This window comes from Abrus precatorius, unplaced genomic scaffold (assembly GCF_003935025.1).
Source record: "Abrus precatorius isolate BTA unplaced genomic scaffold, Abrus_2018 Scaffold8, whole genome shotgun sequence".
Classification (NCBI taxonomy): Eukaryota; Viridiplantae; Streptophyta; class Magnoliopsida; order Fabales; family Fabaceae; genus Abrus; species Abrus precatorius.
The window spans coordinates 33,086,563-33,195,498 of NW_020874428.1; the positions used below are offsets into that span (position 1 = coordinate 33,086,563).

General features: G+C 31.5%; 17 protein-coding genes across 25 annotated transcripts in view; 6 read left to right on the top strand and 11 right to left on the bottom strand.

Moving 5' to 3' along the window:
- LOC113874747 (replication protein A 32 kDa subunit B) overlaps positions 1 to 630 on the bottom strand; it is a 3,079-nt gene extending 2,449 nt beyond the window's left edge. The window contains exons 1-3 of the mRNA XM_027512961.1: positions 523 to 630; positions 225 to 335; positions 51 to 148 (exon numbers count right to left, since the gene is read on the bottom strand). Of these exons, the coding sequence (XP_027368762.1) occupies positions 51 to 148; positions 225 to 335; positions 523 to 630 (317 nt within the window). The remainder of the gene's footprint in view (positions 1 to 50; positions 149 to 224; positions 336 to 522) is intronic.
- Positions 631 to 2,623: 1,993 nt separating this feature from the next.
- On the top strand, positions 2,624 to 3,151 carry LOC113874748. Its single transcript, XM_027512962.1, has one exon. The coding sequence runs from the start codon at positions 2,624 to 2,626 to the stop codon at positions 3,149 to 3,151; it is 528 nt and encodes a 175-aa protein (XP_027368763.1).
- A 3,182-nt stretch (positions 3,152 to 6,333) lies between these two features.
- LOC113847008 (afadin- and alpha-actinin-binding protein) lies at positions 6,334 to 11,226 on the bottom strand. The gene is made up of 16 exons (XM_027475825.1): positions 11,101 to 11,226; positions 10,998 to 11,026; positions 10,776 to 10,887; positions 10,581 to 10,678; positions 10,389 to 10,485; positions 10,102 to 10,191; positions 9,945 to 10,007; positions 9,715 to 9,789; positions 9,565 to 9,630; positions 9,394 to 9,471; positions 8,682 to 8,792; positions 8,526 to 8,603; positions 8,319 to 8,438; positions 7,630 to 7,673; positions 7,520 to 7,547; positions 6,334 to 6,649 (listed from the first exon to the last, which is right to left on the bottom strand). The coding sequence occupies exons 1-16, from the start codon at positions 11,131 to 11,133 to the stop codon at positions 6,635 to 6,637; spliced, it is 1,137 nt and encodes a 378-aa protein (XP_027331626.1). The 5' UTR covers positions 11,134 to 11,226; the 3' UTR covers positions 6,334 to 6,634.
- An 11,005-nt stretch (positions 11,227 to 22,231) lies between these two features.
- On the top strand, positions 22,232 to 27,810 carry LOC113874947 (NADPH--cytochrome P450 reductase). Of its 3 annotated transcripts, none has more exons than XM_027513269.1 (18): positions 22,232 to 22,728; positions 22,804 to 22,863; positions 22,950 to 23,026; positions 23,157 to 23,214; positions 23,303 to 23,389; positions 23,499 to 23,535; positions 24,229 to 24,298; positions 24,414 to 24,605; positions 24,685 to 24,777; positions 24,874 to 25,099; positions 25,195 to 25,278; positions 25,373 to 25,524; positions 25,936 to 26,032; positions 26,303 to 26,452; positions 26,548 to 26,625; positions 26,756 to 26,878; positions 26,961 to 27,074; positions 27,400 to 27,810. In XM_027513269.1, the coding sequence occupies exons 1-18, from the start codon at positions 22,393 to 22,395 to the stop codon at positions 27,478 to 27,480; spliced, it is 2,115 nt and encodes a 704-aa protein (XP_027369070.1). In that variant the 5' UTR covers positions 22,232 to 22,392; the 3' UTR covers positions 27,481 to 27,810. The 3 variants fall into 3 exon arrangements, with proteins under 3 accessions (XP_027369070.1, XP_027369069.1, XP_027369068.1); XM_027513268.1 differs by having other exon boundaries at positions 22,267 to 22,728; positions 22,804 to 22,851; XM_027513267.1 differs by having other exon boundaries at positions 22,393 to 22,728; positions 25,195 to 25,281.
- A 2,955-nt stretch (positions 27,811 to 30,765) lies between these two features.
- On the bottom strand, positions 30,766 to 32,709 carry LOC113847531 (probable small nuclear ribonucleoprotein F). Its single transcript, XM_027476699.1, has 5 exons — positions 32,593 to 32,709; positions 32,417 to 32,504; positions 32,255 to 32,292; positions 32,076 to 32,140; positions 30,766 to 31,340 (listed from the first exon to the last, which is right to left on the bottom strand). Exons 1-5 carry the CDS (start codon positions 32,596 to 32,598, stop codon positions 31,271 to 31,273), a joined length of 267 nt encoding a protein of 88 aa, XP_027332500.1. The 5' UTR covers positions 32,599 to 32,709; the 3' UTR covers positions 30,766 to 31,270.
- Positions 32,710 to 36,320: 3,611 nt separating this feature from the next.
- On the top strand, positions 36,321 to 37,099 carry LOC113874749 (auxin-responsive protein IAA33). The gene is made up of 2 exons (XM_027512963.1): positions 36,321 to 36,766; positions 37,018 to 37,099. The coding sequence occupies exons 1-2, from the start codon at positions 36,321 to 36,323 to the stop codon at positions 37,097 to 37,099; spliced, it is 528 nt and encodes a 175-aa protein (XP_027368764.1).
- A 5,459-nt stretch (positions 37,100 to 42,558) lies between these two features.
- Positions 42,559 to 47,145, bottom strand: LOC113846633 ((DL)-glycerol-3-phosphatase 2). The gene is made up of 6 exons (XM_027475121.1): positions 46,875 to 47,145; positions 46,532 to 46,756; positions 44,624 to 44,684; positions 44,324 to 44,471; positions 44,055 to 44,134; positions 42,559 to 42,977 (listed from the first exon to the last, which is right to left on the bottom strand). The coding sequence occupies exons 1-6, from the start codon at positions 46,939 to 46,941 to the stop codon at positions 42,845 to 42,847; spliced, it is 714 nt and encodes a 237-aa protein (XP_027330922.1). The 5' UTR covers positions 46,942 to 47,145; the 3' UTR covers positions 42,559 to 42,844.
- Positions 47,146 to 51,107: 3,962 nt separating this feature from the next.
- Positions 51,108 to 51,481, top strand: LOC113845833 (histone H4). The gene has a single exon (XM_027473465.1). It carries the CDS (start codon positions 51,155 to 51,157, stop codon positions 51,464 to 51,466), a length of 312 nt encoding a protein of 103 aa, XP_027329266.1. The 5' UTR covers positions 51,108 to 51,154; the 3' UTR covers positions 51,467 to 51,481.
- Positions 51,482 to 51,675: 194 nt separating this feature from the next.
- Positions 51,676 to 53,296, bottom strand: LOC113845834 (probable small nuclear ribonucleoprotein F). 2 transcript variants are annotated; one of them, XM_027473466.1, is made up of 5 exons: positions 53,180 to 53,296; positions 52,881 to 52,968; positions 52,719 to 52,756; positions 52,540 to 52,604; positions 51,676 to 51,782 (listed from the first exon to the last, which is right to left on the bottom strand). In XM_027473466.1, exons 1-5 carry the CDS (start codon positions 53,183 to 53,185, stop codon positions 51,713 to 51,715), a joined length of 267 nt encoding a protein of 88 aa, XP_027329267.1. In that variant the 5' UTR covers positions 53,186 to 53,296; the 3' UTR covers positions 51,676 to 51,712. The 2 variants fall into 2 exon arrangements, with proteins under 2 accessions (XP_027329267.1, XP_027329268.1); XM_027473467.1 differs by having other exon boundaries at positions 51,704 to 51,813.
- Positions 53,297 to 55,505: 2,209 nt separating this feature from the next.
- LOC113845832 (histone H4) lies at positions 55,506 to 56,074 on the top strand. Of its 2 annotated transcripts, XM_027473464.1 has the most exons (2): positions 55,566 to 55,610; positions 55,662 to 56,074. In XM_027473464.1, the coding sequence occupies exons 1-2, from the start codon at positions 55,566 to 55,568 to the stop codon at positions 55,875 to 55,877; spliced, it is 261 nt and encodes an 86-aa protein (XP_027329265.1). In that variant the 3' UTR covers positions 55,878 to 56,074. The 2 variants fall into 2 exon arrangements, with proteins under 2 accessions (XP_027329264.1, XP_027329265.1); XM_027473463.1 differs by having other exon boundaries at positions 55,506 to 56,069.
- A 2,666-nt stretch (positions 56,075 to 58,740) lies between these two features.
- LOC113874750 lies at positions 58,741 to 59,505 on the top strand. The gene has a single exon (XM_027512964.1). The coding sequence runs from the start codon at positions 58,741 to 58,743 to the stop codon at positions 59,503 to 59,505; it is 765 nt and encodes a 254-aa protein (XP_027368765.1).
- Positions 59,506 to 64,775: 5,270 nt separating this feature from the next.
- On the bottom strand, positions 64,776 to 68,576 carry LOC113846617. The gene has a single exon (XM_027475090.1). It carries the CDS (start codon positions 68,147 to 68,149, stop codon positions 66,254 to 66,256), a length of 1,896 nt encoding a protein of 631 aa, XP_027330891.1. The 5' UTR covers positions 68,150 to 68,576; the 3' UTR covers positions 64,776 to 66,253.
- Positions 68,577 to 69,195: 619 nt separating this feature from the next.
- Positions 69,196 to 73,214, bottom strand: LOC113846561. Its single transcript, XM_027474983.1, has 6 exons — positions 72,809 to 73,214; positions 71,937 to 72,051; positions 71,010 to 71,681; positions 70,816 to 70,927; positions 70,159 to 70,218; positions 69,196 to 69,524 (listed from the first exon to the last, which is right to left on the bottom strand). Exons 1-5 carry the CDS (start codon positions 72,889 to 72,891, stop codon positions 70,193 to 70,195), a joined length of 1,008 nt encoding a protein of 335 aa, XP_027330784.1. The 5' UTR covers positions 72,892 to 73,214; the 3' UTR covers positions 69,196 to 69,524; positions 70,159 to 70,192.
- A 3,499-nt stretch (positions 73,215 to 76,713) lies between these two features.
- LOC113846956 lies at positions 76,714 to 84,950 on the bottom strand. 3 transcript variants are annotated; one of them, XM_027475740.1, is made up of 12 exons: positions 84,729 to 84,950; positions 84,257 to 84,336; positions 83,733 to 83,861; positions 83,191 to 83,491; positions 82,958 to 83,076; positions 82,420 to 82,552; positions 80,467 to 80,543; positions 78,678 to 78,875; positions 78,042 to 78,231; positions 77,723 to 77,901; positions 77,392 to 77,492; positions 76,714 to 77,314 (listed from the first exon to the last, which is right to left on the bottom strand). In XM_027475740.1, exons 2-12 carry the CDS (start codon positions 84,326 to 84,328, stop codon positions 77,164 to 77,166), a joined length of 1,650 nt encoding a protein of 549 aa, XP_027331541.1. In that variant the 5' UTR covers positions 84,329 to 84,336; positions 84,729 to 84,950; the 3' UTR covers positions 76,714 to 77,163. The 3 variants fall into 3 exon arrangements, with proteins under 3 accessions (XP_027331541.1, XP_027331540.1, XP_027331542.1); XM_027475739.1 differs by having other exon boundaries at positions 76,771 to 77,314; positions 84,257 to 84,330; positions 84,797 to 84,930; XM_027475741.1 differs by having other exon boundaries at positions 76,831 to 77,302; positions 84,729 to 84,917.
- Positions 84,951 to 93,050: 8,100 nt separating this feature from the next.
- Positions 93,051 to 95,656, bottom strand: LOC113847359 (AAA-ATPase At5g57480-like). The gene has a single exon (XM_027476415.1). It carries the CDS (start codon positions 95,594 to 95,596, stop codon positions 94,058 to 94,060), a length of 1,539 nt encoding a protein of 512 aa, XP_027332216.1. The 5' UTR covers positions 95,597 to 95,656; the 3' UTR covers positions 93,051 to 94,057.
- A 7,893-nt stretch (positions 95,657 to 103,549) lies between these two features.
- LOC113846950 (protein YIPF6 homolog) lies at positions 103,550 to 107,466 on the bottom strand. Its single transcript, XM_027475731.1, has 3 exons — positions 106,878 to 107,466; positions 104,504 to 104,578; positions 103,550 to 104,326 (listed from the first exon to the last, which is right to left on the bottom strand). Exons 1-3 carry the CDS (start codon positions 107,355 to 107,357, stop codon positions 104,066 to 104,068), a joined length of 816 nt encoding a protein of 271 aa, XP_027331532.1. The 5' UTR covers positions 107,358 to 107,466; the 3' UTR covers positions 103,550 to 104,065.
- Positions 107,467 to 108,240: 774 nt separating this feature from the next.
- LOC113846450 (mitochondrial outer membrane protein porin 6) overlaps positions 108,241 to 108,936 on the bottom strand; it is a 5,338-nt gene continuing 4,642 nt past the window's right edge. Inside the window, exon 6 of one of the 3 annotated variants that reach the window (XM_027474745.1) lies at positions 108,241 to 108,936. This exon is cut by the window's right edge and continues 183 nt beyond it. In XM_027474745.1, coding sequence (XP_027330546.1) covers positions 108,810 to 108,936 — 127 coding nt within the window. In that variant the 3' untranslated portion in view covers positions 108,241 to 108,809. The other 2 variants (XM_027474743.1, XM_027474744.1) reach the window with 2 other exon arrangements.

Here is a 108,936-nt window from a genome sequence, read left to right on the forward strand (position 1 = left end):
AAAATAAAACAATAATGCAGACAAGATAAGACAAATTCAAAAACAATCACCATTTAATGCAATCAATCCTGCCAGTACCATCATCAAGCACAAAAGTAACATCAGTAATTCGCCCAGCCTTGTTGCATACCCTTCCTACAAGAGTAATCTGAACTCAAATTGTCAGAACAATAGAACGCACAAATCATAACCAATTAATAAGCCAATGTTGAAGGAACACACACATTGTTAACATCCACACCATCAATAATCAAATTGATTTTGTCATCAGTTGACTGAACCGCATCGTTTATCTGCTTCACCGTCAGAGGAAGCAGAGGCTGAGCATCGCGACTCTACAAAAGAAAAATAAATCCATATATGAATTCCATTTTACTTTCCAAAAACAGTAGCAATTAAAAGAAGAGCAAGTGAGAGTCCAAAACCCTAAACCCTAGAGCACATATAAATAGTGTTGGTGTTACGTAAGTTAAGGTAAAATTTGATTGTGATGATGATGAAGAGGAAAATGGAGTGTAAGACCTTCGACGTGAAGACGGAAGAGTCAGAAGCCTGAGTGGCCTGAGAAGGCATGAATCCACCGCCGGAGAAGGCTGCGTTGCCGTCGAACTGGCTTGAACTTGAATACATTTTTCTTCTTCCAAATGCAGAGATTGATTTGAATTTTCACAGTTTGCTGTGCTTTAATGTGAATAAATCCGTTTTTTTTTTTCTCCCTCTTTATGGACCAAAATGATGATAATAATTGGATTCCCGCCATTTTGTTTTTTGTTCTCATTAAGCATTGTTCAATTTGTCGTCTTTTGTTTTAGAATGAATATAACATATTTAACTTATATCTCGGTAAATTAAAGGATAAAAATAAAATGGTGTAATAATGAGTGCAAAATAAACTCTTGGTGATTAATTTTATATATTATTTACTGTTTTAATTAAACAATTTATATTTGATTTGAATTAATTATGCATGCTTCAAAAATTTTAATACATTTGTAAAATAAATAAGGTTTTTGTTAATCAAATAAATAATTATAAACCAAACACGTATTTTAGACAGATACTTTAACTAGAAAAATAGTTTTAAAATTAAAATTTTTATTCTTTTAGTATTTTATAATTATAAGGTTACGTTTAAATTATAAATATTTCTGTATTGTATCCTTAAATTTTGAGAATCAAAATAAAAAAGGAAAATTATTAAAATTAACAAATTTAAATATTTTTCCTTATAAAAAATATCCATATAATTTTTTATAAAAGCTGGTAAAAATTTATATTTGATATAACTTTTTCTTTTAACAAGACAAATACTACCTTGTTCTTTTTGTTAAACAAGTCAAGCAATGTTTAGATTTTAAAAAATTAAGTTATAATTAGAGTCTTTTTTTTTATATTGTCTAGCATTAGTGATGTCTAATCGTAACAAAGAATTATCTTGAAGTCGGTGCGAACAAAAAGTTGCCTTGTCTCTTAAGGCATGCATGGAATGCTTGAACTACTAGTATATAGGGGGCCAAATTTTCGCAGTTAGGTTAACTGTTTCCAAATCATACTCGGAAGTTATAAGAAAGGAGTAACATGTTATATTAGTCTTTAAAAATTATGAATATTAATTATTTTACTTTTTAAAATTATAAAAATATAATTTGAATTCTTAAAATTATAAAATAATGTTATTTTAACAACTATGAATGACGGCCAAATTGGGTCTTAAAATTTTAACGATAAGAAACAAAAATATCAATATTTAATAATTTATAATTTTAGAGATTAAAGATCAATGCTTATAACTTTTTAGACAAATTTAGTGTACTGCTCTATGATAAAATTACAAGGTACATTGCAGATAATTAAAAATAAGTAATTGTCAGAAGTCCACTTCATTCATACAATTATGAAAAGTAGCTAGTAGCGTTTGTATGCGTTCAAATTCAATGAATGAAACCTTAGGTAATTCCTGAAGTAATGGATTATGCTTTCTTCACAGTTGAGAAAAGTTATCAAATTTCCAATCAAAGCTGCCCAGTACGTGAAGACAAATAATATATCAATTCAACAGAAAAGCCTTGGCTCATTGACAATTGTAACCCTAATATGTATGCCCCGAGTGGCCCTGCCTGCCTCACATATAGCACAAGGACTATATGGTCAACTCAACGATCCCAAGCCCTTAATTCCTATAATAATGTATTAAAATAATAATGCAGCAATATATATTGTCTAAGAAGCTAAGGTGGAGGCCAAGTCTTTCGGGTTTGGTCATGGCACATGCATTAGAAGCCGGCCAACTTACAATATTATAGGTTAATTTATCATAGCTTTAGAAACAACACTATATATATTTCCATTTTATTTACAACATGTTTCCTTGTCAATACAAAAAAGACTTGAAGTCACTCAAACTAGAAGTAAGAAACTATATATAATCAATCAAACTAACAAGAATATTGAGCATGACTCTTTAATGGTCAAAACAGTTTATATATATATATGTGTATAAATATAAACCTATTACCTAATACTCAATCGTTCAGGCAAGGACCAAGATAGCTGAATCCTTATATAAACACAAGCAACTTTTACAACCTCGTCCAAAACTCTTAGTTGGAAAAAAACTACTATGATGGATTTTGAGTATGAAAACGACAAGTCATTGAGCAAGATTCTTTCAAGAAGATCCTCTGTGGGATGCTCCTCTCGTATCTCTTACTATAGAAGTGGGGAAGGGGTTCCATTCAAATGGGAAATGCAACCTGGGATTGCAAAGGAGCAGCCAAAAGAAGAGCTTCCTCCACTCACTCCACCACCAGCACTTCTCAGCCAAGGCCTACCCAAGCCATGCATTTCATACTCCAAGGCTTCAACCCGATCAAGGCTTTGGTTTTGGAAGAAAAGTGTAAAAAAAGGAAAAAGCAAGAAGACCCAAGATTGTTTTCATGAAGATGTTATTGCTTTGGACATATTAGAAGGATTAGATTGCAGCTCTGATTCTGACTCTATGGGATCCCCTCGTGGTTCAAGTTTTTCTTCTTCATCGTCTATGTCATTCATGAAGAGTCCTATCAGAGAAGTATATGGAAGGCCCTTCACCTTTCGTTGCTTCCCCATGCATGTTAGCAGAGTTCTCTTGTCAATTACAAGGCGTGAATGAAATAACATTGTATATGCAGTTAGTTCTGCTTTTATATTTACATTAGAATTATATTCGCACACACTCCGCAGTCATTATTTTTCATTTGTAAAAATTTCAATATCTAATCGAATTTATCTAATTGGAGCTTCTCTAACGTACTCTGCCACTTTAGCTGTTGTGAAGATATGCGATAGCAATTGATGTGTTGGTGCAAGTAAAAAATTCGTTCATTCACCTTAAGAATACTGGGAGTATTACATGATTGGATTTCAAAATATAAATTCAGGCCATATTTTTAGCTTAGAGATAGAGTGGTATGAGATGGAAACCGTAACATTACTGTTAAATATATACGATGCTAAGTGTGGAAGTTCTAATCTATGAGAAAGGATTTTATTTTAGAAGTTTTGATTATTTATTAGAAACCTGTCTATTCGATATAATCAAATTATCCCCCTCCGGAAAAAAGATCATAGCTAAGTTGGCCGTGAGTATTTTGAAGCTAGTCGTCATGATACAGGAAATAGTCATTGCGACCCTTCTCTCATGGCTAGCACAAAGTGTATATATATAGGTGAAATTGTGCTAACTTTTTTTATATTGATGTTGATATATAAAATTAAGTGTGAAATGGATTTATATTTCAAAGTTATTCTCTCAAAAGTAAATTTTTAATAAAACCTGACATGAAATTCTTAACCTAATACAACAAAAGTTATATTTTTTTAGTTTTAGTAAAATGTGTTTTAATAATAGTCTTGATTGCATGAAACTAGAGCTGCTTCTTTTTTTGTGACGTGAGCTTGAGGACAACATGGGAAACACTCTTTCAGGTCAACTTTTGTTAATCAATTTAATCCGTTAAACGAGTTGAATAAATTTTAAATTGTATATAATAAACGGATAAAAGATAAATTATTAGTCCATTCTTGATTTATTAAAATAATCCAATTCATCTATAATTTATTTATTAAAAAATCATCCATTAATCGTATTTTATGAAAGAATATCTAACTCATTTATTTATTTATTTATTGCTAAGAAAGGAGACAATGGACGTAAGGTTCCAACCACCACACCAATCTAAACACATAAAGAGAAGTAAAAGACTAATTTTAGTCAATTTATCTGCATAATGATTGACTTCCCTAAATACATGGCCCAGTCTAATAGACTTAACAAGGTTAATACTATCCCTAATTTTATATATGACATGGATCTAACTCATTTATTTAAAGTATATTATATAGTTTTTTATAATATATTTTTATAAAATATAGTTCAATATTTATACACATTTATATATCTAAACATTACAGAGCTCAAGAACTTTTCTTAAAGATCTGTGGCTAATCAATAGACTTTAGACTACTTATGGTATATTTGGATTAACGTAATTCTGCTCAAACGTAAATGTATTTTAGCACTACAAATTATATATAATATAAACACACATTTAACCAAATGGATCACACAGGCGTTCTATTATCTATCTAACAATTAAATAGTTAATGAATAAATATATTGAATTGTGAGTAAGAAAAAAACAAAAATCAATTTTTTTCAGGAGGCACCAAACAATTTCACTTTCCCCTCCCCTGGACAAAAAACAAAGGCCATCTTCCGGACAAAGAACATGAACGAAATGGAGAATGTGTCTTTATAACCATTAGTAGGCCCAGTTTAGTGGTTACGATCACCTGCAACCCATCAACGTCATCGTCATTCTCAAAAAGCAAGTCACTTTTTTGTAGTTAGCCCTTTCAATGGCCAAGTCCGTGCCCTGTGACGCATTTATAGTACTTTGGGCCTACATGCCGGAAAAAACACTGAGCAAGTTTGTTGACACAAAAAGATTTGAAATAGGTCTAATAACATTGGCGACCCTTAGAATTATTAAAGTCATGCAGAGAAGTATATATATAAATTGCATAGTTCTACAAAATTCCACCTCTCATCAACACTTAAAAACAACTGTCATTTATCCAAATCCATTGGAATAAATAAACTCATGCAAAGCAATACATAAAATTCATTATAAATATAAAGTTTCAATTGTCAGATTTATACGTATATTAAGAGGCATTACTTTTTAGGATGGTGTTGAATGTTTTTAACATTCTTAAAAATTGAATTAAGTATTTTTTTTTTCATGTTTAGTAAAACAATATTTCGAAAACAAAAATTTATTTAAATTATTAATTTATGAATAAATTTTTAAATAATTAATTATAAATTATTACTCTCATGATGATTGACAGCAAACATTTTTTAAAAACCTAAAAATTAAGTAAATATATGTTTTTATAAAAATTTCCTCAAGTCCTACTGCTAAGGATGACATTCCTAATAGAAAAGATCTTTATTTAAGAATGAGATTTTTTTAAACGAAATACCACCTGAAACATAAAGCAATATATTAATTTTTCAAATAAAGGTATGCAGACTCAATAACATGTTAAGCCGTTAATTGTTTAAAAATTTCTTATGTTCAGAGATACGTGTTAAGAAATTTAAAAATATATTAAAAATAAAGATATTTATCATCTTAATAGTAATTTAAAACATTAAACATTTTTTTGTACTTCTCACTGTGTCTTGAACACGTTTAAAAACAATAAAAATTATTACACTCTCCATCTTTAAAAAAATAGTATTTCTAACTTTAAAAATAATAATAATAATAAAATTTTACAATTTAAGATAAAATTAATTTCTTTTTCTTCTAACTTTATATCCTTAAAATAATTATTGTCTCAAAATTAATTTCTTATCTTCTCTCAATCTATTTATAGCATTTTTTCAGATACAGAAAAAGTATAAATTTCCCATTCACTTCTCCCCTTCCTATGTGTGCAAATAACAAATACTTACCACATTATATTAATTATCCACAAATTAATTAGGTGTTGTTCCTCCATATTTAAATCAGTTTGGCAAATTAATTATCCATGAATACAACACCTATCTTTCCAAATTAAAATTACGTGGCATTTAAAGAGCTTCTAATTCTCCCTCTGGGAAAGGGTTACTAATGTAAGATCCGACGGTTACTTTGTAGAATACTAGTCCCCAAGTAATCCCTCTGCATTTCATTTAGAAAACTACAACCTTTTCTTCTATAAATTTATATGATCTGTATATTTCCCGCCTTATAAATGAGACACAAATTTTGGAAGAGCCAGACAGTGGTATTATAAAACCATTCCAGCTGTCAATCTTAAATGCTATGTAGAATGAATGGTCCATGTGACATAAATAGTATCTATTTTTTCTTCTAGAAGCAGTTCCCAGGGTGTAATAACACTAATTACAACATCATACTAATTACAATGATATCCGACCATACTTCGGGCTGTTAACATAAACTAGGGCAGTGCAGGATGGACCAGCAACTTTAGTTAGTAACACGGGCTAAAAGCATGATGTCCAAGCATGTGACACTACAGAGCCAACTCAATTGATCATCCAAGCATCAAATGTGAGTATTCTCAGCTTTTTTTAATTACATACTGCCTGTAAATCAAGAAAGAACCTTATCACAACACAGGCACCATCAATGTGACTGATTGAGAAGCAAGAAACAATAAATCAGACAGCTAAAAGTGGCGACAACAATTATACATGGTAAAGATTTCAACTTTATTAGTGAATCCCAAAATCACACGTTAATCAACAATTTAATTGGGAGAAAGAAAGTATTGAACAAATACAACAATCAGCAATGGAGACCACACAAATAGCTAATGCTAAATGCCATCGTCATCATCACCACCTCCCTTTCTCGATCAACAATTGCTAGCTACCACTATCAGCATTACACAGACACACAGAACATGCCAGCACTAATATTTTGATCCCTTCTACAACCAATAGAGGAATAAGTATAACTGTATAATAGAAAACCTTTTTCTACTATCGTTTATATGTCTATAATTCTCAGTCCTAACACCTTAGCTTTAGAATTTTGGGCAACAGATCAGTTTTAGCTTCAAAACCAAATATCTCAGAAGGTGCTGAATGAGTTACTCCAACAATAGGGAAACCAGTAGATTTTAAGCACGCAAAAACATTTGAACAATTTTCAGAATCACAGCATTAAAGGTTCATTTATGCGCAGATACTACGAAAAATAATCAACTCACCCTAGAAGTAGAGAAACTAACCTGCATTTCATCAGGTCCTATCATGTCAATTAAATTGTACAAGCTCATGAGCTATTAAAGTATACCTCACTACAAACAAGTCTCTGAAGCTACTTATCAACCACCCACCACACATTCACAGTATGAAAAGCCTTCAAAATCTCAAGGTTGATTACTAAATTTACATGACAAAATACTAGCCTAAAACAAAAAAAAGGCAAACAGACACATGAATACATACCTCAGCCGGTGCAGGGATGATAGATTCCCTGTAAAATTGAAAAAAACACAACTCAACTTACTGCATTTATACATAACTAGACAAACAAATCTAAAGTACACTAAGAGTACCTTGGCCTGTCAGATTTTGCTAGATGTTTAGACATTATTGATGCCTGCAATACAACACATTATCACATTATTCTCTTATTTAAATTTGAAATGCATAGTCAAATTAACACAAACCCGTTCTTAGCAAAATACTTCCAGGCAATTAGATTGAAAAGCATGATATGAGGACTGAGAAAATGCCTTTGGATTTGTAGAAAGACAGAAGTGAAGCAACATGGATTAAAAAGTCAACACAGGCTTAAATTCATAGCCATACATGAGTATACAATTAGAGTTGCTTGAAAAAACAGATAAAAGTAACATCATATAAACAATTGAAATTTTAGAGTACCTAGATAGGAATTTTTAATTGACCTAGCATAGATAGAAAGACACAAGGCAGTAATATTCCCATTCTTTTCTATTTTTCCTCCATTTCCTGGGGAAGTACTAGCTTTACCTTTCCTGAGAAATTTTTCTTTTGCTTCCTGAAAGAAGCACCAATTCTTGCTTTTCTTTAACATCAGTTTTTTTTTTCAGCTATCATTATAAAGCAGTTTGTACTTTGGCCAAACACCATGAAACATCAAAAGAAGAGCCTCTCTAACTAAATAACAGATTTTGTTGATTTGCAGCACAATCGAACAGGCTCTAATCTAAATGCCTTGGACCCAACTTGTAATTGCAATTGTCAGAAAACAAAGCATTACCTGCTCCTGTATGATGCTCCTTGCTTCAACAAGTTGAGCTTCAAGCTCAAGTTCCCTCTCAGTAGCCTCTGATGTAAGTTCTGCTCCTTTTTGTGCATCTTGCAATTGAACCATACGCTCCTTCATATTTCAACATTCAAGCCATTAACAACTAAGGTTTACCAAACACAAACTGGAAAATGGTACTTATAAGGGATGAGTAATTACCTTTATTGAAGCCATCTTGGTTCGAAGACTTTCTTCTATTTGATCTCTGGCCATGTGAAAAGGAAGGTCAAATACATCCTACAAGTAACAAACTCATTAATTTTACGAGGATGCTTGACACTGGACAAAGTATGAAAAATTAATGACCTTCCATACCGTTCTCCCAACCAATGGAGATTGAGAAGGATCACTTTCAACTCTTTCATTACTAGTGAGAGATTGCTTTGGTAGTCCATTAGGAGCATTTAAGAAATCACGCATATCCACCTGTAATCAGTATACTCACAAAATCTTTAATCTAGGTCAAGGAACCTGATTTAGAGGGAGGGGCATCACAGAATAAAAGCCTTTATGTAGAGGGAAATACGGAGCCTAGGTGATATACACATCAGGAATGCAAATGAAAAAAGGGAAGAAATATGCTGAAAACCACCAATACCACCAAAATTGACTAACTTATTGTCCTTCATTCCTCCCAGTTCCCATTTAGTTACTATGACCATACATCATTTTTCACTTTGTATCATTTATTCCCAGAATACATCAAAATTTTTACATTGTTGACTTTATGTCCAAACCCAAAGCATACAATTTTTTTATAACAAAAAGGTTAATTGAATGAAAGTGGCGAACCAATTCATGTATACGTGACACACATAAAGATATTATTCACATGGGAAGAAAGGAAATCCCAGAGAAAGAGAAAAAAAAAAAAAAAACAGCATACATTGACTGAATGACAACAAAGCAAAAGTTAATGGAAGATCCAAAGTCACATCAAGGAGAATCAATGAAACATGGGCAGCCGAAACAGATGTTGCATTCATAACTTACTCCAAGTGACAATAATTAAGTATCAGGAACCTACCTGCATTGATCTCAATAGTGCTCTTAAATCAGTATTCTCTGCCATCAGTTCTTGATTTTTTGCCTCATAAGCATCCACCTTCCAATATTATACATAACTTGTAAGAGATGAAGATATATCCAGAATATGAAGAGCTATAATGAGAGGGTGAAAGCTTATCGAGTAGCATACAATCTTCTTATAAAAATCATTGTCAGCTTTCTTCCCATTCCATGTTCCACGCTGCCTCCCTTCCTTCTGTTTACACACATGATGAATACCAAATTATCACGAAGCTGAATATCTTCTGAGCAAAGTCCAAATTTCATGGATAGTTGATACCTGAAGCAAATTCATTATCTCCATGCCTGACCTAGATTCTTTCTTCTTCTCCATCAACACTTGGTTTAGCCTCTCCTGCAAATAATAGATAATAGATACCAGCCCTTCATTTCCAAATCTAACACCTTTTGGACTTATGCAATAATTCATAGGTAAAGTTCCTATCATGTAAGAGCACCAAATCCTAAACAACATTCTCATTTGAATAAGAAAAACCAAACACATCCTACCTGCAACTTTATGTATTCCTTTTCCTTCTTCTTCATCTCATGCATTTGTTGAGTCTTTACTTGCTGTGGCACCATTTACATAGTCAGAGATTATCCAATTAGAAGTAGGGACAACCAACAAGACGCCACAAAGCGCAAAGTAAATCCAGCTTCTAACCTGATTACCAATAACCATTCTCTGAAATTCATCCCTCTCCTGTTGCAGCTTATCAATTTGGCCCTTCAGAGCTGCAGTGTTTTTGGCTTCCTAGACAATAAGCATTATCAAAGAAATTTAACCCAATTAAAAAATAATAATAAATAAATCAAATCATGTAACATCGCCTTGTAAAAAAGGAAATTGTTGAATGCTTGCATAATAAACACACTTTTGATCTTTCCGTTAAAGCAAGATAATAATACATTTTACGTTAGCCAAAACCAGGTTTCAAAGCATCCCCTCACCGTTCTAGTAATCGTTGCTATCTCCCTGTCTTTGACTTGTAGTTGCCCTTCAAGCCTCTCTACCTTGGCCTCCAATCTCGATATGTCAGACAGCAATCTACGACATCAAAACCAAAACACTCACGGTAAGACGGAAAGAACGCATGACACTTAGAGAAGAACGTCAATAGAAGGTTTGCATCCATCAACTACCGTTGTCTTTGTTCATTAGCAGACTCTCTAAACTCAACATCACGCTGTCGCTGCTGAAGCAAGAAGTAAATGCAATTGCAAGTTCGCGCAACGGAAACCTACCCAAAGCAGAACCACATTTTCGAAAACAACACCATCACACAACAAAAAGACAATGCACGCAAAAAAGAATAAGAATATCAGTTAAATTCTCACAGGATCATTTGCGAAGAGATCGAGAGAAGCCGGAAAGCCAAATGTGACGAGCGATTGGTTCAAATACTTGGCGCAATGCTCCAAATTCCCCACATCGGCGAACGTGTACTCTCTGAAACAAACAAAACTCAACACGAGAAAGAGAAAATCCTACGAATGGAAGAAAATGCAGAGGCAAATAGAGAATTGAAAACGATAGCGTTAACGAACAAACTAACTAACCCGATTGTGAAGGGAGACTGAGAAGACGGCTGTGAAGAAAAAGAGAGAGAGTTAACGAAATAGAGAGGAAGAAGAAAATGAATAGGGATTCATTGAGTTTTACCCTAAGATCCAAGTCTCCGTCAGTGGGAGGCATTGTTGATAGAGAAGTTCTGGTTTGGGCTCTGAGTTTTAGATCTAAAGTTAAGCGGTGCCCAAATTTGAAAGAGGAATAAATGAAACGGGTGCTCTTGTTGGGGGTGGTGAAATGTGAATGAATTACACTGATACTCTGCGCTCAGATCTGAAAATTTGTTTTGTACCTTTCAATCACAGACGTACATCTGGATTCACATGTACTTATTTGCTACGTGGCGGTTTATGATTCGATTGCAAGATGGAGAGCGAGAGTTGGGGTTTACACTTTGGTTGGGATTGTGGCGCCAGGGAGGTCCCTCTACCTCACACGCGTAACTCGAGAATGCTTTTGACTCGCTGAAAGACACACTCTGGATTTTAAGATTTTTTGGTTCGAAATGAAGTGAAAGCAAAACATCCCTTGAATTAGACGTGCAGTGCAGGGTTCTATTCTTTTTTCTTGTTGGGATGCTACTCTCATCTCGTAATCAATGTTCATGCTATATCTTTCTGGTTATAATGTGCTTCTCATCTCCTAATCAATGTCGATTGTTTCGTTCTGTCCCAACGCACTTTTCTAATCCAGCGACTTGTCTTCAATTTGTGATTCATCGTTCATTAATCGCTAGAATTTTGTAGAAGGATCAATAATCTACGCAAATAATATTTAGAATAATTAGGTTTATATGCTGACAGTGAGATTACGAAATTTTCTCATGTAGCCAAGCAAATTGCATCGTTGTATTTTGATCGTCCACTCAGCTGATATGGTACAGACATTGTGTTGTGATAAGAGATCGCCGTCCTTGATTGGTCAAGTTTAGATATGGTTAGAAATGTAAATTTCAAAAATAGTTACTTATTTTTACAAGTTTCGAGCTAGAAATAAATTGTATTGAATAATTTCTTAATTTATTTATCATGTTTAATCAATGATGTTACATATACTTAACAAAGTTTTTTTCATGTACTTCGTGGTCTTTATTGTGTAATTGAAACCAACCCCACCTTTTTCCATATAATAAACGTGATTCTTTTTTGTTTATATTCAAACGTGATTATTTTCAATTAACTAGTCTTTGAACCTTTTTAATGTGCCTGTTTTCTTGAATTGAGTTATGGTTAATTTTGAAAAATGTAATTATTTAAGAACTCCGAATTTTAAAGAAATTGACGACCTCGAATTAAATGGTGACTTTTTAAAATAAAATATACTTAAATCTCATCGAAATGGAATTCTTTCTATGTGTAAAACTAAAATCTTCTTAAAAAATGGTTGTGTTGCCCAAGTTTTAATTTTGTATCCTTATAAATAGTTGTTTATATAAATTATCCATCACATCCGTGTATGAAAAATCTTAGTATATGGGACACGGGCACGAGATAACACGATCTAAGACACATGTCGTGCCAATATAAGGACAAAAAATAACACAACCTCAGATTAGTGGCATCCATGAATGATTGCCAATGCCAACATTCACGAATCCATAAAGCAGTGCCAGGATGCGGATTGCGTACGAATTAGTTCACAATTATTTTTACAATTATGTTTTCTCTTTAATGAAACACTTTTTTATTTTAAAGGATTTGATATTGTTCATATTAATATCACAGAAAAAATATATTATCATTCTTTGTATTTAAATTTTTAGCAAATTAATCCTTCTTACATCAATTCCGTACATATTTGATCATTTAATTAAAATAAAAAAACTGAGTATTTTTTAGTCTCTAAAAAGGAATATGTATTTAGGTCAACAAGATATTTATTTAAAAAATTAAAAATAAGTTAATATTCCTCCAAATTTAAGATGTAGAATACATGCTATAACTTCAATAATATTTTTATCCTTTAAGAATGAAAAATGATGATTTCCATATTTTACATACAAATACGACAAACTATAAATCTTTCAAACTGTGTTTTACCCTACTTCTCTCTTAGTTTTTATATGAAGATTAAGGAAACATGCAGGATAAAAAATTAAGTAAACTTTATTTTTACCCTAACGAAGCGTTGGAATATCAATTTAATCTGTTGAGAATTGTTGTATCGATTTGGGCCTCCGATTGTAAATTTGTTACATTAAAATTTAAACAAAAAATCGTTATTTGATCTGTTATTATCCAAAACAATATATAATATTTTTAAAAATTGAAAAGTTTTGAAAAAGATTAAAAAATGACTAAAAAGAGAGTTTTGCAGTGTCATCTTAATAAATTTTAAAATAAATTATTAAGGTATTAAGTAAAAAATTTAATATCTAAAAAATATAATAATTTTCATTTATTAATTAATGCAATTATTGAAAAATTTGAATATTAAATATTATTTTTCAATGAAAAAATATTTTGAAGTACTATCAGTTTAAAATTTTTAACCAACGTGTCTATTTGTTTTGTTTTTATTGTTTTTGTTTATCTAAAGAAATGATGGGCCTAATGTCGGAGAAGAAGAAATCTTCGGCGATTAAGCCCAACCAACAGTTTGACCCAAAAAGGTCGAACCAATAGCAAAATAAAAAAAGACTCTGTCCAATAACCAAACAAGGTAATCGTGTTAAAACATTCAACAGCTGCAGCAGCATAATAAATTGAGCTCTCCAAGACAGGAATAGAAGTGTCATTTTTCACTTATAAACCCTAAACCCTAAAATTCATCAAATTTTGTCATATTTAACATGCAATTCTCTTAACATCATTTTTTAAGACCGGTTTTAAGCAATTAAAAGTTTGAAAGAAAATCATTGTATTATTATATTTTCGTCTAATTAATAATTTCTTTTTTTAAATGGTATCTATTATTTTTAAAAAATATTCAGGACTATTATAATTAAAAACATTTAACATAATTATTCACCTAAATTTTCTTAGTTTAGTTTAGACTTTTTAATTTATTGGTCAACTAGACATAGGTAAATACTCCAGCAGTTAGACGACAATCGACTCATATCACTTCTCTGTAAGTTTTGTCCAAGAAAGAAAATAGGCTGAGTTAAATACAATTTGATTTACAATTGATTCTTAATTCTATTTTTAAGTCAAATGTGATTCCTAATGTTTACTTTTACCATTTTTTTTTTATCTTAATTAATGATTGTTGACAACGTCTCGAAATATATTTTATCAGTTTTTAATATTTTTATATTTTATAATTTTATTTATAAATCATTCATTAACTTATTAAAAACTTATTGATTTCTTAGTCTCAAGTTTCTTATAAAAACTAGTCAATAATATTTTTTATTGACTAAAATTTTGTATCCTTTCACTCTGTCTAAAACTTTATATTTCTTTAGTTATCATGTTTTTATGAAAAAATATTAAAAAAAGTCACTTTCTTTTCAACTATAAATCAACAATTAAACTATCATAAAATTATAAAAACTTGTTAAAAAGTAAAAACATTTTAAAAAATCATGTTATACAAGTTCTAGTCATCAAAGTTAGTTCATAAACAACAATCACAATATATCATCACAACATATACATTGTTTTTAAAGAAGAGACAATAAATGTTCACTTTATATTCTTTGACCACAATAACCGAGACAAATTTTAATCAACTTGAGAACCTCATTGCAAGTGAAAAACTATTATAACTTGAGATAATTTTTATTTATCTCAAACAGCAATATAAGCAAAGTTTACAAATACCTACAGTTTTTGTAATTGTTTATTTCAACAAACCCAAATTAATTTGACTCTCAAATTCCAGCGTGTGTTGTGTTTATTTAGATTTTAGACTTGGTCACGGGTTTTTTAAAAAGAGGGAGCAAAATCACACAAAATACAAAGGTACGAACTTAAAGGGTAAAAAAAATCGAAGCTAATTATTTATCATGTGTTGAAAATGACCTTCCCTTGTTCGTGTCTTTCTTCTCTTGAATTCAAATGTTTGAACTTAAATTTTATGTGGAGATTCAAGGCCGTTGAATGTGTAAACAAAGTTAGATCGATGTCATTAATAAGGATCACCTCATCCTGCAAATTATAATTTTATTGACGCAAAGGTTAGCGTCACTGTAGAGAACTAGAGATATTTGATCAAACATCAAACAATTGAAAATGTTATGAATAAGATTTTATCAAACATCGAATTATTAATGGCGTACGAGTTTGATTCTAGTTATTTTATACATCTCGACAATAATATTGCAACGTATAAGTCCGCAATTTTTATTTTATTTTATTAGATACAGATATAAATCTTTCCACTTCCGAACACACCAATTCAACAGAGGAAAAACAAGGGACTTTGACTGTACATACTCAAAAGCAAGGACATTTTTATAAGATTTGAAATTTTGAATGTTCTCCATTATTCCCTCAAACAACGTAAGATTCGATATGTAAAAAAGATAATCAAATGTAAACTAAGATTTTTCTGTGCAAGATTGCATGATAAGAAGTTATGTATTAAAATATGCATCAATATAACATATTATAATCACGTAAAAACCACCAGGTCAATGGTGCTCACCGCAACATGCATCTGCATCTGGACTTTCCCTTTTGAGTGCTGACCATGGGAACCGGGGTAGATAGAGATGGTGGCACGCACTGAAATTGAGCTGACCTTGAAAGATGCATTCAAGTTTTCTTTTGTGCAGCTCAATCAAAATAATGGCAATTACTTTGACCAATTCATTCTCAACTCCTGAAGGTATTATTTTAATGTCTTTTTTTCCACTTTCTATTCAAACGAATGTGGGGGGTCCTTGTGAGTTTATGAAAATTAACCCTTTCTCGTTGTCCTGCCATTTTTAAAGAGAGAAAAGTTTCAGATTGAGGGCTGAAACTTATAGCATTAGGACTAACCTACACCTTTGTATCAAGTTGTTTTAGTGTTGTTTAGATTTGAACTTAAAGAAAACATAATAATTGTACTTTTAATTCATCTGTTGTAAACAATATGTGCTTTTAGTCCCATGATATTTACTCTAAAACTTTAATATCTCGTATTATTACTAAGTTTTTCCTTTCACTTTAAAATATAAAAAAAATGACACCTTTTCTCTTTCTCAAAATCATCACAGAATAAATTATTTTGAAAGTTCTAAACTCACTCATCAAAATATCAAAAATTCATTTCAAATAAAATATTTTAAAATTTTTTAATCTTCAGATCCTAAGATCACACTCTATTACATTATCTTTTACATTTATTATATTGCAAAAGAAAAATAAAATGTTATGATGTGTTTTTTTTTTATCTTTTAAAATGTTGTTTTACATTAAGTTCACGGATAATATACATCCAGTGAAAGGTAGAAAAAACAGTGTGAGAATAAAATATAAGATAAACGGTACGATGTAATGTGAAAGAAAATATAATTAAAAGAAAATCAAGGTAGAAGTATTGTGTAACCGTATAAAAATCAAAACATTTTTTTCTTAGTAAATTTTTTTTTTTTTTAAAGTTAAGATTAAAAACCTTAATACAGGGTTAGAATTGCTTATCTCTTAACTATATAAGTTCGTATTAACAAAAGAAAATCATTCAATCAATATTTGTTGTTTAAAGATTAATTAAAATGAAAAGAATAGATTTAAAGTATTCATTTACAAGAAAACAAAGTTTAAGTGATTTAAATGCTCTTTTCCTTTCAAGATACTTAAAAATAAATTATAAGACAGTTAAGTTATTGCACAACCTTTGCGTTTTACTTTAAAGAGAATTATTTTCAAAACTACGGTTTATTTTTATTTTGAAATCAACCAGAAAGAAAGTTGCATGAGCCTATGCATGATGTCGGCCCAAATAAGGATTGGGACATCCTACACCCAAATGGGGTCCAAGTGGATGGAATATAAACATATAATTTGACTTAAAAAAAAAGAAGCTAACTAGCCTGTTTCCATTTCTCCTAACAAAAGTTCTTTTTTTTTTTACTACAAAATAAAAAGTAATTTATTTTTAAAAAATACCGTTTTAGGCGAAAATTTCCAAAAACGAAAACAAAATATTTTAAAAAACTAAACTGGCAACAAATTTGCTGTAGAAGAAAAAATGGCTATGTGGCAGTTTGGTATCAAACGAAATATGAGGTGGCTTACCCTTCCACGTTTCGTTTGTTTGAGAGGTTGCTACTTGAAACTGAAGAATTATTTATTTTCTTTTATTGTTGCTAAATCAACGGCGCAAAGAGGCCGAACGTCGTTTTCGTTATAACTAGTTGCTGCTTTTGCAGCTTCTAAGGATCTATAAACCCAAAAAATTCAATTATTGCCTTTGGTCACATAAATACAAAACCTTTTGTCTGGTAATTGCCAATTGCCGCTTCTCTCAAATAAATTTTAAATTAATTAAAATAATATACTAAAGTTATAATTATTTTATTTAAACTTTGTTTTTAAATATTTTTAAGATATAAATCTATTGGCTATTGTAAAATCCTGGTATTTCACTGCTTGCTCATGCGTTTGACGCCCAGAGACAAAAAGCACTGTGGCTTATGGAACCCGACCGTACAATATTATCAACAATGGCGCATGATTTTGTCGACTATGAAGCCATGCCCATTGCCCAGTGGTTCTTCAAGTACCCATCTGTGAATTTGTTTTATGAATGGAACTGTATTAAAAAATTAATTAGTGAATAACCACGTGGGAGTAAGTCAAATAATATTTCCTACATAAAGAATCTTGATTTTGTCGACTATGCAGCCAGGCTATTCTCCCGTCGTTAAGCAGAAAGAATCTTATCATATTTAAGATTAAAAAATTCAAACATGCATAAAATTAACTAAGGAAAATGCAGTTATTAAATTTCGAAAAAATATTGATTTTCATACTGTAATCAAAGATCTCAAAGCAATTTACAAACTTAATCAATAATTAAGATCGTTTAAATAACAAGGAGGGAACAAATAAATTTAATTTCATTTATTTTGCGTGCTAAATACCAAGCGAAATTAAATGTCCCTATTATTAATTATTGTAATATAGATAGATTTAAAATATATTTTTTATAAGCGTGGTTAACATGTTATAATAAATTATGATAATTCATTATTTAATAAAAATTAAAATTTTAATACAATCATATAATATTTGTTTAATATAATAAGAGTCCCACCAAACACATTGTCATCGTCTTCAAGAGGAAAGACGGCGACGGGGTATTTCGTTAACCTATAGGCAAAGTTAATATCACAAGAAAAACCCGTCAATCAAAAAATGTAGAATATGAATGGATGCGCACTCGCACACGTATGCGGTGCAATGACATGATATAAGCACAGACGACGACTAAGATATTAAACGTTCCACTAAATTCGTGTATTGTTAATTTAACCAAATATTGGTTTTTTTTCTTTTTTTAATATTATTTTGATTCTTTGACTTTTTTTTTTGCTATTATTTGATTGTTTAATTTAATACAAATGCTTTAAGTAAATTATTATCAAAGTGCTGTGTCAATTTATCATGTGATATCAAGTTTAAATTCAATTTGATGTAGTTATGTTACATATTTTTAAAAAATTAAAATACTAATCTTACATACTTGAATCAATGATTTTAATTTAAACACTTTTTTAATTAAATGAAACAACAGAAAAAAGTTAAAAATAAAAAAAGGACTAAACTATCAATATATTAATTTAGCTTAAATATTTTTAAAAAGATATATTAATAACTGCAAATTGCAATTAGTTTTATAAAAATAGAAATAATTTTTTAACACGCTGTATATTTTTAAACAATGAGATCCCCACTCTTTTATGTGGTAAAAATTATTTTCTATTTAATTAAATATCAATAAATGTTATTTATGTATAACAACTTGTTATTGATTGAATTGGTATCATTTATATTATTTTTAAATTTTGTTATATACCAAGTTTTATGCTCACTTTGTATGAATTTGAATTCGTCGTAGAAGTTAACGTTAACTTTTTATATCTTGCTTATTTTAGAGTGTGTGCACTTGATTGACTATGCATTATTTTTGGTAAATTCTTCGGGGGTTGAATCGTTGATTGCACTGCACCAAGCAATAAATAATTTGGTAAAAAGGAAAGAGAGGCTGGAAGCGCAAGACACGTGGGAAATTATTTTATCTTCTTTGCAGGATGTGCAGATCCAACCGTTGGATTTCATTAAAATTTATTTTAAGATATTCATTTAATTCATAATAAAAATTTGAATGAATGAGATTCATGTAGATGTCAAAGTCAAAGCACACTTCATTCGTTCAATCAATTATTATTATTGTTATTATTATTTCATACATTATATAAGGAATTTAATTCAAATAATTTCCTCCATGCCGGGCTAGAACTGAATTGTTTTCTCTAAAAATATTTCTCCATCTAGTCATTATTTCTCTTTATATTGACTAAAAATTAATTTAATCAGATAAATAAAGTATCTAAAATTAGTCAATTTTACCTGAATATAATTTGTTATAACCAAATTTATTATTCTTATTAATACAGATACAGCGTGTTGAAAACTAAAAAACATATTAAAATCACTTCATTTTTTAATAATAATAAATCTTATTTTATTTAAAATAAATTAAATTAATATTTTCCTCCAACTTTTAAACAAAAATTTAATTTTATTGTATAAATAATATAAATTTAAAATTTTCTTTATTCTTTCTTTTCATATTTTAGACCGTGGAGGATGACACTTTCATTACTCAAATAGAAGCAACACTGTTATCACTGCCTTACTAGTGACTTCAAGCCAAATGGTTTATTGACATAATTGGGAAGGGTGAATACGAGTAATCGTTGATATGCAAGTAAGTTTGTTAGGACGATTTAAGAACACAGCTCCTAGGTTTCCAAATGAGGTATAACAATCAAAAATAAAAATTTCGTAAATAATTAGAGTAAGTTCACAATTAATGAGGTTGACAATAAGTTATTGAGTAAAGGAGAATTCATCAATAAAAATGGAAGATTTCAATGATGTCACTCCTTCTCCCCCTCGTTGAGAGTCAATAATGTCATTTTTAACGTGAGGTTTTGAAAAACAGTAAAAAGGATAAAAGGAGAAAGAAGACAAATAATACATAAATTTAATATATCATGTATAAGATAAACAATATACAAATAATATATGTGGTAAAAAAATAAAATGAACATTTTTAATAAAAAAAATCAGAATTTGATACACTTTTAAAAGTTACGTGATAAAATGAATTAAAATAAAAATACTAATTTTAATTTTAAAATATTAAATTGGTACAATATATACAAATAAAAAATAAAATTAACCTATAATTATAATTAATTGCCCATTCTTTTATAAGTTCCTTCACTTAATAGAGAAAACTGTATCTCATAGAAATTTTTTTATTTAATTACAGGAGTTCAATTTTATTACACATCATGATTATTATTATTATTATTATAGGTATAAATATCAAACTAACTTCACACAGTTGCCAGATAATTGTTGTGATGTTTTAAGAACAAAATTCAGATGAATTTTACACATTTTTAGTACTATTTTTTCAATATATATATTTATTTTAATAACATATGTTAATCTTTAACGTCAGTTTTTATTATATAAATAATCAACAATTTTTAACTTTAGATAAACAAAGACATTATTAATGTTTATATATTACATCTAAAATTTATTATTTCTCCAAAAATTGTATTGACTGTGTTGTTTGATAATATATGTAAAAAACACATTGACACAACGAGAACACGTAAAAATAAAAATAAAAATTAAACTTTATAACACATATAATCAATTAATGTAAGGTTAAATTGAATTAAAAAAAAACATAATAATAATAATAATAATAATAATAATAATAATAATAAAATGTATTTTTATCAAATAAAACGGACCAACTTAATATTTAATTGGGCTTAAACATTATTTTTTTTAAGTCCCCAAAGAAGAGATAGTAAGAATAACTTCATCTACTTTTAAAAAATTAATTCCAATACATATAAGAAGATTATTCCGAGGGAATAGATAAAAATTTAATATATGCAAGCAAGTTATTTATTTATTTATTTAAAGATGATTATACAACGATTTATATTAATGTTTTTGAGATTGGATAATTTTTTATGCATATATATTATTAAAAAGTAATGTTACTTTTTTTTAATAATATACAATATGTTTATTAGCGTATATAAAATTTGAATTACAAATTATTGATCGGAGAATCCATATATGTCCTGAGTGTTGATTTCCCTTTTCAAGAAATAACACGCGGTAAGGTAAACTGACAAGAAATTGAACTGAGGTCGTATTTGGGAGACCAAGTTTCACAAAACCAATGTTGAAAGGAGTTTCAGACAGATATCACGGCGATCACGCAAAAATAAAATAAAAATTTCAGTTCCTATGTAGTGGCAACATGTCGACAGAAATTAATAGTAAATTTTATTTTAATTACGAGCTATGTTATATTCTTTCACATATTTTTCAATAATATTTTTACTATTTTATAATATATATACATATGTATATATATAAAATAAAAGTAGTCATTATTTATTTTGTTTAATTTTTATTCACAATTTTAAACAATAAAAAAATATTTTTTACTAAAAATAACATGGTAAAAAAACCATTTTAAATTTTTTAACTAATATTTTATTTAATAAATAAAAATTGTAGACATATTATAATTAAAACATTTAACAAACAGTACTTAGTATATGACCTTACTTAATTCAAAACAATAGATATGGAATTATATGGTTACGAGAAAAATAGGGGAAAAATGTTAATCTTAATCCTTTTAATTAAGTTCAAAAAATTGTTAATAATAATTTTTCCATTTAAATATATTTTAATGATTTTTTATTTTATTTTTGTATTTATGCTTTCTTATAATTTTTTTATTGCTGATTTATTATTAAAATACTATTAACCGTAAATTTTTAGTCAAATTACGTCAGTTAAAAAATTTAAAATAATATTTTATTAAACTAAAAGTAAAAATTATTTAAAAATTAGAATCAAAATTTTACTAAAAAAATATATTTAATTTTTCATAATTTTAATACAATACATCATTAAATTGGGAGTTAAAAAAAAAAAGAAAAGAAAAAGGAAAGATTAACCAGGGTTAAGGAGGGGTGGTAGGTGGATTTGACCGGTCTGGGTTGGTGGGCGTTGGTTCAGTGAAGCATTGTTTCCCTCCCAACAATATAACTTCCTCTCCCAGCGCATTTCCTTCTTCAGAGTCTCTCTCTACTCCCAACTACTTCGCATTGTGCCCACCAACTTCCCAGAAGAGAGACTCTTTCTTCATTCAATTCCTCTCCTATCCATCATGCAAGAATCAACCTCCATCAAGATTTCCCCTCTCGATCTCATGTCTGCCATCATCAAAGGCAATTTTGATCCCTCCAACGTCTCCTCCGACGCCGCCGCATCACTCTTACTCGAAAACCGTCAATTCCTCATGTTCTTAACCACCTCCGTCGCCGTTCTCATCGGATGTGTCGTCGTTTTCGTCTGGCGTAGATCCACCTCTCCCAAGTCCAAGCCTCTCGAGCCTCCCAAACGCTTCGTCGAGAAGCTTCCTGAAGTTGAGGTCGACGACGGCACCAAAAAGGTCACCATCTTCTTCGGCACTCAAACCGGTACCGCCGAAGGATTCGCTAAGGTATTCAGTCTAGCAAGCCAAAAAATTAATTCCCTCTCTGCGTTCTGGAACCGACCTCTTACTTGAATTGAACAGGCGATAGCTGAAGAGGCTAAAGCGCGATACGACAAGGCCACGTTTCGAGTAATCGATCTGGTAATGTTACTGTAACCGTTTTTCTCTGGTTGTTGGCTTGTTTGTTGCGTAGATTTTGCGATTGAGCTTCCGGATTTTGCGAGCAGGATGATTATGCAGCTGATGACGATGAATACGAGGAAAGGATGAAAAAGGAGACGCTCGTTCTTTTCTTTTTAGCTACGTAAGTGTTTTCCGTCTCTGCCCCTTCTTATTTTATTCTATTTTTGGTTTGTTTCTATTCGTCTTTGTATGTGTGTGTTTAAAATATTTTTAGGGATTTCAAATTTTAATCTGTTGTGGGGTGGATGCAGATATGGTGATGGTGAGCCAACTGATAATGCGGCTAGATTTTATAAATGGTTTAAAGAGGTAAGTTTGTCTCTGGCGCATGTGGCGTTGATATTGAGAGTGAAGTTATTGTATTATTTGTTGAATTTGTGTGGGATTGTGATTTTAGGGGAATGAGAGAGGAGAAGGATGGCTTCAGCATCTTCAGTACGGTGTTTTTGGCCTTGGGAACAGACAGTACGAGCATTTTAACAAGGTTCACATTGAATTCTTACATTTTTGTGGCTTTCTATGCTTTGACTTAATCATGGAGTTGCTAGCTGCTTTATGCTGTGTGTATCTTATGCCTATGTCAATTGATGCAGGTGGCAAAGGTTGTGGATGAGATACTTGCTGAGCAAGGTAGCCCTCTTGGTCCAATTGGTAGATTTAAATTTAGATTGGACAATCATAATTGCTCTGACATTAGGCTTGCAGGGAATCAACATTATAAATAATAGAAAAGTCTTTAAAATTACACATTTTTTTTACCAACTGGTATCTTTCACTTCTGTGCATTACTTTGATTTTTGTCACTTTTATGTTATGTATAATGCTGAGCGTTGATTGAATCTGTAATACATGTACCGAAGGCTGAAAGTCTTGATAGTTAAGTATATGCGTGGGAAACTTCTCTTCTTTCCCTATTGCTAGCCTTCTAGGGAAAAATTATTTCAATTTTCCGGATCTGGATCTCACACGAGGATCACGCTGACAGGTAATTTTTTGAAGAGAGATTCAGACGCAAAGGGTTTAGTCACAATTAGAATCCTCGATAGGGCCCCACAAAGGCAATCCTAACACAACTTTTTTCTGTCTATTTTTTTTTTTCCTTCACAAGATGCTCACATGAGATCCCAATCTCCATACTTAATAATAATTCCGCAAGTAATTAATTTTTGTTGCTTGTTACTTGCCAGTAACCTTTTTTTGATTCTCCATATTCTATTAAGATTATAAATGCACATGATTTAATTTATTTATTTTTTAAAAAAAATTCCCACTTTGATAGATTCTCACAATGATTCTAATCTGACCTATCTTGTGCAATTGCAGGGGGGAAGCGTCTTGTGCCAGTGGGTCTAGGAGATGATGATCAATGCATTGAGGATGACTTTACTGCATGGTATTGAAATATTTAAGTTGAATTGAATATGTTGGAGCAGGAGTGTAGGACTGTATTTTGATGCTGAGGTTGCAAGCTGTTTCTCCTTCCCTTACTATGATGACTGTTATTTCAGGAAAGAAGAACTGTGGCCAGCATTGGATCAATTGCTTAGAGATGAGGATGATACAACTGTGTCTACACCTTATACTGCTGCCGTCTTGGAGTACCGGGTTGTGGTTCATGATCCATTAGATGCAGCTTTTGACGAAAAGAAGTGGCATAATGTAAATGGTCATGCCATTGTGGATGCTCAACATCCAGTCAGGTACATTAGAATAGGTTATTCATTTGCAAATGAATTGGGCCATACTGTAATCTGACATGAATACTTGCTACCTATGTAGGGCAAATGTGGCTGTGCGAAAGGAGCTTCATACTCCTGCATCAGATCGTTCTTGCACTCATCTAGAATTTGACATTTCAGGCTCTGGAGTTGTGTAAGTATCTGCTTGTGGAAATATAGATGTAGAAATACACTTGTCTATATAATGTTCGTACAATTTCCTTGTTCTTATTGCTGTTTTATTTCACAGATATGAAACAGGGGACCATGTTGGTGTTTACTGTGAGAATTTGTCTGAAACTGTGGAAGAGGCAGTAAGGTTATTAGGTTTGTCACCAGATACCTATTTCTCAATCCACACTGATGATGAAGATGGGAAACCACTTAGTGGAAGCTCGTTGCCACCTCCATTCCCACCCTGTACTTTAAGAACAGCACTTGCACGATATGCGGATGTTTTGAGTTCACCCAAAAAGGTGCCTGTTTTGAGTTTGATGCAGCCTCAGTTTCTAACTATAATCCTATATCCATTTATGTTAACAATTAATAATTATTTTAACATATTTTCCAGTCTGCCTTGCTTGCTTTAGCTGCTCATGCATCTAATCCATCTGAAGCCAATCGACTAAGACATCTTGCCTCACCTGCTGGAAAGGTTGTAATATTTTATATTATATACCACGGGAACTTAAATTAAATTTTTGTCCGTATGTTTCTCATTTGTATGCTACTTTGGTCTGCCTCTGCAGGATGAATATTCAGAGTGGGTGATTACCTCTCAGAGAAGTCTCCTTGAGGTCATGACTGAATTTCCATCAGCCAGACCTCCAATTGGTGTCTTTTTTGCAGCTGTTGCTCCTCGCCTGCAGCCAAGATATTATTCAATCTCATCATCTCCAAGGTATACTTCTGTTTTTTGCTTGTGCATTATTGTTTTTACATGTGGTATTGTGTGAGCATGTAGTGACTAGGGAGATACTAGTAAATGAATACCAAGTTGTGGAAGCCTTATAAATCTTTATTACTTGTCTTAGCCATGCAGTAAGAGAAAAATCATTGCATACTTGTCAGCAAAATTTGGCAACCAATTTTGCAATAGCTGGGGTGTTCTGATTTCCAAAGTCATACCAACATAGTTCTTAGCCAACCCAATTAACTCCAAAGTTTCAATAGAGTCTAAATCTTAGCATGTCCATAATGATCTCAAAACTGGAATTTTTTCTATGTGATTTTTTTACTTCTTACAGAGTTTGTATATCAAATATGTTTATGTTGTACTTACTGTTAGGCTGTTTGCTGTAATTGTTGACAGAATGGCACCAAACAGAATTCATGTTACCTGTGCATTAGTTTATGATAAAATGCCCACTGGAAGGATTCACAAAGGAGTGTGTTCAACATGGATGAAGGTAATTATGATTGTTTCCTAGATTATGGTTACTTAAACTATTTAAGATCGGCAATGCATAATTGTGTTAAAAAGATTGGCTTAAAGTACGAATATCAACTTGAATTTGGTATGGTTGAATATTATTTTTACTGTCAATATCTGGCTGCTTTTGATGACAATATCTGGTTATTTAGACATCTTAAGTCTTCTATGGGCTTTTTCAGTGAGTAAACTAAACTGCTTATGCCTCCATTTGAAAACAAAACTGATCATTTGGTTTGATGTCCAGAATTCTGTGCCACTGGAGAAAAGTCATGACTGCAGTTGGGGTCCTATCTTTGTTAGGCAGTCCAATTTTAAACTCCCAGCTGATAATAACGTTCCTATAATCATGATTGGTCCTGGTACTGGATTGGCTCCTTTCAGGGGTTTCTTGCAGGTTTTAACCAAAGACTTGATATTTGTCTCCTAATTCTTTCTTCCATCCATCTGCCTGTGCCAATTATTTATCTTTGTTTTTCATTTGCACTTCAGGAGAGATTAGCTCTGAAAGAAGGAGGAGCTGAACTTGGCCCTTCCGTTTTATTCTTTGGATGCAGGAATCGTCAAATGGTGAGTGATCCATCCTAGATTTATGACTTAAGGAGTGGCTAAGTCCTAGGTGTGTGCGCATGTGTGTTAGCAGGGGTTTAATATTTTATATCGCCTTACCAATATTTTTTAAAATATTTTTTTATTAAAGGACTACATCTATGAAGATGAGTTGAATCATTTTGTTAATACTGGCGCACTTTCCGAGCTAATTGTTGCGTTCTCCCGAGAGGGACCCACCAAAGAATATGTGCAACATAAAATGATGGAGAAGGTACCTACTTTTTCTCAGATACGTTTAATTGCCAATTAACTATTTACGCCTTCTCTTAATCAGCAACACTTCACTGTGACAGGCTTCAGATATTTGGAGCACGATATCGCAGGGAGCTTACATTTATGTGTGCGGTGATGCCAAGGGCATGGCTAGGGATGTACACCGCACTCTGCACACAATTGTGCAAGAGCAGGTATAATTTTTTTTAACGATAAATCTTGAATTGCTTTAAATTGATGACTTGGACAATTACGAATTTACTGCCTTGTATTATTGGCTGCTGACTACAGCGATTTTCTGTTGTTACCATTTAATAATACCAAACGATATATCTGCTTCGTAGAGCGCGTGGACATCGTGTCCCTGTTTTTGGTCCAAACGTGGACACGTGTCTATTTTGATTGTGTAGTACGGGACATATTCGTGACGTGATGGTTACCCTTTCTTTTATATTAACCACTAATTTTCCAATATTTGGAGTTTGTGGCTAACCAGGTTTGTGCGTTTGTGAATTCCAGGGTTCTCTGGATAGTTCCGAAGCTGAGAGCATGATAAAGAATCTACAAATGACTGGCAGATATTTGCGCGATGTGTGGTGATGATATCTGAAAGCAAGCCGTTGGGTGTCTGATAATAAAACGCGCGTAAACATATATATATATGAGTGGTGGGTAAAAGATATTGAAGGGGCCTTATTTGCGCTGCCTTCCATCAGTGCCCTCAAAGAGAGAGGGTCCTTGTTGCCGTGATGGCAACATTTCCTATGATTCTTTTTCACTATATTTTCTAATGAATTCTTTTTTGTTCACGTAATTTATATACTTTGTTTATACCTAGACTATAAAGTATTTTCTTTAGCTTTCTTGTATTGTATGAACCTAAAAGAAAGGTTCGGAGATGCAGACAATTCCTTGTATTGTATGAGCTACCAAAAAAGTTTGGACATAAAGAAACTATCGTTTCTGTGAGTATTGTTATTAGAATTAAATATCTCAAGATGCTAATTCCAATACAGATGAAGATTGGATATGCTAATTACTAATTACTCTCATATTACTAATTACTTCTACTAGATAATTTTATTGCTAAATTTATTAAATTTATTTTTTATTATTTAAATTATGTTTATAAAATATTACATCAATTAAAAATTATTTAGTATTGCATATATATATATATATATAAGAATTATTAAATTAGATTTTTATTATTGTTGATTTTTTGAGATTGAATATAAACAATCAATAATAATGGAGGTTCATATTAGTGATATAGGTTGGATAGCGTCAAATAATCTCGAGTTTGAATTTTGTGAATGAATTTTTTATTATAAAATATTACTGACATGAAGAAGATTGTTCAACATAGAAGATAACTGTGGCTAGTTTAAAAAAAAATAGTTATGATTTAATAATTAAAACAATGAAAACAATATTTTATAAAAATATTTAATATTGTAAAATTGTTAAGTTTGATGATATAAAATCATCTTTTCATTCTGTTTCTCCCTTATGTATGCGTGCATACGAACACAACACAATTTTTATATGCCTAGTAAATTATAGAAATACAAAAGCTATAAGTTTTTTTAATTTTTGGATGAAATGTAAGGCATGGATAACACCATGGTTACATATATGTTTTTTATACCATGAACTAATTCTATGATTATTTAAAATAATGCATATCTACAGTTTTTCAAATGTAAATGAAAAGACGAAAAAACTGATAAACAGTATAAACAAATATTTTGATAAAAAATGTTTTAGGGATGATAATTAAAGTTATATAAAAATTATTTTTTAATATTAAAATTTGTTTATAACTTTTTTTTACAGTTTATTATGTTATTTATTTGTTTATAAAAAATAATTATATAAATTAAAAAATATAATTATTTTGATAAAATTATTTACTAAGCTTATTAATTTACTCCTTATTAACTCTTTTAACTCTTTAACAATTCAAGTAATATAAATATTTTAAATAGACAGAAAGATAGGATTAGTAAAAGAATAATAAATAATATTATCATAATTTTTTATATAAATAAATAATCTTTTCTCTCTAAACATGTAGATTAAAATACAAGTAATATTTATAAAAAGTATTATATTTACTTATTTTTAAAAGAAGAATAAAAAACATGAAACGTAATTCATCAAATGTAAGATCCTCTCATACTTTCATCGATTAATCCCTTAAAATTAAGATATAGGTGTTGTCGACTAAACCTTATAATATATTCGTCATGTTATTCTGCAGCTGCAATGATGCCAACCATTAATGGGGTAGTTGATGCCGCGATCGAGCATTGGCAATCAACCGTGTTTAATTTAGTTCAACAACTTTATCGCTTTTTTCAACACTGAATATTATTACTTCATGATATGAAATACTCCTTTATATTCACACCACTGGTTTAAAACTTGTTTGTTTTGACATTTAAATATAATTATTTTTAAATTATTAAATATCGTTGAAATATATGTTTAAATTTTTTTTGAATTATAAATCTATATTATAACATATTTTTAAAAATAATATCTAAACAAATAAGAGTTAAAATAAATTATGATGAATATTTTTTCACAGGAGCTTCTTTATTCGTTCAAAACATTACCTTTTAGCTATGATATTTTTAATTAATATTATATTTTTAATGTTTATTTTATAGAGAAAAAATATGTCTATTAATTTGTTTATGCATAAGTTTAAAATCATGTTACTTAATATTCTTTTATTTATGTTACTTTTTACACTAAATATTTATATTATTAGAGTAGTTCAAGAGTCAATGAATAAATTTAGTAGTTAATTTTAATAAAATAATTAAATTCTTTAATTTGTATTATTTTCTAAATAAATGAATAAGAGTAGAACAATTGTATTATTTTAAATATAATTTTTCCTCTGGCCTTGCTAACATAAATTGTTGGCAAATGAAGGATCGTGGAAAGCTGTGGAAGTTGCTAGAGAATTCTATGAAGAATGAATTCTCCAAACTTTCCAACTAACATTATTATTGAAGTTATTAAGACCGCACCCCTTGAGTGGACATGCCAAGAAATTCAGCCACAGAAAAATAAAATGTGGGCCCTGTTCTTTTGTTTGAATTGTGCAAATTGAAGAGTTTCTTGACAAAACTCTGTGACACGTGAAACCCACATAGGGAGTTGCTGTTGGCCTCAATCTTCACCAAACCTGAATTGTAAATGCTTATTAATAATTTCATCTAAATGGAATTAAAATACCATGATACAGAACTTTTCTTGCAGACTTTTAAAAGCAACAAAGGCACCCAAAACCAATACCAATACCAATACCCGATTCTGGTCCTTTGTAAGAAGCCGAATCAATGCCTAGGTTAATTTTAATTTTAAGGTATGTTTTTAATTTATTTAATTATAATTTTTTAACGTGTATACAAGAGTGTATGTTAAATATTAAATATATTTTATTAAATATTTTAAATTACCACGACAAAATACATATCAAATATACCTTTAACACATTTGAAATAATAAATACTTTTACTTTTAATAATTGTTTTCATTTTTAACCATCTAAAAATGTATTTTTTAACACGTTAAAAAAAATAAAAAAAATGTTAAAAAAATTTAATTTAATTTTTCTTTAGTATAACTCAATCAAATAAAATTAATTTCAATTTTTTAATAAATTTTATTATTAAATTTATAATATAAATTATCATTTTTGGCTAAAAATATAAATTATCATTTACATTTTATTAAATAAATTGTATATCGAAACTCGCTATTATTTATTTACACTCTAGTTTAGGGATGTCACCCATGACGCAACAAGCGAGAGCACGATTGCCATGCTAACAAATCCCCAAAACCTTCCTCATCAATTCGAAAATTCTTAAAAACCATCCGTCACAATTAACAGCACATTTTAAATTCACATCCTCTCCATCTCCAGGTATTTCTTCAAAATCAAAGAAATATAGAAGCATCGACAAGTTCTAGCATGCTAGTAATGTTCTGGCGCGATAATACATCTTTCAACATCTACTTTGAGGTGACTTGAATGGAATATCAATTATATAATTGTCTTAACTTTTATGAATTAAAACTTTCAGCTTACTACATATCGAGCTGCATGCGTATTCTAGAGAAGCTATCCTCATTCTCACCCGTATTTGAAACACATCAAGATCGATATGCAGCTTATGATTTTGGTAGAACCAAAGCCAGGAATGTGAAGAACTTGAATATAGGTAACCTTATCGCAAGTGATGCATATCATTGATTCAAATCACTACACACAACTAAAGAAAGCCTATATTTAAGTGATGATACAAAAACAGTAAAAAATGGAGTTCTGTTCATGTCATAACAATTACAACTAGCACCTATCATTCTAGTCTTCTGCGGCTTCTTCAATTTCTTCATCCTCTGGTACTCCACGAAGGTAGAGAACATTGTTACATCTACAAATACAAACAATGGAATAAGACTTAACTACTACATTTAAGAACTAACACCATCAAAGGAGGTCACAGTGGCCGGGTGAAATAATCTTACCAAGAGCAAAAAAAATCATCCAAAGTATGTTTCAAAGGATGATATGCATATAGTCGCTTTCGAGTGTCAGTGTCAGTCATTTTGATCATGTTCAGAATTACAAAAAACACCATAGATTCACTGCTTTTTGCGCTAAAAAAAGTTTATTTAGAATATGATGCAGATGCAGAACAAGGATGTCGGCGGAGACAAGAATCAGCATTGCCAATAATATCTGGGTTAACAATATGAAGCATGACGTGCGAGACAGAAATCTTGAACACTCAATTATAAATGGATAGTCAAGAATAGATTTGAGTAAAACCAATCCTGACCAAGATTGAATGATCAATACGCTCTCACGTGAGAAGCTTAGAAAGGAAAGTAAAAATAGTTTTAGGCAAAATAAAACATTTATGTGGAGATCACCCAGTTCAATTAAACAGAAAAACAAAGTTCAAAAGCCGCACATGATATTATCTTCTGGCTCACAAATCAAGTTATAAAGCAGAATGGAAAAAAAAGGTTTTAAATTATAGAGAAACACAGTTCCAATGCTGAAATCAACTTCAAAACATAGAAAACCATAATGAGAAATAACATATATAAGTTAGCAAAACATGAATACCACTAGCAAATAGAATAGTTAACATGCAAGTTACCTGATTAAAATCTCTCCTAAATTTCCAGTAAACTGGCCTTCAATGTACTCTTCAGTGTTGGCCAGCTACAGAAATATACACAGATAATAAAAAATAAATTAGCGACAAAGTCAACAGCCCAAAGCAAGAATTATTATACGGGAGCAAGCAAACACCAAAGAGTGAATTTAGAAAAGCACCTGCAAGTTCATGTAGGAATCAACTGAAACAAGATAACCTGTAAATCAAAATAAAAGATGATAATAACATCCCTGCAGTATTTGTTTGACCACCTAACAAATAAACTTGTAACAGCGAAATAGCAGTAGAAAAATTGGCCCAAAATAAAGGACTGTGCCTACCCTTGTACTCCATTCCCCACTTTAGTTTCACAATAACAGGCTTCCCAGTCAAATTGTTCAAGAAAGGCTTGGGATTAACTGGTATAGTCTGCAAAACCGAGCAAAAACAAAAGAGGCAAAAGTGTGTGGGATAATGTACTAAACGCATAGAAAGTGATTAAGAGGAAGATACTCACCGCCATTGCAGATCGCAATCTCTGAAACCAGAAGCTGTGGAGGCTGCGATACCTTGAAGCGGGAATTAGGGTTTAGTGTCCAAGGCAAATTGGAATGGAATTCAGGACTTTTTTTGGGTAGCCAACTGGGCTGTCGGGCCCACTTAGCTAAGGAGAAAAGCTAATGCAGACAAAGTATGGGCCGAAATAACACGCGGAGTCTTTAAAGCCCAAAAGAACAAAAACAAAAGGCAATTCCTGAATCAGTTGTGAATTTTACTGTTATTCTACGAGGCCCAATTGGTCTCCAGTCCAATGCCGTTTATAATTTTGGTTATTATCATCTTATATGTATAATATTTAACTGATTTTAATTTTCAAGAAATAAAATTTAAATAAAATAGTCATCATCTTTTTTTTCAAAGAAGTTCACTACTTCTATATTCAAAATTTACATGATTTATTCAAACTTGTCCAAAAAGAAAAGTCATAACAATCTAATGAACCAAGTTCAAGATTAAAATTTTTTTATTTAATTATGATTAAGCATTAAATTTAAGTTTTTTCCACGAACAAAAAATTATGCTTCAAATCTTTAACTCAGATACTGGCCGAAACTATTTTTGTTGCCCATTAAAAAGCAATTTCAAGTGTTATAAAATAGAGAACATGGAAGATTTTTTTTTCTTATTAGACCAGACGTCTACTGTACACATACTCTATTCCAATATAAAACCAAACATAGAATTTGGTTGAACAAAAACACACACCGTGTAAAATAAGTAGTCAGCTAGCTTTTTCTTATTTGTTAGTTAACTTGAATTCTATCAATTGACATTAAAAAAGAACAGCACATAAAGTTACATTGCAACATCGTAATATTAAGAAGGAAAGCATATAAAGTAGGTTTTAAGCAACTAAAAATAATAAATTTTGTCAAAAACTAACATATTTATTATATTTTTAGAATGATAATTTCTTGAAAAAATATATCACATTCAAATACTTATAATTAATTCTAAAAATTAATATTAACAAAAATAGCGGTGAACAATATCACCTCTGTCCTCACAAAAAATGAAGCTAATTAAATCAATTAGACAATGTTATCTGGTAAAAATTTGGGGAGATTATAGTTTAGTTTTGATAAATTTATCAACAAACACTTATGAAAGAAAATAAGTACAATAAATTATTCTTTCTATATATAAAATTAACTTTTGAAGAAGGTAGATAAAAAAAAATTAAAAGAAATAAGTGTCTATAAATTGTTAATTTATAAAAAAACTTATTTTATTTTTAATTATTATTACATTTTTTTCAAATATTTACAGGAAATTGTATTCCAACTTGGTCTCTTTAGATCAAGATTATCTATCTCAATTTATGCTAGAGTTTTTGTTGTTTTATTCTGTGCTGAGTGCACATTTAGTATGCTATTCACATGATCAAATCATGCAATAAATTCGTATACCAAAATACCACCTTAAAATAAAGAACATCATTTATTAATCCTAGGTATTTTGTACAATTGCAATATAAAAGGAGCTTTTGCAAACCGTATTCCCATTACAATATGATATGGATTGTGTATGAACACTTGGGTCTCACACAACCCTAATATAATGTAGTGTCTCTGCAGAGACAAATGACACAAACCCCGCATAACATCGAATCCCAAAGCGAAGAATTTATGATCCCAAGTTACAGCACAAGAGGTTGCTTGCGTTTTTGATAAAGCCAATTGTCACCTGCAAATCGAAACTTGGGCTACTTCGTGTTTTTGGTTGTGTGTGCGCTTCAATTTGAAGCCTCTTATTTATTTAACAACAAACTAAGTGGCGACCTTGTGATCTACGTAAACTAACCGACTAACCCGGCAACAAATTTTGAATGCCAAATTACTCGATCGAGTGTGGAAAATATCAATCAAAGCCTCGTCTTGTATTCCTTTATACGGTGATTAGTGTTTGATGGCTTTTCCATTGGCATTGGGACATGCTACATGAGACAGCTAGTGAGCTAATTTGCAACTTCAAACAAATATAGAGAAAATAATGTTCACGCGTGAATTGTTGTTGTTACCGAATTATTTCCATAAAACCGTGCCTAACTTTGTTATCTATATGCGTAGCAGTGAAGTTTGAAGGCAACTCTCCAACTTGTTCTGCCAAAAGTTAAATAAATTAGTGATATAAATATAGTCAATGAAATCGGACTCTCATGTTTAACGTAATTAAGGTCAACAAAATCCAACTTATCCTTGAAACTAGGCCCTGCCTACTTTCAGTTTGAAATCGTGATTGTGTTCTCATGAAGCCATGCACACACATTGTAAACCAGTTAAGCAAAAACTGGCCTTCGCTAAAGAATAATGATACTAATGCAATTATTACAATCACAATCACAAAATTACAATTAATTATACACATCGTTGCACATCTGATACACAAACTGATTTTTCTAGGAAAGTTTAGGAGACCCATTAAACTCATATAAAGCCATATGTATAAATTATTGTTTGCTATTTAAAGCTAATACACGACAAATTTTGTAACTAAACGTGAATTATATATAAATAAGTTTAGAAATTGTCAAATTGTCAGTGACATTATTCAGCTAATCAAGCGATGATGTAGATATTGTTGTAATTTAGTAATTATAATTCTCTTCAGAAAGCTTTCAGTAATGGAGCAAATTAAACTCAACACTTGGGTTCCTCAATGTAGCAAACCGTTCGGCGACCGCAGCGCGGTCGTCTCCATTGCTCATGCACACTGCAATTTTCAAGATTGTTTTAACCTTTCTTTAGTGTAGTCTCGTCTGCATAGCTAAGTTTGCTTTTTCTTGACGCGTTAAATTAATTTTTATGGTCATCCCCATCAATATTTTATATTGTAACTGATCTTGACAAGAAGACCTACCATAAACATAAATGCAGCTCTAGTATTTTAATAGTTCTAAACCATTTACAATAAATTATAATTGAAATAAACTAATATATTTTTATTTATCTAAGGAAACACCATCTTTTGCATTCACAAGCAAACATCCCCACCCTCTTCGATCTCGTACGTTCCCTACGATTCCTACCCATTTGCCTAACTTAATTCTCTCTCTCTCCGTGACTTTAGATTTAAAAAAATGAAAAAAAGGGAGAAAAAAGTGCATATAACAGTTTTATAGGAGAAGAAAAAGCAAGAAATGTGGTGGTGGGGATAGTGAATTTAAGGAACAGAGATGAAAAGTGACTGAGATATTTTGACAGGAAGAAATTAAGGGTTAGGGGACTCTATTAAATGGTCTTGAAAAAGGAAAACTAAGCCACGAGGCTGGGGTGGGTTCTAGACACCTATCTGACGTCTTCCGACATTTGTGCTCTCCCTCTCTCTCTCTCTTACATCTACTATATGTATTTCATTTTTCAACAAAACTTCATCAAATACATGCACCATCAAAGATAGTGCCCCAGGAACCCCACAAGGTCTCAGTTTTGATCACTACCTCTTTATGATCTGAACTTTTACCAAACTCCATTCAAGTTAACCCTTTTCAGTTTTTGATCCATTTCTATCAAATTCAGACCTTAACTCCTTTCTCCCTCCCATGCTGCATTAACCCCCAAGTCCCAACCATTTGTCGCTGTGTGAATACAAATATATCTAGTATATCTTTTCTCTTCCACAAGTATACTATAAGAATTGCACACACATCACTACTCAACCAAAACCTCATCAGTTTCTTATAGAATGAACAGTTTTGACCCCCAAAGACAAGACTTGTTGAAACAGAGATGGCAAGATAGAAGACAAATCATGGGTGCACCTTCAAACTCTTCTTCTTTAGCTTTCTACGGTAATAGCAACAACAACAACAACTCTACCAACGCTACTATGGCCAAGTATAGCAACAAATTCCTAGGCTTCCCTGGGCTTGAGGATGATGATCTTGTCTCCACTGTGGTTCCTGCAGTGACAGTTGTTTTAGAGGGACGTTCCATCTGCCAACGCATCAGTCTCCATAACCATGCTAGCTACCAAAGTCTCGCCAAAGCCCTTCGCCAAATGTTCGTGGATGGTTCTGATGATGCTGCAGAGAGTGATGATCTTGACCTGTCCAATGCCATTCCTGGTCACCTTGTTGCCTATGAAGACATGGAAAACGATCTTCTTCTAGCTGGTGACCTTAGTTGGAAGTAAGCACCTCGTTAATTCTTAATAAATAAAATAAATTATTAGAAATTATACGAAGGATGTATCAGAAATTATCATAAAGATATATTAATAATATTTTTCTAATTATTTGACTGTTACTTTTAGGGTATGTTTTGTATTTGAAATAGATTTAAACATTATTATCGGAAAATGAACATTTATTTTAATTGTTTCACGTATATAGATGCGGTGACTAAATTTAGTTTGATGGTTTTGTATTTGTGTTATTTAGGGATTTTGTACGTGTGGCAAAGAGAATTCGGATACTTCCAACCAAGGGGAACTCAAGGAAAGGTACGACAAGAGGGGCATAAGTGATGATCACCTCACCTGCAAATTATGAAGGAAAAGTAGAAACTAATCAAAAAAATTGGAAAAGGTGGGTGGAAAATGTGTTTCAGGGATGGTCAGGAATGAGCAATAACTTTAGCAGAAATACTGGCTACGAGTTAATCCAGTTGGAAGTACATGTAAAGCCTTTGTGTGCTGGTATGATATGAATAAAAAAGGGCGTTTTCCCAGTTAGCAATTCGTGGTTTATTTGATTATTACTTTTTATTTTTATCATTGAGAAAAAAAATTTTGGTTGTTTCACAAAGTGGTGCGTGGTTATTGCATCTCTGTTGGTTTCATAATACGATTCTTGCAGGCATGCATTACCATTTACAAAATTGAATATATGGAATTGTTTCAAATGCTAATAAAGCAAGAGTTGGGTTGCAGATAGATCAAAACTAAAAATCTTTGCCAAAAAAATGATACGGTCTGCTATTAAATATATAATAGCGTTAACATGTATTTGGATGAAATAGTTTTATAAAATTGATTTGAGTTTAAATCAAGTTTATAATAATGTAATTATATCTATAAAACAGTTATCACAAAAAAACTTTTAGTCAAATTTAGTATAAAATCCTCAGTGCAACATAAAAGTTACATATTGTTTACATCAGAACATTAGTCACAATTTTCCAATTGAAACGTGAGCCTTACATACAGTTTTTCAAATGACAAATGACAAAATTCGGTTGACAGCAAGCTTGAAACGTGATTTTAGGTGCGGCAAACGCACCACCAAACACACTATTATATGCTATGCAGTTAACCTATATATGTTTCTGTCATTCACTTCTTTCCGTCCTCTCTTCATTTCTAGAAATATTTGCGTACCATAAGACAAGATAAAGTAACTCTCAATTTGACAGGGAAAATGGCGGCTGGGATTGAGATCTTTTTTTCAAGCATTCAGCTCTCAATTAATACGATGGATTAATGGCAACAAAATGGTTTAACCGTTTCCCTCTTGCTTTTATTAATTTTAATCCTTAGAAGATAAGTAACTAAAAATTAATAGTAAGTTTTATTTAAAAAAAAGTATTTATTATAATTTTTATAACTTTAATACAATAAATATGTATTTTTTTTATAAAGAATTTTTGTTCATGAATGCTTAAACTCAACTCTAAGAATTGAGATTAACAAAATACTTTCATTTGGTATTATTCAACTTATTTATAAGGGAAGCCAGTTGGTGAAGCAACAGGACCAACCTTAGACAGCAGCTAGCCATGACAATATGAAACTGTTGATGAATTGATTGAAGTCTAAAGCAGTAGGAGCAAATTTAGTGTAGTTTCTTCTATTTGCTCGAAAGAAGACACAATACATATACAACAAGAGAGAACTAACCGAAAACAAAAACAAATTTATTTCCAATGAATTGAAACGGGTCAAAGTGACACTCAAACAAGTCGATGATGTCCTTAATATAATATAAATGCTCCTCCCCGTGGATACCCACAAAGACACGTTGGGTGATGCTGATTAAGCCAATTTCCCTGTCTAATAATAAGTGGTGTTTGCTAGCTTATATAATGGTCCAGTTAATGTGCATGTCATTAAAGTAACAATGTTGTATGGTACTTTCTTATATGTGCTCCCCTTGCTATTTTCAGTGCTCTCAAGGGATGATTTAGGCTTTGACATTTATGCATTTCAATATTATTCATAGAAAAGTCATATACCCTATAGTAAAAATATAATTGTATACATTTGAAATTTAATTAAGTCATTTATTGAAAAAATAAGTAATAAAAAATAATATCATTTTTTTAAAGAATGTGCAAACCAAAAGAGAAGATAATTTTTTTTTTTTTTACCTTTAAAGTTGAATATTTAAAAAAAGATAAATAAAAAAAGAAAAAGATGCAATAGTTTAGTGAAAATAAAATATTTTATTTTCTTGAAACGGAAAAGAGGGAAGATAAAAGAGAGGCGAAAGAGAATGAAAAAAAATCATATGGGAAGTGAAGACAATATTGGAGTTACTGTGTGAATTCTATGAGTAAAAAAATTACTAGATACATCATATACTAATAGAATGTATATCATCTTATTGATATAGCCACTTTATTTATATTAATAGTTTAATTTTTATTAAGTAAAAGATATATCAACAAAGGCAATTTCTTATGCCTAACTTTTTTTTTAGAAAATAATTTTTTTAATGTTATTAATTTTAAATATGTTAAATTATTGTTGATAAAATATTCAAGGAAACACTTTTAGTATTGCAACAGTCGTTAAAGTTTGATATTCACTTATTCAACTCATTTGAGTTTGACTATATTTGGATTAGTTTTAGCAAGTTTTAAAATAAATTTTTATAATCAAAGAAAAATAATATAAAAATAATTTTTTTAAAATAATTTATCTTTTCAATTTTTTAAAAATTAAATAAAAATATTAGTTAATTTTAATTTATAAAAAATAATTTATTTTATTAATATTTGACGCTTATAAGTATTTATTAAAAATTTATCCAAATTAGGTTATAAAACATTTTAAAGTTATTATTCTAAAAAAATTGCATCATGATCATGCCCTCATCTATTTATCTTACTTTGGCTTCTCATCTTCTCTTCCGAAGTTTTTTTTTTTTTTTTTCATTAACCACTTTGCTCTGGTTGCCACCACAAGTACTAAGCTGTTGGTTGCCATCGTTTCTCTACCAAACACCCTTCATCAATGGATTGTTCATCCTCTCAATAATTTGTCTTCCAGTTTTCACTTCTGTATCATAGACTCTATTTTTCACATCAAATATTTTCCATTTTTCTACCATGATATCTACCAAGTCACACCTTTCTTTTCCAATTACCTACATCGTGAAACTCACCATGTATTCCTCTCATATTCTATTTTGTTTTCTGTAATGTATTTTTCCCCTACCTTCACATTGTGGTTAGGTATGTATAGGGATTAATTATAAAAATATATATAGAGACTAAAAGCATATATTAATGAATATAATTTGAATAATCAAAATATGTCAGAATTTACATTAAAGATTCAATAACTATGTCAAGTTTACTTCAATGGCGTTATGTAATATGAAACAGCAGTAGAGATTATTTTAATTTTTATGTAGAAATTAAATTTAAAAAGTTATACAAATCAAGTACTTTTTCTCTTTGGCCTAGGCAAGAAGTTTTTTCATGCTTAGGCAAATCATAAACTCCTCCATTTAAGATGGGGACACTTTATTGAAATGAATTTTAATTCGGGGTGCCAGGACAAGTCTTTTCTTTTAATCTCCTTCATTGCTTAGTTATCATGTTCGTGTGCGATTGGACTGGTATAAACATTAACGTTGTTAGTTGCATAAAAGTAAAATCTACAGTACATTCCTTACTTATTAAGTTATTTTGTAGTTTTTTTAGTATCTATCTTTTTTCTCTACAACGGGTGGGTAAAAAAAAGTGGACTTGCTTTGTGAAAAACTCTAACCATTTTATCTGTGCAATCATAGTTTCTCGTATAAACATATATTCCCCTCATGTTTCCTTTCTACTTCATGTGGTACATACGCACAGCGGCGTGCTACAATAAATACTAATTAGAGAATCTTGTTCATCTTTTTACAGTCTTTAACTTTTGGGAACTGGTTACTTCTGATGACTAATAATGGAACCACCAATTTAAATATGAAGCCTCTAAATTAGCTTCAAATTTAAAGGGTTTCAACCCTCCTTCAATTAAAATCGATATGGACCACACACAGATAAATGTAAAGGACCACTGTCAATAATGACAAAGTGAAAACTGAAAACATACAGAAGGATGGGAAATCTGAGTTAAAATGAATGAGAAAGAATAAAACCACCACCTTGCTTAGCTTAAATAGTTGGATAAACCTTCTAAGTAGAACTAGAAACCTTAGAACGCCCTTAGAAAAAAAGAACATAACAAACCTCTTTAAAAAAATAACAAATTTCACAAAAATTATTATTTTATTTTATTTTAAATCAATCAAAGAAAAATATTTAAAAATCTAAATACAAAAATAAGTTTAGCTTGAAAAAAAACATTGGGGGAGTTGTATTAAATTTTAAAGCAAGAGAAAATAAGAGAATAATTTTGTAATTTCATAAAGTTTAATAAGCTTGGTGTAAGAAGGAGGTGAAAATTCCATTGAATAAATTATTTAATCCAAAACTTTTTGTGCCACAAATTAAGAGATATCAAATTGTTCATTGAAGTGAACTGTACTGCTGGAACAAACTTTAAACTCAGGGGATAAGAACATGACCAAAGACGTTCATGACCCCAGCAACCAGCAGGAACTCTCTCTTACTCAAAGACAGAGCCAACTACATAAAAAACAATGATTTAGATAATTTATCTATAACATATAATTAACCTTAAATTATAAATGCGAAACGTTGAAGATATTAATTACAAGAAATTGTTAATTAAATTAATTATTGTGCTTTTGATAAGCAAGATTTTCTTTTAGTGTTCTTTGAATGAATAATTCATGATACTGTTATATCTTTTGAGTATTTCTGGTATTCTATTTTAATAAACACATGTTTTCTTCCTTGCTGATAAAAAAATTTAATACACCGTATGATTAAATGTATAACATGCATCCGATTCTAAAATTTTTTTAATTGTAAATGATCTTATGTCTAACATGCATAAGATCTAAGTTTTAAATTTTAAGCTTGAATTCATTATAAGCTTTTTTTAGCCTGACTTATCCAAACTATTTCTTAATAAAGTTCGAACTAACTTAGTCTCTTTAAGTATAAAATACAGACTTGAGTTAGACTTAAATTTCTATTTAAAGTCTGAATAAAAAAAGTAAGCTTTTTTATTTATTTATTTGACTCACTGAAGCTCAAAATCCAAGCCCGACCAACACAATTCAAACCGAATAATTTATTTTGCCACCTCTGCTCCGAAACCATCTTTATAACCCAACTACCTGGACCTTGTTACCCACATTCCATGTTCCATAATAATAATAAATAAACTATAAATCTTAGTTACTTTGGCAGCTCATTGGGTCCAGAATACTTGAAAATTGAAATTAGTATAATCAAATCCTGTTACAACCAAACCAAACCAGGAACTATATTCAAGCTTAATCAAATCAAATTCTCAACCAGTTAAACCAATTGCCCGAGTAATATGGATAACTTATATCCATTAATATAAATTGTGCAAAAAATACTTTTTAGTGCCTGTTTGAATTGTCGTTGAGGAAACGGAACACGCTGTACGAAATAAGATTTGAGGTCAAAATTAGTTCACACACGCTTTACTATGTGCATTTATTGGAAGTAAAAAATTTTCGATTCCAGGAAAAGGAGTTTGCAAGTAAACCAATTAAGCCATCAAGAATATTAACAATTAACGGATTCAACTAGACGTACCGGTTAATTCAACCATGTTTTAGCTGATTCCAAAATAATTTTATCAACAATTTGATTTTGATCGTGATCCATAATGAGTAGTACTCGGCTTAAATAAACCAAAACAATCACGTTTCTTGCCACCAGAGAAATACGCAAATATATAGGACTTATATCGACTCTCTAAGATCTTAAGTCGATATAATACTATTACCAAAGAACAATAAGATAAAGGTTAAATGATGTGACTGACAATCTATAGAAAGGGATTAATTACTCGTCAATTAGTTGTACAAAAGATGTGCAGCTTTTTCTGTCTGCAGTAAAAATGTATGACGGTAATAGAAACCCACAAGTTCAGCTACCATTATCTTCAAACGGAGGTAAAGCCCACTCGCTAGGGTTGAAATCCAACAGTGAGTTCAACACTGTGTCTGCTGCATCATGAAAAGATTTGTCCAGCCTTGGATCAGGAACCATAACAACAGACCTGTACGATAAGTAACCAGGAAAGATTAATAACAAATTGAACACGAAAATACTAATTCCATTTGCACAATGTACTCATTTTTAATCAAAATAACCTACAACTGATTGGTAAGAAATGGGTTATAACCAATAAGAACAAGTAGACACTGGGTATTATGAGGGACCACACTAAATGCCACCTTGACATTAAGACCGGAGAAATCAGTGTATCCATTTCAACTCACTAAATGCTCTACTCTTTTCAAATTCAGACTTGTAGCCCTTCCATCATTGTGAAGAAAGTAAACCGTCCCACTACCAACTCACGAATTAGTTCCAGTTATTAGTTGTCTGAGAATCCCTAGGCTTTCTATTCACCAGTAAATTGAATAGTGTAATAGATTTTTTTTAGGGGTAAAAGATCTCCAAACTCCAACAATTGCGTTATAGCAAGTAGCTATCTCAAACCTTTGAAGTTGGTTCATATATATATGAGATTAAGACAGAAAAATACGGGAATCTTCATTTTTGTAACATGAACACTGCGACAAGCAATCAGACTCCACAGACCTTTTGCTGACTATCTGACTCGTAAAAAAAAAATTATCAACTGCCACTTAAAATTAGTTGACATCCAAACTTAGCCATTGCAGGAACATACAGAGACAGTGGAATCTGTCACCCAACTTCTAATATTCACATGTCACGGCTTTTTACACCACAGACAGGCAGTACAGGCAGTATACATATTATTGTATCCGCATATGAGAGAGGGAGAGAGAATGGAAAGAGCCCACTGAACATATAAACATTTCACAGAAGCAATCTGTCATAACTGTTAGGTTGAAGAAATCGTTTTGAGTACAGATTTCATCAATTCCAGATCAATGATATACAAAGCTGAGCTGATGGAGATATTTTGTATACTATATATACCATGCAAGTAATAATGCAGGATCTGAAGCAGACAATTAGATCTAGCACTAAATTACCCACCCATTCTACTAAATGCCGGCACATTTTGGAATCCAGAGTTCATTGCATTCAAATTTTGAAAAATGGAAATAAAAAATATCATCAAATGCTTCAATTCACTTACATTCCAGCATTCTTAGCTGCAAGAACTCCTGAGGGAGCATCTTCAAAAACCAGAACTTTACAAGGATCTACTGATCCACCCTGTTGATCATCAATTCATCATTAACTACAACACCACTATGTATGATTACAAACTTGACAAAGTTGGAAATACAATACTTCATAAAATGAACGCAATCCCAAATTCAAAGTAGGGGGAAAAAATGGCATCTGTAATCCTTTAATCTGCAGACAATTTTGTCAACAAGTGCACAACAAAAATTGTTATACCTCAAATCTCTTGGCTGCTGCAAGAAATACATCCGGGGAAGGTTTGCCTTGTTTAACTTCAGGGTCATCCCCAAGAACAAAATGATGCATCAAAGAAAAGAGTTCACGATGTCTTTGAGTTTTCAATTCAAAATGTCGCCTGTGAGAACTGTACAGGAAATTGTCAACAACTTTGCATAACAAATCCTCCAAAATATATAGTGGGTAGGAAATAAATTTCTTCTGTTTAACTCTGAAAAAGAAAAAGGTAAAAGACATAGAATAATAAAATTGAATAAACATAAGATCGATGAAGTGTACCCAGTTGCCAAGCCAATTGGAACTCCTTTTGCATGTAGATGCCTGATTAAACGACTAGCACCTATGATAAATGAAAAAACAGCACAGAAGGACATTGATAAATAAACATATTAGTAGTGCATATGACACAGAATTTGTATATTGAAGTATTTATATACCATGTCTTTTGAGCTTGACAAGCCAACTTATATACACTATAAACTATTCAGTACTAATCCCAACCCAATACTTTAAATATTATCTGTAACAAAGGTAGAGATAAGGTTTTCACAACAAAATAACTAGTTTAGATAACAGCAGTCTTTGAACACCTGCAAAGTATTTAAAAACACACACTAAGAGATAAGGCTTTCACAACAAAATAACTAGTTTAGATAACAGAAGTCTTTGAACACCCTCAAGTTATTAAAAAACACACACTTAGAGAACCCATGGCTTGCATGAAGATTGAATCTAGAATCTTTGGAAGGTTTTTATATGAACAAACATGTACATTTTCCACTAAAAAGTAAAGAGCAGCTTATGAGGAAAATTTATTTCTGTGAAAAATATTTTGAGATATGACAATGTAATGTCACAAAAACTACATACAGGGAAGGAATTCCACACTCCTATACCGAACAAGCAGTTTTTTAATAGCATACCAACTAAATTGGCACAAGCATTTCAAAACAAATGTATTTGAAGCAACTTAAAAACAAGAAAAAGATAATTTTATGTCAAAAATGAGTTCAAAGATGCCAATAATATTAGTTATATACAGAAGCATCTAGGTAGAAAATCATAGTAGAAATATGTTCAATAAGATTTTATGCATTCAAAGTTCAAAACTATATTAAAGAAGTTACAAGTTCTGATGTTCCACATATATCGCTATGCTGCATATGTGTCAATGTAGTTTCTTCTCGCCCCTAGTAGATCCATACTGAGATGAATCTATTCAAGTTTTCATTATGTGTACCAAGAGAATCAAGGAAGATGCCCAAGGTATTGTTTCAAATATGTTTAGATTGAATCTTACCACAGCAAAAAATTGAAAAAATGCATATATTAAAAATGATGACAAGTTAAAAGATTCAACTCTGCAAGGTAACAACCAACAATGAGAAGTTACAATGCAGATATTAGAATTGATTAATTGAGAGGAATCAGAGACTGAACAAAGAGAAGTTAATTAATGAAACTGGGAGGGTGAAAAGAATGAAGAGAACCTATTGAGAATATATAAAAAATTACTCCAAGAAAGACAAAAGTAACAGATCCAAAAATTGGATGGTGAGATAATGGTAAGGTGAAGTATTGAGATGAATAGAGATATTGTCATAAATCCATAAAAGAAGTTGAAGAAGGGGTAGCAGATGTGGGGAGACAGAGATGGAAATGAGCAGATAATAGTGGAATCTGCATTTTTGAACAAGTTTTTATAATCAATAAAGCCAATGGGACGAAATCTTCTACCAATAAAACACACATACGTTAGTTGTTTACAAAAAAAGGCACTTTCTGTATGGCATTAAGACATTCAAATGTCACCCAATTAAGGACAAATACAGAGGCAATAGATGATGATAATGACCGGATGATTAACTGAAATTTTCAAACTTCTGGTTAGTAATTCATTCCAATTTATATTAACAAAAAAATAAAAATAAATCCGTAACAGTTAAATAATTGGGTTGCCACCTTTGTCGAGAATGCTTGTCTAGAACAAACCAAGGACATGCAGGCAACACAAATAGAAAAATACATAAATTCATGTGCCCTTTTTCTGTCATGCACTACTGTTCAAGTTTCCAATTTTCAGTAATATAAGTTCCAATTTTCATATGACCATAGTTAATAGCTAAACGATTCTTTAATCTTCATGATAATAAGACATGGGTCTCCAATCTCCATTAATCCACATACCTGGCATCAAGTCACTAGTAGGAAACAATTTCTGCAGCATCTCCTCTCTTTCTACTAGAAATTGCTCAGCACTAAGAGAATCACTAATTCCAGTCTCTTCAACAAAGACCCTAGCAGCTTCTATTGCTTTCTTTCCCATCATCTTTGCCTTGAGATTCCAATCAAAGGTTTTATTGTATCTAGAAAGTATAATTTCCTGAACTTCGGTGTAGAACTTCTCAGTGTCTGCGAGAGAAGCAAGTCCATATATGAAATTGGTAAACAAAAATTGACCTTGAAATATATTAACAGATGACAGAGAGAAAACAGAAGAGGTGGCAATGTGGCGTGAGATCCAACGGACCGAGCAAGAGACCGTCCATGTCAAAAACGACGTGTGTGATTGGCTTTCTAACAGAGGTATTGGCCATTGCGAGATGATGATGATGATGATGACGATGACGACGACGACGACGGAACAATGGGATTGAGACCCTATGCAGCACTCTGCTTCCTGCCCACTGTCCGATCCACAACTGCAGATTCGAAACGCCTCCTATTTTGTGAATGTTTCACGCGACCTCCTTTTTTCTTCTCACATTAATTTGGATCTTGCTAACAAAGAGATTTGAAACGTTCGTTAAGAAATTATTTCTTCTATTTCATAATATTTTTTATAAGAATAAAACGCGCTCAGTTAAAATTAAGTAGCTTTTTTTATTTTGTAAATATATTATAATGTGATAATTAAATTTTTTGTAATATTTATACATGATAAAGTTCATGCAAAGTCAGAGCTTATCTATGTAAGATCACTTTCTTAAAAATATAATCTTACCAGTAATATATAATACATAATTGAAAATTAATAGTTGATGTAAATCCATGTATTAAAGATGTGTCTAACAAGCAAAACAGGATATTAAGGCCATTTCGAACTTCGAATTTTAGTTAGATAAAAATAAATAAATATTCAACTATTTATTTTAGAGGACTTTTTTTAAGAAAAAGAGGGGACAATATTTTGTATGTAATGTATTTATATAGCATTTTGTTATAGTAAATACATGTTTGGTAATTTATAATTGTACTAATATATTATTTTTTATTTTTAAATAAATATTGTCAATATATATATATATATATGAAAAAAGATCTTTTGCATTAGTGTAACTCTACAAAATTTTATACTTAATTTAAGTTTTTTATTTAATTTAAATTTAATAAATTATAATTTATTACTTTAATAAATAGATGTAAAATTTTTTAAAAATATAAATTTTTTTACCTCTATATATATAGAAAGAGCGAGAACATTTCAAGTTAGAAGAATTTGTTATTATGAAAGATAAAAAAATAATAATTAATTGACAAAAAAAAAAGTAAATAGTGAAATAATAACATTAAATTTAAACTTTTTTTTTAATTTAATAATCATTATTAATATCTCTCATTTTTTAAAATACAAACTATTTTTACTTGAAATATCATATATATATATATATATATATATATATATATTTGTTATTTATAATAATTATATAGTAGATATATACGACTCAAACAATATTGTCTTAAATAAATTATATATGTGATATATAAAGAGAAATAGAAATAGACATGTTATTTTATTCTCCTTTTCCTTCCAAAATTTATATATATAGACACATATATATTAAATAAAGATATTTGTTGCTTACACTAATTATATGGTAGACATATACGGCTTAAACAATATTATCTTAAATAAATGATATATATATGATATACACAGAGAAGTATAAATAAATATATTGTTTTATTCTCTTTTCCTTATAAAATTTAAATTCTCATAAATATTTAAAACTTTCTCAGTGAAATTAATTTTATTTATAAGTTTGATTTAGAAAAAATGTATTTCAAATACATTAGTATGACGATTTTATAAATTAGGATTGGTGGTTCAATAATAAGATAAACATATATTCAACTAATTTGTTTTGTGGCAATAAGTTTAACTAAGATGTTAAAATGATTAAAAAAAATAAATACATTTATTTTGATGAACTGCTGTTCTACCATCTTCTAAAAGAAAAATTGGTCAGTTTTATTATTTGAATTAATTAAATACCTCTTAATTTCATTATAAGAAACAACAACGCAACTTAGACAAAACATGCTAAAATTATAAAGACAATTTTTTTAAAATGTAAAATAATTTGTGGAATTCATAAAAGAATGAATTTAACACCTCTGGTAGATTTGTAACATCTTTATAAATGGTGTGTTTTATTCCGTACTCAACACTTGCAGCATCAAACAATGGAAAATTTTAATTTTGAAGTAATTAAGTCATATATTTTCGATTTTATATAAAGACTATCTATAGTAAACACACACTTCATATGTCATTTATTTATACGATGCCGATGTTATTGTTGTTTTTTAATTGACTATTAAAGATTAAAACTTAATTAATAAATTGATAAAAATTTGTACCATTAATAAGTTAATTAGAATAATAAGTCATTTAAGTTCAAGAATTATGAGTATTAATTTAACATTTAAATATTTAATCAGTTAATTGAGTTTTATAAATATAATATTTTCACTGTTCTCGTTTATATGATCATTAAGATAACACGTAAATAAAATTATTAACATTATTTTATGATTAGTCAATAGTGATAATAAATTACTAAATTATTAAAAATTTGTTAAAAACAATTGAATTTATTTAAATTGAAAAACATATAACTAATTATAAGAAGAAGAAAAACTCACGAATTTTTTCACTCTTAAATTATCATTAAGTGATTGAAAATACTTTGATATAACTGAATTACAAAATATATAGGTATTAACAAGAAAAAACTAAAATCATTAACTTTTATTTATAGCAAAACAGCTTTATAATTTCTTATTTTTATGTTTTTCCTTTGGAATTATATTTTATTTTAAACTAAACATACTTAAACATTTAAGAAAAAAATTAATAGTTATTTGTAATCTAATTTTTGTAAAAATAACTAAATGTTTCATTTTATTATAATTGACAAGTCACTTGTCTTTTAGTTTAAAACTTTTTTAAAAGTTAAAATTTGCAACATATTTACTTTAATAACTGGCTTAATAAATTGATACTAAATTTATTTAATTATTAATATTTTAATTTTAATTTCAAACTATCTATTTTTACGTGTTTATCTTGTTAATTTTACAAAGAACAAGCTTTACAACTTGATGAAATTAACATCGTATATAAACTAATAATTGTGTTGAGAGTGAAAAAAAAAAAAAAACTGACATCAAAATGAATTATATTATAGGTAAATACCTTATGTCCTATTAATCATATTTACATTACAGTAGTGTGGGTTAAATTATAATCGATGATATAACTTATTCAGTTGATTGGATTGATTTATTGTGATAATAAACGTACATATTACACTAAAAATGCGTAAATTTAATTTGAACTTGTAAAAATTTAATCAAATAGAATAATTTAATTTTCTACTAGCAACAATTTTGATCCGTCCGAGTTAAAATATAAGTCTATCATTTTATTTCGACCTGACTCTATCGAGCAGACATACTTCAGAAGATTAAGCATATTATTTTACAATTTCATTTCCTTAGAAGAATGAATATTTTTACACATGTTTAGAATGACACCAAATTTTTATACACATATAAGTATTAATAAACATTTATTACATATATCATATAATAAATTTAATATATATATATATATATATATATATATATATATTGTTAAACATCAATATTTTATTAAATATAAAATATGAGTACAAGAATACTCTAACTTATTACATCTCAAAAAAATCTTATTAATATATGTTTAGAGATTATTAATCCAATCTAAATATATTAATACTATACTTTTTTGTTACTTTATTTTATAATTTAACTTTTGTATTATTAAAAATTATCAGATTTTACAATAATTAATTTAAATTCATATTTATAATAATTTTAATTGATTGATAATGTAAAAAATATTAAATGTATATAAAAATTAATCTCTCATACCATTGTGCATCTTCAGTGAAAAAACAAAATTAAGCTTTCTTTTATAAAATATGAAGTGAATGACAAATCTATATATGTTTTTTTAAAAAGATCAAAGTTATATTTTTCAGATAAATTAAAATTTTAAGATATTAATTATATTATCTTTTAAAACTGTTAACACAATGTAATAAAGAATCTGTCTTATTTATTTTTATATAATTAATTAATTAATTATATTATATATTTAATTTATTTATATTTAATAAAATGAAATATTTATTATTTCTAATGGAGTATTTTTATTTAATAAAATTTTATAATTTATGTGAACAAATCCAACTTGCTGACTTATTCCAAATCAAAATGTTACCAAAAAATATTTGCCGCCTAGCGTAGTGCCACTCGAAAATTTAAACCCACGGCAATCCCCGTGCACCCAGTCATTTGTAATCCAACGGCCAGTATCTTTGTATAACCTGTTCACGCGGATAAGTACCCAAACAAACGGCAGAGAATCTGTTTTCATATCTTATATAAACCCCAAGACCCATTCTCAGCATTCATCGAGTACAAGTATTCATCTCAGAAGATTGTTTGTGAGGATAAAGGGCAACACCATAAGCAACCATGTCTGGAAGAGGAAAGGGAGGCAAAGGTCTTGGTAAAGGAGGAGCCAAGCGTCATCGTAAGGTCCTGAGAGATAACATTCAGGGAATCACCAAACCTGCGATTCGCCGTCTTGCGAGGCGTGGTGGCGTGAAGCGAATCAGTGGTCTCATCTACGAGGAAACCCGTGGTGTCCTTAAGATCTTTCTAGAGAACGTGATTCGTGATGCAGTTACCTACACTGAGCATGCTCGCCGCAAGACTGTTACTGCCATGGATGTTGTTTATGCCCTTAAGAGGCAGGGTAGGACCCTTTACGGTTTTGGCGGCTAGATAATTAGGGATTAGACAGTGTTGCCCAATGTTTCAGATCTTTTGTTAATACAGAATCATATTTTGCTGAATTTTAAGAATGTATTGCTTTTTTTATTTTTGGCTACTGCTAATTGTTGTTTAATCCCTGTTACGCAATACTTTCTGTTTTGAAATGTAATGTTACTGGCGACTATTTAAGTGATGATACAAAAACAGTATGGAATTCGGTTCATGTCATAACAATTACAACTAGCACCTATCATTCTAGTCTTCTGCGGCTTCTTCAATTTCTTCATCCTCTGGTACTCCACGAAGGTAGAGAACATTGTTACATCTACAAATACAAACAATGGAATAAGACTTGACTACTACATTTAAGAACTAACACCATCAAAGGAGGTCACAGTGGCCGGGTGAAATACTCTTACCAAGAGCAAAAAAAATCATCCAAAATATGTTTCAAAGGATGATATGCATATAGTCGCTTTCTAGTGTCAGTGTCAGTCATTTTGATCATGTTCAGAATTACAAAAAACACCATAGATTCACTGCTTTTTACTAAAAAAAGTTTATCTATAATATGATGCAGATGCAGAACAAGGATGTTGGCGGAGACAAGAATCAGCATTGCCAATAATATTTGGGTTACCAATATAAAGCATGACGCATGACGTGAGAGACAGAAATCTTGAAAACTCGATTATATATGGATAGTCAAGAATAGATTTGAGTAAAACCAATCCTGACCAAGATTGAATGATCAATACGCTCTCATGCTCTCACGCTCTCACGTGAGAAGCTTAGAAAGGAAAGTAAAAAATAGTTTTAGGCAAAATAAAACATTTATGTGGAGATCACCCAGTTCAATTAAACTGAAAAACAAAGTTCAAAAGCCGCACATGATATTATCTTCTGGCTCACAAATCAAGTTATAAAGCAGAATGGAAAAAAAAGGTTTTAAATTATAGAGAAACACAGTTCCAATGCTGAAATCAACTTCAAAACATAGAAAACCATAATGAGAAATAACATATATAAGTTAGCAAAACATGAATACCACTAGCAAATAGAATAGTTAACATGCAAGTTACCTGATTAAAATCTCTCCTAAATTTCCAGTAAACTGGCCTTCAATGTACTCTTCAGTGTTGGCCAGCTACAGAAATATACACAGATAATAAAAAATAAATTAGCAACAAAGTCAATAGCCCAAAGCAAGAATTATTATACGGGAGCAAGCAAACACCAAAGAGTGAATTTAGAAAAGCACCTGTAAGTTCATGTAGGAATCAACTGAAACAAGATAACCTGTAAATTAAAATAAAAGATGATAATAACATCCCTGCAGTATTTGTTTGACCACCTAACAAATAAACTTGTAACAGCGAAATAGCAGTAGAAAAATTGGCCCAAAATAAAGGACTGTGCATACCCTTGTACTCCATTCCCCACTTTAGTTTCACAATAACAGGCTTCCCAGTCAAATTGTTCAAGAAAGGCTTGGGATTAACTGGTATAGTCTGCAAAACCGAGCAAAAACAAAAGAGGCATATTTAACCCCACAGCATGATCATCTATATTCAATGAAGCAGCACAATATTGGCTCGCGTTCTTCCTCAAATTACTTTCTCATTTATTTATCCTCAAAGAAATGGCGTGCAGCAACAGAAGCAAAAGTGTGTGGGATAATGTACTAAACGCATAGAAAGTGATTAAGAGGAAGATACTCACCGCCATTGCAGATCGCAATCTCTGAAACCAGAAGCTGTGGAGGCTGCGATACCTTGAAGCGGGAATTAGGGTTTAGTGTCCAAGGCAAATTGGAATGGAATTCAGGACTTTTTTTGGGTAGCCAACTGGGCTGTCGGGCCCACTTAGCTAAGGAGAAAAGCTAATGCAGACAAATTACTGTTACGCAATACTTTCTTTCTGTTTTGAAGCGTAATGTTACTGGCGACTATTCATCAATTCGCGTTGTGCTTTGGCCATAGAAACTCCAATTTTTAAAATAATTTTTTTCTTTTTGAAAACTAAAAAAAGAAAAAATAAATAAAAACAAACATGCTCTAAGTAATCTGTGCAAGTCTTGCTATTCCAAATGCTTTTCAAGGAACTGTCGGTTGTTGATTATGGGGTAGTTTAGCTTGTGATTTCTGCGAGGGTGTCTTAAGATCAGAAGGTGCAATGGCCCTGTATGCTGCTAAAAGATCGTGCAATAAACTGTAGTAAATTGAAGCTAGGTCTCCTTAATCACTCAAAAGGGGAAATAATTTTGAAAATATTTACAAAATATTTTAATGTTTGGATTAATTTTATTTTTTTTGTCATCAACAAGTATATCATCACCCAATATGTGGATTTTTTTATTATTTTAATAATGTTATGCATTGCATTGGAAACATGATGGAGTGCAAAGAAAAAGGAGATGAAGTAATTGTTAAAACTAAATTTGTATTGTTACCGAAGATTATAAAAGGTGAATGAATATAAAAGGAATTATTATTTGATTGATATACGAAAAGATTACTATTTAATGACTATTAACTAATATTATTAAATATCTAAAGCAATATCTAAAACAAACGTGGATGAAGAAAAAAAATACATATAATAGTGCTAAAAATATATTGACAAACAAATTGGAATATATATAACCAATAAAGTAATTGTTGCTTAATCACTTTAAAAAACATAACTTACAAAATGCTTAACCATTAAATAAAAATTTCTTTGATGCATAACCATTCAATAGAAGACAAAATTATCATCATAAAAGCTTAACCACTTGTGCATAATCCATTATAAATAAACACTTCGTCACTTGAAAAGAGCAAGTTCAGAACCATAACATGGTTCATTGATCTGAATACAAGGCTACAAGAATTATTTAAATTTATCACAACTAATTTTATCAAATATGGAAATCAAAAGAGGAATTTCAACAGCTAATAAATTATTCAACAATCTACGTGACTGGAATTGAATCAAAATCTCATGTACCCGTAGTTCTGCTTGAAAAAAGGTACATGGTCCCAAGAATAATAAAAATTTCAATTCAAAACAACTTTAGAAAGCTATAATACTACAAGAACCAATATTAAAATGAAATTTAAATGTAAGTGTCAAATCACATCTTAAATATATTTTCTTACAAAAGACAAAATATATGTGAAGCCTAGTGACTCCGATAAAGTAACAAGAAAGTAAATCTAAACATTTTAGCGAACAAATGCCAACAGAGGATGCCACGACTCTGAGCCGTGTTAAAAAACATGGTAGTGTAAAAGAGAGAGGGAGAGTTGAAAAAAAATATATTTTGTGTTGTTAATAAAAATATGAAAAGGTAAATGCAAAGACAATTATTATTTAATATATGTACACAAAGATACTAACTATTTTAATTTAATAATCATTAACTAACATTTTAAAAACTAACTCTTCTTAACAATCTCAATTAATATTTTTAACAGTGCGTGACGAAATATTTTTATGCAAACTACAGTCACGGAATTATATAATACACTAAAGCAAAAAAATAGATGTTTAAATTTTTATACGGTGAATGTATTCTTAAAATAAATTGTAAGACATTTTAAACTACACTAATAAAAAATTGTTCAATTAACAATTTAATTGCCATCATTTTGAAACATTTTATATGCTTAAATATGTAAGTTTTGTGACATGGCTTTCTAGGTTCGTTACAACTTCTCTTCTTTTTTACAAAGAGAAATCCCAAATTGCTTAAACGCGGTTATATTTTGTATTTTCGTTCAAATTTTTGCGAGATAAATACACAATTTCCCTCTCACGTGCTAAAAGATGTGTTTTCTCGCAGACACAATTCCCAACGTAAAAAAACCCGCTAGACCCAACCTCCAAAATTTCAAAACCCGCAATCCGCTTCACACTGTTTCGACCAATAAAAATCAACCATTTTAAATCCAACGGTCTAGCATCAAGTGACACGGATAGCATACCAATCCATCGGCCAAAATGTTTTACCGTATCCTATATAAACTCCAGATTCTCCACGTTTATCAACAAAGTCATTTGCGTGCATATTCGGTTTCGTTTCGAGGGTGAATCACAGAGAAAACAAACAACATCCACAATCATGTCTGGAAGAGGAAAGGGAGGAAAAGGGCTCGGAAAGGGAGGAGCGAAACGACACCGTAAGGTTCTGAGGGATAACATCCAGGGAATCACCAAGCCTGCCATTCGTCGTCTCGCGAGGCGTGGTGGCGTTAAGCGTATCAGTGGTCTCATTTACGAAGAAACCCGTGGTGTCCTCAAGATCTTTCTTGAGAACGTGATTCGCGACGCTGTTACCTACACTGAGCACGCTCGTCGCAAAACTGTTACTGCCATGGACGTTGTCTATGCCCTCAAGAGGCAGGGGAGGACTCTTTATGGTTTCGGCGGTTAAAGAATTGGGGATCTTTGCATTGCGATGTGAATTAGGGTTTCTTATAGTATCTATTTCTATGTTGATATTGTGCAATGGTTCTTGAGCTTTAGCTTTAGATTTCACAATGGTTCTTGTTTGGTTATTTGTAGTTGTGGCTCCGAATTTTTAATCAGTTAATTCGATTAACTTGACAGCCCGTGAAGTCCATTGTGAATTTTTGATTTCTCGTTATTTGGCTGGTTCTGAATTATAATTTAACAGCGTTTTATGGGCGCAGCACTTATGTTGAAAGGAATATAACTGTTCAATGCTTTAATTCAAAACGATAAGTGGTAATAATTGTTCGAGTGAGGACTGAGTACTTTTATAGTTTAATTGAATCTTTGCAGCAAATAAAGTATCAGTTAATATTTTTATTGTGATATGAAAAATGGTTTTTGTACTGCTCGTATTTTGCACTGCGGAAATGTTCTGGTGAACGTATTTGGTAGATGTAGATTAGGGTAAACATATTGCTCAACTAGAAAGTTAATTTAATTTCGGAAACGTTATATTGTATTATTTCCTGAAAAATCAAACAGCCAATGTTACAGTAAGTAAATTAGCTCAACAATTTGGATGTGATTTTTTCATGGAGCAATGTCTTGCGTTGGATCCTAAGTACCGCGATAGAATGTAATCGTTTTTTAAGCACAAGCAAATGTGAATCAGTAAAAAGGGAAAAGTTTTTATTAGAAAGTGGCGTGAATGTGTTCCATGTAGCTCACTTTTTTTTAGCGAGATAAGAATGAATTTTTGTATTATTTTGCAATTTTATTAATGTAATTGATAACTTTTATTTTCAATTTTTCGATTATTAAGACTGTTTCTTAAATATAAAATTATGAATGTTTTATATATGAACGAGTACAGCTCTTGTGTACCATACCAATTATTATCAAACTAAGTAACTTTAGTATTGTATTTTTTAAAATATACTATTAATTATTGATTTTAACCTATTAAAATTATAAACTATGAGTGAAATATTAATTTATGAATAAAAATTTATATAATTTTTAAAAAATAATTAAAATAATATTAAAGAGTGTGTTACTAATATTTTTTTATTAAATTTATACATTTCTTTTATCGAATTGAAAGTATGTTATACCAAACATGCGAACCTATTTTTATCAATGTGACAATTTTATCAAATTAAAATTTAATTTTTAAATAAGAATGTTTTAAAAACTTATTATCATTTACTTATGTTGTATTTAATATTTGATTTTATTTGGAGTTTTTAAATATAGACATTTTTTGAATTTAATATAATTTGAACATATTATATAAAATAGAATTTTTTATAAATTTTAATTAGTTTAAATATAAATATAAATTTTTTATTTAGTTACATTGTATCAATAAAATTTATATATTGATTTTAATAATGTATTAATACTTACGCTTGCAATGCAGAATATATATATATTCACTTCTTTGTATTTATCGCATACCTAAGCATGGATGTGATACCACATTTATTGATTTGTTTGCCACAAATTTGGAGGCATTTAACTTTTTGAAAAATTATTGTGAAATTAGTTTATACAAAAGGGTACAGATAAAGGAGAAAGCTATAAGATAAAATACTTAATTTGATGTGTAAAAAACGTAAAAAAATGTTATAAAAAAATTGTACTAATAACATAATTATAATTTTTTCTTTATGTCATGAGTATTAAATTGATTTATTCAGGGACTAATATTTTTTCGGATAACATGAAAAAGAGAAATTCTATGAATGTAAAATTTTTAGACAAATTTTTTTATTAATAAAAGAAGAATAGGTAGAAAAAAAGACAAAATAATTATTCTAACAGGGGAAGATAAATAAAAAAAATGTTATATAAGTTATAATTTTTTTATATGAATAACCTATGCAGAAAATACATTTGTTTGGTCGATAGAGATAGCGTTGTTTCAATTATTACTTTGTTGTTTTTCCGTTTACTAATTTAGAGAGGTCCACGAGGGCGGGCTATACGATGCCACATTTGTTACGGGATTGGTTATTTATTTTATGGAGAAACTTAAACAAATTTATATTTAAATAATTTGTCTATGATAAAACATGAGGTAAAGAGTTTTTTCTATGTAAAAATTAAATCAGAAATAAAAAAGTTTCAAGTAATAGAAAGAAGAAGCAATTCTTAGAGGAGAAAGATAAAAATTAATCCACCGCTTTGATGTTAATTGGGCAGAAAACTGTGTTTAGTGTTATTTACACAAGCATGCGGAGTTTGCAAAGAATTGGTTGGTAATGAACAAGAGTAATGACAAATGAGCAATACTTGTGTTTACATTTGTAAAAAGGGCTTGAAGTACGTGTACGTGGGCCTCTTCTCTTCCGTGGCAATGTCCAAATGAACAAAGCAACGAGTAAAACCAAGCACTAAATACCTGTAGTTGTAGCCCTCACTCTTACCATAGCCACAAGAATACGTGCCCCTTTGGAATTATTGTATGCACACGATGGACTCTTCTTTCGCTGAAATGGACAACGCACTATTCTCATCCCTCTATTGATCTTTCTCTTTTTTGGGCTTTCTAGATACCTATCCCTATCATTTTCTAGAAGCCATAGCCAAAATTAACCACAGAACACCCCACCTAGAGAATAAAATTCCAAATGCAAATATCGTTACATATACTCCAAACCAAAAAAGAACTATGACACACACTAATAATTCCCCCACACCCTTCTTTGTTTTTAACACACTCAATTTCATCACATCAAAACACACACTCACACACATATATATACAACAACTTCTCCTCCTCCCTCTTTAATAAACAATTCCTATAGTTAATCCCTTTTCGCATTTTCCCTTCAACAATGGAAGAAGAGCAAGCCCATATAATAAAAGACTCCAATTACATGGAATCCCAAGAAGACGACGAAGAAGAGGCACTCTCGCTATGTGACCTTCCTCTTAACCGCAATTCAAGAACTCCTAGCTTAGACGACACTTCGTTTAAGAAAATTCTTCGACCAGATGGCAGCGAGATTTTCAACGGCTTCAGCAGCAGCAGCAGCTCCGATATGTGCCCCGCCGACGACATCATTTTCTGCGGCAAACTCGTTCCCTTCAAAGTCGAACAACCTTTGAAAAATCTCATCGTCGAAGAAAGCAAATCATCCACGCGCCGCCGGAGATCCGAGTCCCTCTCTTCCGTGACTCGATCAAACAGTGTCAGCACGTGCACCAGTTCTCGCCGCGTCATGATGAGGAACAGCAAGTCTTTGGATTATAGCAGGTTGCGAGAGCCTTCGGCGCCGGAAGTTGATCGGAATTCTTCGTCAAGGAGCGTTGGGGCGTCGTCGGAGGCTGCGGCAAAGAAGGCAATGAAGCCGCGCTGGTACTCTCTGATGTTTGGGACGATGAAAGTTCCGCCGGAGATGGAGCTCAGCGACATGAAGAACCGGCAGGTTCGCCGGAATCCGTCGACCACCTTGTTCCCGGGGACGGATTCTGGCGGGAAGATGGTCGTGAATCGGAGCTCCGGCAAGGTGTCGTGGAGGATACTGAAGGCGCTGAGTTGCAAGGATCACAGCAGCGTGGCCGTAACGACGTCGTTTGCTTTGCCGCAAGCGTCGTAGATTTGAAGTCACGTGACGTGGAGGTGGTGAGAGTTGTCGTTATGTTGACGAGATTGCCCTTGTGATTTGGGTAAAGGTAGGGTGCATGGCTTGGGTATTTTTGTCATTGAAATGTTGCTTGAGCGAGAGGAAAATATAATATTGACTTCACGTAGAAGGGTACATTGTGTACAGTTGCTATCCATGAGGGATCATAGTCCCTCAAGGTGAACGAGAGGATTTGTTTATTTATTTTACTATTTTTCTTTTTTATTTCTAAGTTACTTTTGTTTGTTAGGTGGTGGCTATTAATTATAGGAGTGAATGACAATCACGAGAAACCCGACAGTGACACAAAGAGTGGCTGCTCCTGCTTGTATTGTATGCCTCCAATCCAAATATTAGCTCTTTTTATTTTTCTACAAAATATTTTGGATCTTTCTCATATGTATGCATTAACATTTGTTATTAGGAATATCAAATTACTAACTCTACTCATGAGTCGTTCTCATGTAAATAATGAAAACTGACTAATGCATTAAGGTCTTGAAAAAGAAAACGGTGAGATTTTGAATAATTAATTGTCGTTTTTGACCTTTGAGTTATTTTTACCCCTAATGATGGGAATGGCTAAGTGAAGTTGGTGAAAGATGCTTTAAATGGAGTATGAGTTGCGTGTGCAAATAACGATGCTAACGGCCCTACCATTACTCAAGTGCTAGATTGTGTCACCCAAACCAATAAGCCCACGTATGCCTTAGTCTCTGCTCAAAGATAGTTTAGCTTCCACTCCTTTTTAGTTATTCACAGATTATTATTAAAAATATAAAATATTATTTTTAAATATTAAACTATAGTTAAAATTAACAAAAAATTTAATTATTAGCTAGCCTATTTTTATACAAAGAAGACCTCAATTTCATTGCGATTAATGCATTATTAACGAAGCTTTTAAAAGTAAATTTTTTAATACAACGAAGAACTCAATGGGAATTCGGAAAGGTGCTATGTATCGTCTTTCCTCGTTCTACCTGTGATTTTTTCTCTCTCCTCCCCAACTCATCGAGAACCATTTATTGGACGCACATTGAGCATTCCTTGCTCGCGCAACCAGAATCCATGTATTATTATATTAAATATTTTAAAATAAAATTTATATTTTTAATATGACAACTTTTTTATTTTTTATTCAAAATAATACCTTAGCAACGTTGAATATTTTCGTTTACACATATTGTATTTCACAAATGCATTTAAAATTAATTTAATAAATATTAATAAAACACAAATGAATAAAAAAAGAAATTGTATTGAAATTGAGGATCTAAGCTTGTTTTGTAGTTTTGAAAGATACAAATACGACAAAGTTTATATATATATATATATTGTTAAAAATAATGAAAAAAATAAAAATATTGTTTAGATGGATAAAAAATAAAACAAAATTCCTTTTACTTATTTTAACGAGTAAAAAAATTAAACTTATTTTATGCACTATTTTATCTTTATATAAAAATATACTAATTAATAATTAACGAAAGAGATATAAAGGATAAAATAGACGTTGAATTAAGCTCTCTTATCTGTTTAAAAGAAAAAAAACTCTCTTTTCTGTGCTGAAAATGGTGAGAGCAGATAAGGGGAAATAAATACAGGGGCCCCAGTATTGTAGTTTCTGTGAGTCCCATAATGAGAAAGTAGCCAACCTGATGAACATTATATATTTTTGTCACAAATTAGTCCTAATTTTAATCTTCAATAATTCCATTTATCCGAACAGAACGATAGAGTAAAAGTTGTTGATGGTGAATTCAGTAATCACAAAATTATCATTCACAGAGCTTCCAGTAATCAACATACTTAATGACATTTTATAGTATATATGTCATTTTAGCAAAAAATAGCTCGTGTGCGCATAATTAAAAATGATACGCTGAATGCTACTTATATTACATGTATTATTCATAACTTAAGAAAATAAAAATTATTTTTTGACTTTATTATTGTTTTCTGATATTTTTATCAAATAAAGTGAGAGAGCATTGATTGAGTATAAATGTATGTATATTTTTCTAAAATAAAATTATTTCGTTAAAATTGAGAATATTTAATAGTTTATTTAATTTTTATACAAAATTTTAAATATCAGTTATTTGAAATCGAATGATGTACTAAAATTACAATGACACCAAAACATTTTCTCTCTCTCTCTCTCTCTCTCTCTCTCTCTTGAAATAGAGCAAAGTAGAGTAATCATCTTTGGGCAAGTTCGAGTGAAAAGACAAACTTGGCTCCCATCCCCTTTGGGTTAACTGAGAAACATATAATCACTACTTTTATGATGACAGGTATTGCGTGTTTGTCAAATCGTTATTTTTAATTGTTAAGATTAAAAAAGTAATAAAGGATTTCATATTTGAAATAGCTGAAAATAATTATAATTACAGACTAAAAAGTATCCGTAATTTCATTTTATTATAGTTAACTTTATTTTTTACAATCAATAATCAGACATTTATGATTTTATGCATTTATATTTATTGTTAAAATTGAAAGTTAAAATGAATGACTAAAGAGGTCAATCCTATTGGTACAACAGTACAAATGAGTGATGTTAATAGCACATTATCTATCATATTCTTTTTAACTTTATTTAAAATTATGTAAATATGAAAGAGAAATATTAAACGTAGAGTAAGAAAGAGTGAAATTTAGATAATTTTTATTCAATAACAATTAATGCGTTAAAAAAATTGTATTGCTGTAATTCTTTTGGTGTGTGTATATATATATAAAAGGTTTATGTTGGATAAGAAAAGGTCGGTAACAAGTCATCTGCATAATTAGATTCTGTATACAATTTCGATCATAGTTAGGGGACTACACTTTTTTGCTAAAAGAGTAAAGAGAGCATTGCCCCTGAAGTAAGCAATAAGCTAAGATTAAGTGAATGCCAAATGCTTTTCCAATTATGTTCATGCGCTTATACTATTCATATTAACCGCGAGTTCATTGAGCATTGGCTTCTTGAACAATGAACATGATAAAAGCTAGATTATCATAACCTTCGGGACTGTTTCGACTTCAGATGTAATGATTCTCATCAATGAACACCAATGCTTTATTATAATACGACCAATATTATAGTGTCTACAATGAAAGGAATGCACATTGATTGCTTTCTTAATGGACAGAACAGCAAAAGAATGTTCTCTATCTTCCATCTAATTCTGCACTGCATTTTTAGCAGATAACGTCCATGAGGTGGCAACATCAATATTCTTCTGTAATATATTTTATGTTCTATTACATTAGTCAGCTGTTTTTTTTTTCTTTCCTTTTGAGGTACTCTAGTCGACTTATCGTTTGAAATAAATTGAAGTTAATCAATCTTAGAAGAATTGATACAACTTTCTTCCAAGATGTGAAATTTAAAACGTAGTCTACATAGAGTAAACTTTTACTTTAATCTTTTAATTTATAAGCAATGGTTATCTCAGTATTTCTTTAATTTTATAAAACTTTATTTTAACTATTTTTTTTGCATAAATAAGTGAATAATATTTTATAAAGTAAGTGATTAAAGTAATTCATATATATCATGCGTAAGTAATTAAGTTAAAAGCTATGGTGTTATGACTATTTAAGAAATTCAGGTGACATTTATGTTTAAATTAGAAGTTATATATCACAAGTTTTTTTTTAAAGGAAGAATTACATATTTGCTCGAGTACATTGCTTTAACTTATACAAGCTTGAGTTAGTTTTAAGATTGATTTTGAGGTATACTCCTAAAAGCTAATAAAAGAAAATAAAATATATTTTTTATCTTGATATTTTTGTAAATATTTTATTTTATTTCTTTAATTCTTTTAGTTTTAATTCCTAATTTTCCTACATTCGACGTTTTTGGTTTCTAATGATATGATTGAACATAAAAATTAATTCGTGACAACCTTTTAATAAGTCAATCATTACTAAGGATCAAAAGTATTGAATTTGTAAAAACAAAAACTTTTTTTTTTGAAAATCAAAAATTAAATCTCATAAAAATATAAGAGTAAAAATATATTTTAATCACGAATGATATAAGTTTGCATTTAGCAATGATATACGGTAAGATAATACGATGTATAACGTATTTCCTTAAAAAAAAAAAGATATTTGACTTAAACGCCATTCTAATTTAACTGATAATTTTCAGAATGGGTGTACTGTTCTAGACTCTAGGGCAGAAGCGAGATACGAACCAAGGGTGATGGAAGCATGTGGCTTAGTATATGTTTGGATGAGTTTATTTGATAAACAATTGCTCATTTTAACAACTTTGTAAGATTTTTTTTTTTTGAAAAAAAAAAGTGACTATTTTGCTGAAAATAATCTAATCTAAACATACAGTTAACTTAATTAAGTGCACTTCACGTATGGGTTTCCTCCCCTCGTATACTATGATGTTAGGCATTGAAGGGAATATGATTTCCTTGATAGTTGCTAAGTAGGTGGTCGTCTGGGAGAATTTGTTCAATTTTGGTTTCATTTAAATTACATTGTGATATTAATATACAAAAATTCAATGATAAATATACATTACTTGCTCAGAGTAAACATGAAGCATTATTTTTTTTATTTGAGCCATTTTCGTGTTATTGAATAGCCACACGTAAAAAGTTATTTTATATTACTCTTGGTTACTCAAAATTTGAACGTAGGTCGGCGAGCAATGAAGTATATTCCATAACCTCTCCAACTATAACACCCTAGCCTAGTACAATTTGCCCCAAAGTATTCAATAGTTAAGAAGCAGTTGCTATTATGGCCAAACCCCCTTTTAAGCTGATTGAGATAACGTCCAAGGCATCTTCATACACTCTACCCCAATAGATTTACATTCCTCTCCTTGTTTTCTAATGCGTAATGAAATGAAACCAATCGACTTGCAGCTTGACCATCATGTGTAGTTCTGAACAACTCTTAAACTTTTGGGTAGTTTTACGGGTGCTGAACATAATTTTCCCTTATTTACTTGTTTTCAATTCCTACGGTTTCCCTTTGATGCATTATCATTGGTATTGTCTAAGATAACAATTAAGAATACCTTCTTTCTATCATACTTTTTTGCTTCTACATTTTCATGTATTTGTATATCTAAGATAACAATTGAGAATACCTTCTTTCTATCATTGTGGATGCTTCTTGAAAAGCTATAGGTGATACTTCAAAATGCTAGGTGCAAGTCAGCACTGAGCACATCGTCAGCAGAACCATAATAATCAACATATAGATTGAAAACAAAAAATGTGTAATCAACTATGATCAAAAGGTAAAATCTGTACAAATGTGCTGTCTATGCCAAGTATGCGTGAGCAGAATTATTCTATGCAACTGTGGAATGAACTGAAAAGTTTGTGACAACACCAGTAGATGACATTCATTGTTCCATTGAACTTCGTTAATTCACATTCAAATATTTATCATTTTATCAGATCACAATAGCTTCATCTCCATTCCTTCTAATATAATGGACCTACAGAAAGTATATTGATAAAACACTATTTTGAAAACATCATTCTACGAGCAAAGATGCATCATCAAACAATGTGGGGCATAGTAGAGAAACTTCCTCTGAAGAAGATATAACAGGTTGAGCTTAGGCACCTTACAATTAAGGCATTGTTTAAATAGACTTAGGAAAATGGTTTGTTTCAACTCAGGTGGACATTTTCAAACACCAAGAGTCAAGAAAACATGCACAAGTTCTAAAATAAAATGTAATTCTAGCCACCACACACACACACACACATATATAACACTACAACAGAGAAGCAACCCTGTTCCATTAGGGCAGTCCTTGACACAAAATTTCTGCAGTCAGAGGTATTTCAACTTCTACCATCTATGAAGCGTCGCGTGATATCGGCAATAAAGAAAGATTAGAGAGCACTATATTACGTTGTCCGCAGCACTTTATTGTTATTTATCATTTCTCATCATGACTAGAGGACCTAATGATCTCTATCGAGTTTAAAATGACATGGGTGAGTAATATTGAAAACTTGCAGTAAATTTTAAAATTACCTCTATTTCACATTATCATATCAAACAAATTTAACGGGTAAGACTCCTTTAATAGGGCATATTTACCCATGATTTAAATTTAAAATATACAATGATCTTAATCCACTAATATTCAAGGCAAATATTTCTTTGCTCGCTTTATATTAGACAATTTCACTTTAGAGGAGTTCTTTAAAAATTTAATATGCCTTGCTTGGCACTATCCTAGTATATTACACAATTCACCGAAAGCAAAACCCTTGCCTAGTGTTCATTTAAAGTGATATATAGAATAGAAAGTTTCTGAAACTTTTTCTGAACTAATCTAAATATTAAAGCAATAACTTGTGTCTGACATATATGCGTCATGAATGCCCATTCAAAGGATGATAAAAATGCAGCACAGGGTAAACCCGTCAAGTACAAGAGTACTTTACCCTAGCCTTTCAAGGATCTATACTTCCTATTTATTGTTAATATCTTCAGAAGTATTATTAAGTACTTTTTATATGGTAAATAATATATTGTGAAGACCAAATACAATTCATTGATGTAAATCTATAGCCAAAACAAAGAGAAACAAGGATTTTCAGATAATTCCAGAGTCCACGATACATGATCAATATCCAAAAATGCTATAAACACAACCAAACCATACAATCTCATGAACACAATGAAAAAGTACATCCCCTAATAATCATCTATGATTACAAAATCAATTGCACATGTAAACTCCACTCTCAAATCTGTGACTAACCTCATAGAAATCTGTCTTACCCTCCGTAGCAGGCCGTAGAGAAACTCCAGACAATGCTTGAGTTACTTGTTCAGAAAATTTCACATAACCAACCACCTCAATTTCTTCATCATCTTCATTAGAATCTACAGGCATCCTTACTCTCAACCTGCCGGGAGACCCCTTTAAAGGAATCTCAGGCACATGCCATTTAATTTCTCTTTCAGACCTATTCAACACAGCTTTTGGGGAAACCGTCAATAGTGTTGGGTCGACGGGCAGTTTCAGAATGAATATAACATCATTTAAGGGAGCAAGCAAATCAGGATTTGAAGCATATTGTATCATCACAGAAAGCAAACTCCCAGTATGTCGTTTTATGAGCCGAACCCTTAAAGGCAAAGGCGTCAACCTAGGAAGCAAGCTATACTTCATAATCGGTATAGGCTCTTCGGATGCTGCAGTCCTCACATGAAACATCCCATTACCAAGGCTACTAACCCGAGAACTTTGCATAGCAAATCGTTTAACGGCACTGGTTCCCTCAACTCGGAATGAAAATTCAGTTTCCTTATCACCAGCAGTTTTGGGTGGCAAAGTTCGTAGGTAAACAACACCCATTAATCCCACCCTCGCAAGCAACGACTCCCTGAACTCAGCACTAATCTCCTCCGAGATATACATCTCAGGACCCTTCATCTCAGTTTTCTTGACCAACAAGTTCTCAAGTGGTGTTCCTGCACCACTCTCAGCCGTGGCTGCTTTAGGAACAGCATCAGGCCCGGTCTGCAACAATTCAACTCCACCAAGCCCTTGCGGTTTAGGAGCCTTGGTTGGACCCACAAACTCAGAAGGATCAAGTCCACCGCCCCATGCATCATTGAAACCTTCAAAAGCTTCTCCAATAGAAGTTTGCTCATTCCCAAACTCAACTCCACCATAGTTACCTTCAAATCCCTCCACATTTATATGCGTGGATTGGGTAGCCTCAGGGGGCGGCAATGTAGTTACATCAAGCCCCTCCAATGCTGTCGTCAAATCTGTAGCAGAAGGATCCCTCGTCTTCTTGAACCCTTCCACAAGCTCTTGAGGCTTGTTAATTGCATCACTCGCTGCAAAAGGGTCCTTCTCCGCTTGAGACTCTTCCTCATTCTGCTGCTGCTCCTCCTGCTGCTCCGCCGCCGTGGGGGCGAGGCTTGCGGCGACCTCATCTCCAGCCTCGAGCGTCTCCGGTGGCAACTCGAACCGCGCATTGGCGAAGGCGTCGATGCCGGCCTGGTGCTCAACGGAATGCACTTCGACGGAGGACCAGTTATCAGCACCACGGATCTTGTTCTCGGTGTCGAGGGCGGAATGCACCATCTTGGCGATGCTCTCACCGTGCATGGTGGCGAGCATGGCGGCGAGGCGGATGTTGCTGACGCCGCGGAGAACGATGTCGAGTGCCATGTAAATCTCTGCATATTTACGGCTGAGCTTCTCCGGTGTGACGTCTACGCCGCGGCACGCCGTGACAACGACGCTGACGGCCTGGTTGACGATGTGGATGCACTCGAAGACGTTGACGGAGTTGTCGTAATCGGCGACGGTGATGCCGAGGACGTAGATGCCGTTGACTAGACGGTAGACGATGCGGTAGCGGCTCTCAACGCCGACGATGACCTGGCCACTGGAGGCGGCGAGGGGATCGTCGCCGATGGATTCAGCGGCGTAGGCGTCGTCGGGGACGGAGTTTTTGTTGGCGGCGAAGGCGCGTCGAGTCTGGCGGAAGGCGGAGAGTGCCCCGAGGGCGCGTGAGGGAGGGAACCACTCGCGAGTTTGGAGGAGGATGTCGGATCCATTCGCCGGTTGCAAAGAAAGCGCTAAACAAGACATCGGAGATTGGGATGGCGTTAGGATAGGAAAGGGTTGGAGCTTGCGATCAAAAATTGAAGGTGGTGGTGTTATTTGTGTGTCTGATTTGGGTTCAGATCTCAGATAGGAAATTCTGAGATTTGAAAATTGGGAATTGGGTATTGGGAATTGAACATTGCAATCGGTGTAAGCACACACAATTCAGACAGAAACCCAAACAGAGACTCAGATCAGTGTGGTAAGGACTGATTGGACGCTACAAGAATCTGGCACCCATGCTATTCCTATTGCTATTGCCCCCTTTCTCTTTTCCTCTTCATATTTCCAACCTTCTCTGTTCCTTTGTTTTACAAATAATCTTGGGCCACCAAATACTGGGCCCATAAATGGTTAGGCTCAGCTTAGTGAAAATGGTGTTATTGGTGAGTTTTCTTTGAATCTACTGATCTTGATTGTGTCTGATTTTCCACAATTATTTAATGTTATATCGATTATGTAAAATATTATTATTTTCTTTTAACAAAATTGATATGACATCACATTATTCGTGTCAAAGGTATTTTTGCATATGAGAATCCAATAAAGAAGATAATTTTGGTGTTGAGATGCAGCTTATAACTTCAACATAACCAAGCTTGAATTATCACTTTTTTAAGAGTGAAATATCAACCCCGATTTGTTTCCTGGGCTTCACTTTTAAGTCTTTCGTATATTAAACAAGTACCTGTTTTACATGTGCTAGTGCTCTATCAACGATGTTTCCTTTGTCTCTGAGTGGACATATTTCTTGTTCATGATCTTCACTGTTCCCAATTCCACTATCCATAACTCTTTACGTAATTCAACAATAACAAATCAATACCGTGTAACCAAAAAAATAGTCCGTGTCTCTGACGATGAATTATCGTAACATACAAAACGCAATTTTGGTATAAAAGTCGCAGTAATTGTCTTTTAGCCCTCGGAAATAAAAAAAAATACACATATATCACTCCATATAAATTTTTAAAAAAAGTATTTACATGTTACTAAACGCGTTTTTTATGAAATTTATTATGATAGATGTACATTCAACCTGGTCATATTTAACATTGGATTGAAGGTTGTATTTAGACAGGAGTATCTTGAGACCAAACAAAGCGGAAGTGGCATTAAATATTAGATGAATGTATGTACAATTAACAGGCCCAGGAAACTAAAATAGACAGCTATGACTGTTGGAGGTTGATTGTCCTTATCAGCATCCACAGAGCGTAAATTCATCTTAATCTCAACAATGACAAAATAGGTGACACTGATTGTCTCAACTGTCCCCTTTAGTTGACTTATCCACCAATTCAAATACAGTCGCATATGGCCAGTGGCTTCCTTGTCATCCATAAAAACAATTAAAGCCCTGCATAAGACAAATATTGATTTATATAATGCCACCCCACAGTTAAAATATTATTAAATATTAATTTTAAGTAATTGAAAGTAATTTTTTTTATTAAAATAATATTTCATATGCTTGATCAATTCTAAATAATGTTATCAAAACCATCAAAATGGCAGATAAATTTAATTCCTTCAAATACAAGTCAATGTCTGGAAAAAATTATTTCAAAATAAATCTCGATTGAGAAAACATAAATGATCAAATCTCGATAATCTTCAACGTTCAAACACAAACAATGAAAGCAGATATAAATTATTTCCTCATTCATCATCTTGTAGAGGTCAAAATTTGACTTGAATGAAAAATCCTATGTTTCGAAAACTGAAAGAAACAAAAGTTATTGGATTACATGGGTTGCTTGTGGACACATCTAACCATGAATAAACTATCTTGCAAGAAAACCAAACAGTCTGCAATAAACCATCTTAGGAAAAAGGAAATGCAACTTGTCATTGTTCCAACCCATGTTTTAAGGAAGAAGGAAATATCTTGCTGTTAACTTACACCCGAAACATACTAGCACCATATTCAGGTTTTATTATTTTAATCATTATAGAATATAAAAACGTAGGCCCTAAGGTTGTAGAAATACCTCTTGAACTGTTTGAGAGAAGCAGCCAGTTAACTCAAGTTGAATAAAGAACAAAGGGAACTGCGGAGAATGGAAAAAAAATTCCATAATAAGCAATGCTCAATACAGAAACTAAGCAGCCAAATGTTTAGCAGAAGGTGACATTAATCTAGAATTAAAACATGATCAACAGCACAGAAGAATATAGAAGGGATCTAATGCATTGCAAATTGTTTTGGCATAGTCAACAAGATCTTTAAACCATTTGGTAATTTGGGTATTGTGCTTAAAATATTCTCACAAAAGAGGATGCCTCACCAGATTTCTGAAGGAGAAAGATAGCTAATTAGCAATGAATTATTGATATGTAGTAAGTCTAGCCATAAAGACATCTGAATATCCATTTCTTTTTTCCCCAATAAATTAAAGAGACATACAGATAAATAATAATCTTATTCCCAACTAACTTTTAACAAATTATAATTGTTTGACTATTTAAATTATGAGTGTGAGTGTGTGTTTTATTAATCATCACATCAAAGATGATGATAACTAACAAATTTCAAGATTTTCTAAGGAATATGTAACTCACAAATCACAACCCAATTAGAGACAAAATAGGTTAGGTGGAATTCCCAGCAGTTGAGAATCCTCAGGAGCAGGAAATTGAAAGCTTACCAATGAGAAAAATGGTCACCATAAGAGCAAGTGTAACTTGAACAGAACGACCATATCGCAAGTGCAGGGGACTTTGATACTGCCTCTGGCATATACCAATGTGGCCGAAATACTGCAGAGTACAAGAAATTAACTGTAAGCAAAGCAAAACAGAAGAAAAATTTCCATACTTCTTTTTCATCTATTCATCTAACCTGATTGCACATATGAACTGCTCGCATGGCCTGAGGATATTCTTCACATTTTTGTTTCCAGAAGTGAGGTTTGAATCCTTTCTCTTTAGGAGTAGCATCAACAGTCCGTGTAAATTTATTTCTCTGCTCATCTTCATCAGCAATTACAATTTTTAAAGCACCGTAATTAGGTGGACTCCATGTTTTCCTTGTACTAGTTGTTCTATCTGTTTGAGAAATTACATCATCACTATTTCTAGAACCAGCATCTGCTTTTATTTCTACCACATAATCTGTATCCTTATTGATGACATCTTTAGAGGACTTTTCATTGGTAGAGATATCCCAGTTGCGGAAACCATTTACATCTACATTTTTATCTTCTTTGTTGACTTGTTTATCGTGAAGTGAGCTTTTCATCAAAGCAGTAACCTCCATGCATTCATCATTATTATTTTGTGTGGTCTGACAAGTTCCAGACAGAAATGCAGCTAGATCATCTCGCTCTTCTTCATCCAGATTTACCCACCGAAGGGGTTGCTTACCTTCCTCAATATAAGATTCCCTCAGTGCTGCTTCAACTTGGGAAATTTGGCTTTCAATGGCAGTAATAAATTGCCTATGCCTAGTGGTTGTATTGTCATCACCATGATGCCGGTAGCTTAGCCTGACAGCTTTCTCAAATTCTTCCAACTATTTCAGTATGTTCAAAACACAAACAACAACAACAACAACAATAGCCTTATTCCACTTTGTTCAAAACACAAAATAAAGAAAAAAAAGTAAACCTGAAAAGGAATATTCAATCTCAAGGCATTAAATAAAAAACAAAGGGGGAGATTTGACTTATCAGAGAAAACTTAAGATATTTGGTACAAATATATATTCAATAGCGGGTTCGAAGGAAGAGGAATTCAAAATTAAGTAACAAAGAGTATGTAGACACACCTGCCATTTTGCAGTACCTAAAGCAGTTTGCAGCTCCCTGCATAGTTCATTTAATTTGTTAGAATCTGACCTTTCTCTCTTCTCTCTCAACCATGCCCTGTACGCAGATTCCATTCTGCATAAAAAGAGATGTGAAATTTATGTAAGACAGAAATAACATACTCCATTATACTTATAGTGCATTGAAGAAATGACCAAGCTCCCTCCTAAATCAGGAACAACTCATCAAAGGATATGGTCGAGAACAGATCATTCAGATAGCTTCATTATAAGATAAAATTCTACTGCAGATATCATTTCATTTAAATGCACAAGTACTCAAGTAACATGACTAATCTTCGTAAGAAATCAATGAAATGTTACCTGAGCAATTTATCCAACTTCTGAGAAAAGGGAAAAAATATTTCAGGTTTTCTTACTTTTTATTCCTCCTTGGTCTCTATTACATTCCCTTCAACTACCAAAAACTCCATTTGCAAGCGCCAAGGCAAAAATCTACCACAAATTAAAAAGAAAAAGTGTTTTCCCCCCTCAACAAGTGAGTAAACTCAAAGTTCAACCCGAATTGGACAACCCTCAATGATCACAAAACTCTACTTGAGTAAACAACAAAGAAGAACTAGGAGCAACTAAAGACACGACGATCATCAATAAATTCAACACATCGAAAGAAAACCCAAACAGCAAAACCAAAAGTAGTTCACAGAACCATAACAATCAACACATACCCATCGTCACCTAAATCACCAAGAAGCATAATTTAACACCTAATCCATCGAATCTTGTAATTAAATCAATCAGAAACAACCAAAATTAAAAAAAAAAAGCAAAAAACCAAAAAGGGTTCATAAGAGAGGAATAAGCGGACGTACATATCAGCTGATTCCTGCACCTCCTCCGCCGCAGAGAAAAAAGCATCCTTTCGCCATAGATCAAAGCTATTAGCTACCAACATCTCGAATAAACTACACCCCAAAATCAAACGATTAAAGCAGAAAACAGAAAAAGGCAAAAAGAAAGGAACTTTAATCCTTCCAAGAGGGAAGGAAACCCTCGCACGAAAAGCTACGTCTATAGTGACCACAACAAGAAGCAGTTGGGTAGGTAAAAATGGTGATCGCGGCTTCTTTCTCTCTCTTCTCTTCTGAGTTATGGGAACACTCAGCAAAGGGTGAAGAGAGAGAAAGAAACCTTCGGAGAGAGAGAGAGACGTTCAAGCGACCCTTCTCTCTTTTTCATCTTCCACGTTTGCTCCTTTTTTTTTTTTTTTGGTTTTCGAGGCTCTGTGTGCAACCAGTTCTCTTTTTTGGGTTGGTTATGATCAGGTGTTGAGAGATCTACGAAGCTTCACGGGTGCCCCCAAAAATTATCTCCCACGTGTTGAAGTAAGACGTGTATTCTTTTTATTGGATGGAATATTGGGGGACCATTATGTGCGTCCGCAGAGGATTGGGGAAGAAGATGGACAAGGTGGAGGAGAGAGGCGTCGGCGGTTGGAGAAAGAAAAGGACAATAAGGCAGTGTGTTAATGGCTGTTGCCTCGTTGGTTTACTAAAGCATTCCTATTCTTTTCTTGGGCCCCCTTATTTTAATTATATTTTTTAATAAATAAATATTTAATTCAACAAGATAAATAAAAAATAGTTATATATTCTAAAAACATTTATAGTATTAAATAATTAAATTATTTATTTATATATAATAAATGAATATTTTAATTGTATGAGTAATGTAAATCTTAAAATAAATAATATAAAAATTAATAATTTTTTAAAAATTTTATTTTTATACTTAAATTAAAAATATTGATAAATATTTATTATCTAAAAAATAAAAAATTAATTTGTTTTACAATTTTAATTGCATGACTATAGACACACATTAAAATTTTAATAAATAATATATTTTATTAAAAATTGTAATATTTAGTAGCTTTTAATATATATATATATTATTGTATATTTTTTCAAAACACATGAAAGTTTTAGTTATTTTGTTTTCTAAATCTTTGACATGAAAAATACTATTTCCATTGGTAATTTGGGCTCGTGATTTCGGGTGGTACAATAATGTCATTATGTCACTACTGATGGAGAAACTCTTGTTTTTTATTCCTTTCTATAAAGACTGAATAGAGTTTGTACCTAAAATGGATCCTAATCAGACGTCACTTACCAACCTTCCTTTTTTTCTTCATATCAGTTTCTTCGGTGGCCCGAAACATAACAAAGCATTCATCTTCATAATTTCAATATGATTTTAATAAAAAATATAGTTTTAACCAATATTTAATAAAATCATTGGTTAACAAAAATTTTATCTTTCATTTGGAAAAATATATTATAATCAACATTAAATTAAAACAATAAAAGTTATAAACCAAATGAAGCAAGTAAAAAATTTGAGAAATGCTAATAAACATTTTTTAATATATTTATTCTAATCGACCTATTTTATGAAGGAAAGCTTTAAAAAAAACCATTTATAAGATAAGTGCTTTGATTCCTTTTTAAATTAAGTCAATAAAAAAATATGTTCCTAGTATTTTCTTAAAAAAATTATTTCGGAGAAGAAATAAGTGAAAATAAGCTGTGTGTATATGTATGGACATATTTATTATAAATATAAATAAACTTTAAAATTTTGTTTTAAAAAATAAATTAAGAATGCTTATTGATTATTTTTAAGGTGATAATTATATTTATAAAAAAAACGCAAATTCTAACGGGCACGCTAGCAATATCCTGACTTGCTGAAGAAAGGGTTTTGTTAACGGTAGGTTAGAGGTACCTCGATAGGCATTTTATTTAATCAGAAAGTGATTTTTGTCGTAAAGTGCATAAAGAATATAGAAATCTTATAGCGTTTTTATATTGTTTTAATTTTTTTTATTTCGTGACTTTTATACGAATAAAACTTAGATGAAAATTTAAAAAATTAGTTAATAAGCTAGAACTTAGAGTCAATTGTCATAGTTATTTGATATCCTAAAAATTAAAAATAATAATTGTGTAATCTTATGAATTTTTACATATAATGTTTGTTTTAAATTGAGAAAAGATAAGAAATTAAGTTTCTTAATTTAGCAGAAAGGTAAACTATCAATAAATTGAAGTAAACCTGTATCAATTGACTCCATCTTTAATTAGAAGTATGAACATTAAGATTGAATAGGATTGTCTGAAAGGAGGACTGGGATTTTGCTTCATTATTGTTAAATTCCAATCTAACAATTGTTGTTTCATTGTTTCAGCTCAATATTGTTGATTTTTGAGAATTGTTTATTGTACTACGACTTTCTTACGTGATTGTTGTTCTTTTCGTTCTTTCTTATTTACACACACTACTTCATTTCAAAGTGAAGTCCAAATAGTAATATTTTATGAGTTGGCAGTTAAAGCACGACCTTAGTAGAAACAACACTCATTTATACTTGATGCAATTGCCAAAAATTTCAGCTATCAAACCTACACCTCAAGGTCTCTCGTGCTCTATTGCTGTTTCTTCTTATGTACCATTCTGCTTCACTTACCCGTAAAGAACATTTGAGGGTCCTCGCTCAATGTACACTTTCTATAGTTGGCACTACCTCAAGGGAAGCTTCTTAACATGGTGTTTACTGTCTTGGAAAGGAGTTAAGACGAGGGAGGAGTTTTGGTCATTTTATAAATCTATGATATGAAAATACTCCTTCATTTAGTCACTTGGCTTTGTGATTCACCAAGAATGATAATATCATTATGTCACAGATGGTAAATAAATTCTTTTCTACGAGACAAGATTGAACACAGTTTGTATGTATAAAATAAAATATTGTTTCAGACTACTAAAAAACAAAAACAAAATAGGAAGTTAGTACATGAAGTGTGACTAGGATTCATTTTCAAACTCTTATCCATATAGGGTACAGAAGTTTACTCTAACATTGGTCAAGCTAATAATTATAATTTAACTAATACACACCAGATTCATATTAACACACTGTTAGTATAAAATATTTTATATTATCCTATGCTTATATCTAATATATTTTCTTATCACTTTAATAATTTAATGTAATGTAATAAATATTGTTTCAAAATATTAATAAATGGACAAGACCATACATTATCGAATGTCAAATTTAATAAAATAACATAATTGATAGTATTATATCAATCTAACTATTAAACTTAGCGTTCTCATAAAATAAATCAATTTTATAAATTTAAATTAATTTTTAAAATTGTTTAATACATTGTCATCTCACTTTATTTTAACATATGTTATATTCCCTCCAATATTTTTTTTTATTAAAAAATAAAAAATTAAATTATAAGAACTAAAATAAATAATTAAATCAGTTATGTTTTTTATAAATATAAATTTTATTCTTAAAATACTCATAATATTAAATAGTGTAATTAATAATTTATATGCTTAATAAGAATAATAAAAGAAAAATATAAAAAAATTAACAATTAATACATCTAAAATGTATCTTATATTTCTTATAATTAAGATAAAAAAAAAACACTCTATCTGTTCCTTATAAAAAAATCAGAGAGTATTATTTAAAGTAAAAGTAAATTGTTTTATTACAATACTTCTATGTTTAAATTATGTAAAATTTGATATACATTATCATCATAATAACATTACTTAATTTAACAATTAAATTGATAGAATAAAACATATTAAAAGTATCATTTTACTTAATTAAACACTTAATATTATTTGACCCCATAAAAGCATGTTTAGTTTATGTTAAATCTAAAGAAATATTTTTTTCCTTTAAAAACGAAGAAATAAATAAATAAAATTTAAATTAAGCTAAACTAAAAAAACGCTAATAAAATCAATTTGAAATAAATTTATACAAAATATGCATGCAATGCAAGTGCGCATATTTTAAAGGCAATGCAAGTGCGCGTTGCTTTATTTAGGCGAATCTTCCTCTTAAGCATTTTAGATGGTAGGCTTTGCATTTGCACAAAGAACACGTGGCGCCAATAGTGCCACGGCCAACAAGTGCTTTTTCTCCCTGAAAAAAGCTGGAATCATAAAAAATTCAAAATTCCATTTCACCTAGAAAAGACTTTCTGAGCTGTCCGTGTCAGAGTGGGGCAACCAAGTTCGGCCGCATAGCGAATGACAGAAAGCTTCATGGATTTTTGTCTATATTTACACTACAGCTTCCAAATCAACGTCTTCGTGATTTAGAGGCACAACGTTTCAACATGCTCAATTAGCCTCGGATGTCCTCAGCCATGCACTTGCACAGTTCACTCTTCAGCATGTCCATACCAGTGTGACACGAAGATGAAACAGAACCGGCAATTCGTCTTTGTAGATTTTTAAAATCCATACCCAATTTTTCATCCCAACTGCAGTTTTCTCTAAAGAGGACAAAAAGTGCAGTCATCAGAAGAAACTACATGATTTCTTTCTGCAATTATCTGATTGAGGCTATTACCTGTTATCGAAATCGATGTCGCCCATATTGTCCACAATGTCATCAAAGATATATTTGAGATTTTCAAGAATTTCCAGCTCATTTTCCAAGTTTCCTTGCAACTGTAAAAGCAATATTTTATACATTAAAACGTGAAAGGATAAAATCTGACGATCTACAATATTTTTAAGCTATATTATAGGAAATTTGCCTGAAATGATTTGGAGTGAGGAGTAAAGGGGAATTTAATGTTTTCTTTTCTGCAGTATGGTCAAACTATTCATTGCATAATAAACTTTTTTGTAAAATTGAGTTTGCAATAAGATAAGATCGGAAGGAGAAAGAACAGTACAAAAGTCTTCGTCTGCAGCGTGGGACTTCGAGATTTCCGAAGATGGTCCAATAATGGAGAGGGAAGGCCATAGGAGAATGGGCTGTGATTCTTGGAGAGCCAAGTACCACGCACCATGTGAGTCGTCCAGTTGGAGACGGGCATATCCACAATAGAATCAACATCAGAACCATCAATGTCTGCAAATTACAATTAGGTAGAATATCAATATGACAGACAGCACTAGCTCAGCGAACTTAAAACAAAAGGCGCATTAAATCCTGGAAGGGGCGTCACACGTGATGCGTGTGGAGGCGAGGGAATGGAGCGGTAATGTTACCTAACGGAATGACATCATACAGGTTGTCTCCTTGTGGTAAGAAACCATAAAAGGTGATTAAATGAGAGCTGGAGAAGTTCCCGTAGCTTAAGCAGCATTCTTCTCCAGATCTGCATGGCCTTGATAGACAAAATTTTAGTGAAGTTGTCGCAGGATCCACTTTGCCATAGTGCATAACATGTGGGCACAGCTGTTAGAAGGAACCAAAAAAGAAATAAGAGAAATAAGATTTATAGGTCGCAAATGTTGCTACGCAAAATCTGGGTATTTCTTAAAGTAAATAATTGTGAAAAATCATGGCTGATATCACTAACTGCTAATTCAGGGGTAATCAACTTGATTTTCTAAAATTTAAAAGAAATGAAGCTGCATTAAAAGAAATGCAGTAATAATGGGTATCATCAACTTGCAGTAATAATCTAAAATCTACAAGAATGCCAGACCTGCTCCAGAAGTATGCGCTATTCTTAATAAGGTAATTCATCAGATCCTTTTATTTTCAAATTCCATTACCTTTAGTTTCCTCATTGAATTCAGTGATCAATGAAAAATGTTAGAAGATCATAAACTTTAATCTAAATATTCAAAAGGAAAGGGGGCAAGGGGAGAAAACATGAGGAGAGAGAATTTACATACGGAATGATTAAGAAAACCAGCAATAGGTATCAAACACGTTCTCAGCTTTCCATCAGAATACATTATCTTCATGCTATTAGAGTACCAGAGTTCACAAGCCCATAAAAATTTCTCCCATGTGTACAGCTCTGGTGGAAATATATCAGGAAAATCATTGCACAGAACAGGGAACAACTCATCATATTGAGCATGCAGGTGCTGACAAAGAAAGAACAAAGAAAATTGTCATTCTTCACATGTGGGCAATTTTCAGCTCTATGTAGTGAACAAATAAAAGAGCAGTTCACCAGTATTAAACATGTACCCAAAGAAGAGAAAAATGGATAGGAGTGTCTAATTCTTTACAGTAAGTTACATTCCCTCAAATGACAATAACCAATCCTCTATTTTGAAAAATTACACTCTCATCACCTGAGAGATTACTATATGTCACACTAAACCAAGTTTGACGTGAACAAGGCTCCTAAGAACTATTTTTCGCTCAGATTATTGGCGTCAATGGTGGCTGGTTTGGTTCTTTACTTTCAATTTTTGAAATTTTAGAAGATGAAATGAAGATTTAGGATGGAGCACCAAAGGTGATAATAGTATGTTTAAAATTTCGTTTCATCTTTATAAAGTTTCAAATCTATCAAAATCATCTACCGATGACAAAGAGTCACAGAGAGGAAAATGTCCATGGAAGCACTACCCTTTAAATATAAACGAATCTTTTATCCATAGTTCATCACTACCGTTAAAAGATTCATTTATATTAAAATGGACTAGTGTAACATGTTTTCATCTCTTAGGGTTGGAAAGTATAAATTTTCAGACAGTAGTGCTTATTGGTATGTAAGTTATTGCACAAATAAATGACAAATCCTAGGTGGTTTTATTTTCTTGGTTAAGTTACAAACTAAAAAATGAAATAAAAAGTGAGAAATGGTCGAAATCATGTGGGTGGTTGATATAACATGTTCATCTCATTTCATCTTCATCTTCTACCAAGAAGGATTTTCCTTTTTCAAAATAGAGGGAAATGTAATTTAAGTATAGAGAAGAGTGTAAGTTTCCCGTATTCTTTATACTGCATACTTCTTACATCAAAAACCAAAATCAGTTGCATTAGTATGCCATGAGTCATCAGGTCTCAAGGCAGACGGCAACAGAAAATTGTGCTTTAGATCTTCATGTTCAGCAAAGTTGTGTAAACCCATGCATATATATTTGGATGTTTCTACCTCTTTTCACCTGCCTATTCAATAGTATATATGAAAACCGTTTTAATGTCCAGTCCACATAACACAAAGGAATTGAAATGAGTATCCCATTTGGCAAGCAGCTGTATTGGTACAAATCTTAAATGCATCAGTTTAGATCAGCATGTGGATTAATACAATTTTAAGCTTTAATACCCTTTCTTCACCCAGAAAAGCGAAAAAAGAAGAGGAAAATTACAAACAAAGCCATCAAAGGAGATTATTGCATGTGATGGGATATAATACCAGCAATAAGAGTCAAGTGGCGGTGCAATCCCTTCAAATGATCCCTCATTTAAACAAACTATATTTTCTGGGTAATTTCCAATTCTGGCTCATTTTTTTGAATTTTAAAATAATCCTTAGCAGGACAAGGTACACATTACCCTTTAACATTAACATGATCAATAACTTCAATCCTGAATAAACTATTAATTGATTATCAACACTTTTACTACACCTCAAAGGAGAATAAAACCTTCAATCAAAAAGCAAGCTGATCAATAAAGACTTAAAGAAGGTCAGATCCTAGCAACAACTGAGATTACCTGTCGTGCTTGCATTATCTCTTCCAACAGCAAGGTTCCATCTAACATTGTAATTGCTTCGATGCTAAAACTCAATGCTGCAAGATAAAATAACAAAGCTATTTGGAAAAACATGGGAAAGAAAACATAAAACTCATACTGGACAACTATTTTCCCACAAATATGCCATATATATTAATGTTACATCTCTATTTACCTAAGCCCATGTAATTAGGTTAGGGATCTGGTTACAGCCTTCCTTTTGAACTTATCATTCAGCCCACTCAGTGGTTCCAAGAAAATTCAATATAGATTTCACAAAACACCACAATAGAGTTCAAAAACACAAAAAAGAAATTAAGGAATTGTTCATCAAGGTCATTTACGATCAAAGCCTATAATAACTATGTTTCCAATGTAACTTATGTAAGAATAATAAATACTCAAAGAACATGCCAAACAATCAGATCTCTAGAAGAATGACCAACTTATTAATATACACAATATCATCTAATGCAATATGTAACATCCTTCTAGTGCATCGAGTTTTTATTTTTTATTTTTTGAGTAATAATCCATTAATGCATGATTGAAAAAACTATCAAATAAAACTGCATTGATTTTCTGAAAAAAAAAATCACCATGTTTAAGGAAATAGGAAAAGGCCTTGCAGTCATAACAAGTCTCCTTAACCATGAAGCAAGCAATTTAATATGAATAATATCCCTATATGAAAAAAACTTCACATAAAATATATCGGTCTTCTTGACAAACCTTCAAGCATATCCTCTCAAGTACATCTTTCTTGGTTATATTAAGTACAAAAGGGTAAAATCGCAATTCTTCTTTGCAATATGTAGTCTTGATTACTTTTACCTTCTTTGAGTCAACGCTTTTTTTTAGGTTTCCTTCCTCCACTCCCAAGGTCCAATTTTGCAATCTTATTTCTATTCCTCTAGTCTTTGCCATGTTAAACCCATCATTGATGCTTAATGCTTGAATAGTATCCATTCATGTTCATCACTTCCAAGTCAATCGAAATTAACAACCTTCAAGTCTAGTACTCCTACTAAAGCCACTACAGACAGACTCTTTTTCAATGCCAGCTCCTCCACCACTTCTAGCTATACCTCTTTGCTCACAGAAAAGGTATAAAATTTACTAGCATCTCTTATCCTCACTACGTTAATTTGAGTTATCATTTCATTTTATTCACATTTTGATTTTTCTTTCTTCCTTGTCCGTCATATCAATTCCTAAAACTGCATGTGATACTTTTATCTCATCTTCGGTAGAGACAAGCTATGATTGAGGAAATGTGTGCACTTCAAACTAGTAGTTTTTTATACCTCATTCCTCTCCCTTTTAGGAAATTTATTTTTGTTTGTCAATGAATCTTTATAGTTAAGGTTGGTTCAAATGGTCAACTTCATTGTCCTAAGGCTTATGATGGAGACACCTCATTTGAGGTAAAAATGACTTTTCATTTAGGAAATTTATATTCACATGATCTTGGTTATAGTTGCATTTTGTCACTAGCCTTTTCATCAACCACATATCAAGAACAATTTTCTTGATGATGATAATGCTGAAAGTGTTTATACAGAGCAAACTCTGAGATTTATTGCTCAATGGGAGTCTTTTGCACTTGTTTGTCATCTCCACAAATCCCTTTATGGGCTTAAAAAATCCTCTAGGGATTGGTTTGGCAAATTTAATATTATAGTTCAACAATTTGGTATGGCATGAAGTGAGGCTATCCACTCAATCTTCTGATACTATCATATTCAATGGTGCTTTTACCTGTTCGTGTATGTAAACAACATTGTCATCACAATCAAAACCCAAGGAGAGCACCTGTATTTGTTTTTAGGCATAAAGGTTGTGCATCATAATGATTTGCAATTTAGTGGATCTGTACAAAATTTATATCTATGAATTTGTATAAATCATATCATAGTAAGGTAAGATTACCTGTATTAAATTTTTCTGGGAGTGTGTCAAAGTAAATTTTGAATTTTGAATCACAGTTGTACTTCTCTTTCATACTCCATAATAGCAATATTGTCTCAGGTGATATGCCATCAATCTCTTTTAAGACATCATACTGAATTGGATAAAGACAATTATCAGTTGTTAAGAACATAATGGAGTGGTGAACATATGACATTTCTCCTTTTCTATTTATTTTAAGGAATAATGTCACCTACAATGGATGTGCATATCCTTATCAACTAGATAGATAAGAGAGGATGCTCCCATTTATTAAGAATGGTCATGCTAACAAGTATTCTACAGGGAATTTTGCAGAGCAGAAGATACATGAAGTGCAGGTATAAAATAGGTACTTACATTCAACTCTAAAATAATATGGCACCATGTTGAATGTAGAGGTCAAAGATAACTTATTCGTTAAATAATTTTTTGCAACAAATGGCACTTAGTCTATTTTAGGTTTCTTAAAGAAGTTTAAATAAACTATTTTCACATTTTTTTCAACAAGGAAACATACCATATCAGTTTCATGCACAAGCTCTTCAGAAATGATAATGGACACAGGTATTTCTAAAGCAGTGTCTCCAACATTTAGATCTTTTCTTGCTATTGCACCCCGACCAGAACCTTCAATATCTGTGTAGATTAAAAGGGGGGGGGGGTGAATTTGTATTATATGTATTAAAGTAAACCTAATACCTGTGAAAAGGAAAGAAAATCATCCTCTAAAAAAAATACAGTGAAGCTTACAAGCTATTTTTAACTGTGTCATTACACCATTGCTTTCACCCCATTCTATCAAGCGTTCTTCTTGATCACAACTGCGGTCTTTTTCAATTACTCCCTTCATACTGTTTTTGTCTCCAAAATCAGAAATCAAATCAAGAATTGTTTGGCGTAACCCTTGTAGCATTTTTGTTTGGAGATGTGTACAAGTAGAAAGTGATATGTCAGCAAGCAAAATAATAGAATTGAGAGCCTCCAACTCATTCCTGGGACTGTAAAACTCCACAGACGTGCATGCATCATCTTCAGCAAAATAAAGTTCCAGCTGCAGCTCATTAAATCAGTTAATTCACGACTTGTTAACTTCCCAAATGTGAAAATGGGGAGTAGAAAAAGACCAAAAAAAATATGCAATGCATTTCAGTTTTCCTCGTTAAGTGGATCAGGAAGATACCTTGGTTACATGTTTATGAAAGTATAAGAACTTTTTAACATTTTACACGTGTGAGAAATCCCAAGACTACCCCAATCCCCTAACTCTAGTCAAAGGACAGAAAGGAAGTAACCTCATTTAATTGTATGATTCGTGCAATCTGAAGTAACAACTCTACAGTAGCATTCATCCAGCCAGGTTTTGAGGAGCTCCTGAGATATATCCGTTCTTTGGGACTAAAGCCCTTACTTTGTAGTAATTTCTGATAAAATGATGCAGATTAGTCAGTAAGTAGAAATAGCTTAGGACTCAAAAACAGTAAACCAGAGGCAGATACTAGCATAGCTTGAACATTCCGCAATTATATTGCCTTTAAATTTTACATGTATGGTGAAATAATATGGAGTAGTTTGCTGCAATTTGGTTTTGCACTTAAATTGTCATATTAAAAACTCCTCAATGAGAAACGATTATAGAACTTCTTGTAAGGAATATATATTTTCTATAATCACAACAAACCGAAGGCTTCCATCTTTTCTTTTCTTTTTTTGAGTAATTAAGGAATTTTTGCAACAACGAAAATTGAGCAATAAAGATTAAAAACAAAAAAGCAAAAACTTGAGCAAAATTTAAAGAACTCGGTTATCTTATTTTTACCTTCTTTTTGTCAAAGAAAGGATCACTTTCAGATAATTCAAGAACAATTGAGCACTCCTCATCAGGATCCATGACTGCAGCTGCAGTCAACAATTTGAAGTCAGACACTAATCACAAGTCAATAATAAATAATAGCAATAGTTCGTGGTAGCAGAAGTTCCTCATCGGCACTTATAAGTCCCTGCCACTGATTTATCATTAACATGCTAAAATACGAAATCCAGACCTTACTCACTAACACTTTCTACTTATTTTTCATTCCCAAACATTCTTGTATAGTTTCGTTTTCCCCGTTACATATTTTAAATTCATTGAAATTTCACATATGAACCTGATTGCATGAAATAATAGATGCAAAAAAATCCAAAATAGGAAAGAATATCGGCGTGTCACATTCGTATTAATATCTGCGAGAAGCGAAGTAAAAAATGAATTTCAGTAATCTTTGCGTAATGCATTCGTTGAATCGTACCAAAAAGGTGCAAGTGCTCAGCAACCAAACAAGCACGGACTAAGTTTAGAATCCAAGCAAGAAATCACCGCAACACGATAGGCTCCAAAAGAAATTGCGATTACTATAGCGAAGAGTGCAAAGTTCACTTCGTCATCCTCTCTCAACTGAAGCCACCAACGAAAATCGAGTAACGGGGAATTTGAGCGGCAAAAAAGAGCCAGTGCCAGTGAGGCACAACATGTAGCTGGTTCGGAGCTTTGCCCTCGCTTCTTCAAAAATTTTTTGGATCCAACGGCTATCATGCCATCCATATTCCAGACCACTTTTCCAATTCTGACGGTTTGATCAGTGAGATTACAGTAGTTTAATTTCGATCCGCTGCACCAGAAGTTAACCCGAGATTGATAACACCTTTTTCGGTCTTACATATTAATAACAAACTTTGATTCCTCTGTGTTCGCGGGATGTTGGGCCTGTGTATTAGCCCACCTTTTCCTCTTTCGCTTTGCTTTGCATAGCACACTATAACAAAAAACCCCGAACCACCATATTTTTTATCCTTCTTTGGGCTCATTACTGTTTAATTCAATCGACTAAAACTAATTGTTTATGGCTCAAATTGCAAATTTTTATTTAGTTTGCATCGTGTATAATGTAAGACCAGAAGTCAAATATAATTACGTCAAAGATAAAAATAACCACCTCATCAAGGAATTGTTTAGTTTTAGAAAATACTTTTTGTTTTGTTTTATTACAAAATTATTACTTTATTTTTATTTTAAAATATTCATACAAAAATCAATGAAAATATTAAATCAATATAATGTAATAAATGGGAAGAGCAAAAAGAAAAAAGTCATAATGTAAAAATATGTTTAAAATAAGAAGAGAAAAAACTCTAAGCAGTTTGCACCTTTTTTCTCTTCGTTAAGAAAAGTTCATTTTTATTCTAGAACTTCTGTGAAGATGTATTTTTATCTTGCTTCGTCTTTTGTATTTGAAAATAAGTCCAAAAAACTATAATCAAATATGTGTGTATGACGAAACACTGACAGTATATTTTATATTATTTGATAACTTTGACGCTAAAAATATATATTTAACTTATGTTTTCTAGTGAGACACACCTATTTTATTCGACGTTAAAAACTAAGTTAAAAAAAAAAACATTTTAAAGTGTGTTTGTGAAAAATAGATATTTTTTTTAGTTTTTTTTTTTCATGTAAAACTAAACTAGCTTAACGTGTGTCATACAACCGGCCCAACTCTACAAGTAAACTTACTTGCTTTAAGTTACACTGTTTTCACTTATTGACAATATTTAATAAATAATATCAAACTAATCAAATATTTTTTTACTGAGAAAAAAGGCCCGCGTTATAGATTATTTGAAAAACATATTCATTTTCTAGGTATTGGTGGATCAAACTTTTTTAACAAATAATTTTTTTAAAATAAATTATACAAGTTTAATGATATATCAATTGACATATTCGATCATATAAAACACTTCAGTGTTCATTTGACGAACACTTGAATTTTATTTCTTTCATCTTGACATACATTTTAATACAAAACATCTGGTACCCATGTTAATTATGTTCAACGATTTAATTTATAATTCATTTTATCATGATCAGCTTAATTTATTTAAAATTAGGTAGGTCCTTTTTCTCTTTCCAAACGCGTATATTATTTATAAAATAATGTTAAAAACTTCAGCAATTGTTCCTTTACTAAAAATGTCGTATTTTGAAATTTTAGAAGGGAGATTTTAAATAAATTATAATATTTTAAAAAAATTTGAAAAGGAATCATTCAAAGTTTATCTATACACTGGATTGAACCTGGAAAATAATACAGCATGCATATGGATTGTGGAATATGCTTGTTTAGCAGCCAAGCTGGTTTTACTGTGCATTTTATTGGTCGGGTCAAGGTGGACACAGAATAAAAGAAATTGTGCCTCCATCATTCAAAGGTTCTATCGTTGAATCCATAGGTCCGGTCCCCTTTTCCCAATTCTTGGGACCCTTTTTGAACTCAGAGGAGTGCACCTTTGGATCAGTGGTGGATATCATATTTACATTTTTTTGTTTATTAGATTATAGATGTTTATACATGGGTCCAATATGATGTAAATCGTAAAATTGAATTAAAGACTAAACAATAAACAAATTACATATATATTACACCTCACTCGGGCTCTCGTAATTGTATATTTATAAATTTTAATATCTTTATTTGGTACACTTTTATTTACATCTTATAATATTAGTATATATTTATAAGTTGATTAATTTTGCATTGATTTAAAATTATTCTTGTGTCTCGTTTTTTTTTTCATTGTTACATTTAATATAAAAACACGTTTTGATAAAGTGCTGAAGAGATAATAAAAATAACATTGATTACCTTCTTTTAACTAAACAAATATTTGAAAAAAAAATCATTCAATTTCAACCTAATTTAAACTACTTCTAATCGGATGGGCTATTTGTTTAAGCTTTTAATATTCATGTTTTAGAAATTTTAGAAAAACAAATAAAATTGCTTATTTGTTTATAAAGATTATCTTTGTTTCAGAGAATATTTATGATTTAGCTTTTATTTTAAGTATTTAAAAAAAATTCAAAATAATGAGATTTTTGTTTGAAATTATAAATTAAGAAAAACTAAAACAAATGCAGTAAAAAATCTTTAAAATAATTTTAAAACATTGAATAAACACACTAAAAAAATATTCAAAATGATATTTGAAATATGTAAACGAACCCAATTTGAATTGGTGTATACTTTTATAATAAGATAAAATGATGTTTTGTCTAAAATTAAGTTTAAAAGGAACCGCAAACACTTTAATTCGTTTTCAGAAGTGATCTGGTAAACCACATTACACGTTAAAACAATTCAGTCCTTTTGCTGAAGAATCCTTTCTTTGACAACTTTCCATTATTTGTAAATGCCAACAATCGTTCATTTTCCGTATCTTTTTTCCATTCAAAATTTCATTTATACCTTTTATCATTAGACAAAATGTTCACCGTTCAATCCATGCATGGTTCCCAAAATTATGGGTATCTGATTCTTTGTACTCAGAACGAAAGCGATAAATCATAAATCCATCCAACGGCTGCAATATAAAAACAACTTCCACCCTTACACTGTGTGATAGTAAAACAAGGGAGTAAGGGGGACCTTCATTTGTTCTTATTCTCTAGACTTTGATCGAATCAAGTAATTTGATTATTGTCACTTTGGTTTTCTGCAAAGAGTTAGTGGCTACAATTTCTCTACGCTAAATGAAAATAAATATTTGAACTAAAATGTACTGCACTAATGTCTAATCGTGAGTTTTTATAAGTTATATTTATATTATTTTTTAATTAATTAATAACATAAAAAATGTATATTAATATATAGGAAAATAAAAGTGAAAAAAATAGCATATATACCGGTAAAAACAAAAACAAGTTAGATGAAGAATAAGGGCCCTCACGGAATAATAAAATTATTCAACATTATACGAGCATTTAAAAAATCAGGAGGTGCATTATTTGGTCCAAGATCCGGCTAAAATCTTAAATGTATCCAAAAGTAACAATGTTGTAAGTAAATTAAGTTGGCTCCGTTGAAATTATTCCAACTTTTTGTATTGAAGGGAAGAAAGGTACGGCAAAATGGTAGGACAATTTTGTTGGGTTAGCAAAAAAGCCAAAATCACATCACATCCATTCTATTTGGTTTTGGTGGGTCATCTTATATGCCTCAATGGGGAACCATTAGAATAAAAATCTTTGCATTGATCTCCAAGCAAGAAAGTGACACACAGACGCTGAGAAAGAGAGAGTAAAAGCAAAAAGGACTTGTTAGCGCAGCGCATCGTCCTTGTGTGTAACGTTGCTTCACTACCATGCTCCCATTCACAGCAAAAGTATTGTGCAGCCTCTATATGTGTTTTACTTGTACATCTCTGTCGACGTGTTTTCTTCACCGTCAAAGTGTTGCACGTGTTATTCCTGTTTTATGAAGCACTTTGTCTTCAAACCAATTACTCACTTCCACTCAATATTTCCAATTAGTTCTATTCAATTTCGGGGAAATTTCAGGCTCTAGAAATAACACGCATAATTGTCAATGTTTTTCCTATCAATAAGAGGTTAATCTTTCACAATGAATCTAGGACAAATGAGTTTCTTCCTCTTTGAAAGTTGAATACGAATGTGATAGTATTAACAATTACGAATGAGTTTTAAGTGTTTTTTTATACTATTTTTCAGTTAAAATTATTTTTTAACGCCAACAATTTATTACAGATTACTAAAATAATTCTTTATTTTTAATTATAAAATAACATTAAAATACATAAAAGAATTTATCTTAAATTTAATCAGTCAATTTATTCTTCCCCACGAAGTAACGAATATAATAAGTTGTTTGGTTGAAGAAAATTCGCCGCCACGTACACCTTAGACTATAACAATGGCTAGAAAGGTGTCTTTCCTGCAAGGCTGCTGGCATTAAGAAAAGTTCCTTTCCCGATTTTCCCATATTAAAAATAAATAATTTCTGTTTTTTTATAAATATACGGTGACATGTAAAATAATTATTATTATTAATTTTATATTAATAGATAATAAATTTAGTAATTTATTTTTTAAAAAATATAAAGACTTTCTAATCTTTAATATATTTAAAGAATTATAATTGTTAATTTAAAGAGTTACAACGTTTCTCAAATTTACAAATAACATAATAAGTACTTTAAAAATAATATTTTTTGTGTAATTTTTAAAATAAGTTATGTTAATAAAATATTAAATAATTTATTTATTTATTCTTTTACTTGAACCCATGAAAATTGAAGTTTTCCCAGAAGTTTTATTTTATTTTTAAAACAAACTAAAGTATACTATTTTTGTAAAGGATATTTTTAAATTATTTTATCCTTGTCTTAAAGTTTAAAAATTATTTTTCTATCAATAGATGTTAAAATGTTTAAAATAAAACAATCAATTTAAACAGTACACTTTCATTGCTTTAAAAGTATGATTCTTAGCACCGTTTATGATGCGATGTAGGTTTTTAAGGGCTTCTTAATTTTACCGGTTAGATCAATCACATCAACACAAGCGAAAAAAATTTGGAAAGCATTATAGGTTTATTCTAAAGTTTTGTAAAGATAAGGGACTCAGTGTCCTAACAATAATTCATATTAGGAAGTAAATAATTTTTGTATGAGTCATTTAAAGAATAGATTATCTTTTTTAATTTGTTTTTTTAACCCGAATTACTTATATTTTTCTTATTTATTTCAACTAACTGTATATAAACATTTTTTTATAAATACCATGGTTAGAACGTAAATTTAAGTATTTTAAATTTATTTATTTAAATGAGAACTATTCATAAAAAACAGAAAATACCTTTTAATAATCTGAATACTCGTGTTCAAGTGCTCCACCCTCCACCTACCCAACAAAGGTAAAAAGCCAACGTAGAAAGTCCAATTACATTAAGCACTCGAACAGAGGGAGAAAATGGCAGCACGTGCTATAATAAAGGTTCAAAAAGGTAAGAATTAGATAATTAAACGAAGAGGAAAAGAGAGTCAGACTCTGAAAATCCATTGGAAGCATTTTACACGTTATGAGCAAAGTTAATGTCCATAGAAAAATAAATCAAAGCATTCAAATTTGTATTGTCTAAATAAAAACAATTATTTATGCAAACAACGTAAATAAAATATGTTTTTATTTAGACAATTATTTTAAATTTTTTTCTATAACTTTAAAGATGTTTTTAGCATAAAAAAATCACACCAATTCCACTAATGATTTTATTCTTTTCATAAATTTAATATATAAAACTTAAATATTAAATTTGAGATAAAATATAACAATCTTAATAAAATATGTGTATTAATTTAAAATGACTTAATCCTAAAATTTATTTTAAGCCTTAAAAAACGTTGGAGCAGAAATAAATTAAGTGCCTTATTTTGGATAATTGGGTCGGGCTTCATTTCATGTAATAATAATTATAAAGGGTGTTGCTTGTGACTTGTCGGCACTACCCTTAAGCCAAATTTTGCTCTTTAACCTTTAATTTTTGGTACATTCCCTTTTTCTTAAAAGTACACAGCACTACTATTAGCTTGACAACCTGATAGCCTTTACAACTCGATATCAAAATCCACAACCACATTTTGTCAACTTTTTCTCATTGTATGAGAAGACTTTCTAGTTGCTTTTGTGCCTCAACCCTCCTTTTTCGAACACAAAATCTGGGTCTTCCTCACTTGTTTTCCACCGATTAACTCTGCCCCTTGGTTCCCAAAACACCCCCTCTATTCCTATCCATTCGCACAGTCATTTTAACATTTCCAAACGTTAATAAAAGGTTAACGGTCTCAATCCAATCAGACACTGACACATAAACCCAACTTTAATTGAAAAAAATAGATTAGTTTCACGTACCTTCCATCAATCAGACAGTACACGACGTATTCGTATTACTATAAAATCGTATATGTTGTTCATATAATAAAGTTCTATTATTTTTTTATTAGAAAACTGCAACTTACTAAGAAAATCTAAACACAAAAGGTGAGGAAATAGTTCTATATCATTACCCTTTTCTTTATTTTCAAATTTATCTTTATTTTCTTATTTAAACAAATTATATTGAATACAGAGCATTTGTTGAATTCGTTTAAAAAGGTTTTTAACTATTTAATCCTCCTCTTTCTATTATGTTATTTATTTTATTTTCTTCTGTTTCCATCTTTCTCTTTTATAGAAAATATAAAATCCCAATATATTAATAGCATTACTCTTATTAACAAAAAGGATACAAATGATAACCACATTTCTTTTATTTGTTAAAAAAGCATTCGATATTTCTGGACATGTGACACTTACACTAACCACTCTGAACTAACAGCGTTAATGACTATAATTGTTAAGTGGAAAAACTGTAAACACTCAACATTGTTTACTAGTTTCAATCGTATCCCTCGCACTTTATATGATATAAACATCTAAAATAAAACAAAGAAGAAAAAATGTGGTTTTTTTTTTACTGGGCATTGATTAGAGTTGAAAGAGATAGACCAATACTAATTAAGAGGGTGAAAGTGACAATTAAAGTTAGCCTAAAATTGTGTGCATAAGAGACTGTTTATTTTGTATGCAGTGACGAGAAGGTGAGTTGGGTGCTAATCACAAGAGCAAAGTTGAGATTTAGCGCATGTTTAAATGTACCTAATGAGAGCAGTATACTAGAATTTTAAATGCAAGAATTAAAAGAAAAAATATCTTGTTAAAGTATATGCGTATGATGTTAAAAAGCATAGTTACTAAACATGTTCATCCCATTTTTTTGTTAGCTTATAATGTTCACATTTAAAGTGATGCATTTATGAATATTTTCGAAAAAATAAAATAAAAAATCACGAGTTCAGCCAATAGAGTATGTTGTTACTTAGTTTGACAGATAAAGGTGTTACGTGATTGTATTTGTTAAATGGAAAAGATATAATTATTTTGCATGTTTTACGAGTTCCAATTGTATTCCTCAGACTCTGTGCAACTGAAGCGTCTGAAACAGTGAAGAAAAATTAGATTTTTTTTTTCTTAGGGTGTTATTTGGGTGGAAAGAGAAAAATAATTACTAAGAGAGTGAAAAAGACAATTGATATTAACCCAAAATTGAGTCCAAATAATATTACTTTTAAGGCAGTGGTATTTGAGATGAAAAATTTGTTAAGCGTATGATTGAAACTCCGAACAACAGTTTTCATGTTTCTCGTCCACATAGGACAAAAATGTCATAAGACCTGGAAGATCTCATTTGTTTATACTTTTAATGTCCACATTTAAATATGCATTTAAGGATATTCTTAAAAAGAAAACAAATAAAAGTCACATGTTCAATAGCCAACAAATGTTAACGAAGATATATAATGTTACATGTTTTTTACTAATGAGTCTATTTGATAGATATAATAAAATTTTAAAAAAATACAATATAAGAGTTAAATAAAAATAAGATAAAAACAAAACAAGTTTTTATTGGTTAAAATAATGAATTACATATATTATATTATTTTTCCTATTTTTAATTTCCAAACATTCTAACTGATAAAATTTATATTAAAAATGATAATAAGATAATTTATTTTTAAAAAAATATCAGAACCTATCCACTAAACAAACATAAAAATAAAAAAAATTTATCTTATTATATTCTCTTATTTTATATATCAAACAAGTCTTAAATAATTAATGAGGTGTCAATTGTCAAATATAGAAAAATATTACACACAATTTGAACGAATATCAAGAGATGTAATTAGAGTTTGTCCTAAAAAAAAACGCACCGACAACATTTACGATCTCATCTCAATCCTTATAATTTTAAAGGGTAAGTTCAGGCGAGAAAAAGGGGGCAATTTTTCTGCTGTGATATTGAACACGTTACACGTACTTTGTTTTGCACACACACAAAAATTCATCAATATGATCAAGTTTTTTTTCCCACAAACGAGAAGAGAGAGCTACCCTGAAACTGTCTTCGAAGTTCACACTATTATTCATCCTAGTTTTCGGTAGGCAAGACATTACCCCCCCGCACAAAACATTCATTCTATTTTTTTATCCAAACAGGTTATAACTACCATAAAATCAATTTTAACACAACCAATTTATAAAAATTACTTGTCGCACGTTAAATCAGAGAACGCGAAACTAAGAAGGCGTAATAGTGATATGAGACTTGTTAACAAGGCAAGTTTGAAGCCCCAACCCAAATGGCACACCTTGACCTTAATTGTATAATTGAATGAAAACGTTAGGTAAACAGTGGTATCCTACTTATTACCTATATTCCCTACACGTCCCATCAAATTAGTAACCTTTCCCATGCCATGTGCACCCAGGTGTTCACCAACATCCCAGCTGGCTCCCCAACTATGTCAGGGTGTAAAGGCCTAACCAGAGCAACCAAAAACATGTCCAATGCAAACAAATCTTTAAAAATGAGCAAATCATGGTGGGTGCAAAATAAACTTTCCCTACACATCTAATAATAAAGGACTCCATTATTCAAAGCTAAAAAGACACAAGTATGTGACATGTTTTAAATTTTAGACCCTTGTTTCTTCCCCTGTTTCCCCTCCTCATATCTCACAAGTCATAAAAATTTTTGTTCATCTTCAAGTAAGGTACCCTTCAGATTACACTGTGTAGTGTATTCTTCTTGTTCTTCTTCAGTTCAGTAACAGCCTCCTCCTTTGAACGAATCTTCAACAACAACATTATTACCATCGTTATTATTACTATATATCACTTCATCTTCTCTTCTTCCTGTCCCTCCTTACAATTGTCCTCGATCTCAGATTCTTGTTTAGGACTCTCACTATCCAGAGCCCTTTTCTCTTGCTCTTCCTCTTCTTCCTCAACTCCATTCTTCGCCCTCAGAACCCCACTTTTCTCATTCATCTCTGCCCTCAGCTTCAACGTTTCCAACAATTCACCCACCGCTTTCTCTTTCTTTCGCCGGTTCTTGATCAGAACCTCGCTTATATCAGCCGGAGTCATACGCGCCACGTCAACAACCGCTTCCAACTCCTTCAAAACTGAATCCTCCAACTCACCCTCTCCACACCCCAAATAGTTCTTAAGCAGAATCTTCAACGCTGGAAACGAACAATAACTCATGAAAATGTGCATATCCATTCTCCCACACCGCAACAGAGCCGGGTCAAGCTTCTCAATGTGGTTGGTAGTGAAGACGAAAATCCTCTCACTCCCACAACAAGACCACAACCCATCCGTGAAATTCAACAACCCAGAGAGCGTAATCGAGTTCCCACCATCCTCACCACAAGCAGAACCACACCCACCCCCTCGTATTTCCGAATCATTGTATCCCCTCGAAGAACCAGAACCGGTGTTGTTGGTTTTTCTGTTATTGAGGTTAATAGAACAATCAATATCCTCAATGACAATAATGGATTTGGAGCTTGTTTTCATGAGAAGCTTTCTGAGTTCAGAGTTGTTATGCACCTCAGTTAACTCCAAATCATAGATATCATAGCCAAGGTAATTAGCCATAGCAGCAATCATGCTAGATTTACCAGTTCCTGGAGGACCATAAAGAAGGTAACCCCTCTTCCAAGCCCTTCCAGTTTTATGGTAAAAAGCTTGGCCATTAGCGAAGTCCTGCAAATCATCCATGATCTCCTCCTTCTTCTGAGGGTCCATAGCCAATGTATCAAACGTGCTAGGGTGCTTAAACGGCACTGATTCCCAAGGGTGACCCCTTGAGTCCAACGACCCACCTCTCGAATTCGTGTACAAAAGACGATCCTGATTCTTCCTTCGAATGTCGCTCGCTTTCTCCATTATGTAATCTAAGTAAGAGCTCAGAATCAGAGACTTGTCCTTTTTCTTTATCCGGAGCGTGAACCCACGCTTCTCGTCGGGGAGCGGCCGCCACGAGAACGTTTGGGCTTGTCTCTGCGTCACCACGTGTTCCCACAGCACATTGACGCCGTTGAACGTGTCCACGATGCTGTCATTGTTGGCGAGGCCGAAGGTGAAGCCGCTGGAGTTCACAGCGCGTGTTAGGCTTAGCCGGTTGCCGGTGATGGAGACGGAGGAGCTAAGGTAGAGTTGCACAGCGTTATAGAGCTCGTTGGTGTTGACGCCGTCGATCTCCGTTATGTCGAAGTAGCAGTAAGAGGAGAAGCAGTGGAAGATCCGGTTAAAGAGCTTAACGGAGGCGAAACGAAGTTCCGGTGGGAACACTGTTTGGAGGATGGTTTGACAGAAAGCAAACACACCCAGAAGTGACGCCAACGAGGTCCAATATTCTTTCATTTTTTGTTAATAATGTTTCTAAAGAAAGAAAGTGCAAAATGGTTTTGGCTTGAGAGAGAGAGAGAGGGGGGGGGGGGGATGAGAGTGGGAAGTTCTGTAATTTAATGAAACTGATGTTGGGTGTATTTATAGAGAGGGAAGGGGGGGTTTTGAAGGGGAATAAAGGGAAGGGTTTGATATGTGAGAGAGTGGGTGTGGGCCAAGGGAAGAGGGATATAAGTACAAGGAGAAACAGAGAGGGAGGATGAAACAAACAAAAAGGTTTTGGAGTTTTGGGTTATGAAGAAATCAAGATGGGGCCTAATTCAAAGCTGGACTTGATTGAGCGAGTGTGTTTACGCTACACAGCTTTACAAACGATTCTTTTTCCTTTTTCCTTTTTCCTTTGCACTAATGTGGAAATATTTTTGCCTGACCAGGATTCTGAAATGCTATCAGACCACCTCCTTTCAAGATCTTTGGAATTGGACAAGCAACTAAGTTGGAAAGGAAACGATTTACAGCTGGTCTATAGCGACTATGGGTTAAAAATATTCACATAATTAGAAACCATAAAAAGAGTATTATTATTATTATTTCAAAACTTACTCTTACGTACCTGATGGCTGATGCTGATAGGGATATGTCATATGTGCATGTGGGTTTTTGCAGGAATTAATTATTAGTAGAACCGAGAAAATCATGTACCATTAGATTTGGGACATAATGAGGTTCTTTAGCAAATGCGCCGGGGCTTACACTTTAATTATGTCACTCTCAGTGGAAACGGGGTGCACACTGCAATTACATTTCATTTCATTCAACCGCTTCATCTATTTATGAGTTAGTTTTGATGTATTAGTATACAAATGTTATCATTGCCGCGCTAAATTGGAATTTGGAAGGTAATCTGACCCCACTACCCTCTTCCCTCTTCCTCATTTTATTATTCTTTTCTTTCTGATTTTGGTCGCTACAAATTAATGTGGTTGGTTGTGACTTGAGGAAAGTAGTTAATTGAGAGGATCAACGTGGAGGGATTCCGTGGCTGGATTCGAGGCCATTTCGGGAGCATAAAAATGGTGTTTATTTTAATCTCTTGTTATTACAAGTGTCCATTTCATGTTCTGTCCAAACTGCCAACCTTATGCAAAACACCAAACCACTCTTTTCGCCTTTTTTTCTTTCAAAACAAGTAATCAGTCCCTAATTATGTCTAATTATAGTCTTTTTTTAAAAATATTTTTAAATATATTAATGATTAATTTCTTACACTCTTATTAATTATAAAAATTTTGTTAATAAAATGCTTTTTTCAATTACATAAGAAAACATGTTTATTATATATATAATATTTAATTAATATTGTAAAAAAATGATACTTTTCAATTGAGTGATAATATAAAAACGTTATATATTAATAGTATATTAAAATTAAACCCATTAAAAAGTACAGAATAGAAAAGTCCGTACGTACTTAAGATACACCTGAGAAATTTTCACCATACAAACCCCATTTGGAAATCAAAATAACTAAGTCGGCTGCGACAGGCTCAAAGCATTGCATAAAAGCATAATCAGGTGGCCTATGTCCTTGGAATGAGATGTTTTTCCCCAAACAATTAGGACTTAGGGAAAAGATATCCAAAGAAGAGAAATATAATGATAAAAAAAATTGAGCTGTAAAAAATATTATAAAGAGGATGTGTAAAAAAATATATGATTTCTTTAGAGAAATTGAGAAAAGGAATCGTGCGTTTGATCATTCCATTACTTTGTTTTTTATCTCATGGGATTGGAAGAACAATCGAGTGCAGTTGTTGAAACTCACTCACACTGCATAAACTTGTTGTACTTGTCTATTTTCTTACTTTATACGCTTATCCAAAAACGTGCAAAAATCCACAATGGTCTTCGTGAAACACAGAAATCCGTTCAATGATTTAGTAAATTATACCATTTGTATTATCGGAATCTAGTCATCTAGCTCTGTGGCCAATGATCGATATAGAAAACAGTGACTCTCGCTACATGGTATTTGACTTGGTACTCTCTTGCTTTAAAATTAAATAAATTTAATATTGATAAAATTTTCTTTTAAATATTTAAAAATAATTAAAATTGCACTTTTTATTATATATATTATTTAAAAATATACAAAATATTTTGCAAACAAATAAACTTCTAATGTTTTTTTTTTCATTTTGGTTTGGTAGCATTATTTTAATAGAATTAATATTTAATCGTTGAAGATGCCAAGCGTGTTATTTTATCTTCCAACAGCGCAAATCAACATTTTGCTATTACCTTCATGTGCAAATTAGTGATAAATAAACTGAAACTTTCATCTTATAGAAACTAAATTTTCAAACTGTTTATTTATTTTAAAGTGCAGTATAATTAATTTTTATTTATTAAACGCAGTTGAAATATGAGCATATATTAATTTAAACCACACATATTTAGTAAAACTAATGTTTTTATTAAAAAGGGGGAGAATTGATGCTACAAATTTAAAATAAAAAGGATATTAATACCTACTTTTGGAGTTCAATACTATGGTCTTTTCATTTAAAAAATGACATGAGATGGAAAAAATGCCTACTTTATGTTTTAGAACAAAATACAGATGAAATAAGAAATATTTTCTGACATTGTAGATAAAAATGGATGGAGTAATAACTAATTATTCATTCACCGTACTTGTATTTTAAATATGGATAAAATTAAAAATTGCAAGGCCACTGCATACATTAATCCATTTCGGAAAAAATCTATATCAAAAGAGACAAGTTTTTGAAACCAACAAAACATGTGTAATTAATTCATCAGAATCTATATTTCAAAAATTTTAAATAAAATGTTAAACATGTCTGTCACTGTTTAAAACATTCGTTACATTAAATATTGTTATTCACAGAGACCAGTATATTCTAATTTAATGTATAAAAGTTCAACATTCAATATATATATAATTAATCGAAGATATGTTAAAAAAAAAGGTACATAGTTAAAATACTATTTGAAAAATTACAAACTCAAAAAGTTAAGGTTGCTTTTTATTTTTAAAAAATTGATAAACATTTTCGAAAACTCATCTAAACGTACAATTAAGAATCAATCAAGAATCACTAGTCTACTTTATTTTGATCATTATGGACAGAAGAGAAGTGACGAGTCTGAATCTGATAGTTAACATTGCTAATTGGTTGAATAATGAAAAAAGTGGAGAATCATTTTGGGGTTTAGGCTCTGACCCATCAATCGATCTTTGCATTTGCATGATCAGAGATTGCGAAACATGAAGATGGAGGAGCTACAGAACGCATCTGGTGCAGTCCTGCAAGTAAAGTTAAAAGGTTGAAGACCATTACGTAAAGCAAACTCTCTCTGGGTCTGCTTCTGCAATCTGCGATCTGCAATCTGCATCTGCCATTGGCCATTGCTGAGTCTTAGCATCGCCGTACCAATTCAACATCACGTTAAGCAGAAGATGGTTACAGAGCAGAGACCACAGTGACGCAGTCATGAGTGCCTCTGTCTCATCAGTTCTGTGCGCCGTACATTTTGTTCATTCTACTCTAAATCAAACAGTTCTTTTGATTAATGCATAACTTTCTACTTTATTTCATACCAAATATATTCTAATAATTATTTTAAATTAGAGAAAATTAAATTATATATTTTATTTTTATAATATATATAACTTTAACTACATATATAAATCATATGCATTCTTTTGTTTTCAAACATATAATAGAATATTGATGTTAATTGTATAAACAATGAAAGATTAGAAATTGTTCATTATATAACAATAAATGATTTGATTAAGCTTTGGTAACTTATGCTATGTGTTATTAAAAAGAAAAAAAAACATATATGAAGCATTTTTATTTGTTTAGTTAAATGGGAAGAAAGAAAATAAATTAACTTTTAAAATTAAGAATTATTTTTATGTGGTTCCATCCTAAACGAAATTTAAAGATTTAAATCAATTAACATAAAATTTTTCTAACTTTTGTTTTGTGCTTAAATTATTTTAATTTTTATGAAGAATATTTGTTATTTAGTCAAAATAATTAAAATGTTTTAATTATTGTTTTCATTTTTTTTCTTCGGAAGACTTCATCGTAAATTATTTCTTTCCTGTTGCATAATTTTTAATATTTTATTTATTAATTTATTAAAAAATTTCAGTTAGATTTTTTTTATATTTTACTTCAAAGGAAAATTTAAAAAAACAATATTATTAAAAAAATGTAAAGTCAAGGAGGAATAGACAGAAAAGAATCGGAGAACAATGCATATTTGAAATTATTTTTAGTTGTTTTAAAAAATAAATTTATAAAATAAATGAAACCTATAATAAAATTTAGGTAATTAAAAAGATAATTATTTAAGTTGCCGTACATTATTGGCAATCCTGGTTTAGTCCAGAGGCATGTTCATCGTGTAATTTACCCCTTTCTCTTTCTTTTAGATATTTGTTATTTTCTTCTTCTTTTTTTAATACAAATTTTAAAAGTGTGTCGTGGTACTTAATTTTTTTTTTTTATAAATAATGTATCCAAAAAATTTATACTAATAAAAAAGTGACATGTGATAAATTAAAAATTATATTATTACATATAATTTATTTAAAATTTATTATTCATATTATTTTATTATTTTTATAAAATTTTAATTTTAAATAAAATATAATTTATATTTAAATTTTTTTATTTATTATAAATAAAATAATTATAATATAATATATTAATATAATAATTAAATATTAATAATAACAAAATTAAAAATATGCAAAATATATTAATATATTAATATTATTTTTTTAAAATTTTAATTTTGATTGTATTTTGTTTATGTTTAAAGACCTAAGAGCTTATTTAAATGTAATAAATATGATAATTTTTTATTAAATAAATTTATTATTTAAATACGTGTGTAAATATTTTTAATTTTAAATAGAATATAATTTTTATTTATTATAAATAAAAAAATTATAACATAATATATTAATATAATAAATAAATATTAATAATAATAAAATTAAGAATAAAAAAATATATTAATATAATATTATTATTTTATTTTAAAATTTTAATTTATTTAATTTTGATGTAAATATAATAATTTATTATTAAATATATTTATTATTTAAATACGTATCTAAATATTATAGATTAGAATTTTTCATATCTGATATCGTGAAATTTTTTTAAAATATCACAGAATTTATCAATTTTAAATTTTTTTAACCAAAAAAAATTAAGCTAAATAGTTATCCAATAATAGTAAAAGGGAATACGAAGGATCCTTTTTCTACAAAACATAGAAACTTTCAGTTTCTTGCTTTTCATTAGTTATTGCCTTTCATTGACGAATAATAAGAAAAGATAAGATTACAAGAATAATTTACTCTCTGTTTCTTTCTTTTATTTTATTTTTCTCTGTTGAAGAATAGTCGCGGAGAAGTTGTGAGCCCTTCCATTGTCTTACTTCAGAGATGCTCTATTTATTTTCTTTCCACTAACATCGTCCAAAAGTAATCTTATTGAATGGCGATGAATCACTTGCTCATTTTGACTTTAGAAACTAGCCAAAAAATAGAAAGAAAGGAACTCCTTTATGAAAATTCAATTGATTGTCACTCTCACTCATGAAATTGACCCGTTCTTTTTTATCTTCTGAATAATCAAAGATTTAATATTCAGATTTAGTTTTTTATAAACGACGAAGGCAGAAGAATGAAAAATATAGCTTGATTATTTGAGTGCACGACATCACATTTAGTGAATTTGGTTATTTCCTTCTACATTTGCGTAAAATTGTTAAACTTGTATAGAAAACAAGTAATCATGGGGAAGATTTGAAAATATAGAGTGTGTTGATGAAAAGTTTGAGCTAGGACTACGCAATCCCTTGTTATACTAGAAAAATAAATGAGGATTTTAGTTAGTATGGAACGGCATGTAACCTTTTGATAAATGTACGTATCTCTGGGGCTTTAACCTTTTGTGATTCAAAGCGACCTCAGTGGTTTTTCTTCCCTAAGGATCCGTTGAAATTCGGTCTTATCAAAATGTGCATAGCTAATTAGGTAGGTTAAGCTAATGAAATGATGATACCGTAAGAAGAATCTATACAACATGCCAACTGCATATGTATTATTTGACCCTACATACGAACTATATAGGAGAAATTAGATTAATGCGGTGTTCAATTTCTATCCACGACCATGAATAGTAGATGAGGCTAAAAATTGGAACAACTATTAATGGAGAAGAATAAGACGAATTGATGGCGATCCTATTAATTTGATTTGATCCCTCGTATTACATTCAAACTAGTTGGTGCGGAAAGAAAGCACGCGGGGTCCGTACCTTATTTACGTCCATTAGTGTCTAAGCATTAACTCATTATCATATCTTAAATTTATTCATACATCAAATATACGACAAAGATGAAAACTCCTTCGAAAGGAAATTTGCTGGCTATAGCTATATGCAACGATTTGGTGTCCCTCGCACTTTTTTGTAAGTTGCAATGCAATCAAAAGTGAAATGAGTGAATATTAGTAACTGTTAAAAGGATGGGGCAACTAGTCTACACAAACGCCGCCACCAATCTATGTATAGGGAAACAATGAATGCTCTGAAGTCTCAATCGCAACCTACTAATCCTAATTATTGAAGTTTTTTATGAGCTTTTTCGGTTACGAGATTCCAACATGTATATGATTATTGTCGGATTGGACGTGACTAACGAATTGCTTTGGAAGGGGTTTTAATTTCAAAGCAACCATTGCTAAGTCAAGGGAGAAGCAACACGAACCATGTAACAAACTGTTGGCTCACAGTGTGTAGGCGAAGCACCAAAACTACTCATGATTGGCCTAATAAACGGACTCACCTATTTACTTTGGGATTGCGAGTTGCCAAGTCATTGTTAATATAGTAACATTATTTACGCAATTATTTTAATACACACAAACTTAGCACAGTTACTTGAGATAGATGTATGTGATGCTATTTGTCCCAGTATCTCACGTGGATTCTTTTGGGTTAATTAATAATTGAATCGCGCAGTTGTCACCAAAGAGCTGCACCCTGGAGTAATTTGGATAAGATCAATGTTTTATTAATGGAGGATGCCGTCATTCATTCTAGATCAACTAATTTTACGAAAAAAGAATTCTTAAACAATGAGTTTAACTTTAAAATAAGTAAAAGTGTGTTCGTTCTTATACTTAATTTTAAAATTGATTAAAAAACTATAGCTGATAGACTTTTTAAAAATCTTTATCCATCCTATAAAATCAAACTTCAAATGTAGTATCATAAGTTTCATTTTGGTTGTTATTTAATCAATATTAAAGTTTCACCTTAATAATTACTGTCTATTTTTAACGTTGACCTTTATTTATGATTTAATAAATTAAAATTTTAGTTTCACCTAAAATACTGCACATAAATTGTCTTATAAAATTTCACCCAAAAAAATCCTATAAAAAAGGCAAGCCATCATTTACTTTTTTTCCTTTGTTTTCTCTACCTCAACATCCTATCAACGACTCCGTTAGTTTTATGAGGAGAAAGAGTTTATCTATCAATCTATACAGTGTACAAGTAAAGATTTATTCACCCTTGATTTAATTTTAAATATATCATAATCTTAATCTTAACAAAAATTTCTGTACGATAGTAGAAAAAATCGCACACCGTTTTATACTACTAAAACTTAGCTACCATCTTCGGTAGAATACCAAATGCAGCTGATCGACACAGGTTGTGCACTTGTCATATAAAAACAATTGTGTAGACTATCAGGCAACATTTAATTAAATTTGATATACACTTTTCTTCAGCACATAGTTCAGCCACCCGTCCAGTTTGCAAACGTTAAAAGATAGAATTTGCAGTCATGCGGCCCATGCAAAAGAAATATTAAATTGAAACCCACGGAAGTAACAGAATCCACTAAGTTGGAAAAACCTTCCTCCGCATCCATTAATGGGTTACATCTCACACACTTTTCTCAGTGGTAGAATCAAAGAATAAGTGTGAAAAACAGATGATCAAATGAAAACCATTAAAATGTGAGGTGGTATGTTTATAAGAGTAACATACTCTGCAAAGTTGCCAGCATGTAGCCAAAATATAAAATAATCTATTTGTTTGGGTCCTTCAATCCTATCGGTTTACATTCACATATTAAAATAACATATAACACAGGACGGGAAAACAATACTTAAACGAGATGGCTGGCAGCATGTTTGATCCCATCATATACTTTCCACGTATATTATACAACTGTCTGTCTGTCTCCAAATATATCTAGCCAAATTTTAAACCAAAAAAAAGCGGGGCCGGCACAAAAGAAAGGCAGAAAAGAATTGAAAAAAAAGGTATCATCAAACAAAAATTCCTATTCAGAAGCAGATTCCAAGTGGTTATCGGAAAAAAGAAATCACAAGCATTGATGCATTTAGTCAATGGCAATGATGAGAAAACCAACAGATACATACATGAGAAAAACTGGGTAGAGCGCAAGAGCTTTTCTCCTAGGGTTGACTGCAGAACTCATGAAAGGATATGCTGCCCAAGAGCTCCAAGCCAATGTCACACACACCACAACCACTTTCACTATGACATTGTCCTTCAACATACAAATTAATGCACCAACGTCCAGAGGGAACAGGCAATAACCCAGCAGACTCAGACTCTGAAAGAAAATAATGTGTCCGCCCTGAAATTTTGAAGTGATAAACAGAGTCATGTATTTTCCCTCATTCATCAAAGTATAATTTCGGGAGTGGTTGGGCCAGGACCCCCACCATTTTTCTCTCCCAATTGGACAACATTGAGGCAAAACTAAAGTTGACACAAAAATATGATTATAAAAAAGAGAAAGAGAGGCTATTACCAGAAGCAGTACATTCAATGTCAAAATTACAGCGCCAGCAGCAAGTAAAGCAAATGCAACAGCAAAAACCTCAGACTGAGAAACAATCAGATAAAAAGATGTTAGAACTTAGAACAAATATGACTAAAATTGATCAAATTCATTTTGTAATTATACAGCACATCATGCAAACTACAAAAAGGCCTAGTGCATGGGGCTTCAACTTAGTGGGGTTTGGGGAGGGCAGATGTATACAACCTTACACCTGCAAGTAGAGAGGTTGTTTTCAAGATTGGAACCACAAAATTCTAGGTCATAAGGGAACAACCTTGTCACTGTGTCAAGACACACCCTAATGCAGAGTACAAAAAAGGTCGACAGCTTACAAAATGAGTAGAATATAGTATACAAAGGGCTAAAGGAGTGAACTCAGAAATTTGAACCCCTGATACTAACTGAACCAGACAACAGTTAAAGTTTTAAAGTGGTGTATGTCCTCTAAATGATTATTCAATAATACAATGGCAATATAAGAGCAACAATTGGCAAAGTTATTTACAACTTCTAGCTGCATGGACTAATCACTACATCATCCCCCTCAGTAAATTCATAGTTTCCCAACTGAAATTTAAGACAATATGTACAGTAAATTACCTCTTATCCTAAATATAAGACACTTTTAATTACTTCACAAGAATTAAGAAATGTAGTTAACTTCATTAATGACATTAAATTTATCCATAATTTGATTTTTTTTTTCAAAATATACTCTTTTTCTACCTAAATAATTATTTTGTCTCTATTAAGTGTGTTTTTGTAAGAACATAATTAATGTAAGAAACAACTGGTAAAGAATCTTGAAAAAAGGACCAAAACAAACTCCCCAAAAGAGTCCTATACGTAGTTATCTAATATGCAGTTTCTGCAGTACGGCTATGTTATTATATAAAATATGTGATACATGAGAGGAAAACCTAGTTACTTCGCTATTTGTGTTTACAGTACATTTCAAAATACAAATTGGTACACTCTTGATATATATATCCATGAATAATAATAATCTGTTAAACAGATTTTTCAACTTTTTTCTTCATTTACCCATGCTGCCTTATCTTTTACGTTCCCCCAGTAAGTTATTGATCAGCGTGCCTTCTTGCTTTTTCTATGGTCGAGAATAAGAATGGAATAAAAGCTTTCCATTTCCATTATATCACCTCCAACATGATGTGGATCTGAGAGGGGCAACGGCAAGAGAGACAAAGGGGGATGCAGTGGACCTTTGAGAGGCTCACAGCCATGGCCACGGGAGCCAGTTGAAATGGGTTTTGTTCAACCACATTGGCATAGTGAGAGAGGGAGTCTGGAACGCTGCTCTGAGTGATTTGCAGCACAAATCAAAACAAACCAATACGAAAACGTACTGCATTTCAGTTCATGTGACTATGTAAATCAAATCAACATTTTGCCGTGCCGTGATACTGAAACTCACAGAACTACCCTAATAGTTGGATGCCCTTTAGTAATAATAGTTAAGTCCACTGACACTTCAGTCATATACTGAAGGATTCCACATTATTTACTCACTAGAAATCCCATCAAAGCTACAAGTCCCTCAGCTCTTCAGGGAAATTCAAACAGCACCCCTCCCTTTGAGTGGTTGCAGTTGATTGTTTATGGCAATATAGAAAAAGAAATGGCATGCACATCCAGATAATGACATATGAATTGATCACAATTTGATCTTTGCAAAGAGATGGCAAAATGCATAGGTCAGATAAGTTTGTAAGGCTGAAGCAATTTAAAGGGAGGAAAAAGTTTACAAAAGACAATAAATCTTTCAGAATTACAAATACAAATCTCAAAAAATCATATAAGAAAAACTCTAAAATTCAGATAAATAATATGAACACTGTCACATTTCTGGCAAACAAATGCAATCTAAAAAAAAAAATCAGAATTTATGAAGACAATAAAAAATAAAACAAGGCTTTTACTTCTCTATTATAAAAACTGACGTGTTCCAAACTTCCAATCCCTATGGTATAAAAACACACAAAGATAATCAAAATATAGCAAGTGTTGACAGTATGTGAAGAACCAATTGCCAAACCACAAATTGAAGACAATCGCAGGAAAAAATAGCAATTAATGAAAAACCAACTAATTGTTGCACAAATTCACAATCAATAACGCTGAAGATCAGGCACAATATCCCTCCCAAGTGAATTACATTCAACTAAACTAGCTAATCACAAATATTCCTGAGTCAAAACCTAACAGTAAATCAGCTGAGAGACGTGATCAACTAACATAACAGTTATTGCATCAGCTGAGAAATGCAGATCAAGAAAGCACGATTTACGATCTATAAGTAAAGAAATGGATGGATGCATACCTTTTTGACAGAGGCAGACCAAGAGAGGGTGAGGCCGAGAAACACGATGAAGAAGAAGGGACCCCAGAGATCCCAATCCCTAAGGGCCTTACCGGGATCCTCACGGTAAGGGTTAGGGAACACAACAAGCTTCAGATTGCTCACAATTCGAGAGAGATCGCGTTTCACGGTGTCCCATACGGGTTCGGTGAGGGTATTAGGGGCGGGTCCGAATCCGGAGGAGGCGATGTCGGGTCGGGGCGGAGGAGGTGGGGGAGGGACGGCGGAGGAAGATTTGGGGAGGGGAGGGAGGTTGGAGGGAATGAAGGGGGAAGGAGTGGAAGAGACGGAGACGGGAATGGAGGCGCGTGGGGGACTGGGGGGTCTTGCCGGAGGGACTGTGGGCGGTGCTGATTGGACGCTCGCGTTGATGAGGTTTTCGATCTCGTCGATGTCGGATTGGGAAGATGGGTGAAGGGGTATTGTATCGCTGTGTGACATTTTCACACCCAAGATCCACACAACAGCTAACAAAAACTCTCACTCCCTCTTCACGTTATGCTATTGTCTTGCTCCTTGTCTTTGCCCTTTCCTCATTTTAGCTAGCTTCCGAGTTAATTTAATTCTATTCGTCATTTTTCTCTCTTTTTTCTTTTTCTATTTTTTAGACTGTAATTATGCATTTCAGACTTATTTAGGTTAATTTATTCGCATTTAATGCGTTGAAATGTTGACAAAAATACATCGTTTATCTGTATGCCAAGCAAGTTTGTCGCTAAAATTTATTTGACGTCATAATTATTTAAAAATACATCGTTTTTTCGTTTGTGTTTGTTCTACATTTGGATTTGTTGCGGGAAGTACTAGTTACCTTTTTTACATTTATCTTGTTTAAAGTTTAGTCGTTTTAAAATTGAATGTTACAGTATTTGTTTAGTTTTTTAATAATTTATTAGGTGAGATGAGATTATCTTTTATATTTGATGGATGAAAAAAAAAAAAATAATGTTTAAAACATTCAGTCTTTTAAAATTAAAATAAAAACATACTTTAGTATATGTTTTTATTTATTTAAAAATTAATTATTAAATCAATTTTTACATTTTCAACACTATATACTAATTTTCTCAGTTGTTTTTTTTTTTTTTTTTGCTTTTATTTCTCTATTCAATGTTCTGAAAAACATTGCTAAATTCATATTATTTTTATTATCACCAGTGTAGTTGGTTAGAATCTAATGTATGCAAGCATTGTATCTACCTTGAAATTGAATAATCTTAATTATTTAATTGAAATATGTTGTTATAGCGTCTTCATCTCGTTTAATTTCCTTAAATTTTAGACATCCAATCCAATTTCTCCATACTGTTCATTTTTATAGGTAAGGTTAATAAAAAAAATGTAATTACTAAATAAATTAACATTAACATTTGCCCCATGAAAAATATCACTTCCTCTTATTCTATTCAAACTACATAACAGTAACATAAAAATATTATCTAACTTGCAATTGTTCAACTATTCCCGATAAACCAAGTATCTCCGAACACTTCTGGTGCATTATTACCCAACCACAGGGTAGACGAGGAACTGGAGAAAAAGAACCATGAAATAAGAGTCATGGGAAGATATTGCGTGAAAAAGATGAACATAGATATCGGGCATCCACAATCCACCCGACCATGAGTCACTATATCAAATCCAAAGTCATATGCTAGATGTTGAATGGCAGTATTATAAATCAGCTACAAAAACTCTAGCCATTATGTAAGCATATCAAAACTGGGTCCTCTTTCCGTGCCGCTTTAGAAGATTTCACAAATATTACTGATTCCTTTGGTTTGCCTTATGATGATAGGGCTTAAAACAACCCACCAAGGGTTTTGTAAACAATTTAAAATGATGGAATGGTAACTTTGAAGTCATCAAATAAGATTTAATAGGCAGACAGTGCTAAGGCCTGAGAGTAAGAGCAAGACCGAACTTCGTGGACGAACTAAAGATCTTCGTGGAATCATATTCGGCAGACAGGGTTATGAGGGAATTTGGCCTCCATGCTCGTTGGCATTGGAAGGCAGCT

Excerpts from the sequence above, each read along its gene's own strand:
- LOC113874748 (XM_027512962.1), top strand. The coding sequence starts at position 2,624 with ATGGATTTTGAGTATGAAAACGACAAGTCATTGAGCAAGATTCTTTCA.
- LOC113847008 (XM_027475825.1), bottom strand. The coding sequence starts at position 11,133 with ATGCCTCCCACTGACGGAGACTTGGATCTTAGG. Across the intron at positions 9,631-9,714 it reads AGATAATGAATTTGCTTCAG|AAGGAAGGGAGGCAGCGTGG; the intron begins GTATCAACTATC and ends GTGTGTAAACAG. Across the intron at positions 7,548-7,629 it reads GCAAAATCTGACAGGCCAAG|GGAATCTATCATCCCTGCAC; the intron begins GTACTCTTAGTG and ends TCAATTTTACAG.
- LOC113874947 (XM_027513267.1), top strand. The coding sequence starts at position 22,393 with ATGCAAGAATCAACCTCCATCAAGATTTCCCCTCTCGATCTCATGTCT. Across the intron at positions 23,215-23,302 it reads TTTATAAATGGTTTAAAGAG|GGGAATGAGAGAGGAGAAGG; the intron begins GTAAGTTTGTCT and ends TTGTGATTTTAG. Across the intron at positions 25,282-25,372 it reads CCTCACCTGCTGGAAAGGTT|GATGAATATTCAGAGTGGGT; the intron begins GTAATATTTTAT and ends CTGCCTCTGCAG.
- LOC113847531 (XM_027476699.1), bottom strand. Across the intron at positions 32,293-32,416 it reads GTGGGGAATGGAGTACAAGG|GTTATCTTGTTTCAGTTGAT; the intron begins GTAGGCACAGTC and ends TTTGATTTACAG. Across the intron at positions 32,141-32,254 it reads ATTCCTACATGAACTTGCAG|CTGGCCAACACTGAAGAGTA; the intron begins GTGCTTTTCTAA and ends ATATTTCTGTAG.
- LOC113874749 (XM_027512963.1), top strand. The coding sequence starts at position 36,321 with ATGAACAGTTTTGACCCCCAAAGACAAGACTTGTTGAAACAGAGATGG. Across the intron at positions 36,767-37,017 it reads GCTGGTGACCTTAGTTGGAA|GGATTTTGTACGTGTGGCAA; the intron begins GTAAGCACCTCG and ends TGTGTTATTTAG.
- LOC113846633 (XM_027475121.1), bottom strand. The coding sequence starts at position 46,941 with ATGGCCAATACCTCTGTTAGAAAGCCAATCACACACGTCGTTTTTGAC. Across the intron at positions 44,135-44,323 it reads CAGCAGCCAAGAGATTTGAG|GGTGGATCAGTAGATCCTTG; the intron begins GTATAACAATTT and ends GATGATCAACAG. Across the intron at positions 42,978-44,054 it reads GCAGCTAAGAATGCTGGAAT|GTCTGTTGTTATGGTTCCTG; the intron begins GTAAGTGAATTG and ends CTTATCGTACAG.
- LOC113845833 (XM_027473465.1), top strand. The coding sequence starts at position 51,155 with ATGTCTGGAAGAGGAAAGGGAGGCAAAGGTCTTGGTAAAGGAGGAGCC.
- LOC113845834 (XM_027473466.1), bottom strand. Across the intron at positions 52,605-52,718 it reads ATTCCTACATGAACTTACAG|CTGGCCAACACTGAAGAGTA; the intron begins GTGCTTTTCTAA and ends ATATTTCTGTAG. Across the intron at positions 51,783-52,539 it reads TTAGGAGAGATTTTAATCAG|ATGTAACAATGTTCTCTACC; the intron begins GTAACTTGCATG and ends TTGTATTTGTAG.
- LOC113845832 (XM_027473463.1), top strand. The coding sequence starts at position 55,566 with ATGTCTGGAAGAGGAAAGGGAGGAAAAGGGCTCGGAAAGGGAGGAGCG.
- LOC113874750 (XM_027512964.1), top strand. The coding sequence starts at position 58,741 with ATGGAAGAAGAGCAAGCCCATATAATAAAAGACTCCAATTACATGGAA.
- LOC113846617 (XM_027475090.1), bottom strand. The coding sequence starts at position 68,149 with ATGTCTTGTTTAGCGCTTTCTTTGCAACCGGCGAATGGATCCGACATC.
- LOC113846561 (XM_027474983.1), bottom strand. The coding sequence starts at position 72,891 with ATGTTGGTAGCTAATAGCTTTGATCTATGGCGAAAGGATGCTTTTTTC. Across the intron at positions 72,052-72,808 it reads GTGCAGGAATCAGCTGATAT|AATGGAATCTGCGTACAGGG; the intron begins GTACGTCCGCTT and ends CTTTTTATGCAG. Across the intron at positions 70,928-71,009 it reads CAGTTCATATGTGCAATCAG|TATTTCGGCCACATTGGTAT; the intron begins GTTAGATGAATA and ends TGTACTCTGCAG.
- LOC113846956 (XM_027475740.1), bottom strand. The coding sequence starts at position 84,328 with ATGGATCCTGATGAGGAGTGCTCAATTGTTCTTGAATTATCTGAAAGT. Across the intron at positions 78,876-80,466 it reads AGATAATGCAAGCACGACAG|CACCTGCATGCTCAATATGA; the intron begins GTAATCTCAGTT and ends TTTCTTTGTCAG. Across the intron at positions 77,493-77,722 it reads CGCTGCAGACGAAGACTTTT|TTGCAAGGAAACTTGGAAAA; the intron begins GTACTGTTCTTT and ends TTGCTTTTACAG.
- LOC113847359 (XM_027476415.1), bottom strand. The coding sequence starts at position 95,596 with ATGAAAGAATATTGGACCTCGTTGGCGTCACTTCTGGGTGTGTTTGCT.
- LOC113846950 (XM_027475731.1), bottom strand. The coding sequence starts at position 107,357 with ATGTCACACAGCGATACAATACCCCTTCACCCATCTTCCCAATCCGAC. Across the intron at positions 104,579-106,877 it reads GGTCTGCCTCTGTCAAAAAG|TCTGAGGTTTTTGCTGTTGC; the intron begins GTATGCATCCAT and ends ATTGTTTCTCAG. Across the intron at positions 104,327-104,503 it reads CATTGAATGTACTGCTTCTG|GGCGGACACATTATTTTCTT; the intron begins GTAATAGCCTCT and ends TCAAAATTTCAG.